General features: G+C 39.8%; 15 protein-coding genes and 2 pseudogenes across 20 annotated transcripts; 14 read left to right on the top strand and 3 right to left on the bottom strand.

Moving 5' to 3' along the window:
• Window positions 1-413: 413 nt before the first annotated feature.
• On the top strand, window positions 414-4,858 carry LOC115745220 (protein IQ-DOMAIN 13-like). Of its 2 annotated transcripts, none has more exons than XM_048281588.1 (6): window positions 414-708; window positions 1,728-1,894; window positions 2,481-2,900; window positions 3,167-3,400; window positions 3,530-3,661; window positions 3,900-4,858. In XM_048281588.1, exons 2-6 carry the CDS (start codon window positions 1,820-1,822, stop codon window positions 4,635-4,637), a joined length of 1,599 nt encoding a protein of 532 aa, XP_048137545.1. In that variant the 5' UTR covers window positions 414-708; window positions 1,728-1,819; the 3' UTR covers window positions 4,638-4,858. The 2 variants fall into 2 exon arrangements, with proteins under 2 accessions (XP_048137545.1, XP_030536526.1); XM_030680666.2 differs by having other exon boundaries at window positions 1,721-1,894.
• An 8,036-nt stretch (window positions 4,859-12,894) lies between these two features.
• On the top strand, window positions 12,895-17,764 carry LOC115745223 (stearoyl-[acyl-carrier-protein] 9-desaturase, chloroplastic). The gene is made up of 3 exons (XM_030680671.2): window positions 12,895-13,147; window positions 15,932-16,436; window positions 16,834-17,764. The coding sequence occupies exons 1-3, from the start codon at window positions 13,005-13,007 to the stop codon at window positions 17,392-17,394; spliced, it is 1,209 nt and encodes a 402-aa protein (XP_030536531.1). The 5' UTR covers window positions 12,895-13,004; the 3' UTR covers window positions 17,395-17,764.
• Window positions 17,765-22,806: 5,042 nt separating this feature from the next.
• Window positions 22,807-24,607, top strand: LOC115745227 (annotated as a pseudogene).
• Window positions 24,608-25,139: 532 nt separating this feature from the next.
• LOC115745222 (shewanella-like protein phosphatase 2) lies at window positions 25,140-26,715 on the bottom strand. The gene has a single exon (XM_030680670.2). The coding sequence runs from the start codon at window positions 26,638-26,640 to the stop codon at window positions 25,408-25,410; it is 1,233 nt and encodes a 410-aa protein (XP_030536530.1). The 5' UTR covers window positions 26,641-26,715; the 3' UTR covers window positions 25,140-25,407.
• Window positions 26,716-28,310: 1,595 nt separating this feature from the next.
• LOC115745226 (probable phytol kinase 3, chloroplastic) lies at window positions 28,311-32,614 on the top strand. 2 transcript variants are annotated; one of them, XM_048283608.1, is made up of 7 exons: window positions 28,311-28,691; window positions 29,942-30,009; window positions 30,092-30,223; window positions 30,499-30,614; window positions 31,158-31,272; window positions 31,369-31,593; window positions 32,499-32,614. In XM_048283608.1, exons 1-6 carry the CDS (start codon window positions 28,404-28,406, stop codon window positions 31,544-31,546), a joined length of 897 nt encoding a protein of 298 aa, XP_048139565.1. In that variant the 5' UTR covers window positions 28,311-28,403; the 3' UTR covers window positions 31,547-31,593; window positions 32,499-32,614. The 2 variants fall into 2 exon arrangements, with proteins under 2 accessions (XP_048139565.1, XP_030536533.1); XM_030680673.2 differs by lacking the exon at window positions 32,499-32,614 and having other exon boundaries at window positions 31,369-31,769.
• A 131-nt stretch (window positions 32,615-32,745) lies between these two features.
• Window positions 32,746-34,790, bottom strand: LOC125313576 (annotated as a pseudogene).
• Window positions 34,791-35,658: 868 nt separating this feature from the next.
• On the top strand, window positions 35,659-37,714 carry LOC115745228 (protein FAM136A-like). The gene is made up of 3 exons (XM_030680675.2): window positions 35,659-35,862; window positions 36,056-36,193; window positions 37,342-37,714. The coding sequence occupies exons 1-3, from the start codon at window positions 35,734-35,736 to the stop codon at window positions 37,522-37,524; spliced, it is 450 nt and encodes a 149-aa protein (XP_030536535.1). The 5' UTR covers window positions 35,659-35,733; the 3' UTR covers window positions 37,525-37,714.
• A 1,638-nt stretch (window positions 37,715-39,352) lies between these two features.
• Window positions 39,353-43,064, bottom strand: LOC115745224 ((+)-neomenthol dehydrogenase). Its single transcript, XM_030680672.2, has 3 exons — window positions 42,666-43,064; window positions 40,018-40,200; window positions 39,353-39,841 (listed from the first exon to the last, which is right to left on the bottom strand). Exons 1-3 carry the CDS (start codon window positions 43,020-43,022, stop codon window positions 39,449-39,451), a joined length of 933 nt encoding a protein of 310 aa, XP_030536532.1. The 5' UTR covers window positions 43,023-43,064; the 3' UTR covers window positions 39,353-39,448.
• Window positions 43,065-54,008: 10,944 nt separating this feature from the next.
• On the top strand, window positions 54,009-62,955 carry LOC115745310 (ion channel CASTOR-like). The gene is made up of 12 exons (XM_030680793.2): window positions 54,009-54,579; window positions 54,664-54,735; window positions 56,467-57,075; window positions 57,827-58,009; window positions 58,984-59,043; window positions 59,133-59,336; window positions 59,543-59,791; window positions 60,231-60,329; window positions 60,891-61,085; window positions 61,359-61,451; window positions 62,035-62,292; window positions 62,606-62,955. The coding sequence occupies exons 1-12, from the start codon at window positions 54,109-54,111 to the stop codon at window positions 62,822-62,824; spliced, it is 2,712 nt and encodes a 903-aa protein (XP_030536653.1). The 5' UTR covers window positions 54,009-54,108; the 3' UTR covers window positions 62,825-62,955.
• Window positions 62,956-65,536: 2,581 nt separating this feature from the next.
• LOC115745308 (60S ribosomal protein L5-like) lies at window positions 65,537-69,121 on the top strand. The gene is made up of 9 exons (XM_030680788.2): window positions 65,537-65,685; window positions 66,202-66,271; window positions 66,364-66,455; window positions 66,918-67,044; window positions 67,164-67,243; window positions 67,334-67,450; window positions 68,169-68,303; window positions 68,385-68,554; window positions 68,857-69,121. Exons 1-9 carry the CDS (start codon window positions 65,683-65,685, stop codon window positions 68,963-68,965), a joined length of 903 nt encoding a protein of 300 aa, XP_030536648.1. The 5' UTR covers window positions 65,537-65,682; the 3' UTR covers window positions 68,966-69,121.
• Window positions 69,122-69,513: 392 nt separating this feature from the next.
• Window positions 69,514-70,464, top strand: LOC115745288. Its single transcript, XM_030680754.2, has 3 exons — window positions 69,514-69,594; window positions 69,635-69,807; window positions 70,117-70,464. The coding sequence occupies exons 2-3, from the start codon at window positions 69,653-69,655 to the stop codon at window positions 70,346-70,348; spliced, it is 387 nt and encodes a 128-aa protein (XP_030536614.1). The 5' UTR covers window positions 69,514-69,594; window positions 69,635-69,652; the 3' UTR covers window positions 70,349-70,464.
• A 12,793-nt stretch (window positions 70,465-83,257) lies between these two features.
• LOC115745182 (formin-like protein 2) lies at window positions 83,258-88,764 on the top strand. Of its 2 annotated transcripts, none has more exons than XM_030680586.2 (4): window positions 83,258-85,370; window positions 85,535-85,734; window positions 86,324-86,568; window positions 87,585-88,764. In XM_030680586.2, exons 1-4 carry the CDS (start codon window positions 83,743-83,745, stop codon window positions 88,407-88,409), a joined length of 2,898 nt encoding a protein of 965 aa, XP_030536446.2. In that variant the 5' UTR covers window positions 83,258-83,742; the 3' UTR covers window positions 88,410-88,764. The 2 variants fall into 2 exon arrangements, with proteins under 2 accessions (XP_030536446.2, XP_030536445.2); XM_030680585.2 differs by having other exon boundaries at window positions 86,306-86,568.
• A 2,310-nt stretch (window positions 88,765-91,074) lies between these two features.
• LOC115745183 (UDP-glycosyltransferase 74F2-like) lies at window positions 91,075-93,015 on the top strand. Its single transcript, XM_030680588.2, has 2 exons — window positions 91,075-91,797; window positions 92,157-93,015. The coding sequence occupies exons 1-2, from the start codon at window positions 91,150-91,152 to the stop codon at window positions 92,916-92,918; spliced, it is 1,410 nt and encodes a 469-aa protein (XP_030536448.1). The 5' UTR covers window positions 91,075-91,149; the 3' UTR covers window positions 92,919-93,015.
• Window positions 93,016-102,897: 9,882 nt separating this feature from the next.
• On the top strand, window positions 102,898-116,688 carry LOC115745184 (UDP-glycosyltransferase 74E1-like). Of its 3 annotated transcripts, XM_048284876.1 has the most exons (3): window positions 102,898-103,153; window positions 114,780-115,387; window positions 115,840-116,688. In XM_048284876.1, exons 1-3 carry the CDS (start codon window positions 103,102-103,104, stop codon window positions 116,578-116,580), a joined length of 1,401 nt encoding a protein of 466 aa, XP_048140833.1. In that variant the 5' UTR covers window positions 102,898-103,101; the 3' UTR covers window positions 116,581-116,688. The 3 variants fall into 3 exon arrangements, with proteins under 3 accessions (XP_048140833.1, XP_030536450.1, XP_030536449.1); XM_030680590.2 differs by lacking the exon at window positions 114,780-115,387 and having other exon boundaries at window positions 102,920-103,761; window positions 115,840-116,682; XM_030680589.2 differs by lacking the exons at window positions 114,780-115,387; window positions 115,840-116,688 and adding an exon at window positions 104,098-104,950 and having other exon boundaries at window positions 102,945-103,761.
• Window positions 116,689-120,804: 4,116 nt separating this feature from the next.
• LOC125312491 (UDP-glycosyltransferase 74E2-like) lies at window positions 120,805-122,547 on the top strand. The gene is made up of 2 exons (XM_048284880.1): window positions 120,805-121,491; window positions 121,727-122,547. Exons 1-2 carry the CDS (start codon window positions 120,832-120,834, stop codon window positions 122,465-122,467), a joined length of 1,401 nt encoding a protein of 466 aa, XP_048140837.1. The 5' UTR covers window positions 120,805-120,831; the 3' UTR covers window positions 122,468-122,547.
• A 5,262-nt stretch (window positions 122,548-127,809) lies between these two features.
• Window positions 127,810-129,626, top strand: LOC115745323 (mogroside IE synthase-like). The gene is made up of 2 exons (XM_048280835.1): window positions 127,810-128,512; window positions 128,840-129,626. The coding sequence occupies exons 1-2, from the start codon at window positions 127,853-127,855 to the stop codon at window positions 129,572-129,574; spliced, it is 1,395 nt and encodes a 464-aa protein (XP_048136792.1). The 5' UTR covers window positions 127,810-127,852; the 3' UTR covers window positions 129,575-129,626.
• A 2,076-nt stretch (window positions 129,627-131,702) lies between these two features.
• On the top strand, window positions 131,703-134,958 carry LOC115745312 (UDP-glycosyltransferase 74E2-like). Its single transcript, XM_030680797.2, has 2 exons — window positions 131,703-132,467; window positions 134,061-134,958. Exons 1-2 carry the CDS (start codon window positions 131,793-131,795, stop codon window positions 134,802-134,804), a joined length of 1,419 nt encoding a protein of 472 aa, XP_030536657.1. The 5' UTR covers window positions 131,703-131,792; the 3' UTR covers window positions 134,805-134,958.
• The last annotated feature ends 4,162 nt before the right edge of the window (window positions 134,959-139,120 follow it).

Raw genomic sequence — 139,120 nt, 5'->3', positions numbered from 1 at the left:
CATGGATGGCACATGATTTCATGAGGCACAAGATGATATTTGTACGAATCAAGGTCATGATTGGCACATTTGTGAAAAGTAAAAAAAAAAAAAGATGTTGATTTATCAATGAGCATATACACAAGACAGGTGAGCGTAGGGAATCTTCATATTGCAATATAAATGTTCTTTAACAGTTTTCACAAGATTGGTATCCTGAATCATGATTAGAGGACCAACCTAACAACAACCGTTTTATAAGTGGAAGTGTTGCTTGTCTATAGTCTTCCCATTGAAGTAAAGTTAGTTGAAACTGGCCATATTGAGTGCGAAAGTGGCCAACTCTGTGCCTCTCTCTCTCTCTCTCTCTCTCTCTCTCTCTCTCTCATCATGATGATGAAGCCAAAAGAAACATAAAATTTATAAATCCCGGGAAAAAGGGTGAAAGGTAAGAGGAAGAGAAAAAGGTTTAATTCGTGCCAGCAAGCACCAAGATTCGAAGTTATACAGAGAGAGAGAAAGAGAGAGAGATGGTGAGTCATGGTTAAAAGAATGAAGTTGTACCAAATATCTGTAAAGGGGGAGCATCATGTGTTATAGTGGGCAAAAGGAAGGTTCAGGCCAGAGACAGGAAGAGAGAATAATCTCTCTTCTTCTTGATCTTCCATTCCTTTTGGTTTGTGACAGCTTTTCTTGAAGGGTTTCTTGAGGTGACCCAGTTCTCGTAAGGTACGGACCCATCTCAATATTCTGATGATTGAGTTCATGTGGAGCATGAATTTGAGTACTTGTTGATAATATGAACTCTTTCATTTGTGTGCTGTGCTGAATTTGGCTTGGTTTTTGTGAAATCCCTCCTCTTTGTTCAAAGATCGGGATCTTTTCTTCTGGTATTCATATTACTCAGCAACTGATTCATTTTCAATGTGAAGATCAGTACCCACTACTGGAATTTATGCAGTTACACCAGAGCAAGTGTCAATGTCTCTCGCTCTGTGTCTAATGTGGTTTTTTAGTATAGACTGGACAACTGAAATCCTACGTTGTTGTTGATCCCGACATCTTCTCTCGAGTCGTGCTTTGGCAGCAAGTGTTTGTGCATTTGTGATCCTTGTTAGTGCTTCAATTTTTTACATCTCTGTCTTGGATAAAGATGAAATTGCAAGCTGTCTGATCTGTTTGTCTTCCTTCCTGTCCTTTTCCTTTCCCCTCTCTCTCTGTCTCTCTGTTTTTTATGGGTATTTCGGCCATGTATTTGACTGGTCGTTGCTCTTTGTCATACGGAACGAAATTTTTAAAAAGTTTCAAAATCCTTAGAAGCTTGCCGACGGCCTCGTGATTTTGTGAAGGTTATAAGCTCATGATATTGCCGGTGTCGATCGGACAACTAGTTGCCACCTCAGTAGTCAGTTGCAACTCGCAATAGATATAAATGCTAATCCTCTGTGCTGCTTTTTTGGTTAAATTTGACATTATTTGGTGAATTATGTATGTGCATCCTGGTTTTCCTGTTCATAATGACTGGAAAAAGGTCATAGCCTCCTGAGAAGGTCTGCCAGAACCCCAGAAAAGGTTAATCTGCTCTGCTTTTTGTTTTAAAGAGCGAAAGAGTGGAGAAAGAGTACAAAGGAGCTGGAAGTCTTATTTCCAAATTGTTGGCTTTTTCTTGATTGTTTTGTCCTTCAAAAAGCTTCTGCCCCATCATTTTTTGAACTTTTGCTCTTTTAATCTCTTGGGAAAGGCGAAAGTCTGTCGACTAAGAAATTCAGTTGATTAATACTTGGAAGAGTCGGGGTAACGAAACCGAACTTCTGCATGGAGAGCTAGTAATGTTGGGAAGATGGGAAAGAAAGGTAGCTGGTTTTCTGCAATCAAGAGGGTCTTCACACCCCACTCAAAGGAGAAACTAGCCAATGTAAGTTATTTTCCTGATGCGCCCTTTTAGTATACGATTGATTGTGCTTTCGGTTTAACATATGAAGGCCAATCATGTAGTTGAAATGTGGTTCATTTTTTCTCGGTTTGAGGATCAGGATGAGAAGAGCTATCTAAAAACTTCGAATCACTTTGAGATCAGGCAAAGATATGAGATAGATGAAATCAGTACTATCTGATCAATCGCAAAGCTGTCCAGCATATGCCCTTAATGGGGTCAAGATTTAGTTGAGTTTGTGAAGTTTTGAGTTGCTTCTGTAAGGAAGGAGAAAAGACCCAGACTGTTCCATGAAGAATTTCATTATCTAGACACATCATAATGTTGCAATCTTGCATCTCAACTTGAGTGCTATCAATCCATTAAATGTAGCATCGATCCATCAAAAGTGTTTGTTATATAATCGCAACTAAGATGTTGCTGAAGACACTTCAAGAGATGAAAATAGAGTCGCAAACTTCAGATTTCTTCCAAACATTCATAAGATGGAAATACTGTAGAAAAAGTAAAAGCTTGAGTCCGGATTGCTCAGGATAGCTAAAACTATATGAATTACTTCCACATGCAGGAATCAGAGAAGAAATCTTCAAAGAAGGACAAGAAAAAGGGGCAAGCAAAGCAGAGAGCTGGAGAGCCAACTACATTTATTCCATTCTTCAGAGAGCCGAGCAGTATCGAAAAGATCCTGGGAGATGCTGAGAGAGAGCACAAGATCATTTATAGACCTCCCACGCCCACTCTTCCCGAGCAACCACGGACATCTTCAGCTTATGTGGCTCCTCGATTGGCTTCTCCTCGGGCTCCTTCTCCAAAGGTTGCTTCACCTAAAGCTGCATCTCCAAGGCCCACTTCTCCTAGAGTTGCTACTCCAAAACCGGCTTCTCCCAGGATTCATCAGAGAGAAATTATTAGGCACCGGCCAGAACCGACTTTGCGGAATCAACATGCTTCAGCTACCAAGATTCAAGCAGCATTTAGAGGCTACATGGTAGGTGCAAAATTCTTTTACCACTAACTGAAACTATTTGATGCTTATTGACATTTTTGAGATTTTAATACATACATGTTGCATTTCTCTAGTGCTCAGCGCTCCTCAATGTTTTAGTTCATAAGAGTTTAAGAGTTATTGAGCTCACTCAAAGTGCAATTGTTAATAGAAGAAGGACAGTGAATGGAAAAAAAAAGTGCAGCATCATCTGCTTTGAAAAAAATTTGACATGACGATAGCAATTTGAGTCAATTTCGGTGTGTCAGGCAAGGAGGAGCTTCAGAGCACTTAGAGGTTTAGTGAGGCTTCAAGGAGTCGTAAGAGGGCAAAACGTAAAGCGCCAGACGGCGAATGCCTTGAAGTACATGCAGCTTCTTGTGCGAGTTCAGTCGCAGATTCAATCACGGAGAATTCAGATGTTAGAGAACCAAGTACGTCATCAGGCTCAGTATAGGAATGACAAGGAAGTGGAGAGCCAATTCGGCAAATGGAGCCAAGCTGTAAGTTTTCTTAACATTACTAGTGATAGTTACACAGGTTTACATACTTAACTCCGGTATAGTCTCGATCTCCATATGATGTTTGGATATATGGTCTGGAAACCAATTTTAATGCGATGCATGGTATAGTCTGAAGCAGGTAATCACGATGACTGGGACGATAGTTTGCTTACCAAAGAGGAAATTGAGGTGAGGTTGCACAGAAAGGTGGAGGCGCTCATCAAAAGAGAGAGAGCAATGGCTTATGCATATTCTCGTCAGGTACTTTTCATTTCTTTGTTCTCGCATCTCCAATTTGATCTGGTCAGAGCTATCCTATGTACCTTGGATGCGCAGCCTAGGACATGCTGAGAGTTACTCGGATGTTTTACTACGTCCAAGTAATTCTGGGTGAATTGGGGACTGAATTGCATCAATCTGTTATAACTGGCTCTTCTGTCCATTCATTGTGACGTGTTTTTTTCTTTCTATATATTCGGTTTCTGCCCATGGCAAACAGCTATATAAGAGCACTCCTAAATCAGCCCATATGGCCTCCATGTCCATCCCGACGGGGCGATTCCCTTGGTGGTGGAGTTGGTTGGACCGTCAGTTGCCATCTTCAAATCCTACAGAAAGCCAACCTCTGAAAAACTTTCAACTCACACCCCCCAGGCCAAACACTGATTTGAAGCCGAGCCCCTGGACCCCACCAAGCAGCAACAAAATGCAGCTTTTCTCGCTTGACAGCATCGAAACGCCAAAATCATCAAGGTCCGTGGTTGTCATGCCGTCAAAACTAGTCCGGACCCCACCTTCAAGTAGAATACCTGTGGCAAGCAGTTCAACCGCATCAAAGTACCCAAGAGCGAGGGTCAATGGAGCCGAATCTCCATTTGATCTGCCATTGAAGGATGATGACAGCCTCACTAGCTGCCCTCCATTTTCGGTTCCCAGTTATATGGCGCCCACGTTTTCGGCCAGAGCCAAAGTCAGAGGTGGGAGTAATCCTAGAGAGAGGTTCCCCGTGACTCCAACCGGTGATTCAAAGAGGCGTATCTCGTTCCCCCTCACGCAAGGCATTGGATCTTTCAAGTGGAACAAAGGCTCTTTGTTCTCTGGAAAGGACTCTGGCTCTCAAAGGGTATTGGACAAGCACCAGCCATTGCATTCGATCGGGAATGTGAGCGTGGACTCGACTGTCTCTTTGCCCGCAGGAGTTGGTACCGGAAGGAAGCCATTTAACAGATTTGTGTGATCTTTCTTTCTTTGTTTTCTTTCTTTTTAAGTTTGGTGTTTATCCTGATTGTGCATGGTTTTATGAATTACAGAATGGGATACTGAAGTAGAACAATAAGCAGAAATTAAAAATGAAGGGTTTGAGATTCTTAGTGTGGTTGTAAGGGTAATTCCATTGACATTGTGATGGCTACATTCAATTGCTTCTTCTTTTTTAACATATAAAACTAATGCTTTTGTATTGGAAAGTTGATTTTAAGTAACTCAAAGAGGTTCATGAAGAGGTTCTCCAAATTAAATAAACATGGGATTGGCCATTCCACAGGAAAGCTGAAGGTTGCCTCTCCACTGCTTCCATAATCTGGTTGGGAAAATGAAAACTTGGCACCAATAGTACACCAAGCTGAAAATCACAGGTCTTAGAAGTTGCAGCCTTGCAGCATAGCTCGGGTTCTTAGAGAGTCCAACCTAACTGTAATTTGTCTCTATGAAAGGCTTGCTTTCCTTGTTGGATAGCCTACCAGAGGTTCAAAAGAAGGCCAAGGCATCTTACGGGCAAGGATCCATTGTTGAATGAAACTATTCAGTTAAAGCAAGGAATAGCTCAGTCTTCTCTAGGTCAAGCTTCAAGACGCAGTCAACGATTGGAACAGTACAAAGACAGCAAGGATTGATGACGGGGAGCTCCTATGACCTTGGAAACCTATCATTAAACCATCAAGAAAAGTTGGGTGAGTAAGATTGACTTTAGGACAAAGTGGTACGAGGTGTTATAAGAGCCGAAAGCCCCGTTTCTGCTTTGGGAAGCAGTTATTCAAAGATTCCAAGAGATTGATTTGTGGGTTGAGTAGAATCTCTCTTATAAATAAGAGCAGGTTCATGCAGTGAGTAGTTTGCTCGAAAACCTCCCATGATTTAGACACTCGTTAACGAGCTAACGAGCTAGAGACTTGGCTGATCTCGACAATCTTGAGGCTCCTTAGATCCAGGCGAGCTCACCGACCACACCTGCGGTTGGTCCCTGAAGACCGGCCGAAGAAAAAGGGAAAAGAAAAAATTAATTCGAATTCTTTTATAAAAAGAAAATAAAGAATAAACAAAAAATAAAAGATAAAAAGATATTAAAAGAAATGCACGGAGGAAAATCAATTCATACCAAATAATGGAAATTATTTTTCGGGTTTTTTAATTTTCAGATTTCTGCCAAACATATGAAAATATTGTTAGTAGAAAATGACTTTCTGAAAAATATTTTCCAAAAATATTACATTTTTCGTGGAACAAACAGAGCTTAATTGAATTCAAATCTTCACTAACGGTGCGTTTGTTTGAGTGAAAAAGTTTTCAGGGACTTGGTTTTTTGGAATTTCATCCATTTGATTTGTTGAAAATGACTTAGTCAACAAAAAAACACTTTTCAATCAATGAAAAATTCATGCATAAAATTAAAGAAGTGCATCCCTATATCTAAAGAGGTGAAAATATTTTTCAGAATTGTTCAGCTCAAATTTTTTTTATCATTTTACTTATATTTTATATGTTTTATTTTTCTTCTTCATTTGTTGACCGCGGATGGAGGAAGAAGAAAAAGGAAAAACATAAAATTTTAAAAATAATATAGTATAAGAAATATAAAAATAAATTAAAAGTTTGATTTTTTTTACCTTAGATAAAGTCACAAGATTGAAATTATTTTTCAAATGAGATCGAACCACCAAAAAGCATTTTTAATCACATATCACCAAATAAAGAAAAATAAACCAATTTCCCCTATTGATGAAGTTTTCCCCCAAAAAAAAAAGCACCCTAATTTGGATTGTTTCTTTCCAATCAATATATGATGAATTTCTGTCACTTTAGATTGTGCATTTTCAAAAACAACAAGGGACTAGTTGGCAACACTCCGCATTCTTTGATTTTTTTTTTTATTCCAAGAACAGAAAATGAACATAAATCTGTTTGGTAATTTTTCTATTCCTAGAAACAAACGAGGAACAAATTTGGAATAGAAACAATAAGAAAAATAAAGTTGCTTCTTTGTTCCCAGGAACAATTTCAAAAAACAAGCTCACTCAAAGAGAAACAAAATGTCATTTAAAAATATAACAAAATCAGTGTAACTTAATGCTCATCTTTACAATCATGAGTCCACTGCCGTCGATCACCGATCACCACCCCCACCATTGATTGCCGCCATTGAAGGTAGTCAATTGCCGCCACCGCCGGTCTCCACCAAAGCCGATCGCCACCGCCGGTCTCCACCATCGCCAATCGTCGCCACAGTTGCCATTGATCACCTATTGCCGGTTTCCACCATCGCCAATTGCAGCCAATCGCTAGTCTCCATTACCATTGCCGGTCCCTACCGCCTCCACTCACATTTTTATAATTAAATAAAAATTAGGAATATAAATTATTAGGGTCGTGCTAGAAGCATTTTTATTCTTTTTCTAATGCGATAATAAAAATTTTATATCGTTACCAAACGTGTTCTTTCACACATATATTGTTCTCGGGAATGGAATTGTTACCAAATAAGCCCGAAGGATGCGCAGGTTCTCCAATAGCTGGTAAATATGGACTATTACGTGCTATGAAAAGTAGTCTAGTGAGTTTCGCCAAGGACATTCTCGAAAATATTCATATTTACAAAATCCAGAATTAGAAGTTAATTAGGCCCGTAAAGAACATTTCTAAATTCTAAGATTCAATAAGCTGCAAAACCGTATTAGGGTAAATTGACCGGTAACATCGAGACGCGAGAAGTAGTGACAAGCTTTCTTTTTTTTTTTTTTTGTCGAAAAAGAAGCCCAACGAAAGGGCGTCAAAACAAAGAAAATTTCAAAAGAGTTGTGGAGGATTAGAGACCCAAGAAGTTGGGACACAATTTAAACGGCTCACCCATTATTTCATTTTTTTGTACATGGAGGTATGTCGAACGATCAATTATACCAGGTCACATATCATCCCCTCTTTCCATAGAGGAGAGCTAAAGAAAAAGAAAAGAGATAGTGATCATGCTGTAAGACCTTCTTCGTTTCTACTTGACATTGTTACTTCCTCCGTTTTTTTTTAACCATAAGATAACTTGCTTACTTAGCGCTTGCGCTGAGGATCTAATCAGGGTCAAACTTTTTTTTTCCTCAAAAAGTCTCAACATTCTCGTTGAGAGTCGCCTTGCGAGACATTCAGTAGTTTCTGACTTTGTCTTCGAATTGCAAGTTTCAGCCCGTTCCCAGCTTACCTCGCTCTCAGCTTGGCCCTTCTACTTGACTAAGTGGTATTCCACTCGTGCAATGGGTGTATGGGCTAGCTCCCTCATGTCGCAATGGTGTGGGGCGTTAGAGGCTGTTGCCCCGTGGCCAAATCGAAGGAGCTTAAGCTCGACGCAAGGCTTTTTTGTTGTTAAGTTATAGCAGTATTGAGTAACATCCAACAGCTCCGGTCCTTTTAGTTTGCACTAAATAAAGTGCATTAAGTAGCTCTCGAGTTCGTTTATTCTCTCTGTTTGAGCTATCAAAGAGATAGCGACCGTGGGCATCCGACCATCAGATACCGCCAATCGTCTTCTAACATTATCGACCTTTAAATATCGGGTTTTCATAAATTCATTTCACATAACATTAAAAAATTAAAATAAAAAACCTCTTTTCATCATCAGAAACAACAAGATTTCTGACCTCTTGCATTGCATCACCATAACGAAAAAAAAAAAAGAAAAAGAAAAGAGAGATTGCTCGAGTGATTCGGAATGAATCTTTCTCGGTGGCGAAAAGGAATAGCGATGAATTCCTATGGAGCATCCAGGAACAATAAAATTTAATCGAACGACGAATTCTTGCGTGATCCAAGGAAATAAAAGGTCGGCTTCCATTCCACGATTTCATCTATATTGAATCTGTGTTGTTTACTCCGAGCCGGTCGAGGTGGTTTTCGTTTACCAGCGCGTAGGTGATTTAAGTTCCAATGACCAAGTCTTTTTGGCTCCTGAGAACATCTTTTCTTAATGTATTGAAGAGGGCCCCTCTAATCGGTGAAAAGTGGTGGGTGTTCACTAATGGCCATTCCTAGATTGGCTCCGATAATGCAATTCCGGAAGGAGTCGGTAGTTGGGCACTGGATCCCTTCGGATCTGGAGAAGGTGTGACACTGGTTCGGGATTTGGTGAACCAGCTGGTCGCTACTCTAGTTGAAGTATCGGGCCCATTTTTCGTTGCCTAGGTTACACCTTTGGAATGCCCCAGACGGTGGCATTTGGCTAACCAATCAGCTGCAAGGTTTGCTCTTTGGTTACTCTTCACTACAGCCAAGTAGTGACCAGTTGATTTGGTTCCAGAAACGCAAAAATATTCCCGCATTATGCTGGCGACAACAAGAATATGCCCGAGTGCATCGATAATGAGATTGTCTCATGTGTTCAGGCGTACTTATGAGTTGGATCAAGGTTTACAACATTCAGGTGTCCAATTGAAGTGGCTTGTGAAACGGGTCGATAGGGACTCCATTGTCCATTTCTTGTCCAATTGACTGCTCGGGGCATCGCCCCAGGAAGAACCAATTCTAATCTTATCGAAAATTCATGATCAACTTCTATTCTGGTGTCCAAATAAAGGGACTCGTGAAATGGGTCGATATGGACTCCATTGCCCATTCCTTGTCCCATTAACCGCTCGGTTATTGGCTTGGGTAAGAATCAATTCTAACCTTATCAATGATTCGCTATCTACTTCCATTTGTAGTACCGTTCCGATGTCCAAATGAATGATTTGTGAAATGTGTCTATAGGAACTCCATTGTCCATTCCTCGACGCTAAGCTTGGTGTGAAGCATATTACATTCGTCAAAATTGTCGGAGGCTTTCGTGAATCACGATGTGGGAAGTGAGAAAGATGCACCGACCAAATTGATAATGACAAAACGCTACCTATCGACATATCCCATAGCACTACCAAAGTAGGCCCAAATAAAATTTTAGTCTTCGACCGAAACTCGAGTCTGCCGCCCCTTTTATTTCATATAAGTTCCAAAAAGTCTAATTTAACCCTCTAACTTTAAATTTATTTATTTTCAAATTTCATTTCTAACTTTTGGTTGTGCCGATTGACATTCTTTGAAAGACCAACTCAATTCAGCCATGCGAAGTTGTAATTTTGGCGCCTCCAGGTGTCCCCTCTGTCAATACACGGGCATTAAGGGTATTCATCTTGTAAAATTTTAATGGGAAAATGATAAAAATGGTATTTAAATTTTGGCTCAATATACAATAGGGTCTTTGAATTTTTAATTTGATTAAAATGATCCTCGAATTTTAACCCAATGTATAATGTGATCATTGAACTTTCAACTTGTTCAATGTAGTCCCAAACTTTTGGAACACGTTCAACTTAGTCCGTGAACTATAAGAAAATGTCATATATCATCCAACGATGGCAAGGCTCGACCTCATTGTATGGTTTTTGAATTTTCAACTTGTGCAATGTGGTCCCGAACTTTTGGACCATGTTCAACTTTGTCCGTGAACTATAAGAAAATGTCATATATCATCCCGAACTTGAATTAATGCAAGGATTAATATTTTCTTATATTTCGGGGAGTAAGTTGAACATGCTCTAAAAGTTCATGGATCATAATGGTCAAATTAAAAATTCATGGACTATACAGAGTTAAATTAAAAGTTCGAAATCACATTGCACATTGAGTCAAAGTTCATGAACCATTTGTGTCATTATCTCAATTTTAACTTATGCCATCTAACTTAATCATAAGGCTCTCTTTATAAGCTTAAACTCTGTTTTTATTATAGGTTTTGGCACCAAAAGGCATTATACATATTGCAATTGTACCAATTCAGCCCTAAATCATTTTTTTTTTTTTTGCGAGTTGAACAATAAACCTTTTGCATTTGGGCCAATTCGGTCAATCCAGCCGATTTTGGCGAGAAATTGCTAACGTTGATAATCTTCAATAATATTTTAATATTTTTAAATCTTTATTTATTTTGTAATTTATTTTTCTTTTATTTTTCTTTTTTCTTCCTTCTACCGCCAACCGGTCACCGGACTCGACGACCGGAACCTCGCTACCCTCCGCCAAAGCTCGTCCCCATTGGCCACTGGGAAGGGAGAGCCTCACCCTCCCCCGGTAAGGTTGGCTCGATCCAGCCATAGCAAGGCTTGACCTCATCGTCTTCCGTGTAATTTCATCTATTTGTTGTTTGTATGTGATGATCGATAAGAATTAATGTATATATTTTCTAGTTTCTACTAGCTATGATCACCTTTTGACAATTTGCCAATTTAGTCCTAAAACCTTTCAATTCTTCAATTCAATTAAAAATATTTTGACGATTTGTCAATTTAGTCCTCAATCTTTTAACAAATTATTAATATAGTCGGTTTGCCCAATTACTCAAATAATAGGTTTATGATTAAATTGATGAAATTTCAAATAGTTTATGACTGAATTGGTGCAATTGAAATGTTTAGGACTCCAAATTGGCAAATTGTCTAAATCGTTATGGCTAAATTGAAACAATTAAAAAGTTCATGATTGAATGGGCTGTAGTACAATGGGTTTACAACTTTTTGGACGAACATTCCAGGCAATATGTAAGGATGATTTTATCTTTTGTATTTTACCTTCCTATTTTTCAAATTGAAACCAGGCCTTATGTACGCAGAAATACTGCAAATGATACTGGCTGACGCATGACAAAGCTGTAAGCATGTCTGTCCTCAAAGGCCGAGAGTACCTTCTAAACATTTGTCCTTCTAAGTGTTTTCATATGTACTTTCACTTTGGGGTAACTCCAAAATGTGTACAAAGCGCTGCTCGCGAGAGGGAGGCAATTTGATCGAGGAGGGATCTGTTGAAGTCCAAAAGCATGTACCGTGCATGCGCAGCTTGCGATTGGGAATTAAAAACGCTACATCATCGGACTCCTTCATGTTCTTGTCGTGTTCGGGTTCTTGCTATCATCAACGAGGTACGTGGGAAATGAAACCCTGCTCGGTCAGTCTCGTGAGGTACCCGCGATTAAACTCAAGTGATCGAACGCATGATTCTAGCGCAGTCGATCCCGTATCATAGAGCCTTTCACTCGACCGGTCTTAGGAACATGCCCGTCACCCTATGCGAGGAGGGGGGGCGTTACTGAATGCAAGTGGACGGGACGGTAATGAACAAGGCCCCGAATAACTTATGCTTTATCTGATAAATTAAACTTGACCACCATTTGCCCTCTCTCTCTTGCCTTGTCTGAAAATGGAAATATTTTCACATTCTATCTTTTTCTTTCCTTTTTCTCCACCATCATTCATCGGAGCCCAATCGATCTGGTCGGTGGAGGTCTCCAGCTTACGTGGAGAAGGAAAACAAAACAAAAAAAAAAAAAAGGATTGGTCGAAGAACACATAATTAGAGACCCCTCCCTCTAAAATAACTATAGCTCTTATGTACGAATACCATTTCAATTTTGATTTTGAAGATTCAGATCCACGTGAATCTAGGTTATATTGTTACAAAATGGGTCCTGCGACAATTCTTGGTATCGAGAAAATTCACATAGCTCGAGTCCAACGTATAATTCACACCAATTGATTTTCCAAGCATAATTGGGAGCTTAGTTGGCAAATCACAAGTGAGAAAAATGGACACTTGCAAAAAAGGATCGATATATCAATATGCCTTTTCGAAATTTCCGCCAAAATGTGAATAGAGCATCACGAACGAATTATATAGGGTTAAAAGCCAAAGCGTGTCTGCCGCAATAATTAAATTAAGAAAAAAGTAAAACATAAAAGCCTGCGGAGTAAATTTGAAAATCTTTACTCTTTTCTTTTGAAATTAACCGTAGGTTGCTGTTGCCGTTGTCATCAATATATATCGGCACTTTTCTTAAAATTAGTATCTAATTTACTTTTTGCTACTTATTGCACGGAGGTGAAGTGATTTGATTAACAAATCATACGGAATTGCAATTTTTATCCTTGAGCTCACATGTTAGGACTCAGGCGCATATAAGCGAAAAAAAAATAGACGGCGGGTTGACGGAGGTAACAAAATGAAAGTACAGTTAAAAACAAAGATAAAAATAAAAAAGAGAGGTTAATTTGCGAGGTCAATATGGTAATATCGGCACCCAACAATGGCATTTCATTAGACGTCACGCTTGCACACGAGTGGCACATCACATCACATCACAACGCAACTCTCTCCCTCTCTCTCTCTCTCTCTCGCTCGCTCGCTGCTGCTATAAAACGCCCTCCGAAATTGTTTTCCTCGACATCTTCTTGTGGAGGAAAATCGTTCTCAAGCACAGTTGCACAGAGAGAGAGAGAGGGAGACGGAGAGAGAGCGAGCGAGGATTAAGAATCAATCTTGAAGAATGGCACTGAAGCTCAATCCCTTCCTTGCCTCCGAATCCATGATGAAGTCGCCGTCCTTCGCGCTGCCTCCAATGGCGAACCGCAGCCTCAGATCTCCCACCTTCTTCATGGCCTCCACCCTTCGCTCCGGCGCCTCCACCAAGTACGCCCCCCCTTCCTCCCATTGCGTTCCCAATCGCTTCCGCTTCTATCTCATTTTGCTTGTCCCTTTTCCCCCTCGATCGATGGATCTTCCGCTTAATCGTGCGTCTCGTCAAGTGATTGAGCGTGATCATTTTGCCTCTTGCATTTCGCATATGTCTGTCTGTCTTGCTTCTGTGCTTTTTTGTTCCTTCCCCGATTTAAAGCGGTTGACATTTCTGTGGTGTGCTGCGTCCCTTTTTTTTTTTTTTTCCCCCTCCTTTGCCTCTTGAATGAATGAATGGACGCGATGAATTTGTGGTTCCAAAACATGGACGATCGAAGCGTTGCATGATTGAATAAATTGAGTTTCTCCTTCTCGAGTTTGATTTTTCACCAACAGGCTTTCTTGTCTGCAAATTATGTAAGGACTCTGAGCTAATTTTCCCTCCAATTGAGTACGAAGCTGGTTATTTTCTGGGTTCTCTCTGTCTTGATTTCGTACTGATACGTAAGCTTTTCGTTGTCATCGATTCGGTAAGCTTCGTTGATTCGATGGTGTGATTTGCATGAACAAATGGAGGATTGATGAATTTATTGCGCAACATCTATCGATTTGGCGGTGGATTCTCGAATAAAAATCTCTTTTTGTAAGTACGGAGTTGCGGTTTTCTCATTGTTTCTGCATCGAATACTGAATTTTTGTTACTTCTTGTATTTCTCTTCCACCCCTCGACCACGTAAGATTTTTTCGTTTTAACTTTTGAAAAGGTCATTCCACCTGAAATTATTATATTAAAAAAAATATGAATGGAAAAATTTCACGATCGGAGTCGATCCTCATAGATGACCTGGTTTCAAAGTGCTGTTCTCTTCTATGTCAATGCGTGTTTTTGTCTTAGGCTGCTTGGCGGACAGGTGGATGGTTGGGTATTCATTGCGGGTGGGCACAGTTCCCCTGTTTTTAATTAGTTTGTGTTAGTCGGCTGTAATTTGGTGCTCTGCATTGCAATAAGTGCGTCGCCAAAACAGAGTCAAGTTTTGTATTTCTTTGAAGTTTGTACCATGATGGTTGAGTTATTAAATTCTTTAATGGTCCCATTTAGGTCTTGAGATTTTCTGAGTTTTTTTTATACCTACACACCGTCCTTTCTGCACAGTATCCAGGGAATTATGTTCTATTGTCGAGCATTGAATTTAATTACTGTATGGTCACATATTTTCCACAGGTGCGGTGGATGTTGGTGTTTGATACGATTTTCTTGAACTTTTAGTGTGCCAATTTCTTTGCCTAACCAATGGGATTTCAAATGATCTTTTTCTCATCTAGATGGTTTCTTATGTTCCTGTAGTTTTTTTTCCCTCCCTGTTGTCCAATTCTCGATTCTCCTGTAAACATCAATGAAGTAGTTGATTGAGTTTGGTATTTAAGGCAAGGAGTCTTGGGTTTCTTTCAGCTCCTTCCATATTGTGGGCCTTAGGTGGTGGTTCTTTGACTTGGAGTGACTTGTCGCTGTGGGTCATGCTTGTGTGCTTCTATGCTTTGTGACCATGAGTCTAATATCTTTTGCAGTAATGTTCCCATTTGCCTTTTTTCTTGGTTTGGTAGTTATCAGTAAGCTACTCTGATGTAGTCCTGTCCCACATTCCTTGTCAAAGTGGGCTAGCTTCCTGTCTTGTGATCTCCCGCTGTGGATGCTTCTCTTTAGGGATCTGATTAGTTTGTTTTTTTTCTCGTTTTTTTTTTTCCTATGTTGAGAAAAAAAAATCCTATCATAATTAATTTGTTCCAATTTCAAGCATTAGGAGAAAAATGAATGTCTACGGCTGATTGGATTCGTACGTTTGGCTTTTATTCTCAATAATGATACTGCCTTGGTACAGTCATGGACTACTTTGACTCTCTTAAAAATCAATGTTGATTCATTTCATCAATATTAAAGGTGTAACTTAGCTTGATCTGTGATCACTTGTCTAAAGTTAATTGTTCATGGGATTGCAACCAAGGTTGTCAGGGTCGGGATTCTAGGTAGGATCGTAGGGAGGTATCTGAGGATCTGATTGTAGGATCAGATTGGGGATCGCAAGATCCTAGAAAATCTTCAAATCAATGCATTAACTTTGGAAATTTCAACATTGTCTCACTTGAGTATTTCCACATATGCAATTTAGGAAGAGGCCAGAGGCTATATACTTAGCAACTTCTTACCCTTTTGCTGCATAAGTACATTGATGAAATGAATTAGATTGATCTTTTCACACCCAAGTAGACCGACATGTAATGGAAGACAGTTGAGATGGCTATGAAGGTGGATGTGAGACTTTCGAAGTTTTTTGAGGGAGTCAAAATGAAGAACCTCTCAATGAACACTGCTCTTTTTATCCTAAATCATACACTTTGCCTAAAAGTCACGACACTCCTGGAAAGTTGTTTAGTCCGGCATGGCTTTTGCTGTTTTCACGAAATGGTTGGTGATATGGAAATTGGTAATATAAAAAGCATATCATGGGATCAGTGAGTATACATTTGCAAATAATTTCACTGGGGAATTAATGTGAGCCAAAGTAGTTATTTTGAAGTACTTTGATCAGTCTCCTTGTTGACGTTACATTCCTGCATATAGTATTCACATTAGAACATATTTTACATGAGATGTCCATGTGAGCCCACAAACTTTTTTTGTTAAATCATTTGACTGAGTGGAAAGCATCCTAGATTCGACGTTGTTAACTAGATCTGACATCCATGTTTTCCTGCTTGTAATGAAATGTCGATGATCAGCTCCTCTTCTTATGCTTGATGCAGGGAGGTTGAGAGTGTCAAGAAGGCTTTTATGCCCCCTCGGGAGGTGCATGTCCAAGTAACCCACTCCATGCCACCCCAAAAGATTGAAATATTCAAATCCCTGGAGGATTGGGCTGAGGAGAACATATTAGTTCACTTGAGGCCTGTTGAAAAATGTTGGCAACCACAGGATTTTCTGCCAGATCCTGCATCTGATGGATTTGAAGACCAAGTTAGGGAACTGAGGGAGAGGGCTAAGGAAATTCCTGATGATTACTTTGTCGTTTTGGTTGGAGACATGATAACAGAAGAAGCTCTCCCTACTTATCAGACAATGCTTAACACCTTGGATGGAGTTCGAGATGAGACAGGTGCAAGCCCAACATCTTGGGCCATTTGGACAAGGGCATGGACTGCAGAGGAGAACAGGCATGGTGACCTCCTGAATAAGTACTTGTACTTATCTGGAAGAGTGGACATGAGGCAAATTGAGAAAACAATTCAGTATTTGATCGGGTCAGGGATGGTGAGTTCATAGAGCTATATCCCAATAGATATACATGCCCACAGCACAAAATCATACTCACATGCACGCCAAACCTTAGCAGTTAAAAAAAGACACTTAAAGTGCACTCCTTTATTGATGATAACATAGGATACAGGCAAAGATAGGTCCACGTGAGTTGAGAAGCATTCAACTGAATTTTCTGATTTTTCTGAACTATTTGCTCCTCCTCCCTCTGCTGCAATACTTAATGTCTGACATTCAATTTTAAGTTGTGTGTCTGTTGTTGGACTTTGATTTGATCTTGGAATTACTACATTACCGCTAGTTGTTGAAGGTGCCATTAGCTATGCTGATGCTACATACGATTGTTTTCATCTTATTCTACTAACTGGGGCTATATCCCGTCTGCTACTAGGATCCTCGAACAGAAAACAGCCCCTACCTTGGCTTCATTTACACTTCATTCCAAGAAAGAGCGACATTCATTTCTCATGGAAACACTGCCAGGCTTGCCAAGGAACATGGGGACTTGAAATTGGCTCAAATTTGTGGCACAATTGCATCAGATGAGAAGCGCCACGAAACAGCCTACACCAAGATCGTGGAGAAGCTCTATGAAATCGATCCGGATGGCACTGTCTTGGCATTTGCTGACATGATGAGGAAGAAAATCTCTATGCCGGCTCATTTGATGTACGACGGTAATGATGACAACCTTTTTGACCATTTCTCGGCCGTTGCTCAGCGACTAGGCATATACACAGCCAAGGACTATGCCGACATCTTGGAGTTTCTGGTGGGAAGGTGGAAGGTGGAGAATCTCACTGGACTTTCAGCTGAGGGAAGGAAAGCTCAGGATTATGTTTGCGGGCTGCCGCCAAGAATTAGAAGGCTGGAGGAGAGAGCTCAGGGAAGGGCCAAGGAAGGACCCACTGTTCCATTCAGCTGGATTTTCGATAGACAAGTGAAGCTTTAAGGTGGAAAGATTTCCTATATTTCGATCAGTACCGGGTCTATCTCTCGAGCTTCTACTGGATCAAAAAAGTATCAAATCACAATGAGTCCTTTCAAATTTCTGCAAAGTGATGTGAGGAGAGGAATTTGTGGTTTGCTTGTAGATACAGTTGTTTCTCTTTGGTGGTGTTAAGAGTCCTAAGATGACGGTGTCTGTTTCTTTTTTTTTTTTCTTTCTTTTTTTCTGCGAATTGGGTTGGCTCTTTCAATTGCCCGTAAGAGTGTAAGCAAAAATAGTCTCTTGCAATTTTGAAGATGATGACAATCTCTCTCACACCTATTTCATGCCATGTCTCTTCTTTATCACCATTTTATTACAGGGCATTTGGTCTTAGTCTGTCTATTGTTCAAGTGTCCTCTGGCCTCCCCCAGCCTGCATAAATCATGGCCCACTTGGTTCCCAATCGTACGTGAATTATCTAGTCCCTGCTCATAAATTCTCCTGCTCAAGCTGATTGTGCCGGTAATTCTAACTTCAGTTTATGCAGGTGGAGACCATACAATGTATTGCCCAAAATAAAATTAAAAAAAAAAAAACAAAAGAAACAGGAGTTAAAAAGGCATGAAAATCCCTCTCTCCACCGTCTAACTTAAAATAAAAACAAGAAACTTAATGAAGTATACCAAACTTTAGTGAGTGAAGTTTTCAATCGGTGCAGGCCTCTCTTTCAAAGTTGTCTTCTTCTCCACATTTGCAAATGCTTTTATGTATGTGTCTCATCACAATTCAATTTAAGTCTTGAAATGTCATTAGTCATTGTCCAAGCAAAGATTGTTTGCAGAAAATTCATTCATCAATGCTTCGTTTGCTTCGCGAAAAATGAATTATTTGGAAAACATTTTCCTGAAGGTGATTGTTTATATCGCTCGCGAAAATGGATGAACTTTTTAACGTCTTGAAAACATTGAAACATAAATTGTCGTCGGTAATGAGACCTTTTTTCATTGACTGGTTATTTCAACCGATATAAGTAGTTATTTGGAAACGGTGACACCTTCATAATCTTGTTCAAATTTTATGTTATTCCAGTAACATTTTCTATCAGTTTGTGGTAATTATGAGATTAGATGTATTGTCACTGTAAAACATAACTTATATCTTCACCATTAGAATGTTAACGTGTAGAAGAATTCGGTTACAAAGTTAACTCTAAGGCAAAAAATGAGAGAAGAAGAAATCATACATAGTAGTATACACACTTGTGGAAGCTGTTAAGAACTCAATCAGCTACCACTGGTCCTTACCGTCCCAAGCCACAGCCTGATAAAAATTAGGCTGATCGGCCATTGTACGATAGGTTTATTCTAGGCGGAATATCGGTCTTGGCAGACAAAATCCTTTTTCTTTTCGAAAAATTTGAGCTGTTAGGAAATGGATAATAATATGTTTATTAGCATATAACAATGCACTTGTACCAGTATAACTTAATATGCCTATTACGCAGCAAAGCGACTGAAATAATCTAGACATGGGTTTATTACTTAGCTTTGGCTTGAAATGTTAGACCGGTTTTTAGCCACTAAACCTGGATTGCACAGTTAAAAATAGTTTTACCGTGCACCATGTAATGACGGGCTTACCAACCTTAGACCTTCGGGTGCGGGTGGTGCGAAATAGTTACGACCCATCCCCATAACAAATCTGATGTGCGAAACCCATTCGATAACGTCCCCCTAGTAGACTTGCTACCCTTTATCGTGTCAAAAAAATATTTCTGCATTGTTGCATCTCATGCATTAACATCATAGCCGCCTTTTAAAGTCCTCCGAACTCCTTTGAGAATACACGACGCATCTCCTTTTTGGGCCAAACATGATAGCCTCGTAGAGTCCTCCAATTGCTTTGGAAAAAGCACAATTGATGCAACTTTCAGAGTCTCTCCTTTATTCCAACCCAAGCTTTGAAGGTTGGGTTGGCATGGACCGACCTCTATATAATACTTTTTGCACGATGTGGACGCATTTCTCGTACTCCCTTCTCATGCTCTGCACAAGATTATCCAAAAAGTCTTAAATCTATTACATATTTATCAATTTAATCCTAAAATTTTTCATATTTTGTCAATTCAATCCTAAACCTTTTCACATTTTGCTAATTGAGTCTATCCGATCAATTTTGACCGAAAATTACAAACATAAACGCCGGATGGTCGGGACTTGAACCCCCCCCACGGGGAGGCAAGGGCGTCTTGGCTCACGCCAACCACACAACGAAAAGAAGGAACAAAAAAGTAACTCAAAAAAATATGAAAATAGTATTTTAAAATTATCAACGTCGGTTAAGCCACGTAGGAGGCCAAGATCCACGTTAGCAATTTCCGCCGAAATTAGCTGGATGGACTCAATTGGTAAAGCATGAAAAGGTTTAAGACTCAATTAGCAAAATTACAATGTTTAGGATCACATTGATAAAAGTGCAATAGGTTCAGGACTTTTTGGACAAATTTAAGCAAAATTCCATCTTTTTTTTTTTTTTTGACAATATTTTCAACAGAATTCATGTAAACGAAAAACAAGGAAACGTGAGTAACTAAAGAGATATGCTTGAAATACTTAAGAGGACAAAAAAAGAGAATCAAATTGAGCCATCTTTCAATTAGAGAGTAATGAATTTACAGGAAAGATGAGTGAAATGAAACCTCTTTACTGACCCCAGCGAAGAACGCTAACTTGCTAGGGCCGGCGGTGGAACTCAGTTGATCAATACTTGTAAAATATCCGGTTGATCCTAGGTCGGGTCCAGACAACTTTTTGATGCTATCAAGACATCGTTAAGCACATAGATTTTCGACTTCTGAAACAATAGTTACACGTGTGCGATAACGATGGTTTGCCTAATTAACAAATAGATTATTAGATTAATGTCACAAATAATCCCAAATAGGTATTTGTGTATCAAATTTATCCGAAAATAGTTTTTGGATCACTTAAAACTGTAAACTATTATATTGGTGATAAATTTACCCGAAACTAGTTTTTGGGGTCACTAAAAACTTCAAACCAGTATATGCATAACACATTTACCATTCGTCAACTTCAGTCAAATTTTACCGTGAAATTGCAGAGTTGGATGACATATTAAAATAACTCAGTTGACGTACTCCCTCTTTTTGTTTCTTCAATTAGCTCTAATTTAAAAACAAACAGGGCTCTCTCTCTCTCTCTCTCTCAAAGTAAAAAAATTCAAAGGTCTTGCTCTCCATCAAGCACCCTCCTTCATTGTCACCCGCGTCTTCATGATTAGGCATTGGAATTCGTTTGAGTACACTTTTATCCATGGTAATCTTCTCTCCTTTTTTTTTTTTTTTTTTCGGATCTCATTTCTCTGCGAATCACTTTCAATTGAAGCCATTAACATCCTAATTTAGTGATTTGGATGAGTTTGCCAAACAAGCCCCAAAAAATTTGAAGATGAGAAAATTACTAGAGATAAAGATATGCTCCGATGGGTTGTATCTTAATCTGAATCAGAACAATTACACAGATAATAAAAAAATAGATGAAGCACAATTTACTCGGGTTCATCTCAAAATAGGGCTACGTCCCGTAAAGAGATTTCACTAAGATTTAGTTTTATAGTTGCATAACTCGTTGCAATGATCTCTCATACGAGTACAATATATATGACCTAAAAAATGGATCTAAAACCTAAGTCTATCCAAACCTCTTTAATCCCACAACAAATGGACCAACTTAAACACAAGCCCAAATCCATTGTTGTTTCAGGAGCGCTGCCTCGAACCGCCACCCTCTCACCGGCAATAAGGGTAACTGTCTACTCACCGGGGAGTAGAACCCTTGCCCTCTAACAGGGTAGCGGGACCTCCATTTCAGGGGCGTTGCTCTCAAACCCTCGCATTTCATGCGCAAGGGTCATATGTCGTCGATTCATACTTTAGTTTTCCTAAACTCACGTGGACGTGCCTTATATGAGAAATAAGGGTCCTTGAAGTATTCGTCAACTTCAACATGCTCGAACGAGTTTTGATGCCTAATCAAGTGAAGACGATGATGAAGGAGAAGATAATCTAGGATTTTTTGTGTTCCGAGGGGGAGAGGTGAACGAGCTCTATTTGTTTTCAAAAGAGAGGTCAGAAAGATGAGAGGTAATTGAAGAAACAAAAAGAGAGATTTATGGGTTTTCACATGTACTAGCCGCCTCAATTGAATAATTGCCATGTGTCATCCAAATTAGCAATTTCACAGCAAAATCTGACGAGAACCGACGCAGGGTAAATGCACCATGCGTGTATCGGTTTGAATTTTTAGTGATCCAAAATTTAATTTGGGCTAAATTTATTGTAGGTATACCAGTTAGAGTTTTCGTGGTATTAATTCTCTTTTTTATAAGTAGTTGTTTGTTTCATTTTCCTTTTGTTATTGCGAGTTATTAATTTGGGCGCCCACTTATTAATGGAAGCTCTAACTAGGACTCACGACCGCTCACGTGGTGGTTCCACTTTGAGACTTTGGAAGGACCATTGCGCGCATGCAACGTCTCGGAAATCAGGCAAATGACCATCATGATATATGATAGTAGCTAATGAATTGAAAGTACAATTGAGCATGCTTAACAATGTCTCCATAGCATTGAAAAGTTGCCAGCACCCAAAATTCGCGATTAATTAGATCTCTTACAAGCATTGATTATGTGAGTTCCACGACCCGATTTAGTCAATTGTTTCAGCCATCATATAAGATCCCGGAGCTTTTATTTTTGTTTTAGCCGTCAACCCTCCGTCTATTTTTTCCGTTTGCATGTGCCTAAAATGTGAATTTTCACGGATAAAACTATGATCTTTCATGATTTCCTCAGGAAATTTTCAAATGAAGGCATGAAGTGAATATTATTTCAAATAAAGACTTGAAGTGCCTTCATTTTCTCAAAAAATGACCTGAAGTGAATTTTATTTTAAATAAGGGTCTAAAGTGATTATATAATCTTAAAAAACTGTCTAATTTCAAGAGCATTTTGGTCATTTTACCTTCTTTTTATATTTGTTTCATTTTTCTTTGTTTTTCCCTTTTTCTTCTCTTTTTTTTTTTAAATGCACACACGAGCTGTAGAGCTCCTGCTGGTGGGGCGTCAGCGAAAGCTGGCGGGGTCGTCGGCGCCTCGACTAGGGCTTGCTGGCCCTCGCCGAAATCAGGAGAGGGTACGCTCGCCCTAGTAAGGGCAAGGGCTGGCGACCCCCACCCAATCATGAGCGAGGAACACAGGCCCTCACCTTTGGTTAGCCGTGGGGCGGCAGCCCTTGTCGAGATGGTGGGGACCCCGCACCAGTGGTGGGGCGGCGGTGTGTCTTTTTTTTCAAATTTGCTTCCTGCTTGTAACGAACCATACGATATCACTAACTATTCGTATGTGTAATGCAGGGAGAGCGTCAAGAATCCTTATGTTCCTCACTGGGTGGTGCATGTTCAGGTAACCCACTCCATGCCACCCGAAAAGATCGAAATATTCAAATCCCTGGAGGATTGGGCGGAGAAGAATGTATCGGTTCACTTGAAGCCAGTCGAGAATTGTCGGCAACCGCAAGACTTTCTGCCGGACCTGGGGTCGGATGGATTTGAAGAACAAGTGAATGAACTTAGGGAGAGGGCTAGGGAAATCCCTGATGAAGTGATGACTACTTTGTTGCTTTGGTTGGAAGCATGATAACAGAAGAAGCCCTTCCTACTTATCAGATACTGCTTAGTACTTTGGACGGAGTTAGAGATGAGACCGCTTCGAGCCTAACACCTTGGGCCGTCTGGACGAGGGCATGGACTGCGGTGGAGAACAGACACGGTGACCTCCTGATCAAGTACTTATACTTGTCTGGACGAGTGGACATGAAGCGAATTGAGAGAACGATTCAATATTTGATCGGGCCGGGGATGGTGAGATCCTACCTCTGCTATGACCAACTAATATGTAAGTCCCCCAGCACAAAATCATACTCATATGCACGCAAATCTTCAGCTTCTCAGAGACGCTGAATGCACTGGAATCATGTTGGTTAACATATATGACCATCGCAACTCTTAATGTTGATTGTCATCTTCAAATTTAAGTCACGCCTCTGCAATTGAACAGTGATTTATGCACATGACTTTACACTTCAAGATTCTCATTCCACAAGAATCAGTTGAGAGTCTTGAGACAGATGCCACCAAAATTTAAGGCAGCTCTGGACTTGCTGGGGCTAACTACCTCTCTATATTCTTGTCCCAGGATCCTCAAACGGAAAACAGTCCCTACCTCTTCACATCTATTTCTCACGGAAACACCGGCAGGCTTGCCAAGGCACATGGAGACATGAAATTGGCTCAAATTTGTGGTACAATTGCTTCAGATGAGAAGCGTCATCAAGCAGCCTAGACAGAATCATGGTGAAGCTCTTCGAGATCGATCCAGATGGCACTGTCTTGGCACTTGCCAACATGATGAGAAAGAGAATCACTATGCCAGCTCATTTGACGTCCGATGGTTGTGATGACAACATTTTCTCCCATTACTCGACCGTTGTACAGAAGCTCGGCGTTTACACAGCAAAGGACTATGCAGATGTTCCAGAGTTTCTAGTGGGAAGGTGGAAGGTGGAGGATCTGAATGGACTTTCAGCGGAGGGAAGGAGAGCCCAAGATTACGTCTGCAGTTTGATACCAAAAGTAAGAAGGCTGGAGACGAGAGCTTCGGAAAGGGACGAGGAAGCACTCACTATTCCCTACAGCTGGATTTCTGAGAGACAAGTGAAGCTTTAGGGCAGGAATTTCCCATATATCGGTTGGAATCAGTCTTTCTCAAGCCTGTAGTCACAAGATATTTAGATGATGATAAGAAAATCTCCAGTAATGTGGGAGTAGAGCAGTGACATGATCTATTCAGCCCACAGACTCTGTATCTCCGCATGTTTGAGAAAATATTAGCGGTGGACTGATCTGTGTAGTCAAACTGGTGCATATATCATTGCAGAGGCTTATGTAAAAGATCTCCACACATTAAGCCCGAATATTTATTGAGTTGTACTAGGATAGCCTGAGAAATATGTACTTAATGAACTTACGAGGTTTATGGATACTTGATCTTTGAAAAGAGAATAATGGACCGAGATCACAATTGAGAAAAGAAACAATCGTCATTTAGCTGTTGCTCTTGTTGTGGTGGCGTATCTGGTAGAGAAGCCATAATAAAATTGGAAAAAACAGTTTTAATAGCTAAATTTCTTGCAAACAAGCTTCCCTACAATTATTGACATCCTTTGGCTTGATCAAATATGTTATATGGCAACTCCAAAGCCTGTTGGACAATCTCCGGTCCTCGGTTAGAATATTCCAGCTAATTAAATCTACTACCACAATCCAACCCAACTCAGTTACCCATTTCATTCACATGAAACATTTGACAAATTCCGATTTCTAAAATCTTATGAGAACATTTGATGCTTCCTAACACACATAGCAGAAAGGGTGTATGTACTCTCCTAATAAAACTAAGACAGATGCTCTATTGACAAACAGTGCTGGAGGCTAAATTTTAGCAACAACGAAATAGTCAAATACCGATTGAGTCAAATCAACTTACAAATGCCAATGAACTTCTATGAAATTCAAGCATGTATAGTTGCATTTGGGCTGCAATTTTCTGTAGTTTTGCAGCAACATTTGACATGAAATAAAGAAAAGGGGGAAGAAGGGAAAGGGAAAAATCAACTTCGCAGTACAAAGTAAAACTATGACGTTCCGGGAATGCATTTATACTTTGATTATACCCTATTCATAATAAATGAATTACAGATTTCAAAGCCTTCATCTGAAAATAGTTGGTCTACTCTTTCCAGCTACAATCTGAACATCATATAGAAGGCTCTCATAAATAAGTTTATTCATTCTTAATGGTAAACAAGGTGAATGGCCATCTAAAGTCGAATACCGTACTATATAACCCGACATTGTCAAGCGATATCCTCTGGAACTAATTCTGTAAAACTATTTAATTCAGAGAGACTGGCCTTTGGGACATTTCGGCCTTCACATCCACTTGCCTCTGTCCCCCTTCTTGGAGTAACAAGCCGAGCCCACTCTTCCTATCATCACCTATGTGAGACTTGGGCTTACTCTGGTAAAGAGGGTTGGATGTCAAGATCTTCAACTCCGAATTACCGGTTATCTCTAAAACTTCAGGCAGACCATTGGCACATCCTTCCGACATACCCACATCAATCCTAATGGCCCTGTTGTTACAAGCCCCATTGATCCCAAACTCCTGGATGGTATGCCCCATGATCATCCTCTTCGCCCCGGGAATCGTGGCCAAAGCATGCTCAAGGGCAGAACAATCACAATTCTTTGCAACCCCATCCGAGAACTTCCTCAACCAAACTAAAGAATTCCTACCTCTCATGTAAACTGGCGAGAACCTCCCCTTCAGGCCATTAATCCAATCTCTCACCTCTTCATTGATCCTCTCCAATCCGTAACTTGCCTGCTCCGCCAAGATCCCTCCATGAACAAAAACAGATTCACCAACAACCACAACAGTCAAATTTTGCGACAAGAAACGACTCGATATAGGCCCGTTGGGCCGAAGTGCAGCAATTCTAGATCTAAAACCACCAAAAAAGTCCTCCTTGATGCCAGGAAAAGCCGCTGGGATCCCATCAAAAGGGTCCTTCTCCTTCTTCAAACCCTTGCACAGCCCCTTCATAGCATTCCCAGTCCTAAACCAATCGGCCCAAACCCTAAATTCCTCTAATCCGCGCTGGGTCACGTACCTAAAGTCACCTTCCACATTCATAATCTCATGATTGCCGTTCATAGTGATAACCTTACCTCCAGACCTGGCAGCTTCCCGCTTCAATTTCTCGAGGAAGTACAGGATCTTGAGCTCGTCGCCGCCACGATCGAGGACGTCGCCGACCTGGACGACGGTGGAGGAGCCGCCGGTCCATCTACCCTCGCCGTCGATGAGGCCGGCGAGGGCGAGGGCCTGCTTGGACTTGGAGAGGTCGCCGTGGAGGTCGCCAATGGCGACGAGGCGGTCGGGTGCGGAGTGGAGCGTCTGCAGCGGCGGCGGCGGCGGCGGCGGAGAGGGTAGCAAGAAGAGGCCGCCGCTGACGGAGAAGTCGACGAAGGTGTCGACGAAGGAAGAGAGGAGTTCGGGGGTGTGATCGCAAATGTTTGCGGACTGTGAATGCGACTGCGATTCCTTCGGGTCCTTCGTCATCGTCTCCGTCGTCTCCGTCGTCTCCGACTTTGTGGTAAAGTTCGTACCTTTGAAGGCGAAGGAGAAGCAACGGCGGCGAATGGTTTGAATGATTTGTCTAATAATAATTTCTAGCCATCAACTAATTATACCATCTCTAATGCAATAATGTTTCAGGGAGCATTTCCTTTTGCATTTTCTAAAATCTTTTATGTACTTAACTTTACAATTTCTTTAACTTTTCCTGAATTGAAAAATATTTAAAATTACACTATTAAAAGCGGAGCAGTTAAGATACATGCTATAACTAAATAAAATGCGTACTAAAATTGGTAGACAGTTCTTTTCACTCTTACTCGTGCTTAGGTTATTTCTTGAATAATAATTCCTTAGTTTAAAAAAGAAGAAGAAGAAATATACAACTCATTAGCACAATAATTATTTAGCTATCTACCAAATAAACTTTTTTCCTTTTTGAAAAAAGACAAAACAAAATTTTGTTCCTAATGGAGAAAGAAAAGAAAAGAACCAAAAAAGAGAGAAGACAAGAAGTATGCCTCACGTTTAAGAGCGTGGATAGTTTGTCTCTAGTACAAATGAAACAAAAAGAAAAGGAAAAAAAAGGGATAAGGTAGTTAATTAATGTGTCAAGAAGCTCAATCAATAAAGAGTGGAAACATTTATTTTTTGTTAATACCACAAAAAAATGCAATTTGGTACGCATGTGATCAATTTTATCCAAAATCAATTTTTTTGAATATAAAATGTTGGATTTTTCAATAGTTTTGAAATATTATTTTACAATGATTTTGATAAAATTACAACGATAATGATTAGCCATCAATTTTTCCAACGGTCGATTTTCTAATTGTCGTATAACGGTTTTCTAACGGTTGGATTTTTAATCATTCATTAATGGTCTTATAAACGGCTCTTTTCTAATGACTATTTCCTAACGGTTCTTTTTGTTTGAATATAAATTCTCAAATCAAACAACTACAAAAGTGTGTGTTAAAAATTACAAGAAGATAATTTTCTCTTAGTTTATTTGCTGAGTTACACACATAACGTTGTTCCTGTTCCTTCTAATATGCAATGTGGAGTATAAAAGAAGGTCCGTTGTATCTTGGAATGATAGCTTTTGGAAGCCTTATGCACCGAGTTTCGTATTCCAAGGGGCGAAATTATTCTTAAGGACAGTGCCGCACGTCTTAGACAATTGTTGTTACTTTTCTTATCTTTTCTAACACATTTCCTACGATTGTTTTTTTTATATGTCATCTAGCATTTCTCCAACATAAAAAATCCTCGAATTGGTACACCCGTGATAAATTTACCATTCGTTTATTTTAGTGACATTTTACCGACAAATTACTTAATTAGATGACACGTGACAATTGACCGGCATATGGGTTTTTACCATTCGTTTGTTATAGGTGCACTAATTTGGGATTTTTCATGGTATTAACCAAATTTAAAGGAAACTATCGGCATATTGGTTTGGGATTTTCAAAAATAAATGTAGGATTTTTCGTAGTATTAGACTTTTTTTAGTCAGAATTAGTGTTTTTTTTTTCGGTCGGAAAATATCAGAATTAGTTAAGGTTTTCATAGTTAGCAATTAAGACACGTTCGATTCGCCAAGTTGATCGGGGCATCAAAAGCTCCGGGAAGCGACAAAAAGCAGCAACAGTGAAAGCCAAGTCAAAGTGGTCATGCCTAGGGCATGGCAACGAGTCAACTTCGACTTCCGCTTCATCCATTCCTGAGTTGGCAAGGAGGATATGACGGCTGCTTCACTTGAGTTTAGTCTGCGATCTCCCTCGTTTCTTCTCCCCATTTCCACCCCAATCTCTAACCTCTGCTTCGCCGCTCGCCGCCCCTTCAGATCCTCGACCGCCTCCGTGATATTGCCGCCCCTCCGCCGGAATCCGACCCCTCCGCCCGCCGCCGTCATGCTCCACGAGAATCCCGTCGTCTCCGATGCCCTCGCCACCGCCTTGTCCGGCGGCATCGCTCTCTCAAGTCTCCGCTTGTTCGAAGAAACAGTGAAGCGAGGCCTCTTTGACCAGGTTGGGACGGGATCTCTCTCTCTCTCTCTCTCTCTCTCTCTCTCTCTCGATTCTGTTACGTGCGCACGCCTACTTCGGATATTCCTCAATCGTTGCCTCACCTACCTTCCTCCGATAAACGAGGCGGTTTACGCTCTTGATCTTTGAAAAAAAAGTGCAATGTGGCTTCACCAAGAGCGCGTTTTGCAATTGAGATTCGTTTCCATATAAGTCAACGGGCAGCATTTGACACTAATATTCTTTCAAGCTTTATCAGGATGATGAATTACATCTGGTCCGCGGAATCAAATTTAATGCGCGATTAGAGAGAAACTGTTTGATGAAAAAAGAGGAAATTAGAGAGATTATAGCCCTTGTAAGACCTACAGAGCAGCCTCCTGTGAGAATGTTCAGATCGAGTTTGGCTGCTTTCCTTTTTTATATAGCTATAAGCGATTCCAACTTCAATAATTTGCCTTATCTGTTCCCGACTTCCATTGAATTTCTGTGAATAAAGTACCCCGCAGATTAAGTTGTGGATTCAACGTTGTAATACAGTATTGAAGCCAAATCTCATTTCTTCTTGCCCATTTAGAACTTCATTTTGTGTGCGTTTCTTATTCAAGAATCAACCTCTGTATTGCACAGTTGAAGCAACAAATATTTGGATTGGAATTGTGAAAGATTCTATTTTGTCTTATTATCCATCGCAGTTGCAAATAACTCTAAGGGATATATTTATGAAGATTGTTACGTTCCAATAAATGGTCTCTTAAAGTGAAAGGTAAGTTCCACTTCTTGAGGGCAAAAAATATTGGGACTTTCGTATAGTATACTGTTTCTGCAGAAAAGATCCCTTGAACTAGTAAGCAACAAACAGATTAACCCTTTCATTCAGAAGACGATGAATGAAGCTACAGTATGTCCTCATTAACTTTTATAATGAACTTTTCACATTGTAGGATTTCAAGCAAATTTGAAGACCTGGTTAATCATAAGAGTATATGTCTATGCATATATGTATGTACTTATTGAGGAAGGCAATTGACTTGGATATTGCCTCCTATGGTAATTTCCTTTTAAGAAAGAGTTTCCAGTGATTTTCCTGCTGATGATGCTGTGTCAGGATGCTTGGATGTTTCGTTTCACTAATGAGACCAGTTTTATTCATATCTGAAAGCAGTCCCTGTACATATAACAAGTTCCCTAGTGATTGCTGTTTTCATGCTGCTCACTACATCTAAATGTCTTTGCTTTTTTCCCTCATTTAGAAACTTAATAGGAAGCTTGTGCATGTAAGCATCGGAATAGTTTTCATGCTTTGCTGGCCATTATTCAGGTAATCTCTAGACTAAATGGCCTATTCCAGAATTATATTGGCTCATTTGTTTGGTGATGTGGCTATTGCAAATCCATTACAGTTCCGGGCATCAAGGTGCACTGTTAGCTGCTACAATTCCAGGGCTTAACATCGTACGCATGCTTCTTGTGGGATCGGGCTTTTGGAAAGATGAGGCAACAGTGAAGTCTATGAGCAGATTTGGGGACCACAGGTTCGTAACTCGAGTTATTTATTATCTGCCTTGCATTGACAAGAGAAGCAAACTTTATGTGATAGGATTAAATTGCCTATATTACCATACTGACAACAGTGATTTTTTAAATTAGATATGATAAGCGATCTTCTCTGTCAAGCAATTCAATCTAGTGGTGGCATCAATTTCTTGAGATTTTCATTCTTGGTCCTGTGTTGCTCTTCTCTTCTATTTTGTCTCCAAGATACCTTGTTTAACTTCTGAAACTGAAATCATCTTGATCTCTCTTTCAGGGAACTTCTTAAAGGGCCACTATTCTATGCTTCCACTATTACATTCGCTTGTGCATATTACTGGAGGACTTCACCAATTGCGATTGCAGCAATATGCAACCTCTGCGCAGGAGATGGTATAGTAATCTGAACTCCCATAATTTCTTGCTTGTTATATCGGCATATTCGATAAAGTAACTGCAAAAGTTGAGGGAGGGTGTACTGAGGACTTCTTCAATGTCATGGGATGTGCCCCCTGTGGCCCTGCCTAAATCTTGAGAAATACTTTTAGAGTGGGCAATGTAAAAAATGATTGTTGTGTGAAGATATCTCCACCATAGCCTTGGTCAAGACCTAGAATAATACAGAGATATCAAGTGTGTGGCACGGTGTTGGTTGGCCTCCTCCTTCCCGACTACATTTCCTAGATAGGAGATGTGGTAATCATATTGAAGATTTACATAATTCCCCCCAACATTCATAAATAAAAAGGGTAGGCTTAAGCTCCGATAGAGTAATTAAATATCAAACCACACCGTCATCTAATAGCTTAAGCTTTTAGAACAGTTGGAAGTGGTCCTACGAAATCTAACACGGTATCAGAGTAGGAGGTCCCGAGTTCAAATCTTTTCGGGCGCCGTTTGCCTCCCGAATTAAATATGTCTTTTGCTTATTTTCAGGTTTTGCAGACATTATTGGAAGGCGGTTTGGCCGTCATAAAATTCCTTACAACAATAATAAGTCGTTCGCTGGTAGCATTGCAATGGTCTCTGCTGGGTTTTTAGCATCTCTTGGGTAATCTTGAGTTGACTAAAATATGCTTCTGTATTGACCGCGAACTAAAAACTGCTTAAGTGGTGGCCTAACTGGTACAACTTACTTTGTTTACAGGTTTATGTCCTATTTTTCTTCATTTGGTTATATCCAAGCAAGTTGGGAGATGGTTTCTGGTTTCTGGATGGTCTCCCTTGCTTCTGCATTGGTGGAATCGCATCCTCTGAGCTCTGAGATTGATGACAATCTCACAGTTCCCTTAACTTCTATGTTGGTGGGGAGCCTTGTTTTTTAGGTTGGGGATTGGGAGCGTCTCGGCAAATGTGACTTTTATTGTAGTAGGTAACATTCATTGTATCCATTCCCATTTGACTGGTCTAGATGTTCATGTTGTATTCCATGTATCGTACTTCCAACTAATAGCTTGACAGATGTATCAGTAATTCGACTATATTACAGAAAGTGTTGTAAATTTTGCAGCAATCTACTTTGGTGTAATAAAAGCTATTTTATTCTCTTATTATGCCCTCAAACATATTGGTAAAGCATTGTGTTGTGGGAAGTTTCTTGTCCTTGTAGATAAAGGTTTTGCATCACATCCTTCCATTCCAAGAGATGGGAATCTGCTGGATATAAGGCTTAAGTTTTGGAGGAACCTTATTTCCTCACTTTGCTTGTGAAAGCTGCTGACCTGATAAATTAACATATGAGCTAAGTGGTTTCTATTTGACTTTTTTTTGTTTCCAAACCATGATTTAGGCTCCACAAGTCTGAACAACTCACCGTCCATCGTAGAACTCTTTGAACTCTTCCTTCCATTGCCGGGTATTTGCATTTTGGGCCTCACCGTGTTGTGTTTGGCCATGGTGAAATCAGCAGCAACAGCTCTGCATGCCTCGTTAGGGAATCTAGATTATGCTAGGAGGCAGTTTACAGTCTGTATCTCATTTTGGTGCTCTTTTTTAACTTATTCATCTCTTGTGAGCCTTTTGAGTTTCTTGCTCCGCTCCTATAGGTTATTTCTGCAGCATGTTAAAATACGACATCAGATTATGTTATACTACTATCCACAGGAAAATTGGTTTATTAACCCCCTAGACGGCAGCTGCATGTAAGCTAAAAAGTGTTCTCTTAGCTCCTCAACGAGTGGCCTGCTAGCTTCGAACTCTGTTCTGAACTCTTTTGTGATATATATGTATTTGCTTTCTGCTTCAGTCCAACGGTTTATCTCTTAAATTCCTCTTCAGCTATTTCTTCATTGGACTCTGGGACTGCGCTTAATGATGGGCCAAACTGGGTCCACATGGATAATCCAATAGCAGAGTTGGACTGCTTTTCGTACCAATGAAGTGGAAGCATCCATGAAAAACTGAAGCTGGCTACTTAAATCTTCAATCTCTTCCAGCAGTGCTTCCTTCTCACCCATATCAAAGAAGTTTTGATATTGCTCCAGCTCATCTTGTGGTCTTTTAGCTCAATCTTCAACTGTAAAACTTCAGGATGATTTTCATATTTCTCCTTTAGAAGCTAAAACAAAGGAAAACTGTTGGGAAAGCTGTAACACTATGATATCACATTGACACCATAAATGTACGTGTAATTACTATAGAGGAACACAGCAACTTTTACTCATGATTGAGAGTGGCAATTCTTCCCCCATAAACTCTTCAGTTGGCATAAAGACCATCCATGAGGCTCTCGTATTGCATTGCATTCTCTTTCATGTTCGAATTGTTGCACCTATAAAAGATTTTCCAAAGTGGTCAAACTTTAAGCTCTTACTAATTTAAGTCTTTGAAAGGCAGATTTAGCAAGTACTGAATGGTTAAACTGCATTATTGCTGTTGCTTGTTTCGCGCAAAATTCTTCTAGTGCCATTTACCTCCTTAAAGATCCTGCCAAAACTTTTTCCACGGACTGTATGACATTGAGAGATTGATATCACCGTGACTTCTCTAGTATAGATTAGTCAGGTATGGGGAAAATAGTTCAAATATGCAGCCTTTGGGCTTACCTTTGGAACTTGCTTCTTTGATTTCTCACTGGAGTCTGAACCAACGACTGCAACATCTGCAGGTTGCCCTCGTAGACATCTTTTAATATCTCTGTGTTCTGGTTCTGCAGTTACTGCACAAGTAATCCATTGGAGCTTTGACAACTACTCGCTAATCTCCCAATGAAACCTGTCCTCGTGTCAAACTTTAATAACAGGAATAAGTGACTTAGATCCTCGTCAGGATTATGTGACAATATGAATGACAAACTTCTCGGAACTGAACTTTTGCGTTCAATTATTTCAAGCCCACGGTGGAGGCTTGCTGTCAAGTGTTCAGCAGGTACAATGTTGCTACTGTTCTTCTGTGTAGGCAGGTGATGTGATGAGCTCTTCTTTGATTATTGTGGAGAAGAAGTGCATAAGACCACCTTGCTATATGGAACTCTCATCTTCCAAAATTTTCTGTGATGCAGTCAACACCAGGGGGGGCATGCAGATCCCAAAAACAAATAGTTTCTCCTCCAAAAGTGATTTCTCCAGTTGGGGAATGTGGACAAATTCCTGGGAGTTTTTCGGCTTATTCTAGGGGAAACAGCTGGGGTTGGAGAGTTAAGAGGTTGTCTCACTAACAGTGACGCTCAGGTCAGACAGGGAGAGAAAATTAATTCAACTGCTCAGCGGTGCTTCTCCATCATCCATTTTGACATCCAAGAAGTTAAAACTGTTTCTTCATTGAGTAAGAAGTTTGGAGGAGGTGCTATCTGAGGTTTCTACAATAGGATCTCCGATGTTTTTCATATCAGGTCTCTGCAACCAGATAACTGCAAGCCCACTTGACGAGAGTGTCTCTCAACTGCCTCTCCATGTATTTCCATCTTCTCATCTCTATCATCATCAGCATGAGGTAATGTGATTGTGTCAGAAGATTCAAATTCTTCTAGCATCCTTTCCCACTAAGTAATGTTTGGAGCCACTTGGGTTACTTCCATTTGTTTTAACTCGATGTAGCTCATCCTACAGACTATCGATAGGTAAGATTCTTTAATAACATTTCCTGCTTGGTACACAAGCTGGAAGAAACATATACCTTGAAATTGCCACAGAAATTTCACATCCTCCTGCATTACTTCATTCAGGACTGCTTTATTGTTTAGGGACTTTGCGCGCTATATCTCCTGAGCAAAAGGTAATCAATTCGCCAGAAAGAATGTTGGCTTATATGTCTGTATGGACTATGCCTTTGCTTCCCCATTTGCGAAATTTTAGGGAGGATGTTCATCGAAGTCTGCATTTCCAAAAGTAGTATGATTGGCATAGTATTAAATAAGAGCCTTCAGACTGCCATGGTAATGTAATCTTGTCTGCAAAAGAATTTGTCTATAGCTGAGACGATGCAAAATGCAGGACATCTGTAGAAAGATGTATCTGACTGAGAAAACGCAATTTCCATGGAGTACCTTTGTTGGAGACTTGCATGACATGATGGAAGCTTTACAAAAGACTCCAATATGAGTGCAAGAACGCTAACAAATGGTACTGCCATTCAACTAGTTTGGCAAGGAGTAGAGACAGTTAAATGTGGCCAACAGCCTTGTCGAATGCTGTTCAACTCCACTTTCCTAAGCAAAAAGCAAAAACAAATTTGTATATGTACTCAAGCTCTGGCTTCTACAGCCATGCCTACATCTTTTTAAATTCAGTAATGTCATCCAGGTAAGTGATCAAATCTTAAGAAGCCCTGTCAATGAGAGAGAGAGAGAGAGAGAGAGAGAGAGAGAGAGTTTGCATAGCAAACTCCATACATTCAAAATTCGGGTTTCTGCATAGCAAAGGTCCAAAGTTCCTAGCAACGAGACTAAACCTGATGGACTCTAATTTAGCTTTAGTCTCAACGTAAGGGGGTAAGTTTAAATCAAGAAAGATGATGGAGGAGCCTTCTCCTCCTCCTAGGAAGCTGCCCAATCGCACAAAGTCATCAGCTGTGGAATGTGGACTTGCTATGGTCTACCACAATCTTGCAGTCACCTCCCAAGCTGAAGCAATCTGGCATGCCCAGACCGGGCTTTGAAACCGGAACTTTGGTGGCCCCACCCCCCATTCCTCATCTGAGATCCCTAGATAAGGAAACCACGTTAGCCCTTACGAACAGTTGGATGCACTATCTCCCCTTTAACCCTTTGAACTGATCCCATCGTCTATCAACCACTAGACCGGACGCCTCCTTGGCGCTTCAGCTGAAGTTGGTGATGGGGAATGTCGTGTATTTCATGGGCAAAGCTCAAAAGGCTGCAAAGGAAAACCAATATCTGTTATCTGGGACGGGTCCATGAATGTAACTGTCCGGCTAGAGATGGGCTCGAGCGAGCCCATATGGACTCTAGGGCTTGTATATATGTTGTGTCCTACCCCGGAACGTCTTCTTGCCGAAGCTGAGGTAAAGCATTAGCACACCAAACGCCCATAAACCCCTCGAAAACCCCTGAAACATGGATCATATTGCAGCAGCGGAGGAGCGGATTGTTTCAGACCGACTCAGGCGTAAGCTCAGCGAGGTCAACGCTGCCGCTGAAGCTCACCTCTCTGGTATTCAGGATCATGTCAATTTCACTCTTCAGGTATGTCCGTCCCCTGTTTTCACGCTTCTTTGACTTCATTTTCTGGTCATCGATCGTCTTGATTCGTGGGTCGGTATTCAGATGGGTTTCCAGAGTGTTTTGCTTGCACATTTCGTATAACGGAAGAATTTCATGTATCTGGGCCGTAATTCTTGTCATCGCTTGATGGATTTGGATCACAAAATGCGTGCAGCAAGCGTATTTCAAATGCGCTCATGAGTGCTTCGACAGGAGGAGGAAACAGGAAGAGATTAGCAACTGTGTGGAAAATTGTAGCGTTCCAGTTGTTAGTGCACAGCAACGAGTCGAGAATGAGATGGGCAAGTTTCAAGTCAGTTGCTTTTTCCCTTTCCCCCTCTCTCTTTTTGCCCGCTCATATGATGTTATTTCATTTTGGTGTTTTTCCTCGTATGAGTTTAAGAGAATAGGTTAATGTTATGGCTGAGATGATTTATTTTAGAGCTCGAGGTAATATTACTGAAGCGTTGCGATTGCTATATTCTGAAAGAGGTCGGTTTGGTGCGACTCGAATTAATTTTCGCGTGCCTCTAATATGAGTACAAAAGAAAAGAAAAAGATCTTTATGATTTTCTGCGCGATCGAAGGAAGAAACGTTGATTCTCGGGTTAATTGCATAAAGAGCTTCATGCCTTTGGATTGCTGGGCAAGGCGGCTTGAAAATTATGTACATTGCTTTGTCTCAGCAGTTTCTAATCATCAGTTTCGGATGATGTCCGGATCAAGTGATAACGTAAGCACCAGGAATCATTTTCTGCATTCATCAAAGTTTATTAACTTTGGGGGGTGTTGCTTCTTATTGCATTTTCACATATCCAAGTGAGACAGATTTACCTGATGAAAGGACAGAGAGAGCTGTTTTGCACTCATAAAACTGAACTGCTTGTCGAGTTTTGTGGTTTCTGTCGTGTCGATCTGGCGTACAGTGGAATATCTGGTTAGAGAGGATCAATAGGACATTTGGAGGTCGAGAATCATCGACAATATGCTAAAGATTTAGTCTCAATCGCAAAAAGTTTGAGGGGGAATGAACTGGACTTGTATGCATGCTCTCCATTAAGGTGGGAACGGGGGAAGTTATGGGCCTTGACTAAGATATAGAGGCTGAGTTTGCTAACTATCGGTTTTCTCCCTGTTGATATGAATCCTCATCTTGTGGATAACTTATGTCGCCAAATGTCTAGTGCTACTTTGCTCCTTGTCCCAAGAGTTTTGAATCCTCAACTTCACGGAGGCATTGGACCTTGCTATTATCACGAGACAATCTGCTTAGTTCCATAGAGATTGCATTGTAATTACACTGGTTTACCTTTTCCAAAGAGATTGCATTATAATTTGTACCTTGCATGTCCTGGGAAAAGAGAAGGCTATCTCACATACTGTGAGGTCTCTTCCACGTGCATTTGGACTAGTTTTTTCCTTTATGTATTTGAAAGTATGGCGGCTTTATGTGTGATGCAGGAAAGGTTGAATAGGTCCTTAATGGTGTGCCAAGATAAGTTTGAGGCAGCCAAGCTCCAACAAATTAGGACTGACGCCACGAAAGATTTGGAGGCTTGTGTCGGGCGATCGATTGACGAAAGCATCAACACACTGCCACATTTGGTGACGAGACTGAAGTCTTCGCTTGCCATCACTGACTGAATTGAAGCAATCTTTTAAAATGGTGTATGTTCTGCTTCATACCATACCGCTGTTTCATTAGTTCACAACCTGATGTTCTTTGAGGTCTGAAGAGAGATAACAATCAGACCTGCAAAATTTTCCCCCATTTTACGTAAACTTGAGATGTTTGGCTTTTCGTTGTTTAAAAGAGGGAGAAACAAGTCCAAGAGCTGCGGTTATTGCGATGCAACAAGCAGCATGGTGGAGGCAATGGTTAGTCTGCGAATGGCCATCACGTTGCCTGTCATATCTTTTGAGTAACGTTGCGATGTTGTCCATTTAGGCCTAATGTCCTGAAAACAGAACACAAAAAAGAAGAAAAAAAATCTTAATTTTAGCTCCAGTCTCAAATTTGCCCAATTTTTTTTTTTTTTAATTCTTCTCATTGGGCCCCTTTACCATCCTGTATAAATGCCTTGAAACCAAAGCAATAATATGATAGCTATCTTGGGTGATTTATGGAATACGTGACAAAGATGGAGTGTTGGACGATTTCTATTGATTAGTCATGTCATATAGGCGCAAGTCTTACATCCAATTGCTTCGATTTGAATTATCTGGAAGACGACTTATATGTATATATTTGAATATTATCAAATTGAAAAAATGGACAATCAAACCCATTTCTTGATTTAATAGAAGCTAAAAGAGTTGAATAGGGTCCTAAATAAGGAGAGATATGTAAAAAGCGGGTCCAATTTTGCCTATTTATAATCCTTAAAGGAATGAAATGACATAGGCCTCCATACACATAGAATGAACTTATAATAATGGAATTGACTCAATCATCAGATTATACATTATAAGTTTATAACCCTAGTTCATTCCCATTTTGGGTGGAACAGATCTATTAATTCTTTGATTCCACTTAGTAAGAGGCATCTTGAGCTAAAAAATAAATTCTCGAAGCTAAAAAAGAGCATCTCGAACAATTGCAATAATCGAGTTCATTGATATCCGAGGTATATATAGTAGATGATAACAACTTTATAAATTTTAAATCCAATCCCAATTGTACCCTAAACTCTTTTTTTTTTTTTTGTCTCATAAAAAAATCACAAACTTTTACTTAAGTCTTATTTGTGCTCTCATCAACCTTCTATCCAAAATTACCCTTAGTGATTCTATGTGGCATTTCGACGTCATTAATATAGTTTTTCCTCAAATTTCAGATTCACGAAGACTTCTTTTGGAGATTAATTTTCACGTAAGCCCAAATGACTTCTTTTTGGATATGAAATTTAGGTAAAAACTAGAGCAATTAAGGTTGGCTTTTTTCAATCGCTCTTACTCTTAAGAGAGTCTTCCATCTCACTTAGGGATCTTTAATTTTGCGCTCAATCTTCAATCTATCATGCTTGGGATTTTTACATCTCTCACGGTCGGAGAGCTCATGTTTGGAGAGCTCACACCAAGGACACTAGGCTTGGGATGATTGAATAGTGCGCACTCGAGAATTTTCCGTCTCTTGGATATCAACGAGAAATTTTGGAAGGACGATAAAGTGGGGTAAATTTGGGAGTCAAATATAAATTGAGACTAAACTTAAAGTTTGCGGTTTTTTATGTGTTTAAGGTAAAATTGATACCAAAACTAAAATTGAGGGTGGTATTAGGCCGTCAATTTGTGTTGGCTCATTCATCCATAAATTTCACCTAGGAAAAGGATATTATGTCAACCTGCTCCCTAACCTCATCGCTTTCCACTCTTTCTTTGCACCGACGGATGCCATTGTCTCTCGTTGCTTTGTCTAGCGTGGAGCTAGTTTTGGCTCTGTCAAAGACAAGGGAGCCACATCTACTTGTTCGACGAGCTAAGAATTCGAGCTTCTCTCTAGGTCGATGACTTCTGGTTGATTAAAATTGACGATCTAATCTTGAATCGACATGAGGGCTCTTTCATTCTATAACTTCGAATTTATGACGGGGTTACATCCCATGAAAAACTTCCCAGTTGGCAGGTTTTCGGGCGGTAGCAACGCTATCATGGCCCCAACCTCTGCAGCCTCATCCGCGGTTCGAGTTCCCTTCCCACTGGTCATCGACGTCTGCGTGAAGCCAGGACAAAAGCAGTTCACGCTCAAACCACATCCGTCGTAGCGGGTCGCCAAGACTTTTGTGTACGCATTCAGCGCCAGCTTCGACACCGCGTAATCCGTCCACACTTCAGGCCAGCCTCGGCTCTCCCATGTCCCTCTCCTCACATCTTCTAGGAAGGACCCAACCATGGCCTCTATGTGCTTCTCTGTTAGGTTCTCCCCTTGTAAAATCCTTCTGATGTCAGGGTTTCTCACTTTCTGCATGCATGGAAACGTTGACTGGATTACTAACTACTAGTCTTTCTCCATATGTATACGTACAAGACATAGCATGAGAATAATAAGAGCACCTCCATCGGGTCTAACTAATTTAAACAATTGCCAATAGAACTTAAGTTGATGTTACGTCATTTATGCCTCATCGGGTTGCTTACATTCACTGAACCGAGTCGAGAGCTAACATTTAGTATCCGACCGATAGATGGCGAATGGCGAAACATGGGCAAGAGAGCTTCGGTTAGCGACTTCGAGCCGTAAAAATTGGTCTTGACCACAATTTCGGCATTATCCACCGAGTTTTCATGTATGCTGTTGAAGGATACAGCAGCATTATTAACCTGAATGAACGAGATAAGTCAAGAAATCAATTGTTAGGACATTAATATGAGGAATTATAAAAAGGTATCAACTACGTATCTTTCCAAGTTGAAATCTCGTATGCTGCGCGACTTTGAAAATAGATCTATTACAGTTTAGTTGGAGAGTATAATTTCGAAAACTTATGTAAGTCGTACGAAAATTTTTATTTTATGACGTCTATGTACACTGACTAATATATACTTATAAATCAAAAACGTGGCGCCCGTGGTGGAAAAAAACTCAGAAATCCCTCGTCAGACGCAGACGGAGATAGAATAAGAAATGAAAAAACCTCCGCAACCGGGGAATGTGGCCAGAAGGATAGCCACCAAGGAGAAAGACAAGGCCAATCTGGTCGGCGGCAGGAATCGGTCAGTGTTTCGTCCTATCTTCACTTATTTTATCTGGTGAGGTTGGGGTGGGGCAACGGCGGGGGAGATAACTCAGAGAAGAGGATACTGACCAAGATAAAAAGAAGAAGACCCCTCCAACTGAGGGTGGGAATGGGGACGGCTAGATGGTTGAACGGCAGCGGCGACCAAGACTCTAGCCCTACCAAAGAGAGAAACAAGGCCAATCCCATCGGAGGCAGTGGCGGCCGAGATTCTAGCCCTTGGGATGGTGGCCGTATTGAAAGTGGCGGAGAATCAGCAGACACGAGCCAAGATAGAACAAGACTCTAGCCCTCTGGATGCTAGCCTTACTGAGAGTTGGGGGCAAACGACTAGCCCTGGGAATGGTGGCCAGAATGTCCCCGAGGCAAGCTCCTAAGTCTACTAGGGCAACCACCAAAGAGAAAGACCAAAGTACCACGACTTGATAATAATAATAAGAACATTCTTATTAAAACCAGAGTGAAGATCAAATTGTGAATTTATGATACTTCTCCTCTTCAAGAGCGTTTTGGAATTATCAGTAACCATTTTTTCCCATTCAAGAGTGCATGTGCTATGCACCCTCTTAAAAAATCCTTCAATGTATCTCAAGTTTGTTTGTGGACTCCATTCAATAAATAATTACTCTTAGGCCCTAACTTTGGAGAGGAAAGTTACTGGTATAAATATATTCCTAAACTTTGGCCCTGTTCCAAAAAAAAAACTTTGGCCCTGCCAAAATTTTCAAATTTTGCACATCTCAAAAGTTTAAAGAAGTACTTTTGAAATTGCGATGGGAAGAATAAACTTTCCTACACCTACTATTTGTCTAATATTTAATTTGTTAGCACTAAATATCAATCAAAAGTGTGCCCACTATTGACTTATCCGAGGATATTCCTAAGGAAAGGAGTCTACTCTTTTTAGTTTCTTAAAAGGCGAAGAGCTATTGGTATAGAAAAATTTCATCAGCTGATTGTCATGTTTAACAAAGTCATTAAAAGCTATTTGGTGTAATTATAGCTGACCCGTAATTGTCATTTGTTGTAACCGAGCTGTGAAGTGGTGTAAGTTACATATTTGGTAATACATGTCTTAAGATTGCAGCACTTCAAAATTTAATAAGCTGTTGTCGGTTTGCCAATAAGAAAACCTTCAAGCTTGTTATTCCGAAACTCTTTCAGAAATATTGTAATGAAAAGAACATAAGAGGTGTTGTATTTGTTAAGGTGTTTGTCAAAACACTTTTCCAAGCTCCAGCACCCCTGTTTATGCCTGAAACTATCACGGCAAAACTGTACCAAACAGTCTCTGAGTTAGTCGAGCCAACAAGATTTTGCTTCGCCAAAATGCAAATTAACCGTTTTGCAAATTTCACTCTAAGCATTCCCAGCATTATCATAACGTAACACACGTTCCCGGGAAGTTTTGTTTCCCCAACAAAGATCAACTTTGGTCAGTGCAAATGATCTTGATCATAGAAGATCTCTATGATTTAATCTGAAAATTTAAGAGAAGCACCAGCAGGACATGCTATTTTCCTTAACGAAACCTTCTTTTGACTTGAATAAATATGCGCGATGTACGCATATTATTCTACTTTTAGCACAACAATACAGTGACAAATCACTGTTTTATTTACCTTCTTTATTTGGATTTGCCATCGTCCCAATTAAAAAAAAAAAAGGTCCTTGCTAGCATAACAGTCTATGTTGCGAGGCACAAATTTTTTTAAAAAATGAACCCCACAATAATTCGTGTTTTTGTGGTCAAAAACAGATATTGTTAGTCTTATAGTCATCCAAAGACTATTACATAATCAATTTTTAAGCAACAAAGGACTTATAGTTTAACATAATTTATCTTTGAGATGAAGAGAGAGAGATGGGGAGACCACTACACCCTCTTATACAGCGAACGCAGTGCTGGACACATTATCTAACTCGTGCGATATTATTTATATCGGATGTATATGCATGTTATTATAATGTATAGTTGTTACATGACCATAAATGCACCGCAAATTTTTGCAAGAAAAGAGAAGGAAAAAGACAAAAAAGCAAACTCACGAGAACGTCTAGGGCCGTGAAGTGATGCCTGAACCAGGAGACGAAGGCGTCGATGGAGAGAGGGTCGGAGACATCGAGGACACGGAAGTGGACGTGGACGAGGCCCTGAGCCCGGAGGGAGTCGGCCGCCTGGCGTCCTCTCTCGGCGTCTCTGGCCGTGAGGACGACGGTGAGGCCCAGCTGAGCCAGCTTCTTGGCCAGCGCGAACCCGATCCCTTTGTTTGCTCCGGTCACCACTGTCACCGTCTCTTCGGACCACCACCGGCTCGATTGCACCATCCTTTCTTGAGCCGGAGAGAGAGAGGGGTCTTGTCCCCTCGGTTCCATTTGGGTATGAGAAGCAGTGAACATGTCCATGCACGCCACATCGTGGTCGCCCACCACCGGCTTATATATAGCGAGAGAAAGAAGAGAAGGGGGGCAAGATGTGAATAAGCCCCCAAGGAAAAACAATGGCAAGTGTCATGAGGTTGCCTTGCCTTTGCTTTCTTAAGTAAAAAAATGTCCCCAATGGAACGTGCCTTTAGGACTTTTGAGGGACTACTTAGCGGACGGTGCAATAGAAACGTTCCATTTAATTAAGTTAGGCTCTGGGTATATTAGAGGGAAGAAAGTGCCTAACATGATAACTTGTTTAATAAGTCTTGACTGCGTGAGCCACATCGATGACGTTCGGTCCGTTTCGTGATGTCATCTATACTTATATTTAGTGAGAAATCAGCTGAACCGTTGTTACCAGGAACCGATCTACACCGATTCATAACGGGGTTTGCGGATGTTGGACGACCAGAATGAGAAGTGTGCGCTCGATCCACTTCTGAAATGACCTCTTGTGTAGTTTTACAAAAGTGCTCATTAGAATTAAATGGCTGACAATCCAACACAAACCATTTTCCACAGATGTTGTCCGAGATAATTTTTCTAAATTTATCGTACGGCTATTAGTTCCGTCATGAATTTTTTTTAATTATGCTAATTTAGTTCAAAATCATTTGACGCTTTGTCAATTTAGTCTTAAACTTTTTAATGATTTGCCAATATAGTATTTTCAGTTATATTAATCGGAAATCGTTGAATGGCTATATTGACAAATCGTTAAAAAGCTTAGAACAAAATTAAAAATAAAATAAAATAATTCATCGATATATTTTGAATTAAATTGATATAATTAAAAATTTAAGATTAAATTAGCTATCGTATAATTGAGATATTTTAGATAATTTTTTCGACGGTGTTCCCGTGGAACGAGGTTAAATAGGATAGTTTGAGTCAAGGGGGGCCATGGTGACGAGCGACTGCAGAGAGGCACGACGGGAGGCGAGGCATGATGAGCAGGTTGTCCATGCCAACGTGCAAAGACTGTCCTGGCTCTGCCAGAGACAGAGAGACTGTTGAGGTTAGTGGATGCCACGGTCAATTTGGAATAAGTGCACCATGCGGACTAGCTACAGCTTACCCTATATTGCGAAGGACCATCATAGTCTTTGGCAAAAAACCGTACCTAGTTATCGATTTCAAGTACTACGTTGACACTACACCATGTGTCAATTTCCGGAGAACCATCCCAAAAAAGTAAAAAGTTATGTACAACACCCACTTTAATGCTAAAAATTTTGAAATATTGCTTAAGTGTCACTTAAAAAAAAAAACGATTTCTTAGGGTGCAAATGGTAACACTTCTAGAAATGAATTTCTACTTTAAAAGTTTTTTTTAAGCATAAATCGGTTTGGAAATATAACTTCAGAAGCATAAATTCGTTTGGTTACACGACATTACATTTATACTTCTAAAGTTATTTTTGAGCCAATTTCAGAAGTTAAAAAAAATTACTTCTCTTTTAAAAATAGAAATATCTCAATATCAATATATGTCTCATTTCGACCTCTTTTCATTTTCGGTGCTCCTCTCTCCCAACCACGCCTCCGTCGTCACGGCCCACCACCAACTTTTGCTGGCTACCGCCAGCCGCTGACCATCGCGGCATTGTCACCGCGACCGCCTTCGCCCACCGCCACCCCTTGCCTCCAATCGGCCACCACCGACCTCCGTCGGCTCTCCCCTCCTACCGTCGCCACCGCTTGCCGACCACCACCGCGTTGTTGCCACGACCACCATCGGCCGCCATTACCCAACGTCGTCCCCCTCTCCCCGGCCCCATCCATCATCACCATGAAGTCGCCATCTCTAGCCGCCGGAGTAAAAAATAAATAATAAATTTTAATTTTAAAAAAATTATTAATTATTTTTTAAAGAAATTTTTAAAAAAATGAAGTAGAAATTTTTCGACCGCCGAGAATAATTTTTGGTAGAAGATTTTATATTAATAATGTTCCTGAAGTAGAAGTTTTCATTCATTACCAAATGAATTTCTCCGATCGAAAATCAACTTTTGAAGCAGTAGTAAAAAAATTAACTTTTGGCCAGAAGTTGATTTCTAAACCAGAAGTGTTGTCATGCATGCCCTTAAGTGCCGTTGTAGCATTTTTTTTTTATTAATATCTAAAACCGATGTGGCTCACCGAATGTCCTATTAGCAAAAAAAAAAAAGACAAAAGTTCGGAAAATATTTACAAAATGAAAATAAAAAAAAATTAAATTTAAAAATTTAAAAAAAAAAGCTAAAATTAAGCTAAAAAAAAAAAAAAAAAAAGAGGGGTGCACATGCGGCAAGGGCTATGTAAGTCTTCCCTGCCGCTGCCCCACCCATTGCTGACAATATGGGGGATAGGCGGTAGGGGTCACCCAACGCAGGCGAGTGCCACCATGCCTGTGCAACCCTCTCTCCTTTTTTTTTTAAAATATTTTTTTACCTTATTTTCAAATTTAATTTAATTTTTTAAAATTTTTTAGCTTGTTTTTAATTTTAAAAATTAAACAAATTTCACGTTAAATTAAATATTTAATTATAAATTTTTCACATAATTGGTTTGCCCAGAATTTTTAAAAAAATTGCTACATCAAATTAAATATTTAATTATAAATGCCACGTAATTAGTTTGGTTGGAATTTCTCGCCGGAGCCACTTAAATGATTTTTTTTTTAATTTGGTACTTAAATGATCCGGCGGAAACTTTTGTCACTAAATACACCGTACACAACTTTTGACACTTCTATTATAGTTTTTCGTATCAATTTCCTAATAACCAGGTCCATGGTTGCCAGGTTGTCTTCAGTGGCCTCGTATTTGCTTGCTATGATATCAATGATGGAGAGAGACATTACTGAGAGAGAAGATGGATGTTAGGATGTACGTGTGAGTTGTGTTAGAGAAGTCTCACATTGAAGAATTGATGTGGTGTTGAGCGGTTAATATATCTTAATTGATCCATAACTCATTGGATTAAGCTTTTAAGTGAAAGTGGATTCAACTGGATATGTTGACGGACACATACTTTGGCTCTCTCTTGACAATTGGGCTTCAGTTACGCGCTCCTAACAAATGGTATTAGATTCAATGGTTAATTGGTGTGTCTCCAATCTGTTCTAATGTTTTGTGAATATTTCAAGAAATAAATCTCTTGATCGATGCTTATTTTGGATGGAAATTGTTATCACGGTTGGTCCGGCGAGAAGTGACCATGGATAGTTGATCGGGTAATGCGAGGCTCGTAAGAAAGAGACCATGAACAACTGGTCCGGTGCAGCGAGATAAAGACCATGGGTGATGTAATCTTAATGATGGTTGATTACGGTCACATAAAGGGGAGATTGTTAGGATGCACGTGTGAGTTATGTTAGAGAAGTCTCATATCGGAGAATTGGTATAGTGTTGAGCAGTTAATAAATCCTAGTTGGTCCATAACTCATTGGTTAAGCTTTTGAGTAAAGATGGGTCAAACTTAGATATGTTAACCGGCTCGGGCCAAGACTCAAGCTCTCTCTTGGAGATCGGGCTTCTACTGCACACTCCCAACAAATGACATAAGAGCCGATAGTTGATTGGTAAGCCTCCAATATGTTTCGATGTTTGGTAAATATCTCAAGAAAGAAATCTCATGATCGACGCTTGTTTTGAGTGGAAATTGCTATCATGGTTGGTATAATGAGAAGTGACCGTGGGGCAATTGGTTGGGTAGCGCGAATCTAGTGAGAAAGAGACCATGGACAATTGATGTTGGTTGATTGCAGTGCATAGTTACGAGTGCATAGCAATGACTTGGAGATTCAACTTGAAATAAGTTGATGTAGAATGATACTTGAATTAAGGGGAAGTAAACCTTATACTAGAGCTCACACGAGAAGGGGAGATTGTTAGGATGCACACATAAGTTGTGTTGAAGAAGTCTCACATCGAAGAATTGGTGTGGTGTTGAGCAGTTAACCCCAATTGGTCAATAATTTATTGGCTTAAATTTTTGAGTGAAAATAGGTCTAAATGGATATGCTGGCAAGCTCAAATTTGAACTTTCTCTTGGCGATCGGGTTTTTGTTGTGCTCCCCCAACAATAGAGATGATGCCAGCAGGTTTAGCAACTGAATGGTGAGATGGCGGTGGCAAGCCGCCGGTGGTGGTGGTGCTATGGACATAAACAAAATTGCCACGTGTCGGCTTTTCAACAAAGGGTCTGTGGGTCTATCCAACCTTTTGCCTTCTATATTTTTATGATAAATCCTCCACAATATAGTAATCTTATGAGATGCTGAACCGGTCATGTCATGACAGAATCTTGAACGCATGTATAGGTTGACACAGAAACTGCGCCCCATGTGCTTAAGGAGTTCTTTTTCATTTGTTAAGGCCAAATTGTCATTAGGTTGGATTATTTGTGGAACGAATGAGTGATCTTTCAGACTGGTCGGTTCTCTTTTGTATCTAACGTTTACTGTTCCATTAGATATTATCATATTAGTGGTCCATTGTGAACAAAGCCTCTATTTCTAATTTATACTCGCTAGCTCTAGGCATAGACCTTAGATCTCTCAAATAATTTGATGTTGTTTACTAAAGTTCATAAAGCAAAAGGTAGGCGCACCATGACCAAAAGCAGAGTTCAATGAAAGACTTCAAAGACTCCCACTAAATTCTATTTTTCTTTCCCATTACTTGCATATCAATTCCAGTACCAATACACATAAATGTATATATTAGAGTCAAGCGTACGTTTTGCCTAGACCCAGGCCTCCAACTTAAAGTATGGGTAATACTAGGTTTTAGAGTTAAAAGCCAGAAACAAATGGGTTTTAATGAGTCCATTATTAACCCACTTTCAACCCATTTACTAATTATGCCAAGCTCATCCCACTTTTGATCCTTCTTCGCCGCCTCTTCGTTCTCCCTCTTTGATTTCGTGACTCGTAATTTGTTCCCTTTACTTCCGTCATCGTTAGGTTTTCTTCAACCTCTGATTCGCATCTTCACACTACTGTGACAAATTGCATTTCTAAGGAAGCCTAAACTTTCACTACTCGTCCATTACTTGACCACCGTGCTCCTTCACTGCGTTGAAGAGTCGGTGCATGGGGCATCCTATTCTTCAAAGAAAATAGTTTAAGGAGAAAAGTTGCTAAAAATGGAATTTGGGTCGGGTCAATACATGTTGAGTTAGGTATAAGTCATTAAATTTGCATTGAATATAAATGGGTAGGTTAAATGGGTCAATTACGGTCGAACTATTTTCGTCCCAATCCACCCATCCGACAGGTCTACTTATAAGATCTAATTAGTTAATGATAGACTTAATAGGCCTCGCACGATTTTAATGAGTAACATGCGATTCAAAAATCCTAATTTATCGTGCGAAGTATTATGATACCCCTATCACAATATGTAAATTTGATTGTGCCATGTTAATTTTTCCTAGGGAAATGAGTTTGATACTCGCAAATTGGATTAGTATCTTCACAAATTTTAAAAAGTACTATAGGTCTTATTAGGAGTGAGCAATTTCAGGTTTTGCACGAGTTCCTCCAAGAATCTACCCGTTGAAACAGATTTCTCATTTTTTAGAACTTCGAACCTGCTCTGCATATTTTAGAACCTAAATCCTACCCCATCATAGGTTTAGGGGTCGATTTCGGGGTCTACGGGTTTCACATGTAAGATTGCAATGAATCATCATCACCTTTAATGACCATCATTTGCTGCTATAATCAACCGATTACAATTCATATTTGGACAAACGAATAAATATGAAGCGTTAACAAAGTAAACGTTTCAGTCATAAATATAGCAAAAATGAAAGCTCAAATTAGGTGTTCCAAATTACGCACTCATCATTGGATGCCATGAAATACCACGGGATGACGCAAAGAGATATACTAAGGAAACCACAAAAACTTGTTACAATTTACATTACAGATTTTATGTTTTACCTACTTGGAACCTATAATTTACTCATCGGAACATGTATCCTCATTTTTAAAACCTAGAACCTATCCTACATACATTGGAACCTGAAACTGGACTGGTTCCCCACCGGTTCGATTCCAGATTTCTGTCCGGTTCGATTTCAGATTCTAGGTTCTGCCCTGGAATTGTGCTCAAACCTAGGTCTCATGCCTATATGACATAGTTCAAACTTTGTCGACTATCTGGTAACATTGAGAATTGATTTACAGTGTTAGGCTAGTGGAACTCACACATATCAGAATACAGATGCAGACGCAGCCAATAATGAAAAGTCACACATTGTCAAGTCTTCATGATGCTTGTGGAAATTCTTTACTCAACCCCATGGCAAACTACACCTAATAAGTACCCACAAGCAGATGATCTTTTCACCTTTTTATTTAATTAATGCTTTCTACTGCTTCTTCTTCTCCTTCTTTTCCTTAAGTTAATATTTCCTTGATGGAAATTTGAGGGTAGATTAGGTCAGTCAAAGCCAGAAACTGAAAGTAACGTTTTCGATATTGCTTTCATGTTGAGAAAAATGAACTTTTTATGAAAGACTAAACAGGGATTATGCTTTGCATGGTTGGAGTCCACACACCAGTGAATGATGGAATTGTTTGCATCATCTTCTTGGCACAGAAGCTGACAAGAGCTAAACAACTCCTCCATTATAAAATGATCATTTTCCACCTCTTTTTCCGGTCGTCTTCCTCATGCTCGCTCCTTTTCAACCGCACATAGTGTCTGCATTACGACAAACTTGCTTTAGGTTGGTCTGCATATTTTTATTTTTACGTTTTGGCACCGTGGAAGTTCCCGCGCAATGTCAGGATAGGATGAATGTAAACTAAAGGTGCGTTTCTTTAGCCGATAATAAATAGTTTGAAAAACATTTTTCTCAAAACGGTTGCTTATATATCTTATAAAAATAAGTTATCGAAAAATATATTCATCGAATACAAAATTTTTTTAATACAAATTGTGGTTGATAATGAAAACGTTTTCCATCACTAAATATTGTAATTGATGTAACCGATTATTTTAAATATTTTTAAATTATTCATTTTTCTCGATACCAACGGATCCTAAGATGACTCTACTATTCCGTTCCCTGAGAAAAGGAATTTTCTTTCATGTTGGTAGACTTCTGAAATTGCTGGTAAGTGCCAAAATGTTGCCGGTAAATTATATTGTCAGTGACCTGTTTTTCCGATAAATTATTGGTAACTTATCGACACTTTTATGAAATTACCGACTCTTATTGACAGTTTGTACATTACCAATTCTTACTTTATTTTTTACTAATTTATTTGCCTTTCTTTTACTAATGCCTTATATATACCAACTTTATATAAATTTATCAATTTGTAAATTTGAGCAATTTACCAATTTTTTCCTATTAAATTCTCGACTAGTTTTGGAACACTGATTCTTATTTGAGCTACTTATGTTCATTATTTTAAATTACCAACTTTTATAATGATGTTACATACCCCTTAAATATATTACTTCTTATATGAACTTAGTAACATTGACTTACTGGCTTTTTCGATTCTTAGTTAGGTTAGTTACCAATTCTTATCACCAATTTCTTTTATCTTTAACCCAAAAAAAAATCTCTTCTCTAGTAAAAAACTTTACATCTTTCTTATCAACTTCTTCAATTTATCAAACATCATATGAAATTTTTTCTTTGATTAAATTACCATCTAATTTGGGATTCCAATTCTTGCTTGAGTTACTTCTTAACATTTACTCGGCCATTTTTTCATTTACCAAAATCTCTTATTGTTTACAATTTTTATTTTCGTTACTTACAAACATCACAGATTTACCAACTCTTTTTAGATCTTACTAACCTCAATTAGATTGCCAATCAAATTTTTTTCTGATTAAGTTACCAATTACTTTTGCGTTTGCAGCTTTTATTTGGGTAAGTTACCAATGTTCATAATTTTTCGACCAAAAAAAAAAAAAACCTATGTTCATAGTTTTTTAATTTTTGAATTATTAACTTCTCTTATTTCTTAGAACGAAACACTTCTCTTATCTTTTACTAACTTTTATTCACCTTCATAACAATGCCTTGAAGTATCAAACTATTGTATGAGATTACCAAACTTTTTCTGAGTGGTTCACTAACTGTTCTCCAATTAAGTTGTTAACTAGTATTTGGTTATGTCACTTGAATTATTTACAAAATTTTTGTGGGGTTTTAAGTTACCTACTTTTCTTATGATTTACGAACTTTTATTTGTCTTACTTACCAACATTTTTAATTATAAACTCTCTGCAAAATCTACAATCCTCAATTAAATTAATCTGTCAACTTTTTGTTCTGATTGAATTATCATTCAATTCTTTGTTTAATCTTATTTGAATTAGTTATGGATGAGTATTTCATGTTTTTCATATTTCGAACTCCTCTTTATCTCTTACACAAAACAACTTTTTCATCAATAATTATTTAACTTTCTTACCAACACCTTATGTTTACCAATTACCAGCCTTTTGTGTGACTCACCAACCTTTCAATGATTGAGCTATCAGTTAATTTTGGGTTATTAACTCTCATTAAGTTGCTTGACAACATTTATTTGGTTTTTGAATTTTCCAACTCTACTCTTGAGTTACTACTTTTATATACTTTTCTTACCAAGCCTTTTCTACGATTGAGTTATCAGCTAATTTTTGCTTTAAATTCTTATTTGAATTAGGTACCTAAGTTTATTTGGTGTTCTTAGATTACCAACTTTTTTTTTTCAAACAAAAAGGATTACTATTTACTTCTCCTACAAACGCCTTAAATTTACCAACTATTAATGTGAAATTATCCACCTTTATTGAAGTAATCTATCAACCTTTTTCTCGATTAAGTAATCCCAACTAAAAAGTTGACAAACTAAATAAATAAATAAAAAATTAACATTGATAGTTAACTTAAATGAGAATTGGTAATCCGTAGCTAGTTAATGAACTTGAGCACAGAAAGTTGATAATTCACTTAAGCTAAATTTAGTAAATTCATATAGAAATTGGTAAATTCAAGTTGTAGTTAAGAAAGGTAAATTGAAGTTGACAAATGATTAGAAAAATTGGTAAATTAAAAAAATAAACTTGTTAAAAAATTTAAATGAGAGTTGATAACCTATAATAAGTTGGTAACTTTGGGGAAAAAAAAATAGTAAATCACTCTAATTAAAGTTGGAAATTTCATAAAAGCGTAAAAAACATAGGTGGGCAAATAAAAGTTTGTAAACAATAAGAAAATTCGAGAAAATTGACAAAAGTATTTGTCTAAGAAATATTGCCAGTGTAACATTTTCCTCAGGAGAATGGGCTTAAGATCAAGGCGGTCACATTCATGTTCGCTAACAATTCACAAGAACACATGGCCTGTTCTCAAGCTTCGCTCGTGTAACGAAAATTTTGGAGCATTTGTGTATGTAACAAAGCCAATTCAAAAAATTACTAAGTAACTCAAATGCATATTAGGTGACACTTTAATGGAAGAAAAGCTGATGAGTTAAGCCGCCGATCATTCTTTTTTGCCATTAGTTTTATCACACATCAACTCTTTTTTGAAATTAAACAACATGGAAAAAGAAAAAGAGATACGTAGTTTCAAAAGAAACGAAACGATAGATTAGTCACTAGTGCTCGAACTTCAGTGGTTGAAGTTGTTCACTTGTTATTTCATGATAACAAGGTAAAGGCACAACAGAGGCGATACCATTAGTTGGTTAATAACATAGATCACAGAGATAAAAGGGCTAAAAGTAAATTTTTAAGCAACCCAATCTTAAGTAGACTTTTATTTAGATTATGTGGAAAAAAATGGCACGTGGAAATTGACTAATGGGAAATGAGGCCCACATACGCGGGCAACACCGGCTCTAATGCCATGTTAGAAAGTCAAATCTAAAAATTTAAACATATAGGTGGAGGGAAACCACACGAATATAAAAAAAAAATGCAAGACTAGTTGTAAGGGCGACGTGAGACAACAACAACTTCAACAATCCGAAAATACATATGAAGAGGAGCCACTTTTTCCCTCACAAATAGGAAAGTGAATCTCGATATACTTGATGCCATGACGAAACACCACCATGGATATAAGAAAGACAAGAAAGCATGAGAGAACCCCACGTTCCAAAAATCCGAAATTTCGAACCAAATGAGTCAAATATGATTAGCTTGTTATAAATATATGGATGTCGTGCACGGAAAACAAGTGCTTTGGGTTCTTTGTGGGCCTTTGCCGCTCAAGGGCTACAACGACAACATGGCCTTACTACGGTAGTGATAGACTAGAGGTGGTTGGTTCCACGGAACCGGCGGTTCCGGTTCCTAAAAAAAGTGGAACCACCGGTTCCAAGGCTCAATTGCTCTTTTCACCTGGCCTCCTTCCTTTTTTTTTTTTTTAAAAAAAGGGGATCGGAACCGGCGGTTCCGGGCCGGTTCCGGTTCCAGGTTGGAAATGTGGGCCCGGTCAATGGGCCGGTTTCGGGCCGGTCAACGGGCCGGTTCAGGGCCCACGGGTCCATTTGACCACCTCTATGATAGACTATTACTTAGCTCTTGTCCATGAGTTGAAGCCTAGCTATCTCAAGTTGTTATGTGCTACTCCGTATGTCCATTCAATATTGGCAATATTACCCATTCATTGACGAGGAAAACCAACGTTTCTAACTCATTGTCCTTGCTTAGCAAGGCATTTTCGAGTAGATCATACGCGTTCACATAAATAATCTTAGATCCCTTTTCGAGTAAGGGCGACCAGTTCATTTCATAGTCGAATTGTCAAATTTATTGTTCAAAATGGGTTCAGAACACGTGCATTCTTTATTTCATCAATCTCGACAGACGGGTGGTGCGTATATCATTTATCAATCCTTTGGAAGGCCAAGGTCAACGTGAATGAACGAAATAAAGGTCTCCATCAGAACCTGATTAATTTAATTGCTTATGCTAATCATATCTCTCCTACTCCGCTTAATTAAATTCCCCATCTCCAACTCAAACTTTGCCTTTTGCCTCCTCTCGATTCTATTTCATTTCCTTCCTAAAAAGCCCTGCACCGTTCCCTCCCCGAAATCCCCAAAATGTCCCGCGTCGACTCCGACTCGTCGTCTCCTGCCCTCAGCCGAGACTGGTTCTTCCCTTCCCCTTCCCCTTACTGCGCCCACCCCTCCTCCCCCGCGAAAACCCCGAAGTACCCCCGCCGGTTCTCCACCAACCCAAGGCCAAGGGCCTACTCCTCCTCCACTTCCCTAGACTCGAAGCCTCCCAAGCCGCCGTCCTTCCGCTCCGCTCCTCCGGTCAACTCTTCTCCATACCGCGAGGCCAGCTATGCCGGAGCCCGCCGGAGGCTCGGTCCCTCCCTCCGATCGGACAGGTTGTCGGTGGCCCGCGAGAAGAAGGCCGCCTCAAGCAGGGACGGCGCCGCTTCGAGCGCCGGTTCCGATCGGAAACCGGAGGCGGCCCCAGCGGAGAAAGTTCCGTCGCGAGGCCAAGTGAACTTGGATTTGCGGGGGAGGCTCCGGCTTCGGTGGCGCATGGCGCTTGTAGTGGCGGTGCGTCTTCTGCGTGCGCGCGTGCTGAAGTTGTTAGCTTTTCTTGTTCTCTACTTTTAATTGAAGGACGATATGGTGTTGCAGATTGTGTTGACGGCTTTCAGTTCGGTGGTGCACAAGAATTTCAGTTTACGTAGCCAGGTCGGGGATTTGCAGGTAAAGCTCTAAAACAACCGAACGCCGCATTTCATGTATAGTTCATGGTTAGTACTGAACTTCGAAGATGGATCTCACGGTTCTTAATCCTAGAGGATTAGTCGAATTGCTGTCCCTGTTTTTGCCGGCTTGTTCAGCTCAATGATGAGAAAGATTTATTTATTATTATTATTATTATTTTTGCCTGCCGGCCTTTCTTCTGACTAAACAGTTGATTAGGAACGTATTCAGCTTTGAGTGATGGATACTGTTCAAAGAATCTGCAACTCCATATAATCTGCTGTAATTCATGGCATGAGATGGCTGAGTCATTCCGGTTAAATTAATGGAGTTGAACAATCTTCTTCTCAAGAAATTGGAGAACTCTATCGGTTTGACTAGCAATCTGTGGTCTAGTTACCTCACTCTTGCAGTTCCAGGGAAAATAAAAATCCTGCACAGTAGGCTTACTCTCTTGGGTAAATGAACTTTTTTGACTCTAGGACTCGAGCTGTTTCAACTTAAACTGGTGAAGAACGAAACTTCATAGTGACGTGAGTTTTGGTTTGCAGAATTGGATAACTAATTCCATGATGAGGAATAGAGCAGGAGTAGGAATGCAATAGCTATTTTCTAGTTTGTTTGCAGGATTCAATAGTTATTCCAAGTCCTTATTTTGTAGACTATTTTTGTATGAGGTATAAGTTAAGAATGAAAACTCATACCTGATAACCTTTGATGAGATATGAATATTAGTAAGAGAATTATTATACAATAATAAACTATGTACATACTTTGTAAACTAGATGATCATTAGATTTTTTTAAATGAACTGGTTCTTAGTTATAATTCTAACTGTATTGAGAATATATAATTATGTCAAATAAATAATTGGCTAGACTGTACTTAGAATATATGATTATGTCAAATAAATAATTGGCTATAGACAATAACATATATCAATAAGTTGGAATAAATAGTTATTGCAATGAAATGTTGTTTTTAGTTAAATATGTAATTGGTAATATAAGATAACTTATTATTTTCTTCTCAATAAATAATAAACACAAACCATTGCTCTAATTTAATTATAAAGTGGTATTATCAGATACCCTTTACTTGGATGATATGTAAATTAAACTAGTAACTATGAATTAAGCTTTAGTTACGAGTAAAGCTAAGCTGTAAATGGAATAGATGATAAATTAGTTTCCGAATTGTTGACTGGGTTCATATTTTCTACAGTTTATCAATTCGTTTAGAATAAATACTATATCATGATCTATAATTTAAATAAGATAATATATTGAAAGTTGCAAGGTCATTTAGGAATGTAAAGAATTGAGCTATTTTTGTCTGCATGAAAGGCATTCCTTATCCCCACCCCTCCTCTCTCTCTTTCGAGGAGTAACTAATCCTGATTTTGAGGTAATGAATAGCTATTATCGATTTATTTTTCGAACCAAACAAAGGAATAACTGTTTTCATGAGGATTAGATTGAAAATGAAATAGGTAGTATACTGCAAACCGACCGTGAGATTCTTTGTTGCATGAGGCTGGAGCATAAGATGGCTACTTGTGTATGAACATCTTCAGCTTGGCATCTAATGTAAGCAAGCAAATTTTAGCTAACTTCTCGTCCACAAAATTTTTCGTCTTTGTCAAGGATAATGATTCTATATGTACTAGTTCTTATATCTGTATTACTTAACATTGAATTGCCTCTTTAATGGAGTTTGTTTAAATTTCAGGGGCAAATTTCTCAACTTAGGATTACACTGCAAGCCTGCAGTTTATCGGATTTAGCAGATGTTGAAGGTTCTATAGATGAGCAGAATCAAGATGGATCTAATAAAAGATTTAAAAACATTGCTCTGATAAGCTCGGTCTCCGTATTATGTATTCCTATTCTGTTGTTCAAGTGCATTGACAAAGTCCCAAGGTCAAGATCATCAGACAGTATTTTGGAAGAAGTATCTTTGAGTAAGCAGCTAGCATATCGATTGGATGTATTTTTCTCGGTTCATCCATATGCTAAGCCATTGGCATTGTTGGTTGCGACATTACTTCTCATCTGTCTGGGAGGACTTGCACTTTTTGGTGTCACAAATGATGGCATAGCAGATTCTCTTTGGTTATCGTGGACATATGTCGCTGATTCAGGCAATCATGCTAATTCAGAAGGTATTGGTCCAAGGTTTGTTTCAGTTTCGATTAGTTTTGGAGGAATGCTTATATTCGCGATGATGCTTGGACTTGTTTCTGATGCAATCTCCGAGAAGTTTGACTCCTTGAGGAAAGGCAGAAGTGAAGTTGTTGAGCAGAACCACACCTTAATTCTTGGGTGGAGTGATAAATTGGTACTATCCTGATTCTCCCGATTCTTATATCTAACTCTTGTGGACGCACCACTTTCTCCCAAAAAAAAAAAAAAAAAAGAAGAAGAAGAAAAAGAAAAAAACAACAGAAAAAGAAAGAAGAAAAAAAGGAGAAAGCATTAATTGCAAGATAATCATGTTATGGTTTGCGCGGATTTACTTGATAAACTTCTGATGTTGACGATTTGCCTTCCTTTTTGTAATAAGGAACTGTATTAAAGAGCACCAAGGGCTGCCTTCCATTCACATCCTAGAAGATAGAAAATATCTAAGAAATTCAAAGAAGACTCATTGTTTTTCTCTTTAACAAAACAAACTCGGAATTTACATCAGAAACGTCTGATTATTCAGTTTCTCCTCTTTACTTTACCTCTTTGTGTTTCTTGCGCTTCTAATACAGTCATACATTAGTTAGCTCGTGACATGGTTGTCCTGATGTGAATAACATCACCATACTGAAATCAGTTATTGAAACTTCAATGGTTTGGTTTAGTTCCCCATAGAGACTAAGCAAAATTGATGGTTGTTGGTTCCTAAGCTGGTACAATCCAACTTACCCTATCAAGGCAATGTCAACTCTATTTAATATCATTTGCACTGATTTTTTTTTTTTAAGCCTTGAGCACTGGGTCATATTCACTGACATACTTTTATTGTAAAAGATTCATAAAATTATCTGGCTGTTATTTGCTGTATCTGTCCTAGTGCTAACACAAATTCATGCCAAATGCAGGGATCGTTGTTGAATCAGCTGGCCCTAGCAAATGAGAGTTTGGGTGGAGGCACCATTGTGGTGATGGCTGAAAGAGATAAAGAGGAAATGGAACTTGACATTGCTAAGATGGAGTTTGATTTCAGGGGAACATCTGTTATATGCAGAAGTGGCAGCCCTCTTATTTTGGCTGACTTGAAAAAGGTAATTGTTGGTCGACAGTAAAAGTAATGATATTTTGAAATATTAATGATTGATTTAACCAGAAGTGGGTGTCCAGATTTTGATGCAAATGTGTCTGAAAGTAGTTAATTATTTAGCCAACTTTATTCTCTGTTTGTTGTTTTGACATACATTGCAGATCTCAACTGTACTAGTGATTAGGAAATGTGTGAAGGGGTTAGGGAAAGATAACCTGATCTATTCTGTAAGGTTTTTTATTCTGTGTTGAGAATGAAGCCATTTGAGGCGAAATCCTTAATTATATATCTTCTTGATCCATTTATATGGTGATGCTCACTTGGGTTTTTATTTCCAGTGATCGGTTTGTCTTTTGTTGTTACCTCACTTGATGAAAATTGATAGACCATTAGATATGCACAACTGCATATTTCCCAGAGAACAACTCATTTTCTTCAAATTCTGATCTTCTTCGATAAGACGTCAGATATTCTCTCTCTCATATGTATTTTTTTTTTTTGTGTGTGCAAACCGGGTGACAAACGCATTTTAAACTTGATAATGCTAGTTCATGCGTCACCTAGTTCCCTTCGCTTGTGGATATATGTTTTTCGTTCTCTCTCTCCCTTGTGTGTTAACAGACCTAATCCTGACAATGCTTCTTTCGTAAGTGAGGTCCATACTGTAGATCTTCATCTGATGCACATATATCAGCACATGCTTGCTTTTTGGAAATTCCTCTCCTACTTGTGGTGATTCAATCTTTTAAAATTCTCTAAACTCCTATAAACTCCACCATGAGCCCAAAACCCTCTCTATGTTTAACTTTTTCCGTCTTATTTTTTTACTTAAATTCTTTTGTCATCTTGTCTTGTTTCTTGCAACTTTCTTACTCCAGAACCTCTACTGAGTACTTGATCTTTAGCAAAAAGTTCATTACCTTTTGCAGTCCCTATTGTAAATGCAGGACCCAATAACCTTTTATTTTTATTATGCAGGTCTCTGTCTCCAAAGCCAGAGCAATAGTCGTCCTTGCTGTAGACGGTAATGCGGACCAGGTTTGATTAATCAACACAAATAAGTTATATGCCTTTTTGGTAGTTGCTAGGAGCTGATTCATTTGTATTACTCTGCCAATTGGATGTAGAGTGATGCTCGTGCATTAAGGACAGTCCTAAGTTTAACTGGAGTTAAAGAAGGGCTAAGAGGGCACATCGTGGTTGAATTAAGTGATATTGACAATGAAGTTCTCGTTAAACTTGTTGGCGGAGACCTTGTTGAAACTGTTGTGGCACATGATGTGATTGGTCGCTTGATGATTCAATGTGCCCGGCAGCCTGGATTGGCACAGGTCAGTTTCATGCAATGTGTTGAATTTTTGTAACTAAACTGGTCATTATTCTTAAAGGTGTTCATGTCCAGTATTTTGTTAATTATTCTTCCCCTAGCTCGCAGATGCACTATCCTAGTTGTCAAGCATAATAGGAAGCAAATAGTACATATAGTTGATTTTTCACCCTCTTCTAAACACCTGATGGCTTTGTTATGTCATGGCAGATTTGGGAAGATATCCTTGGGTTTGAAAACTGTGAGTTTTACATCAAAAGATGGACCCAGTTAGATGGCATTCAATTCGAGGATGTGCTTATAAGTTTTCCTGATGCAATACCTTGTGGAATCAAGGTTGCATCTTGTGGTGGTAAGATTATCCTGAATCCTGACGACTCCTATGTTCTACAAGAGGGTGATGAAGTTCTTGTCATAGCAGAAGATGATGATACATACGCTCCAGCAGCATTACCAATGGTGCTTTTTTCTCTTCTAGAAATGGTCTTGATGTGCTTTTCTTTGTTATTTGCAGCATCATGACTTCATAATGTATGCATAGGATTAGAAAAAATTACGGATACCTGTATCAAGCACGCATATTGAAAGGAAGAATAATAAAGGGTGTTATGGTAGGCAAGCACCAAAGAGCAACTGTCATTGTTTGTGCTCTATAGCCTTGCAATTGGAAAGACCATGATGTCACAATAGCACCTTGTTAATGTGGTTATTTATTTTGGAAAGGTTACCTACGGATGACAATATGACAGGTGTGATAAACTGAAAAGATAGACTGCATTGCCCCTTGCCATGAAATTTAGCTGGTTTCTTATTCATTCAGAATGATGCTTAATCTGATAACTGAGTGGCATACCAGCATTAAAAATTTAATAAAAATATAATTAATTTAATCATTCAGGTCAAAGAAGCATCATTCACATACATTCCCCTTCCAGCGAGCAAGTCACAGAAGATTCTACTTTGTGGATGGAGGAGAGACATTGATGATATGATTGTGGTAAGTTCTTTCTATGAAGCCCCTAATTGTTTCTTTTTCACCTAATGCTGCAGGTATGGAGGGGACATCTACCCAAAGACTTTAGTATTGACCAGTCCTCAGAAAAGATACTTTTTTGTGGTTGGCGGTGAGATATGGAAGATATGATTATGGTAATTATAAGCAAACCTAGAATTAGCAGGTGATATATCAGAATTTTTCTGCATGTTTTCATACAGAGAAGGTAACGGTGAAACTCCTTTAGTTTGGTTAAATTACAAGAGAAATTCCATGCGATCCCCTGCCAGAGTCTGCCGCTACTTCATCTTTGCATCTTGAGTGCCCAACCATTTGAGGAAAGCAAATAGAGGGTGTAGGGTCAAGTGTCTAGGCTCATTAAACAGATGGGCTCTCTCTCTGGAGCTCTGCAAATGGACCGTAGTTTACTCGGTTGATTAGGCTAATCTAATTGGGCTTGTAAATATGATCTCACATGCCAGGCTACCTCTTTATTGGTTAAAGTGCCATGAAAAAGGACTCAATTCATATCTGTTGATTATGGTTTGCCCATCTATCCTTTAGGTATTGGATGCATCTCTAGCACCTGAATCAGAGCTCTGGATGTTCAATGAGGTTCCAGAAAAGGAGAGGGAAAAGAAGCTTATTGATGGTGGTCTTGACATTAGCAGGCTTGCAAACATAAAACTAGAAAATCGAGAAGGAAATGCAGTTATACGGCGTCACCTGGAGAGTCTCCCTCTGGAATCTTTCAATTCAGTAAGTGAATGACTCTCTCTCTATTAAATCTTTTGCTTTCATTAGGCACTGGCACTGGTTATTTTGTTGCAACAATTAGCCAAGAAGTTCACTTTTTGGAAAATGAATGCACATTTTGCGGAACTCTTCTTTAATCTGTCTAATGCGCAGAAGATCTGATAATTACTGTCACCATTATGATAATAGAGAAGACAGTTACAACTTTGACCTGTCAATTTCTTAGGTTAATACCATCCCCTTGTGAAATGCTCTGATTGGATGCTGATTTTACAGATACTAATTCTTGCTGATGAATCAGTGGAAGATTCAGCCATTCAAGCCGATTCAAGATCTCTTGCCACATTGTTGTTAATTCGTGATATACAGGTACTCCAAAGTCCGAGCTTCATTTAATTTATTGGGGGATGTCTTGTTTTCTTTACTCTTTATTAGTTGGTTCTTTTGACACCCCACTCAACAGGAGCATTGACCATCACTTAATTGGAATAAATACTACTGCTCTTCCATTCCACCAGAGTTTTTTCTTGGGAGTGGGGTTGGGGTTTAATAATGTGTAACTGCAATGGTCATGCTTGTGAGGTTCTTGTTGGGTGGTTGTTGGGTCCATGGGCAAAGGTTGCCAATAGCCTTTATTGATTGAGGATATTCAACTTTCGTTACATGATTATGTAGATAATTAAATTCAAGTGTTGACTCAGCTTCACCATATTACAGGGGGAGAAAAGCTCTCCCATTGACCTTAATTTCCCTTAGATAGACCACATTGTTGTCACTAAAAGGATTTTGTTGAGGATGTTGTAGTAGAAAGAGCCAATGGCATAGTTGGTTTTACCTAGCAGTCTTGGGCAGTGGAAAAGTCTTGGTTGCTGTTACCATTCTTGATGCTTGTCTTGGTCAAAACTATTTCCCATACTTGTTGACATCCATTTTCCTCTCTTTTGTTTGTCAGGCAAAGCGTCTCCCTTACAGTGTGGCCCCTTCTCGCAGAGGAAATTTCTCACAAGGCTCTTGGATGGGAGAAATGCAGCAGGCTTCTGATAAATCAGTAATCATATCTGAAATACTGGATCCAAGGACTAAAAATTTACTATCTATGTCCAAAATCAGTGATTACGTTTTGTCAAATGAGCTTGTCAGCATGGCTTTGGCAATGGTTGCCGAGGATCGCCAGATAAATGATGTTTTGGAAGAGCTCTTCGCAGAGGAGGTACAATTTAAATCTAACGAAAATGATTTTTTATAGTCAGTACGCACTTTGTAAAGGTTTTACAAAATGTGAATTTTTATAGACAAATGTCACTTGAACTCATTTACTATCGTCTTTACTCCTTTTGAAGTCTGCACTGTTCGGAGTCATATGGTTTCGTTCTTCTTTGTTTCTCATGTTTCATGACTTTGCTAATCTTCAGCTGAGAACCTAGTGTTCATTTAGTACATTATTTTCTAATTTGTCATAGTTCTGGGTGTATAGTTCTGGAGATTCTCATTAGCTAAATGGTGGGTTTTATGGCCACTACCAGGGAAATGAGATGCACATTAGACCGGCAAATCTTTACCTTGGTGAAGGTGAAGAATTGACTTTCTATGAACTACTCTTACGCGCTCGACTGAGGAGGGAAATTATGATAGGCTATCGGTTAGCCAATGCAGAGAAAGCTGTCATAAATCCCCCAGCAAAAGATGAGCGCCGAACGTGGTCGGTGAAAGATGTTTTTCTTGTTATTGCTGAAAAAGAATGATAGGTTCATATTGCAAGGCCAGAACATATACTCATCAGAAGCGAAACTCTCAACTGGGCAAGTACTTGTGTTATTCTCTATATACTTTGCGACAGCGATGCTTATGCCATTAAAACTGATCATACCCCTCTTATTCATGTGTGATAACAGATGTCAAATGACTCCACCTGAATCTCCCAAAACAGCATGTCAGTACCCACGAAATGATCACAAGGGGCAGAGAGACGCTTGGTTAAAAACAGCTATCGTTGCATATCTGAGGAATTTGGCCTCAGGGATGGACGTGATGGACAGGAAATGAAAATTTTACTGTTCTGATTTGCAGTTGGTTGATGGGCGAGAAAGATTGTGTAGATGTCCAGAATAACTGGTGGGAATCTGATTGTTGTGATTGAAGAACGGTGGATGGTATCAGAACCCAGATGGTGCACGAGGTAGGATTCCGTGATAGATTGCGCTGTCATAGATTTTCCAGAAACTGGTGAACTTGCAAGATGAGTTGTAATTAGAAGTTTCAGTTTTCTTTGGAGCGACTTATTCGTTGACGGGATGTTCAAAATACTTGAGCAAATGCAAGGATAATTTCCTCGTCGCTGTTTGTAAATAATTTATCTTCAGAAGGACTAACCCATCGTTCTTGCATCGGATTTGATGGAAGGCTCTCATAGCTTTTCGAGGTAGTCGATCACCAGGGCAAAAATTGTGACGACCCGATTTTCCGCTAGATGAAATTTATAAGCGAAATATCATTTATCTGGCTTGGATTAACAGTGAAAGTGTCGTTCAGGGATTTAAATTATTCAGTGTGCTGGATTATAGGGGTCAATTATTGTGCAAAATCGGTACAATTAGTGAAATTTGTACATAATGAGTCCAGACAAGTGACGCCACATGGAGGGGGACAAGTGGCGCACCCACATCTCCTATAAATACCCAAGTTCTCTCTCTCCATTATTTGGTGAACTCCCAAGAAGCCCTCTTATCCTTCTTCCTCCTCTTGCTCGCGCCCGCGCACTCTCTCGTCCTCTGCCTGTCCGTGCTCTCTTTCCAACGGCTACTCTCCCTCTCGTTGGCTCTTGATCGTGCTTGTGCGGAAGGAGGAGGAGCTCGAACTCGGCACGGCAGTTTCGTGGTCATTTGGTGTGAGAAATTGAGCGAGTGACTTGTCTAACTCATCAATCGTTGGTTTGTTGATTCTATTTGCATGTCTTAAATTTGAGTACGATAGACCCCCTCGAGGTTTGGGTGAACTGATGCAATGGACGGATCGTCGAATAGGCGGTGAGCCGTGGGTGAGGTGTGTGGTTAGTCGTGGGTGAGGTGTGCGGCATAGGCGGTGTTGGTGAGCGCTGGACCTTGAAAATGGTTTGCATGTCTCAAAAGAGATTGGCTATGAATCGTGTGTGGGTCGCAATATAGGGGCGGCGATAGCTATGTACGGGCGTGTAATTAAGTCTTGATGATTTGCATGTTGATACTATGCTTAGATGATCATATCTTAGTCCTGAATTGAATGGTTTGTGGTTTGCTCGTGTACCAGCCGAATATGTTATGGCATGACTAATAAGTGATTGATGATTCCAATAGTTGACGTGTTAGACTTGTCCTTGCTAAGCTTATAGCTCACTTTTCGTGGTTTAACCTTTTTCAGATTAGCTAACCAGGCGTGGTGGCAATGGTGGTTCTCATGGACGATAATGGTAATGGTTTGGGAGGAGTTACTATTTGTATAACCCTAGTTCTCATGCACTCGTTTGTACAAATACGGATTAATATAACCTATATGGCCATATCCCATTCCAGGCGCACATGTCATTTGTTGGTTTTGTAAATAGTATAGCCTAATTAATTTTCTATATCGTTTTCGCATGCGCCTATATTATAATTTAATATCAGATTAAAGAAGAGCACGCAAGTATGTGGTGCCTGGGATGCTACAAAAAATGAGCTTCATGAAGCCGTACGATGGTTTCGACCAAAAAAAAAAGAGAAAGGCATACGATGGTCCCTCATCTCCTAACACTGCTTTGAGCGAAAGGGGTAGCTTCCCTTCCCTACACATCATGTGTCCGATCGTTGGACACCTTAAACTAAACAGCCTTCAATTGCCATCACCTACACAGGTAGGTGATGGCAAATTTATCTTCTTTCGAAAACTCAAATTTCAAGTTGAGAGTTGGGAGGAAAGATTAATTTTGGATATTGGAGTTGCTCGATTCTAGCTACGGCTTTGATATAATCATAATTAGTTTGATTTTGAGCTTGAAAAATCAAGGCCAGGCCAAGCATCAAGCCTTGCACGATTGAGTTGAATCGAGCTCAAATTTAACTGTTGGTTGACTCTATTAGGCAATCAAATTTTCGAATTCGGATGATCCAGGACACACTAAATTTGAAGAACTGTCGCATCATAACGTACTGGAGATGCTCTCGATGTGTACTAACTACAAAATTGTATTTTGGGGGATTTTCCATTGCTCAAAAGGATATCACACCAACATAATGACTTGAACGATTTTCCTTGACAAGTGAAAGCGGATCTCTAGACAAAACCAAGTAACGAGGTATGCGACATGGCATGGGCTTCTAAATGGGCTTGACTTCATTCACTTTTTCATGGGCTTATAAATGGGCTTGACTTCAGTCACTTTTGTTTTGGGCCCATCGCACATGTGGAATTGCTCACTATGCTCAGTAGACCCACCCACCGGTCGAAATTACAGATACGCCCCCATTGCATTTTAATTGTCAGCTTCATCTCGAGACGCGCGACGAGCTAGGGTTTTTCTCACTGCTGCTCGAGAGGAAACCCGCTTCTTCATTCTCTCCCAGCCGTCTCACCCCACATCGTCTCCGACATGGTTAGAAACTCTCGCTGCTGTCACTTCCTTCGCATGATCTCTCTGCTTTAGCTTCTGACCTTAGAGTGATTCGTTCGGAGATGGTTGTTTCTCATCGTCTCTGGAGTTCCGGAAGTCGATGTTTATGAGTTTGGCTCCATTTGCTTTCGAGATTTACTGTCTCCCATGTTTGATTCCCTTGTTTCGTGCGCATCGTCTGGTAAATGCGGTGCCTTGGTCTGTTGTTTGTGTATTAGTCCAGTGCGTCTAGGCGACATCGGAGATGCATCTAGCTATGGAGTGGTTTCTGCTCTTACCCTGCAACTTCAGATTTGTTGCATATAAGTTCCTCTGTGGATTTCAGTTTCATTGGTTTAGAATATGGCTTCCCGCTTTTCCGGGCTTTGCTCGTATCGAACTTTGGAGCTTGCCTGTTCATACATTTCCATGTTTCCCGTTCCTGCTATTTTGTAATTTTCGTGCTGGGTTGGTTTATCTGTTTGTTTGAGATGTTTTCTTGCGTCCGATTTGAAACAGGCATTCGTAAAGGCTCATAAGTCGAGGGCCTATTTTAAGCGTTTCCAGGTCAAGTATAAGCGAAGGAGAGGTATATGATGCTTCACACTGTTAGGAAATATGCTGATGTTGAATTGTAATTTAGTTTCTCATCACCTCTATTCTCTGAGAAATCTTTAACAGAGGGGAAGACTGACTACCGAGCAAGGATTCGCCTGATTAATCAGGATAAGAACAAGTACAACACTCCTAAATACCGCTTTGTGGTCCGCTTTGTATCCTGAATGTTATCTATTGCAATTGGTGATGGCACACGACATTTGCTAATTTCTCATCTTTTTCTTCCATCTTTCTGTTACTATAATTTTTTGTGAGAAGAAAATTATTCATGAATACTCTTAACTGTTACTAGAGAGGTGAAAGAGAGTTAAAAGAGAATGAGGGGTCACCATCAGTTTAAATTCTCTTGTATAACCAAGAGAAATTCATTGTGGAGCAGTGAGGGCTGAATTCTTGGTGGTCTCATGATAGTTTCATTTGGTATGCTGCATTTTGTCAAAGGATTATTGAAATAGCTTAAGGACCTATTGGAGCAGACTTCTTTTATGATTTTTCTTCAATGTACCTCTCCAAAGATGGGCTTATTGGGGCTTTAGTTTGGGCTTGTGAATTGATAAGACGTTAAGTTTTATTCATCTTAAAGTAGTTAGTGTTTGTACCTTGACCCTTGTTTTTAGACCAATAAAGATATCACTGCCCAAATCATATCAGCCACCATTGCTGGTGATATGGTGCTTGCTTCAGCATATTCTCATGAGCTGCCTTCCTATGGGCTGGAAGCTGGTCTGACTAATTATGCAGCTGGTTTGTTTCTTATTCTTTTCCTCCCTTCTGGCACTTATGGCTGAACATGCATGGCATGTGGTCAAATAATATCTAGTTTACAGTCCTGATAATGCTTTTTTCTTGGTGCTCGTGCTCAGCATATTGCACTGGCCTGCTGTTGGCCCGCAGAGTATTGAAAATGCTTGAAATGGATAGTGAATACGAGGGAAATGTGGAGGTATACTTTCCCAGTGCCCAATCATCTTGTGGAATCCTCTTCTATGCGTACACTTGTAAAATAAAATTCAATTTTTTTTTTTTGTGCTAGGCTACTGGGGAGGATTTCACAGTCGAACCTGCTGAGAGCAGGAGGCCCTTCCGCGCTCTCCTCGATGTCGGCCTTTTGAGAACAACAACCGGCAACCGTGTGTTCGGTGCTTTGAAGGTATTTTCTGTACAGTTTGGTACCTCTTCTCATTGATTTTCAGTTATTAACACTGGATTGGCCTTTGAGATATACATGAGTAAATATATCGAGAAAAAACCAAGATCCTACAATATTTGCACAAAATTCCTTTATCCCAAAAACTATAATCCATGAAATTTACCAGTAACTTGAGTTGATTGATCGAGCAATTCTTGATGTGGTTCCTCATAAGTTGACAGAAAAATGCGATGCAGGGATTTATAGCCAAAATGATGGGAAATACTTTGACCGACCTGGGCATGCTGTATTTCCTCAGACAAGTTTCTGTGGCAATTCATTAAATGTTTTCTGTGATTCTCATCGGTTTTATTGAATTGTGTTGTGAGCTATTTGGTCAAGCTGCATGATTTGATTTCTTGTTGACTTCTAGAGTAGGATTTTATCCGTCCATTTTACCCTAAACAAATTCTGTGTTATTGGCAATTGCGGGTATAACATGCTTGATATACTGTTATAAGAAATAAGGATAAAGTGTCAGTAAGAATTGTGTTGTGAGTTATTTAAATTTGACACAAGCTACATGGCTTGATTTCTTGTTGACCTCTAGAGTGGGATTTTATCCGTCCATTTTTCCCGAAACAAAATCTGTCTTATTGGTAATTGCAGGTATAACATGCTCGATAAAGTGTTTAAATGAAATAAGGATACGTATAGTTTGTGTTAAATTATTCGGCAGGGAGCATTGGATGGAGGTCTTGATATTCCTCACAGCGACAAGCGATTCGCTGGTTTCTCAAAGGATAGCAAGCAGCTTGATACTGAAGTCCACCGCAAATATATCTATGGTGGCCATGTTTCCGCATATATGTCGGTAAGCTTTGTTTACCATTTCTTTCACTTTTCCTCCTCACTTATAAAGCGGAATTAGTAGTTTGCCTCTTCCTTTTTTCAGTCTCTGATGGAAGATGAGCCAGAAAAGTATCAGTCTCACTTCAGTGAATATATTAAGAAAGGAATAGAGCCAGATGATTTTGAAGCTTTGTACAAGAAAGTCCATGCTGCGATACGGGCGGATCCCACAGTAAAGAAGCCTGAGAAGCCGGCACCCAAGGAACACAAGAGGTTAGACACTGCATTTATTACTTATGACAGCCATATTTTCAGTTGTTCTGTATTATTTACTTGTCTGATGTTGGATTTGATATGTTGTCATTTATTATAGTCGTCTTGCCTTAAAGTAGAAATGCCATTTTACAAATGAAATAACCTGGATGTTTTTCACCTTTTGTGTGCCATGTCCTAGGAATGCTTTCTATCACTAGTTTCCTTACCTTATTTGCATGTCCACCAATTGGATATCTTAATGGATCATTTGTTTGCATTTCTGACTGGCCGTGTGACACTTACCTTTCATCTTTGAATAGGTTTAACTTGAAGAAGCTAACCTATGAGGAAAGGAAACAGAAATTGATAGAACGCCTGAATGCCCTCAACTCAGCTGCTGGAGAGGAGGAGGATGATGATGATGAGTGAAATTATGTATTTGCAACTTTGATTTCAGAACTTAGTACTTTTAGCACTTTGTAACCTTTTTGGTTTTCTCTATTTGTTTTTTTGTTTGATGTCGACCTCATATCGGAATTTTGGAATGAGTGGAAGTTTTAATTCTGGGTTTGGGTTTATCAATAATTGCAGATCAAACTGCTGACATCCTGGTTTTGCATACCACTTGCTCATGGGTTCTGTGTTCAGGCTCAGATGGCATAAAATGATGTTTGTGCTTAGTCCATATACTTATGATAGTGTTGAACTAGTGTATCCACCCATGAATTGCCCAAAAAAGCTCAAGTGCAGCATAACTTGAAACCACTGCAAGGTGGAATCGCAATCGCGTCTTTTATTTCGTAAAGTAACGGGGTCAAGAAATTGGTGGATCTCAATGCGAGAGAGAATCAAAAGAACATATTCCAAGTGAAAGCCCCAAGAGGCTGAACGAACCTAGCCACTCATAAGGGCCCACGCGTGAGAAAGCTATCTAGTTTCCACCAATGAATTTCCTCCTTTTGTTGATGTCCAAGCTCAAAACACTATCCACTTCGGACTCTCATCAGTTCCTCTCCACATTACCGTTTTTAACTCCACAAGACTCGGCCACCCTCTTTTGGACCAAAAGAATCGCAAGAGGGGAAAAAAAAAAAAAAATTGAGTAGCCTCCAAACCATGAGTCATTCACTAAACCCAGCATCTCCGCCTCTGGCCGCGGCCACCGCCCTCTCAAGCAAATCGAATCAGAAGACATTGCCTCCATCGATTGCAGGAGTTCTTAGAGCGTGCCAGCAAGGCCCTGATGACAAACTAATCCGAATCCACCGCAGGTTTGTTTCCGTGTTCACATTTTCATGGTCGACTCAAATCTGGAGAGACATCTGCGTATAACTATTGCTTCTAATTTGACAAAAGAAGTCGTTCAAATATCATTCTAGTTTAATGTGTGACTCGGCAAAAGAGCCTTTCAAATTTCATTTTCTTACACTATCAGGGATGATAACTCTTTGCCCCCCTGTGGTTAGGACTCAACAATGCCATTTTATTGCCAGAATTAGGAATGCCACTTCGAAATCATCCCAATGCACATTTTCATTTCATTATTGCTTCGTCTTCAACAAAAAATATGTTAAGCACAGGAGCGTTGCGCTTGGATTCGTGGTTGGTTCATTGAGCTTGGGCATCGGGGAGCAGAGGGTGACAGCAGCCGCGAGAAGGCCGCCGCCATCTCCACCGGAGGAGAAAAGGGACCCAAATGTGAGCGGTGTTCAGGCGAAGATACTAGCCAGCAAAAAGAGGAAAGAAGCCATGAAAGAATCCATCGCCAAGCTAAGGGAGAAAGGGAAGCCAGTAAATCCGTCAAGTGAATAGTCATCCTAAAGAATCTTCAGTGTCTATTCTTGCGGAGAAAGTTCAATCGTCGAGCACACATTTTCTCGCAATCTCTTCAATTACGACAGCTGATAACTTGTACCGACTAGACTCATATGAGCTCGTGCATCCGAATTCTTGGTCGATATCGCGACCTTTCTAGCGCTTGAGTTGAGCTACTTAGTACTTACTAGTGCTTGCAAATGTTTGGTAAGGCAAATGAGTAGTACTCGAAGCATCATTCGCAACTTTGAGGGCCGAGCACATGTAGGGAGTGCCTAAGGAAAAAGGAAAACAATTTGAGACCACTGTTTGTGCATCAAACATAACCTATTGACGGGATAAGATACGACATAATACGATAAGTTGGTCATGGACCGGAATCTAGTATCCAAACCCTTGAAGCCCATAAAAAGAACTTTGTCTGGCCCCCAAAAAGAGAGGTCCATTCTATTGCGCGATTCGATCACAATGATTGAATTGGCCCCAAAAAATTTCCAATAATTGAAACAAAAGTGGTTGCAATGAAAAGAGGGAAAGAGACCTCTTAAAACTTTGACGTCGCATCGACTGCAATTCTTTTTTTTTTTTTTAATGTCTCTATCTCATTTCTTTTTCCTTTTCTTTACCCCCTTTTGATGAAATTTGCAAATACACATGAACCGATGCATGATGGTCCAACCATCGTCAGAAAGAAAGTCTCCTTCCTCGTTTGCGATCCTTACCAGTAGTTGTAGTAGTAGATTCACATCAATTCCCTCCTTTTTCTCTCTGTTGAGTCATAAGCAGCATTTGTTCGCCCGAATAAGATATCTCGCCGGATTGTAACCCGGATATTTTCATCCCATCTGAGGTGTTGGATAATTTTCATATAATATAAGTTCGTAAATGCATAATTTAGTCATTTTTCTTACTTATGCATAGTAGATGCTTGTGTCTCTCAGATTTGCTGACAAATGACCTTTGCTTGAGGATTTGTTCTAGGCTTGCTTCACAAAGCAAAGTTTTATGCAAGGATAGCTTAGAATTAGAGATGACGTCTTAAGTTATCTCTGTCCGATTAGGAGGTCATAGAGAGTTTTTTTTTTTATTTGATGAACTTGGAAGCATCCCATGTTAGGAATGACTCACCTTGTTCCTTAACCTTCTCTAATACACTCGATATCGACCCGTGTCCTCCGGACATGGGACAACCCATCGTCCTCCTTACATGGGGCATTCCATTCACCGCCAATTGGTTTGCCACGTGCCATTATTTTGTCCTCTAACCATTTTATACCTCTCACTATGAATCTCTGTTTATTCAATTATTGAAGCGGCTTCTCACCGTTGGCTATTCTCTACCTGTGGACTCCTCAAAGTTCAGTATTTCATTGAGTCTCCATAAATGACAGACATGTGTGCACGTCCTTCAACTTCCAGCAACTTCGAATAACTCCGACATTCCTCACCGACCTCCTGGCATTGGAGTATCAATTGAAATTGTTCCATGTTCCTCTCAAGCACTTTATGGCTTCATCCGGCTTCCGATGTTACTAGTGTGAAATACTAATCCTTTCAAAAGTAAAGTGAGGAATGTCAAAGAACAAGGTAGAATAGAGATGTCGACAAGCTGGATAGCGGCATCGGGGCCAATTATAATTGTAAACGTGACGTGAAATACTAATACTTGACTCCTTTTATTCAAAGGCAAATCTCCGCCTACACAAGCAAATTATTGATAAAACTCCAAAATGGCATTTTCTTTTGACCCCATTTTTTTTTTTCTCTTTGTCGTTTAGGAAAGACAAGAAAATTTTAGGATAGCAAATATTCTCTAGAATTTTTCTTAGGTTCGAATCCATAGCTGATGATAGAATTAGAATAGATATTTTCTATTTCCTACTCACACGAGCCCATGTCCTTGCTTTTCAATCAATCTCTAATTCTAATCTTCCTCCCCAATCTGATATTTTGGTCCCGGTATAGACCGAAATTCCGTTATGGTCCAATTCTGACCGGTAATATATACCGGGACTTTGCAATATTTGATTGATCACAATTCTGTATATTCCATTTACTATTGAAGTTCCCAAGGAATTCATTAAAGGAATGTTTCCAATAAAAAGAGTTTGTTCTTGCATATCCCTACTGTTTTTCCAAATTAATCCTGCAGATACATATAATTTAGAAGAATATGTGAGTGATTCACATACAACATCTCTTTCTTTTATCAAAGGTTCTACCAATTGATATGTTTCCACAAATAATTGAAATTCAATTTTTTTTATTTGTATCTTCAATTTTTGTAAACTTATAAAGTTCTTATGTTAAACCATGATCAAGAAATCTACAAAATCCTTCAAATTGTATATGATTAAAACCAGGTATTGTAGATATTCCCTCATTTCCATCCCCGAGCATTTTGAATTTCCTTTTCTAAAAAAATTCCATTATGGACCCATTCTTCATCAAATCATATAGATTTATTTAGCAATGATGGAATTTCTATTTTGTTTACCGAATCGCGTGAAATTTGACCCACCCCCATATATGGAATGTATTAAATGCATATGAACGACAGAACAAAGAAAATTTGATATTCAAATTGGACTTTGTGACAGATAGAAAATCGAACGGAATTAATAAATGCCACTTAGACCTATGGAGTTTTGGATAGAATATATATATAAAAAAAAGTGATTCCATTTCTACCATTATTATGATATTACATATTCTAATCCAATTGGATACCGGAAAAATAAACAGATTTAGGATTTAATCCGTTCGATGATATAAAGACGTTATAATCATAAAAACATATAGAGTTGATATTTTTTTAGCACTTAACTTTTTTCATGGATTCTATTTTTTAAAAAATGATTTGCATAAAAGAGAGAGACTTTTATTTTACATTTTTTTAGTAGAATACGATCGAAGGGCGTAACATAGTAATAAAGTTTTTATTTATTAACCACGTGTAGATAGCTATCTATGTTTCAAAGTTCTATTCGGGACAGCGTGTGCTATGCTATATCAAAATTTCCATTTTCTATTCCATTTATTGAACGAAAAATTGAAGCACTGCAATTTACTGATAATTCTCTATAGGCATCATATATAGATATGATATCCAATTAGATATTTGGATAACGATTTATGTTCTGTGTTTACATATACTTCTATTTGCTATGTTATAATATAATGGAAATTGGGAAGGATTTTTTTCTTTTCGGGTAAGGGTTCAATTTAAGAAAACGGGATTCAAGATGCAAGTCTAATAAAAAAAGAAGTTTAGGAATCCCCCCTTGATGCAAACAAAGGGAGACTTTTTCAGCTATTTTGTAGGATATCATACATTTTTTTTGGCGGTATGGCCGAGCGGTAAGGCGGGGGAGTGCAAATCCTTTTTCCCCAGTTCAAATCCGGGTGTCGCTTGATCAAGAAAAAACTCCAAATCTCTTATTTCGTTTTGCTGATATAACTCGCTGAATTTTTCTCCAGCACAAGCAAACAAAGTAAAAGGACTCTTGAGACTTGCTTTCTGGGTCCTAAACATCTAAAAGTTTGGCTCTTAAAAGCTAAAGTGCTCTAAATCCTTGCCTCTAGGATTCGAGGACAGATTATAGTGGTGAAAGGGTTCTCATATAAATATTTATTGATTCCCTTCCACTACTAATGTGGTGTTTAATTACCGGATCGTGAATTAGATTGGATAGCCCGACGGAAAATCGAATTAGTGGTTGTGGAAAGTGGTTGAAGATACTTTCTATACAGACTCAGAAGAGTCTCTAAGTCCTCAGTATCCAATAACAATTCGATGGAAAATTGGCTTCTTTCTAAAATTGAAATGAAAAAAAGAAATTCTTTCTTTTCAATAAAATAAACCCTAGTCAAGAATGGAATAGGTGGTTCTCCGATTATTTCATAGGGACAATCCTTAGACAATAAGAATTAGATCAAATGAGAAATAAAAGAGTGTGATAAATAACGATCTATCTTGACATTCTATTTTTTAGATTTTTATACCTTTTCTAAAGATAAACACAAGAAAAGATGGAATAGGTCTTATTATTCCTACATCTTAGGAAGATTCCACTGATACTTCTAAACAGGTCACTGCATATTTTGCTTATGCTTAACGTTTTCCGATTCTACTAGAAAAAAAAAATTCCTATAAGAATTTTAAGAATTTGTTAAAAACAAATTTACTAGAGCCTTTGATCAATGGTGTTGGGTCATAATCCCTTTTTGACTCTATGCCAGTGGTTCCACTATTATTAGTGAACAATAATGGAATAATTCATTCATAAAGATAGGGGGCAAAATTTACATGGATTTAGTAAGTCTTGCTTGGGCTGCTTTAACGGTAGTCTTTACATTTTCTTTTTCACTCGTAGTATGGGGAAGAAGTGGACTCTAGAGGTACTACTAAGTTGAGGCGATGAATCAAACTGTATTGGTTGTTTTATAGATCAAATCGTCTACAATTGTGATTGGCTGTGGTGTTGGAGGATTTCCATCAAAACTAGAGGTCAGGTCAGCCGTTTGAATCTCACTTATTTATGTACCCCGATTACTCTCAATCAAGGGCACGTGCGCAGGCTAAATGGCATGTGCTTAACTAATTCATGAAACTCTCCATGGTTTTCGAGTTGGGGCTTGTCTTCACGTGTGTATTCCCGAGTCATCAAAACACAATATTAATAAAAACACGCGCGCACGAACACCCCCCCACACATACTCGGACGTGGTCATTTTAGACTCAAACGTAGATTGAAGGAAAGCGACCATTAGGTAGCAGTTGCAGTTGTAGGCCATGAGCCACACAGTATAGAGATGCAGATGATATATGTCTATGTCCTTGTTATATCCCATCAATTTTTCAAAAGAAGCATAGGATACAAGTAGTCTAAGATTTTGTACGCGAATCAAAACTTAAAACCCGTTTTCACATTCATTAATACACCATGATGTACCGTCTTTAGTAAGTACGGGAATGTCGTAACATTTCGTAAAAACTTCCTAATCACGCACAAAATTATTGCAAAATCAATTGTTGTACAATATAATAGTAAATCTTTAGAAATTCCGGTTCTGTTTGTACTCACTTGAGAGAGAGAGAGAGAGAGAGAGAGAGAGAGAGAGAGAGAGGGCATTAGGTAAGTTGTGAATTGCAAGGAAGAGGAAAATCATATAGAAAAAGGACAGACAAGATGCAAAGACGCAACCATTGGCATTCAATCATATGCAGCAACTTCTGATAGTGATGCTATGTTGTCTTTTCTTTTCCTCATGGATGGAGACCCATGGCTTGTGTATTAATGGCCTAATCAACAATCAATCCAGCTAAATTATTGCCTAGTAATTGAACATTAGGGTAAACCATTATATATATTCTAATACTCACTTTCTCTTCGACATTTTCCCCCTATCCCACGGCTTAAAATTGCACTTACGGGTTGCCACGTGCGTAGGCCATGGCAAATGTTGGATCCTCAGAGAATAAATATACCTCAGGTAACTCCTGAATTAATTAATCATGGTCATCATTAATTGTGCAACGAGAGGGTCATAGACCTATACAAAGAATGAGATAGTGGTCATAATCAATCTTGAAGCACCTACAATCATTTAATCCTATGCAGGCCGTGCCACGGGTAGGGCAAGAAAGCGCCCTCGTTTAGGAACAATTTTGGCAAGTACCATCCAACTGCACCATGTGATCATGTTTTCAAATAGGTTTGACCTTGGGTCAAAGTTGGTTAGATTTGAAAGTTCAAATGCCACAGCCGAGGTGTCTACCATGAGGAACTTTTGAGTAATTTTCTTTGTGATGGTCTGTTTCCTCGATAAAACAGACCGCAATGAAAATTGGACACAAACTGATGATACAAGATAGCATCTTCAAATGGTTGGCCATCTCAAGCATTCAACTCGGCATTTCCTTCGAGAGAAATCAAAGAGATCTTACTGTCCATCAATGGAGCACGAGAAATTAGATCGAGAAGCATATTCGTTTTGAGTAAGACAGTATTTATGGAGAGTCGGAGGACACATCAGAAGCATCACTTAACTAGCTCGGATCTTTCATCTCAAAACGATGACTCAACTATCGCTAAAAATTCAAAACATCAAAAGTGTCATGACCAGTTATGATCTTATCATCAACACACACCCAGGAGTATCACTTAATTAACACAAATCTTTCATCTCAAAATGATGACTCAACTATTATTGAAAATTTAAAATATCAAAAGTGTTGTGATCAGTTATGGTCATGCCATCAACATGTTGAGTAGTAGGAAGATGTCGCATCGATCATATTTCCAAATATTGTTAAGCAATAGTATTGAATTTTGAGAGAACCATACACGTGGTGGTTGCTTCAAGCTGTACAAGGCTCAGTGAAGACAAGAAACCTTGACAGGAGGACAGTCATGTCGGGAAGGGGAGGGGGGCGGGGTTTTTCATCTAAAGTTGTTCTTGAAGATTACCATTTAAGAAGGCATTTTTGGACATCCTCGTGTGATAAGTTACGACCACGAGCTGTAACAACAGCCAGTGGAGAAAGAGCAGATGTAAAGTTAAGCAATTGCAACATATGGTAACTTTTTCGGACAAGAAAGACCAACGGAGTCCTATTGTTTGAGTGTCTTCCAAAGCCTCCAATCCCTCGGACGTATTTTTAATGCTAATTAGCGTCCGAACGAACGAGCCTCTCGATAAGACTGATGTTCGTGATAGTGATACGGAAGATCACTGAGATCGCCCAGGATGGTTTTTTATCCTATCAGAGTGACATACGAGAAGATCAACAAGTGAGGTAATCGGATTCTCATACAAAGCATCATATGCAGTGTGAAGAGTCGGATTTTTTTTTTGGTCGAAGTGAAGAGTCGGATTAGTTGGAAAAGTATTTGTAGAGAGATATTATGATGATGAAAGGATGACAGAGAACCGAATATGGTGTCCTCCCAAGAGACCCCACGACAAGAGATACGAAAGATCATATGATCTAAAACTTACTTTCGTTGCGAAAAAGTCGATGCAGGCCAGGGATTTGTTAGCAAATCGCGAATGGGTTACATGAGAAAAAAAATTATATCGAAGATGTTTTCGGAACACTTGTTATGGATGCTGAATCATAAAATTACTAAGTCTTTGAGAGACACTGGCGGGGTTAGTGTTATGAAATCAAAATGCGATTCTTGCCTAGTGCTTCTTAACCGGAGGTACGTAGTCAACAAGCTAGTTAACAAGCACTGTACGAAGCACAACCCGATTCTGCGAGAACTGAAACTCTAATAACTCATCCCAAATGCGAGAGGCTATCATATCTGTTTATTCCATGGTAGCCAACCGGATTGATGTGGAATTTGCCTTCCCATGGTTACCCCTGTTGACACCTAAATTTTAATTTTAATTTATCATTTCATAAAAATGAGAATTAGTAATGGTTCTCACAAAAATAATTTTATCATGCATAACATATTTGTTTTACTGTCACCAAAAGCATGTTATGGCATTTAAGGTCGGATGCCGGGTCAATTGAGCTTAATTTGATAGGCGGCTGGACCAGACTAGTTTGAAAATTTCGAATGAGGCTTAGAAGGGATGCCGAATTTTTCATCATAATTTTGGACTTAAAACAACCCGTTTGAGCTCTTAAAATTGCAAAAAGGCATAAATTAATTATCCATTTGATTAGTTAATGTCCAATTGGGTCCGGAATGACAAAATGAGCCCACAAAAGCCTAGGATTTTGGTCCAACTTGTGGGAGTCCTCATTTGGACGAAAATTCTAGCTATTTTTAATAAATAGGACTCTTCAAAAGTCAGAATTTTCAATCCGACGATCGATATCTAATAAGAGTTTTTGAATCGAATAGTCGTCGGTAAACCCTATGCTTGCATGCAACCATTTGTTCTATAAATACACAGTTATGCCTAGGGTTTAGGAGGGGAAGACAATTCACACGTTCAGAAAATTTAGAGTATTCACGTGAGAGTTGAGGGGAAAAAGAAAGAGGTTCTCGGCAAAAAGCTCCTTCGGCGGAAGAATCACAATTTCTGAGGGTTCGAGTTGCTGTCCAGGAAACGATTTTGCTGATCTTAGGGGGCTGTTCTACTGCTGTTTGGAGTGAAAAACATCACCATTTAGAGACAATTTTTAGGCGAATTCGTTACTCTTGAAGTACAGATTTACGGGCTCGATTCAAGGTAATCTCCCTATACTTTTGCAGATCTACTTGATGATTTTTTGAGTTGAAAAACAAGTTGTTTTGCCATCATTTTAATGCTGTTTCGTGCTGTTTTGCATGCTGTTTCGCGCTATTTTGCATGCTGTTTTGTCTTAATCAAGTCCGCTTTTGGTGTGTTTTATGATTTCTAACCATGCAGATTTTTGGGGGGAGCATAAAGGTAAGTTTCTTGACTATTTCTACGCAGATTTTGCATGAATTCCATATTGAATTGCTGTTGTCTTTGGACTAAAACGCAGTTTTTTCGGAAATTCAAGAAGCAATTATTTCGTATGACCTAAAAATCAAAACCCTAATTTTATCACAAGTTTCAAAAGTTGGGTTTTAATTGGATTCATTCGACATGTTTTCAGAATAAAAAATTCTAAATTAGGAAATTTTATTTCCTAATAGGTAACATCCTTATCTCGATATATTCGGGAGAATGTTTGCATTCCTTGGATGTGAACAAATTGTTGATGAATATGGAAATTGATTTTTTCGGATAAGTTATGTTGCTCAATTTTAATTTATGAACTTGAAATATATCTTGGGGATATTGAGCATATATATTTCTAGATCACTATGAGCATATCCTTGAACAATTTTGTCGCCAAATCTTGTATGTTCGAAATTTCTGAGTGACTCTTGAGATATGATGCTTATCTTCTTGGATCTTTTACATATCTTCTAGTGATGGAATCTGAATTTTAATCACATCTTGTAAGATATCGACATATTTTCGAAATATTAGAACAATTTCTCATGACCTAATCAAAATTTTCGGAAATGTTGAAGAAATCTTTAAGATTAGGAAGTTACATCAATTATCCTGAAAATTCTAAGAGATAACTTTCTTAAAATTAAAAGATATGCGAATCCTTTGTGGACAGGATCTTATCTCCTTGAAAATTCTGGAATCCCCTAAGATTTTCAGAAATTCAATAAATATTTGCATATCTTTAAACAAAGCTGCCTATAATGTATGCTCCCCTGGTACCTAGTCCCGTCGGAATATTAAATTGCAAGCCTTAAGCATAATCTTAATGGGGTGGGACGGCAATTTAATATAAGATTTCGTATTCTGTCCTTTGGCGAGAAGGGATGTTGATATCTTATACCACTATCCACATACTAGCTCGAATCCCCGAGAATATAGCGAATAAAATTTCGCTCTAGCCCGGATCTTCGGGAATGAGAAAATTTATCGAAAAATCGGATTTTAAGGTGTATTATGGGCATTTTTGTTTAACTTTGTCCAAATTCAAGCTTAAAAGAAATTCAAAAAAAAAAAAAAATAATAAAAGGGAAAATGAAAAAAAAAAAAACATTCATTTCGCATCATCAATCAAGAAAAAACATTTTCATGAAATCCGGTACCGAAAGAGTGTTAATTAAAAATTAACATAATCAAGTTCCCGAACCCTAAATCTACGGTTAGCAGAAAATAAAGTATTCTCCCGTACTTTATTTAGGTATCTAATCTACCTACCAAAAAAGATTAGTGGTGGTTTCTACAAAAAAAAAAAAAAATCAAACCTAAGTTGCGAATTGGTAGGGCTTGGGAGAGTCCGTATTAGGTTAGTTAATTCATCTAATTAACCTAATAAAACTAACCTAATAATCCATTAACCTAAATTAATTTTTAGGTCGCGACAACCCCAAATTGAGAGAAAACATATTTTTTTCCTTCATCCTAGAGAATAATCTGAAAGTTTTACATTTCAAAATTCAGATTAAACCTTTTAAGGTTATGTTTAGGACCAAAGTTGGTCAACATTTTACACGATTAAATTTATGCTCGTGCTAAAATTTTATGCTGGTGAAGTCCTTTAAAATTGGACCCAAAAAAAAAAAAGTCCTTTAAATTATTTTCAGCCAAAAGAAAAGGTCCTTTAAATTATTGACATCGACTGTTCCGAGGATTATGCAGGAATAGAGAAAGAGCCTCCTATTGTCACGTGCTTTGGAAGCCAAATCCAAACACAATTATTTACAAATTTACCCCTCCAATGATTCACGGGTTCACCATTTTTCTCACGACATTGTCCGGTCTTGGGCCTTGTGATGCGACGTGACGTGGGGCCACTCTCCTTTTTTTTTTTTCTATTATTTTTTTGGTCTCGCCGACTGCGTACGACGCCGTCTCGGCTCCCGCCAATCCTTGAGAGTAATCCCTCGTGAATTATGGAGAGACATGGTAAAAAATTTGAGATAAATGCGTCGAAAAATTTAAAATTCATTATGAAAATTGAGTTTCAAAATTTTCAAAATATGTAATTAAATTTTAAAATTTATCATAAAATTGAAATCGAGTTTTAAAATTTTCAAAAGGTATGGTCAGTGAAATGACTTGACTTCACCAATTAAATAAGTTTTATGATTTTATTTACATTTTTTGAAATTTTTATGAGTTAATTGCACTTTCGTGATAAATTTTAAAACTTGATTATACTTTTTGATAATTTTGAGACTCAATTATATTTTCATGATAAGTTTTAGGAATTTCAACGTATTTGTCCCGATTTTTTTTCGTGAACTAGAGTCCTAAATACTAAATTAAAAAGAAAACATTGTTATTCTCAATTTACTGTTTTTTCTACTGTTATGCCTAACCGGTACATCGAAACTCAACGTACTTTCGTGAGTTTAGTTTTCTGATGACTAAACACGGGTCATGAGTGCACTTACAGCAACATTTCTGATGACTTTAGTTTTCATTGAATTTTTCACTTCGTTAGACGATGAAATTCGAGATTAAATGTCGGAATATGAGCTTTGTTTGTTGGATATTTTGGGATTTACAGATTCTGACGAGGTGGAGTTCGTAATTTACTCAGCAAGTTCAAAAGTCAGCAAAGCGACGGAATTTAATGTTCACTGCATGCAAGACTTTCCAGGCAGGCAGGCAGGCAACGTGTGATTTCGAGAAATAAAAGGGAAAATGAGTGGGGCTCGGTTGTAATGAAGACAGCTAGGTCGTCCTTGAGTTCCGACTTCGAGTACGGCTAAAGCTTGAAAAGAGTTTGACTCGGAACAATTCACACGTGCCTAAATCTAATGGGTATCTTCTCGTATGATTAACTGATTTTGGAGATGAATAGACAGCGCCTTCAATTTCAGTTTTGCTTTCGGATTCCGAGCTCGAGCTTAAACAAAATTTACTAGCTAATGCAGCCCAAGTTGAGCTCACTAAAAAACTCAATTGAGCCGAGCTCGCCTTCGCTGATTACGACTTGATCTAATGGGGGCAAATGATTAATTGGAACCGGGTCGTATGGCCCCAGTCGATTGCAATAGGTTTTTTTGGACGGTGCTCTAGACAAACCATTTTTCTCTTTCGTAGCTCGAATGTCAAATTTATCTATTGGATTTGATTCGTTCCACTAGTTATGTAGAACGTTTTGCACGGACCTAATGCCACCTAAAAGATGTGAGCTTTAAGTAAGATTCGTAGCATCATTCATTACAATTTATCCGGTTCACTAAAATGCACGCCAACCACCTCTTTTGATCGAGTAGGGAAATATCTACTTTGAACCGGGTCCAAGGGCCAAAGTTTACCATCTACTACTCAGGTCAAGTCGTCAACAGCTCGTATATCATCGTCTTATAACAAACGGTAACATGAACTAATTAGGGAAGTGCACTTTCAATTTCAGTCTGTTTAAAATGCTCTTCAAATTTTAAATAGAAAGAATTCGAGGCACTGATTACGCATAACACGGGACTAGCCTCACGTACTGATAATACTGCTAGTTATTTTTTACCACACGATCACATAATCAATAAATATTTTATATAAAACACGCGATGATAATATGTAAATTTATGGTTAAGATTGTATCGTTACTGCCAGTAAAGCATTTTGCTTAAATCTGTAAAGTTTTTGAATCGGTTGCTTTAACAAGTATCCTAAACTATTGTTAACAAGATCCAAATGAAATCAAAAGTCAACATCTTGGGTGTCAACTTGGGGGACCACTCCCATAAGGGGAGCGTCAGGAAAAGAGGGAGACGGTGAAAAGAGGAAAACAGAGTGTGTGCGCGTGAGGCGTGCAGATGGAGGAAAATACTCACCTCCTTTTTGGCCAGAACCAAACAAAAGAAACCCAGAAAAAAGGTTTGTTCGGATTCGCATTTCCTGCATATAATATATTCGCACTTTCGCAGTCTATCATTAACCCTCCCGGAGAATAAGGACAATCCCCAAAGATTTTCTTCTTTTTATGCCCTCAAATGTTCAACTTCACCTTCACCTACGTGTGTGCGTTGGGCAAAAGATTCAAGAAAGCTTTCCCTCCTCTCTTTTTTGATTTTTTTTTTTGTGCTTTTGCCTTTTGGTGAATGAAGGTGTGGGGTAAGACAGAGAGAGAGAGAGGGGGGAAGAAAGGAGGGGCTTTTCTCAAAGTGGCTTTCACTTTCACTCCTCTGTAGTCTGCAGCGTGGTGTCAAACAGAGGTAGAACAGCTCATCGTCTTCTCAAAAACAAGACACTAGTGTCTCTCTCTCTCTCTCTCTGAGTGATCACTGTTGGAATCTTTTGGTTTGAAAATGGAGAAAAGAAAATTTGCAAATCCCCATAATGAGCTTTGTCTTTCTCTGTCAGTCTCAGGTTTTTTGACCTCTTGTATGCGCCCTTTTCTCTCCCTCCCTCTCTGTCTCTCTCTCTCTCTCTCTCCTTTCTGGGTTCAATGTTTGGGTCCTCTTCTTCACCTTCCCAACAGCAACGGTAATGATCTGCTGGCTGTGGCCATCACCATCAATATCGATATCACCTCATCCTCCTGCACTCTCTCACTCGCTTCTTCTCTTTTGTGAACTCTGGAAAAGGTCAGCGTTTACTTCTTACTGAAGCAGAGTTCAATGGTGGGTGGGTTCTGCTCTTTTTTCTTTTTAGTTTCCTTGGCTCTCCGATGGGGTGGGTTCTGAAACTGAACTACCATTCCCTTCCCGTTTTACTGTTCCCTCCTCCCTCCTAAACATTCTCTTCTCTGCCCACCTAACATGCTCTCTCTCTCTCTCTCTCTCTCTCTTACAGACATTCCTTCTTGATCTTTGCAAATGCACCTTCTCTTCCTTAGCCTCACCATCAACAACAGGCATGAACTCCTGAGCTAGCTGAATTCTTAATGCACAGTTTAAAAGCTGAGCTTTTTTAACCCATAAACCATGCCCAATCCCACCACTTTCTTCCTCACTCTGTTGCTCGGTATTTCCATATCCACCGCCAGAACCACCGACAGCCACTGTCACCACCGGCGGATCCTCCACCAACCCTTTTTCCCACAAGAATCCTTTCCTCCAACTCAGCCTCCATCCTCCTCCCCTCAACAGCAGCCAAAGCTTCCCTTTTCATCAACACCAACAACGCCCTCCTCATCGTCTTCCGCTTCCTCAACCCCACAGAAGCCGTTCTTCCCCACCATCCCGTCGCCGCCACCGTCTCCCTCCTCCTACCTCGCCACATTCCCCGCCAACATCTCCTCCCTCCTCTTCCCTCACTCCCCTTCCTCTCCTTCCTCTTCCCCCCACCACCTCATTGCCGTCGCCATCTCCGTCTCTCTCCTCTTCGCCGCCCTCATCCTCACCCTCGTCACCTTCCTCTACTTGTACCGCAAGCACCGCCACCACTTCCCTCCCTCCTCCTCTGCCGCTGCAGGTGCTGCCACCGACGAGAAGGAATCAAGAGTCGACAACCTCCGCCTTTTCCCGCCCAACGCCTCTTCTACCTCTTCTTCCTCCCCTGGCGTCGCCGCTTCGGGCCGGAAAACCCCCAAATCTTCTTCCAACAACGCCAGCAGGGAGTTTCTCTATCTGGGTACTCTGTCAAATCCACAAGGACTGAGCGGAGAAATTGCCACTCCCAAATCCAGCAATGCAAGTGCAAAGATCAGCATCATCCCGGGCTTGTCTTCAGCTTCTGCGTACCAGAAGCTGGGCTCGCCGGAGCTGAAGCCGCTGCCGCCACTTCCTCGTCACAATTTCAGGCAAAGGAGTAAGAACTCTGTGGTGGAAGACGACCGTGACGAAAACGGAAATGGAGATGAAGAAGAAGAAGAGGAGTTCTTTTCGCCAAGAGGCTCTTCGGGCCAGAGAGAGAGCTCCACTGTCGACGAGCCCGTCCTGTCAAGCTCAAGGCGAGAGTTCTACCACATCGCGGTAGTGGACCGCTATGGTAGTAGGAGCTTCAATTCAAGAACTGCATCTTACCCGTACTCGAATTCAGGGTCTTCGAGGCCTTCTCTGTCTCACAGTCCTTCTCCACCTCTGAATTCCAGTCCCAGGAGCTTAAAGTCGAGCTCCCCAGATTCCTTTCTCAAAACTCCGGCTCTGTTCCGAGCACAGCCGATGATTCTGCCGCCAAAAACCCCCTCTCTGAAGTCGTGGTCTTCCTCCTCTTCGCGAACATCGGAAGTAGAGAGAGGTTCATACGATACCAAGAATGCAGTAGGTTCAGATGTTTCAGGTGTGAATAGAGAGCCTGTGGTGGGGATTCAGAGTGTCCCGAAGCTTCCTCCGCCACCTCCTCCTGTGCCACCACCAAGATTTTGGGAGAAGCCAGGGCCGATTGGTGATCCGATCACAGGACGACCTCCGGTTCTCGTTGCACCTTTCAGACCTGCTGTGTTCCAAAACTTGGCAAACGACGAAATGCAGAGTGGTAGTGGCAATGTGGAGGCTACGAGGCCCAGTGATGAGACTCCCAAGCCGAAATTGAAGCCTTTGCATTGGGATAAAGTTCGAGCCAGCTCGGATCGGGCTATGGTGTGGGATCAGCTCAGATCTAGCTCTTTTCAGTAAGTAAAATTTTTCTTGGGTGAATAGATATTAGCTACTCCTTGATTGGTCCTCTTGATATTAAATGTAGAAAGTTGCTCTAACGTGTCCTCTTTTGGAACAACGTATGGATTCAGTCTTTGCAGAGATTTATAAGTTTGTTGAATCTGGGTTTGGTTTGCAGACTCAATGAGGAGATGATTGAGACCCTATTTATGGTAAATAGCTCAAAATTAGGTGCCAAAGATAGCATTCCCCGTTCGGTTCCGACTTCGTTGAACCCGGAGAACCGGGTTCTTGATCCTAAAAAGTCGCAGAACATTGCGATTTTGTTGAGAGCACTTAATGTCACCATTGAGGAAGTATGTGAAGCTCTCTTAGAGGGTAAGTGCTCATCTTCACTGGGGCTGTACATTCCTGCATGTTTCTTTCTTGGGTAAAGACCGATGTTGATTCTGCTCAACTGATGTGTGCTTCTTTATATCATGTAACTGGTAAGATCCCAAGCTGATTACCTCCCAAAATCTATTTAACTTGGGTTAGGATTTATATGCTATAGTCCCACAATCTTTTTCAGCCATCAAACTTTGGTCATGGTTCACAAGCTGGACGACTATTTCAAGGTCGGAGGTTTTCTTTGGTAGGAAACTTTCTCTAACGATATGATTTTTTTTAGCATGTTTGTCTACGTAGTTTAATCACATATTTCTGGCATTTTCTGTATGGCTTAAAGTACGTCAAACTAAAGGTTGCTAAATGAGTTTTAGGTTTTTTGAAGTAGTGTTTTGATATTCTTTTTGAAAACAAGGGAAGTGAGCATTGCAGAAATGGCGACTTATCTTCACTCTGGCTCAATGAAATAATGCGAGGCGGGTAAAAGAAACCGGTGTTCTACATAATTGCGCAGCAACTGCCTTTTAGTGAAGTGCCATCTTTCACTCTCAGTTTGAAGCAGTTTGCTTCTTTCAAACAGGTAACGCCGATTCTCTGGGGAGTGAATTACTTGAAAGTTTGCTGAAAATGGCCCCGACCAAGGAAGAGGAACATAGGTTGAAAGAGTTCAAAGATGAATCACCATTTAAACTAGGTCCAGCTGAAAAGTTTCTCAAGGCTTTGCTTGACATACCTTTTGCATTCAAAAGGGTCGATGCAATGCTTTACATCGCCAATTTTGATGCAGAAATTGAGTACCTGAGACGGTCTTTCGAAACTTTGAAGGTATGTTCTCGTTAAATTGTGGCAAAATGCATGTAGCTATCACTTCTATGTCCATATATGTTGCTCCTTGCAGCCCGCTCATGTGAATAGTAACTGCATCCTACAACTGTGATCAAAGTGGCGTGAGCGTGTTCTAAAGACGTTTCTTAGTTAAATAATTAGAATTCACTGGTCTTACATGATATCTAAGCTTTGACCATCCTTCTTAAGTTTTTATCATCTATTGGACAGTTTGACCACTCCTTGTGTCCTCAAATAATCACCAATGTCTTCTGTTTTATATATTCTGCTTTTGCCGGCAAGCGCACTATCACAAGATATTTACTTTCATCGACTTTCGAATCGAAGTATTATACATTACGTTACATCATTCTCTTGCACTTCAATTTGACCTTTCAAGAAAACAGTTAACGAGAGAATGGTGTAGAAGGCCCACTGGTAGGACTATTCTCTCTGGGTACGTGACCATGCTTACTAGTGGCTAATGTCCTGCGTGGTGTATCCATAATATATGTATGACTACTATCAGAAAGGGTGGAATTTGCTGTTGGAACAATGTTTGGTCATCTGGACAAGAGCTCTGGAAATGCTTTTTACTGAGATATTGCTCCGTTGTCTTCTCCTATGTGAGAAAAATAACGACATCAGTCAGAAATCAACAGAAAACAGCCGCTTGTCAATGGCACAAGATCTGAATCCCGCCTTTCTTCATCCTCTAACGAATCAGCTTATCCTTAGTTTTGCAGTCCCATTCTTTGATGTTCCTTGCACATGGTCGAACCGTGATTTATGTTTTCTTTCACGATCCCAGTGCCATCGAGTAAGATGGGTGCTTAGCCTCGAGTCCTACAGCCTAGCGACGTTTCTCTTTCGTTCTAAATTCTCGAGGAGCCGTTCCACTTCGTGTTCACATATTGCATTGTTACGGTGATGTGCCGGTTGATCGCTGCTCTTCCGATGAAATGGTTTTGTCGTCCAAGAGGAGCTGCCTGCTCACATGTTTTGAATGTTCACAGGCAGCCTGTCAAGAACTCAGGAACAGCAAGATGTTCTTGAAGCTATTGGAAGCTGTCCTTAAAACCGGAAATCGCATGAATGTAGGTACCAACCGAGGTGATGCGCACGCATTCAAGCTGGACACGCTTCTCAAACTTGTAGATGTGAAGGGCACAGATGGGAAAACTACTCTCTTGCATTTTGTCGTACAAGAAATAGTCAGAGCTGAAGGTTCCCGCGTATCAGGGAGTGCTCGGAATGCCGCGCCTGACATAAATCAGCAGTCCTCTCTTCGCGATGATCTTGAATTTAGGAAGCTTGGGCTGCAAGTCGTGTCCAGTCTTAGTGGAGAGCTCACCAGTGTAAAGAAAGCAGCTTCCATGGATTCATGTGTTCTTAGTAATGAAGTTGCGAAACTGGCCCAGGGGGTTGTGAAAGTGAAGGATGTACTACAGCTAAGTAGCGATGTTGTAGTCAAGGAGAGAGGGTCGAAATTCGCGGAATCCATGAAGGGGTTCCTCTCAAAAGCAGAGGAAGACATTGTGCGGATCCAGGCCCAAGAAAGTGATGCCCTTTTGCTGGTGAGGGAAATAACAGAGTATTTCCACGGCAATTCGGCTAAAGAAGAGGCCCATCCATTCCGGATCTTCATGGTGGTGAGGGACTTCTTGTCTATTCTCGATCAGGTGTGCAAGGAAGTGGGAAAGATCAACGAGAGGACGATATACGGCTCTTCTCGTCCGTTTTCTCTGCCAGTGAATCCTGCCACTCCGCCACCTTTTCCCATTTTCGTGGAGAGGAAGCAATTTGGTGACTCGGATGATGAAGGACCCTCTTCATCATGAGGCATGCAAACTCTTCTCATTCTGCATAAGATGTTCTCGACATCTATATTGCTGGGCAGTGAAACTGGAACCTGATCATGACCTGCTTGATAGGCTTCTGGGGAATTGCTTGCGGAACCGGGTCAAGAGTTTCACCATGTCTTTTTGCTACTTATGTGTTTCTTCTGGCAATGCTTTGAGGTCAAACATCTTATGTTAGTGAGACTATGAAAGAATTCGTTTGGGAACACCGTAATGGCGACTGTAATTAGTGAGATATGTCTTGTAAATGTATGGATTATAAGAGATGTATTGTATTGTATGTGCATACGACCAATGTCACTGCATATAATCCAAAAGGGTTCTTATTCTAAAATTTATCTGACATTTCCAAGCTTCACCTACAGGCTTGTCTCGATCAGGGCATTCGAAGGAGAGAGTCAACCTGGATTCCTCATTCTGGTTAACATGGAATGCAAGATCCATCAGCGTCCAACCAGTCCTCCATTCTGTCAAAACTAAGCAACCTGTTAAGCCAGAATCATAGGATGAACCTTGGCGGATACTTATAATCTTGCAATAGGCCACCAATCATCGTATCATAGTGAAATAGTTTCTCCACTACCGACAATATGCTTTATGTGTGGCTTCAGCTATCCGGATAGATCTTTGACTGTAGAGGTAGATGCCAAAGCCATTTCAAGTGGGGTTAATATCAACAAAAACCCTAAACTGATATATTTGTGATAAATTTACCCTAAATTCTTTTTTGACCGTAAAAACCCCCAAATTGGTACACCTTGACAAATTTGCCTCAAACTATTTTTTGATCACAAAAAAATCCCAAACCGATACATGTGACAAATTTACCTCAATTTATTTTTTTGACCATAAAAAATTCCAAATTGGTACACGTGTGGCAAGTTTACCCTCCATTAGTTTCCATTAAATTGAGTTAATACTACGAAAAACCTCAAACCGAAACATCCGTGACAAACAGAGGTTAGAAACCCCGAACTAGTACACCGGTCAATCGTCACGTGCCATCCAACTCAACAATTTGATGGTAAAATGTAATGAAAAATTAATGGAGGGTAAATTTGTCACAAATGTCCCAATTTGAGGTAAACTTGTCACATGTGTACCGGTTTGAGTTTTTGGTGGTCAGAAAAATAGTTTGGGGTAAATTAGCCACATGTGTATCGGTTTGGGTTAAATTAGTCACAAGTATACTAGTTTGGATTTTTTTTGTAGTATTTCCCATTTTAACTACGCGACCGTTGTTTCAGAAAATGAGACATCTGACCGAGTCCAAAGGCCTCGTTCACATTTAGTGTTGACTATGGCTTGAATTTAGAAGCACCTATGTTTGAAACCAAACTTGATTTAATTCGAGGACAAATAGAGGGATGGAGATATTATCGCAGGCACTTTCATGTGGCGGACATCCGGCGTGAAGCATCAAAGTTTAGGACTCAATTGTCCTAAATGTGAAAACGTTTAGGATTGAATTAACAAAAGTACAATAGATTTATGACTTTCTAGGCAATTTTCTCATAAGAAACTGGAACTTAAGAAAAGAGTCAAACATTACGGAGAAAAGTTGACGATTTTCACTAATTACATTCTAATACGATGGATACGGTGAATAACACAATCTCCTATTTATTATGGAAGAAGGGAAGTCAATTTCGACAAGGAAGATCAGACCATGATTGAAAAGGATATTAGGAATTTGTCAAGACCCTCGTTTAAATGATTAATTTCCAGTACACCAAATTCAGACGTTCGAAGTAAGGTAATTAGACTAGCATATTCTCCTGCCACAACTCCATGGAGTCCCTTGCTTGTTCTCCAATCAGCCTTACACGCTAGTTAGAGTAAAATAAAGAAGTTACTCTCTGTTTTTGGCATGTGGCGAGATAACGTAGTTCAATTTGCATTGTCTTTGATCCTGCCTCAGTCAAAGATTTGCCTTATCTCACGAGTCTCCGAGGATCTTTGCGGAGTCAATTCTATTTTTTCTTCTTTCATCTTTTGATTTGATTCACACACTTACCGATCGAGTGTTGGATGCTCGTTGTCAAGCGATGGAAACGATTTTGGATGCCCAAATGTCCAACATTGTTAATAACAGAGAAGATAATGAGAGATGTTTTATCCTAAGATCAATACAACTCCAGCAAAAACATCGACATACCTAATTGTTGAAGATATGCATTCTAGAATAGTTACGTGTAGTTAGTATTGCCATCATCCCAATTTAAAAAAAAACACTACATATGAGGCTTATATACTCTTTATATATACATGATTTTCCTAAACCTATTAACTTAAGTTTTTGGACCGAAAAAGATTACAAAGATACGTGCTCCGAAATTTTGAAACTCATATGAAATGTGAATCCTAAAACTTGTCATGAAAGAATTTTAAAACTTATCACAAAAATACAATTGAATTCAAAAACTCTTCGCATTTATCCCTAGATTAAAAAAGCAAGTCTGTATTCTTTCTCATCACGCATACGTGAATGTCTACAGCATCAAAAGTCCTCATCCGCCGGTCATACATCAGTTTGACTAATGGGAACGTCATGACGCTCTGCCACTAGGGTCCACGCCATGCTGCTTTGTTGCCTACTTAAACTCCAGACCAAGCCAATCAAGCTAAGAGCAACATCTTGAGGCCATCAAATCTCGATTCATTCTCCATACCTGCGTCACAGAGAGAGAGAGAGAGAGAGAGAGAGAGAGAGAGAGAGATGGAAGATGATAAGGGTTATCGTGGGCATGTGGTGGTCGTGCCATACCCAAGCCAAGGCCACATCAACCCTATGCTCCAATTCTCAAAGCGCCTGGCCTCCAAAGGCCTCAAGGCCACCCTCGCCACCACCGTCTTCATCTTCAACTCCATGAAGCCCGACACGTCCCCCTGGGTCGGCCTCGACACCATCTCGGACGGCCACGACCGCGGCGGCTTCGCAGAGGCCGAGAGCATCCCCACCTACCTCGCCCGGCTAGAGGCCGCCGGGTCCAAGACTCTATCCGATCTCATCGTCAAGTACCAAAGCACCGGCCACCCCGTCGATTGCATCGTCTACGACTCGTTCCTCCCTTGGGTTCTCGACGTGGCCAAGGAGTTTGGGCTCGTCGGAGCCCCCTTCTTCACTCAGGCGTGCGCGGTGAACTACATCTACTATTTGGTCCACAATGGGCATTTGAAGGTACCCGTCGAGTCGTTGCCCGTTTGTGTGCCGGGGTTGTCACCGCTCGAGCTTCGCGACATGCCTTCGTTCGTTTATGTGGCGGGCTCGTACCCGGCTTACTTCGAGATGGTGCTGCATCAGTTCCTCAACACGGACAAGGCTGATTGGGTTCTTGTCAACACCTTCTACGAGCTTGAGGCTGAGGTGAGGCTGAGAGGTCTTTGTTGGTTACCAGTGAGTAGTTGTACAAGATGGCACGTATAGTTTTCTAGCGAAATGAGGTCCTCTGTCCTTTGTTGTGGACTCGGTGGAGGTACGTTCTACTTTTTTAACCTGTTGAAATGTTGGGTTAACTTATTTTCTAATCCATCGTAAAAATCAAGTGAATCTCAACCACTTTGATGATGCGATCTACGTTGGACCAAATCCATACAACAGATTACAGAAGTGCAGGACCAAATGCTTCTTGAATGTTCTAACACTTGTAGCTCTTGAAGTTAACACGTGTTTCATTTACATCACCCGAATTAAATGTATCCAAGAATTTTTCCTCATCGTCGCAGGTGGTGGGTACGATGTCAAAACTTTGCCCGGTGTTGACTATCGGGCCGACCATCCCGTCAATGTACTTGGACAAGCGAGTGGAGAACGACGTAGAATACGGCCTCAGCCTCTTCACCCTGGACAAGTCCACCCTCATCGCCGACTGGCTCCGATCGAAGCCACCGAACTCGGTTGTCTACATGTCCTTCGGCAGCATGTCGTCTCTGGGCCCCCACCAGATGGAGGAGCTTGCGTGGGGCTTGAAGCAAAGCGGATCTCACTTCCTGTGGGTCGTGAGGGCATCTGAAGAGGACAAAGTCCCCAGGCACATCTTGAAACTAGAAGCTGATGATGGAGCTGCTGATGACGAGAAGAGCAAGAAGGGGTTGATGGTGAATTGGTGTCCACAGCTCGAAGTGCTATCGAACGAGGCCATCGGTTGCTTCTTCACGCACTGCGGTTGGAACTTGACAGTCGAGGCGCTGAGCCTGGGGGTTCCGATGGTGGCCATGCCTCAGTGGACGGACCAGACGATGAACGCCAAGCTGATTCAGGACGTTTGGGAGGTCGGAGTTAGGGTTGAGGTCGACGATGATGGGTTGGTGAGGAGGGGTGAGATCGAGGGTTGCATAAGGGCAGTGATGGATAGCGAGAGAGGGAAAGAGATGAGAAGCAATGCGAGGAAGTGGAAAGGTCTAGGCAGGGAGGCCATGAGCGAGGGCGGGTCTTCAGACAAGAACATTGATGCATTTGTTTCCAAAATAGAGAATCGTACTGCATAGGGGAAGTGGATTATTTTCTCTTTCAAGAGGGGTTTTCTGGGAAAAAAAAGTAGTGCATGAATCATGAATCAAATAGATGAAAGTCCTGAGGCATTAAACACATAAATTTCCATGTTAGATCCATGTATCCTTCTGCCCCTCAATTTTGACATTGTCTAAGGTTATATCAAGCCTTGTTGGTTCAACATTTGAAGGGGTTTTTCGGCCCTAAAATCCTTTGACAAAATACAACTGGTGTTTGGTTTATTTCTTGTTCATTTTGAGGAAATGCAATTTCATTTCTAAGAGGCCTTTAGTCCAAAATAATTCTAGAGGTACCTTTTGAAAAGTCGTATTGTCAAAATGCAACCACAATATATTTTCTTTCCCTCGTTCAACTTTTATAATTATGTAAATATCCGCAAAAATCCTAATTTTGTAGACAAAGGCCTCGACCACTGGCGAAGGCTCTGCGAACTTTTGTCGAGCCGTTGCTAGCCTTGCCTAAGTTCGCCCAACCTTAGGTGAGGCTTGAGTCACGCGACCCCAAGCGAGGCAACCTGAGGTTGTGCCAAACCCCAAGCGACGCTGCCTGATGTCACTCGAGGTAGCGCTGCCTAGGGTCTCGCGATCAAGGTGAGGCCGGCCAACCGCCGATGGCTAGATTTGGCTGTCGGCATCTCTAGAGCTCTCTTTTGCGCTCGCTCACTTTACGCTTTCACTTCGGTTTGGATATGAGTTTTTCTAAATTAAATTAAATGTAGAGGCGTTTTAGCAATATGAATTAAGTCAAATATGGGTTGGGCCGTGTTAGGTACGAGTCACTAGATTTGCATTACATAAAAATAGGCCAAAACGAATTAAATGGATCGATATGGGACCATTTTGGATTCGACTCACTTGTTTAACCGATCTAGTTCCCAACTAAACAGACGGCCTCTCTCGCACCACCTCCACCACGTAGTGCTTATACGTCCGCGTGGAGTATATAGCGATTGTTTTATACGTACGGGGTATTGGCTGCATGAGCTGCAGCATTTCATGCCATTTTATGGACTAATCAAAGTGGATCCAGATGGGGTTGCAGGGCCCAGTCCCCTAGGGTTTTCTTTCCTCTCCCAAAGCCGCCGCACAACCTTCCCCGTTCAGGGGCGATTTTTCTGAGGGAGAGGTCCCTCTCCTTCTCTCCCTCCCCTCTCCCTCTTCCTCTTTGTTTTCTTACCTCTATATCTGTATTTTCAAGATTTCTTCTTTGATTACGCGGGACGCTGTCGACTTTCTCCACGTGAAGAGCTTTGTAAACGTTCGAAGCACGAGCACCCTGCTCCCTTGCTCCGGTTTTGATACTTACTCCATAAAGTCGAGTGCTCCGTGAGTCTACGAGGCTCCTGCCTTCAACTGTTGGCTTATTTGAAAGTAATTTTTTGATCAACTGATATTTCTATTGTAAGTCTTCTATTAAGATCTACAACTAGATTTAGATTTGAGTGCTTTTCTATTCTGATCAAGAAATAGATATGAGATTCACCGAACCTAGGCCCGCACCGTCTTTTGGCAAAGCCATAGCTACTGGAGAAGGAAATCTCTACGGGTGCTCGTCAATTCGATGATCAACCGCCTATTGTGCTTTGATGCTATGATAGACCTATCTTTATGGAAATGAACGAGTCTCTGTAATCTGTACCAAGTTGATTTATCCATAACATTTACTTATTTTGTTTGATTTGCATTTTATCTTGAAATTATGTATTCTTCTTTGAAGTTAAATGAAAATTTTCCTTCTGACTAGGAAAAAAAAAAAAGCAGATAGAGCCCATTGCCTTCTCTCCTTTCACTATTTGTAGAGAGAGAGATTGTTGCCGATATTGAGGGTTGTGGCAATTTTTTTTTTGTCAAAATAAATAAGATTTTAATTTACGTTCACGAAATGCAATAAAGAAATTGTAAATCAAGACAAATCCCAAACAAATTCAAAACAAAACGAGCTCCATGTAACAAGAGAAATAATCAAAATAATATTATGGGTCACACGCTCAAAGAATACACCTATAACTTTTTTGCGCCAAATCAGCCGTTGATCACCGAATTCATCTTCGATAATGAGCATACAAAGAGATCTCCATATGTTATTACGATTTTTCCTTCTAGCAATGCTTGCCTAGGTTTGGCATCTCTAACACTATTTTCGAGCAGAGTAAAAAGATTGAACGATCATATATTTGACATTTGTGAGGGCGAGATTTTCACGAAACTTCTCCGATCTTCTTCATAACTGGACTTGTTCACCAACGAAACCCAAGGAAAGCGAAATCCCGAAAGCATACAGGAAAAAGACCCCTCAAATCTAGACTAGATCGGGATAGAAATACCCTTGAAACGAGAAAGAGAAACTTCCATATCTAGATTAAATCGGAAGAGAAAAGTTCCAAAATAGAATGAAAGCAAAAAAAGGGAATTGGAAACCAAAATAACCTAACAAAAAGGGGAGAAGAGGGAGAGATCTAGCTCAAACCTTCCCTTCCATGTTGTAGCAAGATTTAGAGAGTACATCATTTCGCTGGATTCGGAAAATTATTCAAAAAATCCTAAATATGTTGCAATTTTGGCTGAAAATTGTGGATGTGGACATAGACCGTCTACGTGGCACAATCGACATTAATGTAGACAATTTTAATAGTATTTTAAATATTTTTTTTATTTTTTAATTAAATTTTTCGTTTTTCTTTTCTTCTCTTTCCTTCTTTACTTTTTCTTTTTTCTTCTTCTCTTTTCCTCCCTTTTACCCTCGCTGGCCATCACCGAGGCTTGTCGATGGCTGATGGAGGTCAAGTGAGGGTCGCCTTCGCATGACTAGGCGCGCGGGGCAAGGGTTGCCCTCGTTGGATTCACTTGAGGTTGACTAACTCCGCCTACGAAAGGAAAAAGGGAAAAAATAATAAAAAGAAAAGAAAAGAAAGGAAAAAAAAGAGAGACAGAGTAAAGAAGGGAATGAAAGCAAAGAAAAAAAACAAAAATAAGTGACGAATAATAAAAAAATTTAAGGATGTTAAAGGACTATTAAAAATTATCCACGTAAATCTCGGACATGCCACGTAAGAAGATTAGAGTCACGTTAGTGATTTTCGGTCGGTATTAGCCAAATGGACTCAATTGACAAAACGTGAAAATGTTTAGGATTTAATTTGGACAATTAAAATGTTTAGAACTGAATTGACAAAAGTACAATAGATGTGTGACTTTTTGGACAATCCCCCCCTCCCCCCCACAGATCACTTGGTATTTTCAAATGTTTAAACTACAATAATGATGATGTTAAGTGTTTTCAACACTTTCCCTCGCTCATACACTGAGATTTGCCTAGAATGAAATGTGAACATGATACATTTTGGAAGACAAAAATGAGAAATGGAGTAATTTGAGTTCATGACCTCTTGTTTGGGAAATTTTTTCCAATAAGTCCAAAATCTTTTGTACGGCATCCATTTTGGCCTTGAATTTCTCAATTTGGAAAATGTAATCTAAACCTTTTGATAATTTTTAAACGTAGTTAATTCGGTCAATTTATGTCAAAAATTGCTAAGATATCGATCGGCACTAATCATTTTACTTAGCCCGATGGCGACCAACGGAGGAAGAAGATGAATTAGTAGAATATGAAAAAAGGAAACAAAAAAGAAAGAAAAAAAGGAATATAACAAAAATATACAGAATAGTAATAGATTTCAAAATGACATCGTTTCATTTAAGATCATCCATGTTAGTTGCCAGCCATGTCATGTACGGCTACTAATTTGGAAAATTGAGGACTGAATTTGCGGTCATACCAATAATTTTATAGGACCATCATCAACTATTTTAAAAATTATGAGTTAATAGACACCAAGAATGGTGGACATACTAAGACTTGTTTACAAAATAGAGAAGCTAAGTTATGTAATAGGCTACTAGTGAGTAATGAACATGGATGTTTCGCTCGAAAATCGCTGCGTTTGAATTATTGACTCGACAAAAAGAATTATGACGTTTCAATTAATCAACGATCCTAGTCAAACATTGCAATCATTGTACTTTGAATTGACAGACAAATGTGCACCAAGAAAGGAATAAGAACCAGATGATTGGGTTTTAAAATTGATAAAAGATAATCCACCAATGACAAAAAAATATTTTTGGAAGAACAAAAGCAAGTGCTTGATTGGCACAAGAAAATAAATAACTGAAGTGGCAGGAAATAAATTGCAAGGAGTTAAAGTACTTTGACAGGAGTCAATCTTGTTCTTCGGATGTTTGCGGGTGTGTTTTCCTCCTCAAATGTGCTCTTTTATGTATTCCACCTCTCCTAATAATCGTTCCCGCTCATTGAAATTTTATTTCAGCTCAATATCTAACGGTAGAGTTATTCCAGCCACAAGAGCTCGATCTCAATAACTGATTAACTCGGATGCAAAACATGCTTGACTGTAAATCACAATTATGTGACATCTGTTAGGATGCACGTGTGAGTTGTGTTAAAGAAATCCTATATCGAAGAAGTAATGTGGTGCAGAGCAGTTAATATATTTTAGTTGACTCATAACTCATTGATTTAAACTTTTGAGAGAAGGTTAGTCCTACTGGATATATTGATGGGCTTGGACTTTGGCTCTCTCTTGATGATCTCCCTTGGTGAGGTATCGGACTTGTACTGCGTGCTCCCAAAAAATGGTATAAGAGCCGATGGTTGATTGGTGGTCCACTCTCAATATGTATTAGTGACCCACTCTTAATATGTATCGGTGTTTGGTGAATATCTCAAGCAAGGCCAACATGGTTTCAGTGTTTGGTGAATATCTCAAGGAAGGAATCCGGTGACCAACACGGTTTGTGCCTCACATCGGAGAAGTGATGTTGTGTAGAGCAGTTAATACATTTTAGTTAGCTCACAACTCATTAACTTAAACCTTTAAGTGAAGGTAGATCCAACAGGAAATATTGATAGGCTTGGACTTTGGTCACTCACAACTCATTGACTTAAACCTTTAAGTGAAGGTAGATCCAACGGGAAATATTGATAGGCTTGGACTTTGGTTCCCTTTTGATGATCTCTCCGGACGAAGGTATTGGACTTCTGTTGCGTACTTCCTACAACATCAATATCGATACGTAACACGATACACCGATATATAATTTCTAAAAAAAATAGAGAATTTCGACACATTGGGACACATTGTGTATTAAATTAATATTTTTATATAATGATTATTTCAGTCAAATTAATTGGCGCATCCATAAATCAATAAATAATAAAAAAAAGAGCCTAGAATGAATTTATACTAAAAATCCACCATTTATTAATATCATTCATTGTTTCGAATTGACAAATTCAACTACATTATATTGCAATAATCATTAAACTTAGAGGGAAAAAAAAAGCAATCCATATTCCACCATTAAATTTGACATTTAGCAATAAGTCGAAAAAAAAAATTCACATAATACCATAACATATAACAAGTCATTCATCTACATTATGTGACGGTAGATTTTAGGGGTAAAACTGTAAATTTATCAAAAACCTACTATTCTTAAAAAACTCCACCTCATAGGGCCAGCCACTTTGCACAAAACCCTAATCTTGGCCCCTCACCCTCTGGGCTCTCTCTCACACAGCGCCGCTCTCACTCTCTCGTCTCTCCCTCGCATGGCGTTGCTCACTCTCTTGGCTCTCTCTCGCGCGGCTCGGGCTCTCACCCTCTCGGCTCTCTTTTGATTGGTGTCCGAAGCCAAACTCGCACGTCGGCGGTGTGTTTGACGTGTTGGCCACATGTCGGAAGTCCGACATGCATTGACCACGTGTCGGAGCAAGTCGGCGACATGAAGGCCTTAGTAGAGTGTCCGTGCTTCCTAAACTGTCAAGCAACACCTTTGGCAATTGTTCCTGCCTAAGACTTTGACTCCCATAACTGTTCCTGCTATTTTTATCCTTGCAACCGATTTGATTTCAGCCAAACTTCGTGAATCCATGTCAATGTTTTTTGACTTGACTAACATCGACTTGACTATCGATTGGTGGAGAAAACCTGTTCTCGCCTCATCAACTTAGTCCTATTGACTTCTCATAGTCAATGTTGGTGTTTGTTCGTTGACTGTATTCACAGTTAATATCAGATCACATATGTTGTTTAGTGGATGATTATGCTTTATCACTTCAGCTCGACTTGAGAGATTCCTCTTTGTATCAATGGTTTTAGCACTTTCTCATTAGCATTGATCCGAGTTTATATCATATTCAAAGCCATGGTCAATGTACGGTTAATGGCATCAATTCTTGTTATCTTTAACTCTTTGACATCAAAGTTGACTTTTTTAGGGTGCTAACAATGATCTACTTGGAACCATTGGGCCATGGTGACCAAGTTTATAAGATCGTGTGTACAAAGATTGTTTGTTGCACACTTGTACGATTTTATGATCAAGCTTTAAGGGAAAATGACACAGATAGTCCGCGAGTTTTGGTCCAGTGTGTAATATCATCCATTAACTTTTAATCTCTTCAATATAGTCCATGAACTTTGACCTAATATGCAATATTTTTCTTAGACTTTTAATTTGTTCAATTGTATTCCTAAACTATTGATAAATGTTCAATATAATCCTTTCGTTTGCGTTATTTTTTAAGGGAACAGATCCCAATAACATATGTAGTGGAAATACTCAGAAATAACATGCTCTAGAATAATCTTGAATCACTAATCGGATAAGTATATAATGTAGAATGAACATATCTCGACGGTCACAGATTAAGGGTGAGTTTGGTTCGACATTTAGAAGTAGCATTTGGCCCCGAATGCTCCTTTGAAAAATGTTGAACCGTTTGGCAAGCATTTCGAAGGAGCATTTGGCCAAATATTCCTCTTGGGAAGGCTGAAAGCCCAATGCTAGAAGCCCCAGCATTAGGCTTTCAGCATTTGCATTCCCCCAAAGCTCTTTCCAAATGTCGAACCAAACCCACCCTAAGAGCCCCAATCACGGGTGAGAGAGAATTCGAATCTGAGATGAGAGAGACTTCAAATCTGAGATCGCTCCTTTTTCGAGAGAAAATCACAGAGAGTTTTTGGAGAGATTTTTTTTTTTAAACGATGGAATTGAATGTTGTACATTCCCAAGAGAGAATATACAATATACTCCTCTTTGAAATTGGCAATTAAATCACCCATTATTGTGATCAATCAAGACTTGCCTTTTTGGTCTCCCTCTATATGGTAACTGATACCATATATTAAAAGTAATTTCGGATTTGATCTTTATGGGCGCAATTAATTTCAACAATTTTCATTTAGTTTAGGGGGTTTTGTGCACAGAGTGAGGAACCCCGGTGCGAACTCCATCGTTTTTCGATCTTCTGAAGTTCAGATCCTCCCAGGGCGTGCTGATTTTCGTCTACATGTATTTTGGCACTCTTACAGATCGATTTTCCCCGACAATATGATTGGTGAGGTAGTAGGAATACAAAAGTTTTTAACAAAGGATGAACATGGTTAACACATGGCCATCACATCTTCTAGAAACCCTTCACTGTCGCTTCCATTTCAAATCACGCATGAAGACATGAAGTAGGTTGTCTACATGCAATGTTCAGTCCTAGTCACTTTCACAATCATGCTTTTGTTCATATACCTTAACGTGCACTTTGATAATATCCACGAAAAGCCAATGTCTTTTACGTTGTAGCCCTTGTTTTGTCCATATGACTTGTGCAACTTACTTGTTTTCGTAAGCCGTGACGATGACGAGAACATTATTATGCTCTTGCCCGTCTTCATCTTAACGAATTGTTGATCTAATCTCACTTATGGCAATACTACTAACAAAGCAAAAATGTCAAGACCTGCTTTGACTTGTAACATCATAATTGTCCCCACGAGAAATTATGGTTGGCAAATTTAAACAAAGAAATCGATTCCAAGCTTGACCGGTTGGTGAGGCCTCTCTTGATCCTAGAAAGATGTGCGCTGGATGAAGTCAATACACAATTGTATTCCTCATCGAATGCGGTAAGTTTATTTATTTTGTACAAAGATTGTGCACACGACATTGACTATGGACCAGACAATCATGGACATAGTGCTTTTACTTTAGTTCTTTAATTTTAGGAACTTAGAAAGTGTCGTACTTCAAATCACAATGAACTAGTATCAAGTCTATCATTCTAATCTAACGAGGGTTGGAACAAATGAAGGTGGTCATGGCGATTTGGCCCGAAGCTTGGGATTGTAAATATGGATGATATGACAACAAAGTCCAGCAAAGATAACTCGGTGGTCATCCTAGATTTCATGAATGTGATGATTGGCGTGGAGGAGATTGTCCTAAAGATTGGGATGAAGATCCTGATTATTACTACTTTGAAATCCAAAGGAATTCTGTCTCAAGATTCCTATAGTTATACGTGCGATGTAAATTTCAATAATTCTATGTTCTAAGTAGTATTGTTGGAGTCATCATCTTGTATATAGCGATTCGGGAGCATAGAAAAATAAAAACTAGTAGTTTCATGCGCTTTTATTTTCCTCCACCCTAGTTGGAGAGGGGGAAACCCGACCTTTCATCAGTGGATTACAAATTATGAACATCATTCACAATAAACTTAATTAAAATTGAGGTAATTGTCCAAGAAGTCCCAAAGCTATTGTAGAACGACCAATTCAGTTTTAAAATTTTCATTTTTTTTTTCCATTTTAGTCTTAAACCTTTTGACAAATTGTCAATTTAGTCCTAAATCTTTTAATTATACCAATTAGTGCTAAATCTTTTGATGATTTACCAATTTAGCTCTAAACCTTATAACGATTTGTAAATTTAGTCATTTCGACTAATTTTGAGTGAAAATCACTGATTTGGTGGTCTAGTCAGTCTTGACAATGCATAATATTATTTTTACAAATTTTTAAAAAATTTACATTTTTTTTAGAAATTTTCCTTTTTTTTCTTTTCTTTTTCCTCTACCCAGTCACCAAGCCTTAGGGATGGATGGAGACCGCCCAAAGGTGAGGGCCAAGGAGGTCGACCTCACTAGATTTGGTGAGCGTTGAGCCTCTCTAGTGTCCGGGTGAAGTCGACCTCACCCAAGAATGGGGTCATTGGGGAGGCTCGACCTCGTCGTCATTGGGTGAGGTCAAACTTGCCTTGCCCTTGGCAAGGTTCAACTTTGCCAGATCCTACAAGGGTGAGCCTGCCCTCGCCTTTGGCCGATCGCCAGCCATGATCGAGGCTCGGCGACCGGCTTAATGAAGAATGAAAGAGAAAAAGAAAGAAAATAAAGAAAAGAAAAAATTCAAAAAATTAAAAGAAAATTAAAAAATGCAAAAAATCAACGAAGTCGGTGATATTTGATCAGAATTGGTCGGAAGAACTAAATTGGCAAACAAAAGGTTCAAGCGAATCATTAAAATGTTTATGATTAAACCGACAAAATTGAAATGTTTGGAATTAAATAGACAAGTTGTTACAAGGTTTAAGACAAGATTGACAAAACTGAAAAGTTCAGGACCGAATTGCTCTCCGTATAATATGTTTAGGACTTTTCGGAGAATTTTCCCAACTAAAATCAGACGTGTGATGTCCATATCTATATAACCACAAATCAGAGGCATTGTTGTAGGATGAAATTTCCTTCAAATAGAGATACGGAGGTGTTGGCACCGTAAAATAGCCAGCCTTTACGTCAAAGAGTCACAACTTAATCAGAATTGATTCCATCGACCATATCATCGACTAGGACTTTTGAGTATGATATCAGCTAAAGGGCCAATGTTGATGAGACTCTGCTCAAACCATGGAGATAAAGACGAAGAAATGGGGGCAGTGATGAAGCAGAGATATTGACTCGACAGATGTAAGGACCTGCTGATCAGACATGGAAGAAATGGGGGCCGCAGGGCTTATGTGATGGATCACTTCAATTACAAGAGGCCTTCCCCCTCTTTCTCGGTAAAGAATATATTTAGCCCAAATTCAACAAACGGTTCAAATATCACGTGCGTGAATGATCCCACGCCATCATCAACAGTGCCACCGCAAGCAACTACCATTCCATGGGTTATCTCAGTAAAAATTCTTTCTATATAACAAGGGATCGCCTCAGGCTCAAACCGTACGTGGCTTTCATACACATTCGATATTATCGAGCCGAGAGAGAATCTGTCCGAGCAGCAAACAGATTAACATGTATCCGGCAAATGGCATCCACGTTCTGGTCCTAGCGCACCCAGTGCAAGGCCACATCAACCCAATGCTCCAATTCTCCAAACGCTTGGCCTCAAAGGGTCTCGAAGTCACCTTCCTAATCCCCATCTCCACCAAGAAGTCTCTCAATCTGGTAAACGCGAGCTCCATCCGGGTCGAGTACATCTCCGACGGGTTCGACGACGTCGAAGCCGACAAGCTGAGCATCGACGAGTATCTCAACCATTTACGACTTTCGGTTTCTCGGAGCCTCAGCGATTTCATTCAGAAACACCAATGTTGTGAGGAGTCTCCGGCTAAAGTTCTTATTTACGATTCCTTTGACAGTTGGGTTCTAGATGTGGCGACAGAGCATGGCATGCAGGGAGCTTCGTTCTTCACTCAGTCTTGCGTCGTTAGTTGGATCTACTACTTAGTTCACCAAGGAACAGTGAAGCTCCCACTAAAAGTTGTGGATGGACAAGGTTGTGTGCTGTCTGATCCTCCGGTGATGTCGGCTTTAGGGCTGAACGATTTTCCTTCATTTGTTGCTGATGTCGATAAATATCCCGCCATACTCAAGACCGTTCTCGGACAGTTCTCCAATTTCGGGAACGCTAAGTGGCTTTTGTTCAATACTTTCACTGAGCTCGAGGAAGAGGTTAGTAGCTTCAAATCACCTGTGACAATTAGATGGCTAGAGTGGCTTTTGAGAAGGCTTGAAATCAAGCTAGTTTCTTGAATAGTACATATGTTTCCTTTTAAATTCAACACGCGAGTTTCTTGAGTAGTACCCATATCCATCCATGATAACGTGCGGCTTTCGTCGTTACTTTCAAGTAACGTCTATATATTATTAAGCACCAACGACAGTAAACATTAAAAACAAAACCTATTTTATTGCGTGGACGACGGTTCTTTTGGTTCAACGGATGTAAGTACTAGAGAATTAAAACGGAGTACGTAACTGTATATTAATTTGTTTATTGAATCGCAGCTGGTGAATTGGACGGGGAAACAATGGTCAATGATGACCGTGGGACCCACAGTACCTTCAGTGTACATGGACAAGAGACTCGAAGACGACACAGACTACGGGCTTAGCCTCTTCAAGCCCGAAGCAGAAACTTGCCTTCGGTGGCTGGACTCGAAGCCACCCAGGTCCACCGTCTACGTATCGTTCGGAAGCTTGGCGTCTCTCGGAGAGGACCAGATGGAAGAGCTCGCGAGTGGGCTCAGGTCGATGAAGAGCCACTTCCTGTGGGTGGTGAGAGAGTCTGAAGAGAAGAAGCTCCCGTGCAACTTCATGCAGGAGCTAGGTTTAGATGATGACAACAAGGGTTTGGTGGTGAGGTGGTGCAATCAGCTCCAAGTGCTGAGCCATGGCTCGGTTGGTTGCTTCATGACCCACTGCGGGTGGAACTCTACCCTCGAGGGGATCAGCTTGGGGGTTCCCATGGTGGCGATGCCTCAGTGGACGGACCAGCCAACCAACGCCACCTTCATTTTGGAGGTGTGGAAGGTCGGCCTCAGGGTTAGAGCGAACGAGCGAGGGGTCGCGACTGGGGAAGAGATCGAGAGTTGCGTGCATGAGATCATGGAGGGAGAGAGAGGGAAAGAGATAAGAGAAAACTCCTTGCGGTGGAAAGAAATGGCCAAACTGGCCGTTGATGAAGGAGGTAGTTCGGAAAAGAACATCCAAGAATTCGTCTCGAACGTTGTTAATTTGTGCGCATGATGCATTTGCACGTGCAATAATGGTGAAAGTAATCCCTATGATTTAATATAGATGGTTGTGTATTCATCTATATTTGTAAGATTTATTTCCAGAATAGCATTATGAATTTAGGTAGTCTCTGAATATTAAATTCCATGTTAAGCATAATTAAATAAAAGTAGAAAATCTTTTATGTCTTTTGATTTTCCATATCTCTCAAGATTATATATACATATCCATTAATTTTGCATATTCCTAATTGATTAAAATTGATATTGTAATATCTTGATACCTTATACGGTCATCTTGTAAAACATATAAAAACCTCATGTACTATTCCATACATAATATGCAAAAATTACTTAAATTCTCTCTTCTACATATTCTTATCTGGATCCGCCACCGCACTCACCCTTTACGCGCCACTACGTGTTGCTACCTCTATAATCCACGAGCTTTCACGCTCTTCTCACATGCCAGAAGTTTTAGCTTGGGTGCCACCGATGTTATCAACAAATCAGCATCGGCCTGAGCGGTCTAGTCGTTACACGAGATAAGTACGGTATAAGTGCCATAACTTTTGTATGGCGATCACTTGAGTGCCACAACTTTTTTTTTGATCACCCGAGTGTCAAATTGGAGCAAAAGGGATCACTTGAGTGTCATCTCCGGCAAAACATCATACATGGACTTTTTACTTAATGTTTTATTGTGACGTGGAAGTTAAAAAAAAAATTACAAGTCCACCGTGGAAATTCTTTTCCAGCGTATCCTTCTTAAAGAGAAAATGACGTCACACTGTTGTGTCTTAAACATGCCTTCGAGATTGAGAGAGAGAACGATCAAAATTGGCTCGAGCAAAATTAGGGCTCCAAACCTTCCCTTTCGCAAATCGATTTACGTCCGACAGATTCGACGCTCGCCAAATCAAATTAGGGCTGCGATCTTCATCAATCTTTAGTGTCTCAAGAGAATAGATCAAATGCCATACTCTATTCTTGTGATTCATGTTGGAGCCTCTAAAGGCAAAGGAGTGTTTGTCGCGTGACGAACCGCGATCGACACAAGTAAAGGTAAGTGATTTGTTGTTCATGTAAAGTGATTAATAAACAACATGCATGTATATTCATTTTGGCGTTACTAACAGTGAGTGAAAGCGAAAGAAAAGGTGAGAAAGACGATCCGTTGGAGGGAAAAATTAGGGTCTCACTAGTATAGTATAAATGTGAGCTTCATTTTCTGAGTTGTACCTTATGTTGTTTTGTGTCCACTGGCCAACAATGAGATTGTTGTTTACTGAATTTGATAGGGTAGTAGGGATCGAGTGCTGAAGTTGTTATGTCTTTGCTTTATTGTGGTCCTTGTCTATCATGGAAAAAAATTATTCTTTCTTTGTTGCAGTGTCGAGGGTTGTGGTCCCTATTACAAAAGAATGATTGTTTTTTCTATAACTGCATTATTAAAGATTTCTGTTGTTGAGGTCCTTGTGATGGGGAAAAAACTGATTGTAATTGGTTGTAAATGCTAGCAAAATTGTTAGCAGATGATAGAGAATGCTAGAAAAATGATTTCTTTTACACTGCACTATTAACATGGTTTGTGTTGTGGTCCTTGTTATATAAAAAAATTATTTTATCTTTCATGCAGTGTTAACATAACTTGCATTGTGGTCCCCGTTATAGAAATAATTATTTTCTGAATCAACAGTGTTATTATAGGCGATACGACTACGTCGGTCAAAGTTTTCTACTGTATGAAGTTTGTAATTGTAGATAATGAGACTAAATATATTGGTGGATATGTGGCTTTTGTCCTCATCGGTGTGAGTAGACTGTCTTATAAAGAGTTTAAGAAGGATATATTGCAACTGTTGCGATGCAAAATTGCCAAGCTATCTTATGTAATAACCGGTCAAAGTCCGAAGGATGGAATGAAATATATGCATGATGATAGTGGTGTTAGGAATGTTGTTTATTATTTTCTTCATGATCAAGAGGTGTCTGTGTATGTTGATGGCAATGGAGGTGACGAAGCAATTTTGGAAGCTCGTGTGGAAACCCAAGGTGGTGAAGTATCTGTTTTAGAACAAAATGTGCAAGCAGAGAACAATCGGGTTTCCCATACAGCAGAGGACAATCAGGCTTCCCATACGGCTCGTGTGTTAGAGCTATGTGAGCAACTTGAAAGAATTGGTAGCATATCCGATGGTGAAGATACAGTAGCTGAAAAATCGACTCGAATAAATGTGAGCTCTTGGGAAGTTGCATTGTTTAGTGATGAAGATGAGGAAATACTACTGCATATACAATGCCCAAGTGATGGTAGACATTGCACAAGCAAGAGAAGAAGTAAGAGCATTTCAGCAAAGGAAAGAAGGACAAATTGGGATAGTTAATGAGGGCACTTCTGTAGGCGGGGAAGATGGAGCTGCTAAAGCTGCTCTCAATGATGCTGATGATGCAGAAAATGAGGAAAGCGATAAGGATGATTGTGGCAGCTTAGATGACAATGAAGATTGTGCACTTCAAAGTGGGAAAAGGTCAAGTAAGTACCCTTCTTACGATTCAAATTCTGCAAGCTCTTTGTTTTGCTTATCAATGAGATTTGATAATGCAAAATAATTGAGAGAGACTATCATAAAGTATTCAATCACTCAGCATAGGAATCCGAAGTTCACTAGAAATACGAAGAATTATATTAGAGTAAAGTGTGCACAAGATAATTGTCCATGGATGATATATGCTTCATTGGATAGAAGAACTGGCTCATTTTAGATCCAGTCACTCCAGGTGGAGCATAACTATGGTATCAATTTTCGTAATAATAGAGTGACAAGTGTGTGATTGGCCAAGCACTTTTTCAACACCATTAAGGCCATGCTAGAGCTAAACAGTACTCGATTGAAGCAACTAGTCAGAGAGGAAGTAGATGTGAAGGTGTCTAGAAATCGGTGCAAAAGAGCTAAGCACAAGGTGATGAGTGAATTGATGGGCATGTACGAGCAAGAGTATGAATAGATTTGGGACTATGCTAGGGAGTGTAGGTTTCAAAATCTACATAGTAGAATTCATGTCGAGGTTGAGGAGCCGTCACTGGATGAGCATGAGACACGGTTTCACAAGATGTAAATATGTTTTGAGGCATACGGAAGGGGGTTTTTAGGCGGCTTCGGAAGCGTGATAGGGTTAGATGGTTATTCTCTACCGAGTGGATTGCTCATTACTCTTTATGTTTCTTAATTTCTTCAATGTCTGTTGGTCTCCTTTTATAATCATCGATTTCCAATCTGTCCATTGGACAATCATCAAGAGGACCAATCTCCAAACTATTCGCTGGATAATAGTTGAGAACATTAATTTAGCCATTGAAATCAATTAGATCGAGTTTCTGGAGATTTGATTACCCATACAATCAAATCTTCCAATTTTCATGAAAAAGTAGCTCTAACTATGAAAATAAATTAGCTTTTCCAATGAATTTCAATCAATCAATAGATCACGCATAATTAGAATCTTTTGCTTAGATTTATCACGAGATTGATAATCAACCAACTTCTTCATTAATGAATCCAAGCTAGATAACTAGCTGCAGTAAATGCTAAGATAAAAATTGTCATGAGGTACTTTTATCCATATTTTTTGTAAGAGCTAGATAAAATGTTATGCATAAGTAATATAAGTGCTCCACTAGTATCACCATTTCCCAATGATATCTAGTTTGCCGGTGATATTGTGCTGTTCTTCATTAGGCAACTTCAGTACTATAGTAGCATAGATCATGTGGTCCTGTTCGGTAACTCCAAGTCTCTTCATATTTCTTTGGACTTGTTTACCCCTATAGGTCCTTCTAATTCTCATGAGTTATTATACTTTGTACATCGAAGTTTCTTAAATGCGGATTCGAGTAAAACTTGAAATGTTGACAATATTTGCGCACATATAAAGCTCATAAGGTGTTCATGACTAGTTTTTTTAACTTCAAAATGTTATAGGAGGTTTTCTTGACACCATATGTGTTGGTTGTTGGTAGTATGATATATGTTATGGTGTGTACTAGATTACTCATACAATGAGAGTTGCGAGCATATCTATGGTTAATCCAGAAATAGAGCATTGGAAAATTAAGATACTTGAGAGGCACTTAAGGTATAGCACTTTATTTTTACGAAAATGATGCAGATCTTAGTGATTATTTGGACTATAGGAAGAGCATATCAAGTTATGTTTTCATAGTAGGTCGCACTTTTATTCAATTGGATGTCTCTAGACTTTAGGAGTGTGTGTTTCTCTCAACCACTTGAAGCGAGTCTTGTGCTATATATGAAACTAGCAAGGAGAAGATTTGGTTGAAGAATTTCCTAAAAGAGATAGGCAAGGAGCAAAGTACAAGTGTTCTTTTCAGTGACAGCTAGAGTGCTATTTGTCTTTTAAAGAACTCGATATTTCACTTAAGGACATAGTATAACAACTCAAGAGGTACTTAAGGTATGACAATTTATTTTATGAAAAATACCGTGCCTTTAAAAGGTTTTGTTGATCCGGATCTTGGTGGTGATTTGGACAATAGGAAGAACACACGGCGTTATGCTTTTACGGTAGGTGGCACTTATGTCGGTTGGATGTCTAGACTTTAGGAGCGTGAGTGTCTCTCTACTACCGAAGAAGAGTATATTCTTATTTTTGAAGTTGGTAAGGGGATGGTTTGGTTGAAGAATTCTGAATGAGATAGACAATGAGCAGAATTGCAATGTTCTTTTGGGTAATAGTCATAGTGCTATTAATCTTGCAAAGAACTCGATATTTCACTTAAGAACAAGGCACAATAACTTCAAGTTTTATCTTATTCGTCTATTGATAGATAAAGAGACATTGTCATTGAAGAACATCCTTGGTGCAAAAAATTCAACATATATTTTAACCAGGATTATCACCAATAAGAAACTTAGGTTATGCATTGCCTCAATTTGCTTCCATGGTTAGTGATGAGGAAGCTGCCGGCACCAAGGCAATTTGGATTATAAAGGCGAGTGGAGACTATGAACGACTATTGTTGTTTTAAAGATTAGTCTCCAAGTAGGAGATTCATGGAGTTGTGGAATTTGCTAGAGAAAACTAATATTAAAATAGAGAATCTTTTTATTGCTAATAGCATACATGTAATTTTCATGTTAAATAAGGGAAGACAAGATCGGTACTAATGTTATACATGTAATTTTCATCATAACTCCGCATGCCATGGACTCTTACAATATATTGGGGGTAATCTCTTTTCTAGGTGTAATTTCTAACTATGAAAATTGATAATGATGCTATAGTAAAGAGATTAGATTATCTAGTGCAATACCGTGATTTTTCCCTTTCTGATTTTGGAAGGTTTTCCACGTAAAAAATCATGCCTTCTTCTCTATTTTTTTTTCTTCAACGCGTTGCTCCTGACAAAATTCACTCTTCAAAAGCGATTCCTTTCAGCTAGATTCGATTTCTGATGTCACTGGTCTACTCTAGCAATCGCTAGTTCGATGTTAGCACCGCCGCACAACCGAGCTCTATTTGGCTCTGTTTTCTGGTCAAAAGCTCGAAGAACTCGAACTTCATTCTAGGATCCTTGATCTTTGGTATAAACATCGATTCACGGTCAATGGTCAATGACTGCATCTCCAAGGTAATAACCTCGTTGCTTTGTTTTGGCGAGTTTGAGTCCGAGCAATGTCGTTGACGTTCGGGCGGAATTTGTCTCTAATTATAGCTATTTTAATGGTCTGAACATAGTCTGATTTTGTTGTGAGAGCTTGGATGCAAACCGATGCTTCATTGTTGCATTTATACCTCTCGGTTGAATTGATGTTTGATAAAATGCTTGAACCGAATCAATGTTCAAATTTTAGAAATACTCTTACATCGGGAAAATTATCAAAAAATTTATAAACCTTTCACACTTTTGCTAATTCAGTCCTAAACCTTTTAAATTTGCCAATTCAGTCCTAAACCTTCTCACTTTGTGCCGATTCAGTCATATTCACTGGAAATCACCGACGTTGATGCTAAATGTTCTATGTAGCACCATTGGCATTGACATGGCTAATATTTAATGATTTTTATTTGAAAAATCTATTTTTTTTTCTATTTTTACCTTGTTAGCTTCAAGGCCTACGACCCCCATTTGATTAGGGTCGGCAGGGGTCGCCGGCCCCTAGGCAAGGAGCGGTGGGAGTTGCCGGCCCCTAGGCTAGAGCCGGCGGGGGTCCCCGGGGGAGGGCCGTGAAGGCAAGGGGTGGCGACCTTGCCCGGCAAGGGCATCACGGCCCTCGCCCACCCTCTCCATGGCTAGATCCGGCCATGGTGACCCTTGGCGGCCCGGATCCGGCCTCGGTGAGGGCGCGCGAGGGCCGCAACCCCTTGCCTTCGACCGTGAGGGGTTCGTGGCCCTCGCGCAGGGACCCGAGGGGGGTCGGCCGCCCTCGCCGGCTCTCGCCTAGGTGTCGGCGACACCCTGCGGTCCTTGCCTAGGGGCTAGCAACCGTTGCTGGCCCTAATCCGGTGGGGTCGCCCACCTTAAAGTCAGCAAACCCAAAACCCCAAAAAAAAATTGAGTTTTTTAAATACAAATTTTAAAGAATTATTAAAATTTATCGTCGACGTCCACGTCGGCGATTTCCAGCGAATAGAACCGAATCGGCACAAAGTGAAAAGATTTATGATTGAATCAGCAAACTTAAAAAGTTTAGGACTGAATTGGCAACAAAGTGAAAGGTTTAGGACTTTTTTGACAATTTTCCCCTCTTACATCTTAATCTTAATGGTTGTTCGACTACTGCACGTTTAGAATGAGGATGTACTGTATTATTTAATGATTCTTTTTTGACTCGTAGCCGATGCTTTCATCTACATGTAACCTTCTTGATTCTTGCATATTTCACATGTTAGGGTGCATTTATTTGAGTGAAAGTGTATTTTGTGAATCGATTTTCCGGAATTTCACAGGCTTGTTTTTCCGAAAATGACTTAGTCAACGGAAAATTTATATATAAAATTTGTGTTGCGTGGAACAAGCAATCGACCAATAAAATAGACGGAATAAGAAAATAAATCGGATATCAGATGTACATGATTTGGTCGTAAAGACCTACGTTCACGGGGAGAGCAGCAACAAATTTCACTATGGATCATGGGATACACAAAGATTACAAATCATACTCGAGCAGAGAATATATGTGTTCATGACGGAAGGTGAAAAATGATATTGAGAAAGAATAGAGCGACGGGAGGACGGAACGAAAGAGACAACAGAAATTCAGAGAAGTGGCTTTGTGCGTCTTAGGTGAAGGACCGAAACAGGGAGGAGGGAAAAGAAATAATGAACAATAAATAAATAAATACTGAAAATAAAATCGAGATGAAACAATCAAAATGATAGGAGAGTGCAAGTCTTCGCTATGTGATTTCATCTTGGAAAAAGTTTTAATCGGATTTCATTTGATTTGGATCCAATTAGCTTAGGAAGTCATTTATCTGTAATTTGAAATAAATTGAATTTTTAGGATGTGTTTCCTTTAGAAATGGATAAAAAGATAAAACAAAATAATAAAAACAAAACGATAGAAAATCTCATTTGCTATTATAGTCTGGTTTAGAATTAGACATAGGCTCGATTTTTGACTTAGCTTGTGAGGGCTCATGTCTCGGAGTTTAATAACGAGGCGGTGTATATTCTTTGCCCGACTTGTATTCGATCACTTGACCGAATTTATTGTTCTTTTATCGCGTATGAGTGGTGCGAGGTTTTAGTTTGAACTCATAGGATTCATGTCCTGGCACTTAATAACGAGGCCATATACATTCTTTGCTCAACTTGTATCAGATTTATTTCCTCACATTTTACTTTCGTCGTGTTTGATTAGTGTTTTATATTATACAATGTATGACTTTCATTATATTGAATCCATATGAGTCTTTGTCCTGTATAATAGATTGGGGAATGTTTTTGTAGATAACCACGCACGAACACTTAGTGGGGAAAACCTTAGAATTCATAACTTGAAAAGACAGCATGAATCACTTAGGAAAATAAAATGAATTTAGGAACTGAAAGGGTGCTAATTAGATGATTAGCTTAATTAACCATCCGTTCTTATAGTCTCTGGCTAGTAATAAGTAGGACTGTCCTCTTGCGTCCCACTTGGCTCCTAGGCCTCCCAAGAAGGCTAGTGGTGACTCCCGAATATGATAGGATCACATAACTTAAAATAAAAATTGAATTTCTCAATATCACACGAGATAAGGATTTCGGAGAACTCGCGCTGGACGAGTGTGAACACGTCAAGTATGAGGATCATTCGGTCTTGCTCAACATTATCTCTAAACCGAATCACCCCCTAACTCGGACGCTTAAGGTGGGTCGTGACAACTATAGACATCTTCCAGAAGTTCTTCATTGTCTTTTACAAATCAAATAATGATGAGAAATGCAGAAAGTTGCTTGCCTGCATCAGACTATCTTAGTCGATATTGGTGTTTTGCTTCTGTTGTAAATGTAAAAAGATAATATGGACTTAAGCCGATGTCTTTTACGTCCTAATGTGCATACAATAAGCAATTCACCTGCTTCCAAAAGCCATGATGTCATTTATATTATGCTGTTGCCGGTCTCCAAATCTTTATTGCCGATCGAATATCACTCTATGGCAAAGGCAAAGTGTCCACTTTATTTGTCGAATTACATGTCAGGTGTTGTCTTTACTCCCCGAAATCCACGTTTATCGGACGGCAAGAACATAAACACTACACTGAGTAATGCCCATAAGAAATAATCGTTTGCAACTTTAAGCAATGCAATCGATATGAAGCTTGACCAGCAGCTAATGCTACTCTCTCTGCTTAACTGCACTAATAGGTTGTTTGAACAAGACATATTTAAATGTGAGTGGGGGAAGGGTTCCCTGATTAGAAATGGAAAATTCAGTTCCTTTTACAATTAATACGTAACAAAGGACATAATGGGGCGATCCAACAGAGGGGCGATCCAATGATGGAGGATGTAAAAGTTTTTGTAACGTGGTCTACATTAATCGAAGTAGTAATTTACCGTCTTACGAGATTGTTCTAATAAGTTAAGATATAAATATTCTTAATCAGTCTAATATGGGTTAGCTTGTGTGAGCGGAGTAAAGTCTGGCCTATGATGAGAGAGTCCGTGGCTTAAACTCTATAAATAATGCTCAAGTCTCTCCTCTAACCTTGATGCACAAATAACTTCACATAAGGAGCAATAACAGAACTAATTCGTGAGGGACAATCTCATTGAGCTAATTATATAGAGAGAAGCACTTGAGTATTTAATCGTCACTAGTTTGCATCAACAACGACGGACTCAAAATCGGGTGAGCAAATCCCTTTCCTCAATTATTGTGTTCTAGATTATTGCTATGGAGATCTTGGGGTGCCATTTTCACAGCTGACAGCGTGTTCACTCGAATTACAAGAGGCCCTGTCCACTTTTTCGAAACAGAATATATGTAGCCCAAGTTCAACAAACGGTTCAAATATCACGTGCGAATGAGCCCCCATCATCAATAATGCCCCCGAATGCAACTACCATTCCAAGGATTATCTCGGCCGATGATGTTTCTATATAACATGGATTGCCTCAGGCTTAAACCATACGTGACTTTTATGCTCATTCGATATTTCGAGTCGAGAGTGAATCTGTCCGAGCAACAAACAACTTAACATGTATCGGGCAAATGACGTTCACGTCCTAGTCCTAGCGCACCCCCTGTAAGGCCACATAAACCCAGTGCTCCAATTCTCCAAACGCTTGGCCTCAAAGGGTCTCAAAGTCACCTTCCTAATCCCCATCTCCACCAGGAAGTCCCTCAATCTGGTAAACGCGGGCTCCATCCGTGTCGAGTACATCTCTGACGGGAAATGACGTTCACGTCCTAGTCCTAGCGCACCCCCTGCAAGGCCACATAAACCCAGTGCTCCAATTCTCCAAACGCTTGGCCTCAAAGGGTCTCAAAGTCACCTTCCTAATCCCCATCTCCACCAGGAAGTCCCTCAATCTGGTAAACGCGGGCTCCATCCGTGTCGAGTACATCTCTGACGGGTTCGACAACGTCGAAGCGGACAAACTGATCACTGATGAGTATCTCGACCACTTCCGACTTTCAGTTTCTCGGAGCCTGAGCAATTTCATTCAGAAACACCAATGTTGTAAGGAGTCTCCGGCTAAAGTTCTTATTTTCGATTCCATTGACAGTTGGGTTCTAGATGTGGCAATGGAGCACGGCATGCATGGAGCTTCATTCTTCACTCAGTCTTGCGTCGTTAGTTGGATCTATTACTTGGTTCACCACGGAACGGTGAAGCTCCCACTAAAAGTTGTAGAGGGGCAAGGTTGTGTTCTATCTGATCCTCCGCTGATGTCGGTTTTACGACTGAACGATTTTCCTTCATTTGTTGCTGATGTACACAAATATCCCGCCATACTCAAGATCGTTCTCGGACAGTTCTCCAATATCCAGAAAGCCAAGTGGCTTTTGTTCAATACTTTCACTGAGCTCGAGTACGAGGTAAGTTGGTTCAAATCACCTGAGTGAACATATGAGTAGAGTGATTTTTGAGAAGGTTTTGTGGATGACACTCATTTAAGTAACAAAACAGAAAAACTTATTTTATTTAACATAACATTTTTGTTGTATTTTGTATGATTAATATTTTGGAAAATGGAACAACTTATAAAAACAACCCCTTTACCAAAACAAGAACTTACAGTCCACGCTATAAAATGTGCACGTCTTCTTGAAATGTAACAAGAAAAAAGAAAAAAAAAAAAAGCTACGCGTTATCATGAAGAGGATTGCCTGTCATGTCATCAATTTTTGTGGCCAATCTCGTGTCAAGATTTTGAAGCACTCATAGAAGCTATATCTCTCAAAGTAACGTAGTACAAAAAAAAGATGAATAGAACATTTACACGTGCCGCTAGTACGAAACTAAATTAACTTGTTCAATTGAATCCCAGCTGGTGAATTGGATGGGGAACCAATGGTCAATGATGACCGTGGGACCCACGATACCTTCAGTATACATGGACAAGAGACTCGAGGACGACATAGACTACGGACTTAGCCTCTTCAAGCCCGAAGCAGAAGCTTGCCTCAGGTGGCTGGACTCGAAGCCACCCAGGTCCACCGTCTACGTGTCGTTCGGAAGCTTGGCGTCTCTCGGAGAGGACCAGATGGCAGAGCTCGCGAGTGGGCTCAGGTCGATGAAGAGCCACTTCTTGTGGGTGGTGAGAGAGTCTGAAGAGAAGAAGCTGCCGTCCAACTTCATGCAGGAGCTAGGGTTAGATGATGGCAAAAAGGGCTTGATGGTGAGGTGGTGCGATCAGCTCCAAGTGCTGAGCCACGGCTCGGTCGGTTGCTTCATGACCCACTGCGGGTGGAACTCTACCCTCGAGGCGCTGAGCTTGGGTGTCCCCATGGTGGTGATGCCCCAGTGGTCTGACCAACCGACCAACGCCACATTCATCGTGGAGGTGTGGAAGGTCGGACTTAGGGTTAGGGCCAACGAGCAAGGGGTCGTGATAGGGGAGGAGATTGAGAGCTGCGTAAATGAGATCATGGATGGAGAGAAAGGGAAAGAGATCAGAGAAAACTCTTCGAGGTGGAAAGAAATTGCCAAACGGGCCGTAGGTGAAGGAGGTTGTTCGGATAAGAACATTCAAGAATTTTTCTCGAACATTGTTGATTTGTGCACGTGATGCTCGTGCACGTGTGATAATGGTGAAAAATAAACTCGCCAATGTGATATAGATGATTGTGTCTTATCTGAATTGTAAGATTGTTCTCAATATATATTTTGAATTTAGACTCTGCTACTTTGAGAGAAAATGATTCCCACCCCTTGACAACCAACCATTTACCTCCACAGACACCACCTGAAACAACCACCCTCGCAATCCATACCCATACCTATCCACGATTACAAAACAGAGAAAGGCAGCGAGAATTTTCACCAATCAAGGTTGGTCGATCATCTAGAATTGTAGAGAAGTGCGGCTTCCTATGATTTCTAACTTTGATTGAGTTCGTTACTAGCATTTAAGGGATGTTTCTCACTTTGAATAACGAAGGAGGGGAATTAGTAGATGAAAACATAAGAGATAAGTTCATTATAAATCCCAAAACTTGTCAAGAAAGTGCAATTGAGTCATAAAATTTTCAAAAAGGGCAATTAAGCCCTAAAACTTGTCAAATAAGTGTAGTCAAGTTCTTCCGTTAACTCCATCCAACTTGGTTAATGTTGACTTGGTTTTTTTTATTATTTTCTTTACTATGTCGGTGCCATGTTACGAGTGCTGGAGATGTCATAATCTGAATGCATGACGGTATGGTGACAATAGTGATTAGTGTAATGCATACCCCAAAACTGAAAAATAAGTTGATTTTCTTGAGTTCCCTGGATTTAGCTTGGTGTTAGTATGCTTTAGACAGTAGAGATTTGAAAGTCGAGATGCCCTAGTGAGTATGCTTTAGATAGTGGAGTTTTGAAAGTCGAGATGCCACGGTGATGATAAAAGGAATCAAGCACAGTGACCTATGAGCTTCCATTAACTTTATACTTCATAGTGGAGAGTTAGATTCATCGAATTTCTGAATTGCGGCATATTTGTTTAGTATACATTGGTGAGTAAAATGATTTTGTTGTGTGGTTATGTGTTTGAGGAATTTAATATAGTTATTGTAACTCAAGCAAAGAGCAAAAAGTGTCATTTAGTATGATTGTTAGAGAAATCACGAAGATTGCGGAATTAATTCATTTAGATGTTCGCAAACTATTGTTGGTTCCTTCGAGTAATAGTGCCGGATTTGTGGTAATAGTTGAGGCTAACTATTCGAGAAAGACCTAGGTATTTGTATCGGGGCAAAATTTTGACGATTTTGTTAAGATAAGACAGTTTAGATCTTTGGTTGAAATGGAGACTAGTATGATGATCAAACATGTAAAGACTAATAATAGCATAGAGTTTTGCTTGAAACTGTTAAATGAACTTTGATTGAAGGAGGCATAATGAAACATCGCACTAGTGCCAATGAACCATAATAGGTTGCTTAGTTAATGAGCAGATGTTTTTGGAAATGACCTTTAAGATGCTCTCTACTGCTGGTATTCTAAAGGATGCAATTAGTATGACGAGCTCACTTGTGAATAGATCCTCATTGACTCCTCTCGGTGATGGGACTCGAAGAAGTGTGGTCAAGGAATGTTGCTGATCATTTTGTTCTTCTAATTTGGTTGCTTATTATGTTGGAACGAGTCTTGGCAAGATTGATGGGAGATCAAAAAAGTGCATATTCTCAAGCTATGCACAAGGTGAGTAGGGCTACAAGTTTTGGTGCATGTTATTAAATATACCTGTTGCCAACATAGAGTTAAAATTGATGACTCGCTAATAGTTATGCATATGATTAATGGTGGTAGTGTTTGCACGGATCTACTGGTCAATGTTAAGCTCGGGGTGTATAAGGCAACGAGCGTTAGTGTGGTAATTTACATTATTTTCCTCCATTCGAGGTAGAGCTTGTAGAGATAACGGTTGTTGTGGCTGCTAATATTGATAAGGTGCAAGTTTGACCTTGTCGTAGATTTGCATGCAATGACGATTTTCAATTCTCTGTGATAAAGGATATTGTGTTTGAGAAATTTTATGGAGTAGTTAAAAGAGCATATGCAGTTAGCAATCGGTTAAGATGTATTGTTATGACGAAGTTCAAATGCAGCTTGAACATGGAAGATGGTTGTGGCGGTTGAGCTCCCGAGGAACTGTGAAAAAGTAGAGGTGGAGTTCAAGTTCCAATTAAGTGATTGTACCTTGATTCAAAGATGAAGCCAAATTTGGAAATTTGTTACGATATATTTGAAATTTGAACTCGCGAATGAAACCCAACCCTAATGGAGATAGACCGCGTGAACACTCCAAGTTCAAAAGTAAGTCGAATGTCAGAACTTCATACAAATTTCCTTTTTTCTTTTGGCCGTTATATATTTCTTTCTTGGGTTTTGATATGAGTGGCTTGGAGTAAAAAGAGTGTGGCAGTGAATAAAGTGTCCAAGCTAGCTTGCGCCGCACGTCTTCACTTGGTCGGCGTCGTTGAGTGTTTTGTAGTGGAAGAAGAAAAGAGAAAAATCTTGTAAGAAGGTTTACATTTTTCTATGAGATTGAAAAATTATTTTATAAGAAATTGTGATTCTATGAGATTACTGGATAAATTTGAGCCTAAAAATGCTGAGAGTGTTGGAGTAACTTGAGTTTGGTTGTAATTTTTATTGTATCGCTTGATTTATAATAGAATTATGTGCTAATCTTCCAAGAAAATACGGTATACAAAATGAACCGTAAAAATTTAGTGTTCAATACTTGACTATAAAAGTTGTTTCAAACAGTTGTTATTATGTCATTGGTAGAGAATTCCTAGGTATTAATTAGTTGATTAAAATTGTTGCGAAAAGATCAAGTAGTTCAACAAACTAAATTTTAGCTGCGAATTTCTACATATTGTAGCTGGATTCTAAATACTGGATAGAATCAATTTTAGATAGTCTTGCTTTTCAAATAGCAAGACATTTTGAAGAACTTTGCCCATGGAAACCCATATTCAAATTGTATGGGTGATTGAATCAAAGGGAGATTCTATTCTCAACTCAACTGCTACATAATCTTCTGTTGGAAATTTTATCTAATGAGTTGATTGAAAAATTGATCCTATGGAGACTATCCAACGGGTAGGTTGGAAGTGCAGGAGTATAAAAGAAAACCAAAGTGCTGAAGAGAAGAGCATCGAGAATCCAAAATTCCAAAGTCCGAAGAGAGTTTCGTTTCTACACTTGTCTTTATTGAGCTTCAAACTATAATCTTTGAGAGGTTCTTATTGGAATGACTATGTGAGAAAGTGTGATTTCTTAATAAGAATGTATCACTCATTGTAACCTCTGAATGATGGAATAGTGTAATTTAGCCAGTAAACTGTCAGCATGGAGAGTGGACGTAGGTTTCATCTAAAAGCCAAATTACCATAAACATCATGTGCAAATTTCTATCCTTGAACTTTACATACTACATCTGAAGAAACTTGTTTACATGTGAATCTGAAAATTACTATTCTTATGATCGCTCGAACTTTTTAGTTTAAGTCCCGCAACAATTTATCAAGTTCCTCTGTTATTCATCTATTTCAGCCCCTCTAAGTGATTCTACTAGCAACATCAACCACAAATCATGAGCAACCAGTGAAATTAATATGACTCCAAACCCATGACTATCAAACTTACCATTACAAATAAGTAAGTAGCATGCAGACTAAGACGTCTCTTCTTTGACCCTAATCATGAGTAAGAGACTAGAGTAACCCTGGTCATCTTCTACACGTCCTTCATTGTCTTTTCCAAATTGAATCAACGGTGAGACATGCAGGAAGTTGCTTGCGTGCATCAAACTATCCTAGTCAGTATTGGTGTTTTGCTTCTGTTCCATATTGAAATGCACATAATATCAAATGGACTAAAACCAATGTTATTTACTTCCTATTTTATAGAAAAAGCAATTTTACTTGCTTCGAAAAGCCATGATGTCATTTATATTATGTTGTTGCCAGTCTTCAACTAGTCATTGCCGATCGAATATACCACTTTATGGGCACTGGCAAAGGGTCCACTTTGTTTGTCGTATTACATGTTAGGTTTTGTCTTTTCTCCACGAAATCAACCTTTATCGGACGGCAAGAAAGTAAACACTAACAAGTCTCATAGGCGCCGCCACTCTTGTCTAGATGAAGAATATGTGGCCCAAGTTCAACAACCAGTTCAGATATCACGTGTTAATGATCACCGATCATCAACAATGCAATTATAGGGATTATTTTTGCAAATAATCCTTTGTATATAAGAAGGATCGCCACATCATCTAGTATCATCATTTCGAGAGAGAGGCCATCTGAGGATTAAACAGCTTGATATGTTTCCAGCAAAAGACATTCATGTTCTAGTCTTGGCACACCCAGTACAAGGCCACATAAACCCAGTGCTCCAATTCTCCAAACGCTTGGCCTCAAAGGGTCTCAAAGTCACCTTCCTAATCCCCATCTCCACCAAGAAGTCCTTCAATCAGGTGAACACGAGCTCCATCCAGGTCGAGTACATTTCTGATGGATACGACCATGTCGAAGCAGACAAGCTGAGCATCGCCGAGTCTCTCGAACACTTTCGAGTTTCAGTTTCTGAGAGCCTGAGCGACTTCATCCAGAAACACCAATCTTGTCAGGAGAATCCGGCTAAAGTTCTTGTTTACGATGCCTTTGACCGTTGGGCTCTAGATGTGGCAGTGGAACATGGTATGCATGGAGCTGCGTTCTTCACTCAGTCCTGCGTCGTTACTTGGATCTATTACTTGGCTCACCAAGGAAGACTGAAGTTCCCGTTAGAAGTAGCAGATGGACAAGGTTGTGTTCCATCTGATCCTCAGGTGATGTCGGTTTTAGGGATGAACGACTTTCCTTCATTTGTTGTTGAAGTCGATAAATATCCCGGCCTACTTAAGATTGTTCTGGAGCTGTTCTCCAATTTCCGGAAAGCCAAGTGGCTCTTGTTCAACACTTTCACTGAGTTAGAGGAGGAGGTAAGTAGCTTCCAATCACCTCGGAAATAATATATGGCCTGAATTACTCATTCATCTTCGGCATATACAACAAGTTCTTTCAAGTAGACGTGAATATGTATTATGCATACATGAAAATAAACATCGGAAACAAAACCTTTTTATTGCATGGATGAAAGTTCTTTTTTTTTGGTACAAAGGATACGTACTAAAGAATTAATCCGTGCCCTTAATTAATTTGTTTATTGAGTCCCAGATGGTGAATTGGATGGGGAACCAATGGTCAATGATGACCGTGGGACCCACAATTCCTTCAGTGTACATGGACAAGAGGCTCGAAGACGACAGAGACTACGGGCTTAGCCTCTTCCAGCCCGAAGCGGAAGCTTGCCTCAGGTGGCTGGACTCGAAGCCACCCAGGTCCACCGTCTACATATCGTTCGGAAGCTTGGCATCTCTCACAGAGGACCAGATGGAAGAGATCGCGAGTGGGCTTAGGTCGATGAAGAGCCACTTCTTGTGGGTGGTGAGAGAGTCTGAAGAGAACAAGCTCCCATGTAACTTCATGCGGGAGCTAGGGTTAGATGATGCCAAGAAGGGTTTGGTGGTGAGGTGGTGCAATCAGCTCCAAGTGCTGAGCCACGGCTCGGTCGGTTGCTTCATGACCCACTGTGGGTGGAACTCTACCCTCGAGGGGCTCAGCTTGGGGGTCCCAATGGTGGCGATGCCTCAGTGGACGGACCAGCCGACCAACGCCACCTTCATTGTGGAGGTGTGGAAGGTTGGCCTCAGGGTTAGAGCGAACGAGCGAGGGGTCGTGACTGGGGAAGAGATCGAGAGTTGCGTGAATGAGATCATGGAGGGAGAGAGAGGGAAAGAGATCAGAGGAAACTCCTTGAGATGGAAAGAAATGGCCATCCTGGCCGTAGATGAAGGAGGTAGTTCGGATAAGAACATCCAAGAATTCGTCTCGAACGTTGTTGATTTGTTCTTGTGAAAAATAAGGTCTCCGATGTGATATAGATCCGTTTGCCTTATTCGGATCATAATATTATTTGCAGAATAACAATTTGAATTTAACAACATAATTAGTGTCCGAAGATTCAACTCAACTTATCTAGTAATGATCCACTAATAAAGCGACTAACGTAGCTTCTAAAACTTGAGCGTTGTGATTTAACATTTAGTATGCGTCTCATTCAGATAGAGTGAATGTTTTAATCCCGACGGCAATTTTTCAGTCTAAGAGTAAACGACTTTGTTTTTACACAACCAATAATTAGAGGCTATTGCGTGACTTTCAGCCGTATCTACTTGCAAGTTACAAGGCCTACTCATTCTCATCTCAATAAGCTAACATTATTGATTGCAAATGCTGTCATATCGAGGAGTCGTGAAGATTGAGAATTCTAAATTCACATACAATAACAACTTCGAGATATATAGCTTTGACATTATTCAAGTATAGGAAGTAATTTAGGTATTCACCTGAGTGATTATATTTTGCTAGTAATTCTAAAGCAAAAAACTAATGTTTGTACGTCGCGCGAGTCCTCAACTAATTGAGTAATAGCGATAGAAAATATTGGTGAACTCATATAAGCATATATATATAGAGAACATACATAAAGACGTTGATAGTCCGAGACCATTAACATATTACCTTCTTCATCATTTGTTTTGTTGTAATTTAGGAAACACATTTGGTAGATCGATCGATATATAAAATGAATTACCTCAATAGCGGATATCTAAAAATCTCAAGTAATTCTAGATAAGACACATAAGCCGATAAAACGATGAACCACGTTCTCATCTTTTCAAGATTTAACAAAAAAGATGCAATAATTAAGAGTTCATTTAACTCCGTAAGCTATCCATCAGCATAATAAAAGAGAAGATATTTCGTCATAGTTATCACAAAGTTACAAAAAAATACATAAGTCTATGCTAGTTCTTGTTTTTAAATTTTATGTATAGAATCTAAATCAATTTGAGAATCTTGCATCTTGCATCTCATGGGCTTTCATGATGCGGAATGTATTGGTAGTGCGTTTCTGGATTGATTGAACATGCATAAATCCAATCAGAAGGCGAAACGGTGATGTGTTAAGAACCGGCGGATCGGGTCGACAACATCGGATCGTGCTCAAATTCGGTCGGCTGAAGCGAAACGGCATCCTGATTAATATTCATTGCCTTTGGCTGTGACTAATGATGGATTTCGGCGATTCGGGAATATCTAGATGGGTTTTCCTATTTTTTTTAGTATTTTCGGAATTTATTTTACTATTAATGGCAGTTTTGTAATTTTGGATTTTAATGTTTAGAATCCTACTAGGATTAGGTTTAGGGTTAACACCCCATAAAAGGTGTTGTTATCACATTTTTGAGGATTATTATTAATTATTAGACTTTGAGATTTCTCCCTAAGCAAGATTTGCTTGTTATACTCACTGAACGCCGCGTCATTTCATCAACGAGATTATAGTATGAGAGTCTCGATCCACCATTCGAAATAATGCTTTTGAAAAGAGAGTGCAACATGTATGTGAATAGGACTTTCAACCTACACATTATTCGCCTTAGTGCAATTATATCCGTCACAAAAAAAAAATGACATGATAAGATTTATCTCAAGTTTGAGCATATGAATAAAACCTCACCCGAATCGAAATGGACCATGTGAACACTCAAAGCTAAGTACCATAAGTACGAAAAAGATTGTATGAATTCTTTTGACTTTTTTTAACCCAGTAATTATTAGTAATTCCTCTGAATCAAGAAACTTGACATTCAATGAAGTTTGCGATATGAAGACAAGCACATACATTTGTAGGAGATTGGCATTCTGTCAAAGTCTATGGTTATGCGAAGTTTAAGTGCGGCTTGAACTTGAAAGATGCTCGTGACAATTGAGCTTTCGTGAGAGAGCTACATAGAAGTTTGGGTCAAACATTGAATGAGGGCGGACATTCGTTAAGGTATGTCTCGAATTCGAACTCAGGAATGAAGCACCATCCAAATCGAAATGGACGTTGTAAGTACGCGACGTTCAAAAGCAAGTCCAGTGTCCGAAGTTAGCTTGGCAGGAGTCCAAACTTTTACAAGTAAAACACGAATTTCCTTTTTCCTCTGGCCATATACGTTTCTTTCTTGTGTTTTGATGTGAGTGCCTTGGTGCGTGCAGAGTGAGGCGGTGAAGATTCGCTGAGTGCTTTTGTAGCCAAAGAAGGAAAAAAACGTAGTGATAAAAGTGGTGTTCCTTTGTCATATAGAAAGATCGTTTCACAATAAATTGTAAAAGCTAAATACCGTGCGAGATTATTAGGTGTAATTTGGAGTTGAAAAAATACAAAAACTGTTTGAGTGACTCGAATTTGGCTGTAATAAATATCCATTGTTGCATTTGATCTATACTGGAATTTTGTGTTGCTATCCTCGCAAAATAGATCACACCAATAGGAACATTTGATCTCTCTCCCTCCCCTCTCTCTCTCCTTCCATCTCTCCCTTCCCCACCGTTTCTCTCATTCTGGACTGATCTAGGGTTCAAGACTGTTTTTGTCTGCTTGGATTGTCTTTCCAAACCTTTTCTCTCCCACTATGTTATGGAAGTTTGCAAGTGTGAATAGTTTTCTGCAGCTGATCTTGATTGAATGTGGCGACCGGTTCGGTCATTCGTCCGATCAATAGATACAGATGATGATGTTCATGACGTGGCTCTATAAACTCTTCGATATTATGCCGCTTTCCTCTCTCGGTTTAGATTTAGGTCTAGATATAGAGATTTTAATCTCTCGAACTAGATTTAGATATAGATCCGAGAGTTTCTTACAGGTATTTGATATGTGCACTTTCAACATACTGATGTTGGTGTTACTGCTTGGCGATGGTGATGAAGACATCGAATGCGGATGCGCACCGCAAGCCATTGCAATTGTTGTGGGAGTTCTCGGGGTGTGTGCTCATCACTGAATCTAGTGACTAGCCGTTGACATTTGATGGTTACATATCTATTCTTTGAAGATGAGAGTGTGCTTCTAGTTGCAGAATATGCTTTGCTATTTGCTTTATGTTATTTTCGTTCTAGCAGTTATTTGAGAGCTTGAAAGTATTTTATGTACTTCTCGAATAATATCTTGATTAACGAATGAAATCTTTCGAAGAAAAGAAAAGAAAAGAAAAGGAACAAATAGATTCGGTGTCCAATATATATGAAGCTAGGATGGACTGACTCAATGTCTTTTACTTGCTATTGTATATGCATAATAGGCAAATTCACCGGCTTCCGAAAGCCATGATGTCATTTACATTAACGTTTTGTTGTTGCCAGTCTCCGAATATCTATTGCCGATCGAATATCACTTTATGGCACTGGCTAAGCGTCCACTTCGTTTACGACAAAAAAAAAAGCGTCCACTTCGTTTGTCGTATTACATTTTAGGTTTCTTCTTTTCTCCCCGAAAGCGACCTTTAACGTACGGCAAGCAACACATGCTATCCTTAGTCATGCCCACAGGAAATCATGTTTTACGACTTTGAGCAATGCAATCGATTTGGAGCTTGACCAGCAGGTAGTGCGCCTCTCTGCTTAATTATCGACACTAGCCTGCAGCAGTTCCATTTTGGGATAATTGTATTGAAAACTTGAAAGTCCTAAAACTTGTTGAGAAAATCCAACTGAGTCTTAAAAGTGCAATTAAGTCCTAAAAGTTGTCATGAATTGTAATTAAGTCCTAGAATTTTCAAAAAGTGTAATCAAGTTCTAAAATTTGTCGAATTGGTTCAATCAAGTCTTTCTATTAATTGCTTTTTTTTGAAATTTTGACGACTCAATTGTAGTTTTATGACAACTTTAAGGAATTCATTGAGCTTTTTGAAAATTTTAAGACTCGATTGTTCTTTTATAACAAGTTTTAGGACTTGATTGTACTTTTTGAAAGTTTTAGGACTTAATTGTATTTCATGACAAGTTTTATGACTTTCAGTGCACTTATCCCTTTCATTTTCATGGCTTATGAAACGGTTGTCTAAGACGTCGGAAGCAAGTTGACATAAATGACTTGTATCAGAAGATCTGAGTGAAAAACGTAAGATGTTATTTCTATGGATACATAGGCGATCAAGATAGTCTCCCAATGTTGAGATAGGACTTGTATTTGTCCCATGTGCTAACCGTTTAGATGGGAGTTTGAAATCCAGTACTGTTATTTGAGCCTTTATGTGGCATATACTTTTGTATTGGGAGAATTACCAAAAAAAAGTCTTAAATATATTGAAATTACATCAATTCAGTTCTAATTTTTCTTTGTTAATTCAGCCCTAAACCTTTTGTAGTTGTGCCAATTTAGTTCATTGGCCAATTTTTGCTAGCTTAGCACTGTCGGTGTTGACATAAACTTTTTTAATATTATTTCAACCAGTTTTTGAATTTTTTATATTTTTATTCTTTCTTATTTTCTTTTATTTTTTTTTAAAATTTTTTTTCCCTCGACTTAGGGTCGGGTAGACGTGGCCGGTTCCACGGAACTGGCGGTTCCGGGCCGATTCCGGTTCCGATTCGGAACCGCCGATTCCTAGGCCCAATGGCTCTTTTCCCCCAAGCCTCCTCCTTTTTTTTTCATTTTTAAAGCCAGGTTGGAATTAGCCTGGAACCGGCGGTTCCGGGCGGGTTTCAAAAATTTAGAAATCGGAACCGGCCCTTGATGGCCGGTTCCGATTCCGGGTTGGAACTGTGGACCCGATCAACGGGCCGGTTCCGGGCTTACGGTCCCATATGGCCATGTCTAGGGCCGGGGACACCCTCACCTGGTTGGGCAAAGGGCCGCGCACCCTCTCCTATCTAGCGAGGGCATCTTGGCCCTCAGCCCATGACCCTCGCTTGCCCAAAGTGGAGACGAAAAATAAAATAATATAAAAAAATTCAAAATATTATTAAAAAATTATTTTTGAAAAAATCCACGTCGGTGCTAGTAGTGCCACGTCGGCGCTGATCGGTCAAAATTAGTTGGATGGACTGAATTGATGCAAATTCAAAAAGTTTAAGACTGAATTGATAAAGAAAAATGTTTAGGATTAAATGGATACAATTGTAATAAGTTTTTTTATTTTTTATTTTTTTTTGTAATTTTCCCCTTTTGTATGGGCCAGAATCCAACAAACAGTTGAAACATCACGTGTTAATGTGTACCCATCACCAATGCACGAGAGTACGAGCAACTACCATTCCATGGATTATGGAAATATGCAGCTCTTTCATGTTGCTTATTAATGTGTATAAATATGAGCCATGTAGACTCGTAGAGTGATCATAATCGCCCATGAGCATTTCATTCAAAAGAGAGACAGGGTTGGAGAGATACACAGAAAAGAAAAAAAAATGTGCAGGCCGCATGGCATTCACGTGCTAGTCTTATCGTATGCAGTACAAAGCCACATTAACCCGATGCTCCAATTTTCCAGGCGCTTAGCTTCAAAGGGTCTCAAAGTCACATTCATAATCCCCATCTCCGCCAAGAAGTCACTCAATTTGGTGAATTCAAGCTCCATCGATGTGGTGTACATTCCTGATGGATCCGATGACGTCGAAAGGGAGAAACTAAGCTTCGACGACTCTGTCGCACACTTTCGAGTCTCGGTCGTGCAGAGCTTGACTGATTTTATCCAGAAACATCAGTCTCGCGAAGAGAAGCCCGCGAAAGTACTTGTCTACGATTCCTTCGTGTTTTGGGCTTTGGACATAGCAATACAACACGGCATGCATGGAGCTCCGTTCTTCACGCAGTCGTGCGTCGTTGGTTGTATTTATTACCTGATTCACCAAGGAACGGTCAAGCTCCCATTGGAAGCTGCCCACGGACAAGACCATGTTCTCTCTGATCCTCCAGTGATGTCGGTTTTAGGGCCGGACGATTTTCCTTCGCTTGTTGTTGATCTCAATTCGTATTCCGCCGTGCTCATGATCGCTCTCAGCCAATTCTCCAATTTTCGGAGAGCCAAGTGGCTCTTGTTCAATTCTTTTGCTGAGCTCGAGGAGGAGGTAAGTATTACAGAATCGACGAATCATATACGGCCCAAACTCACTTAAAGAACAGAGTAGTGCTAGGGATATCTCGTCTGATTCACTAAATTGTGTGTTCGATTACGAGTGATTATCTAGATAAGTGGATCGTATCAACACCTGCTACAAGTATCATCGTATCACTTTGTGAGAGGATTTTTATCTTTTCAAGAATTACTTTTAAACCAAGTGGGGAAAAGAGAAATCTAGAACACATGAGATGCAAGTTCAATGAAAATGAAACAATTTACAGAAGAGCAATATCTAGAGTGATAAATTGCATACGCCTTTGTTTACTGAAAGCAGATCGTGAAATGGATGCGGAATCAATGGTCGATTATGATCATAGGACCAACGATCCCGTCTGTTTACTTGGACAAGAGACTCGAAGATGACAAAGATTACGGACTCAGCCTCTTCGAACCCGAAGCAGAAGCTTGCCTCAAATGGTTGGACTCGAAGCCGCCAAAATCCGTTCTTTACGTATCATTCGGAAGCTTGGCCTCTCTCGGAGAAGATCAAATGGGAGAATTAGCCAACGGACTCAAGAGAATGAAGAGCAACTTTCTATGGGTGGTGAGAGAATCGGAGGAGAAGAAGCTCCCTTGCGATTTCCTGCAAGAAGTGGGGATCGATGATAAGGGCTTGGTGGTGAAGTGGTGCAATCAACTCCAAGTGCTGAGCCACGGCTCAGTCGGTTGCTTCATGACCCACTGCGGCTGGAACTCGACGCTCGAAGCGCTGAGCTTGGGTGTTCCCATGGTGGCGATGCCTCAGTGGACAGACCAGCCGACCAATGCCACGTTCATCGTTGAGGTGTGGAAGGTCGGCCTTAGGGTTAGGGCTAACGAGCACAGGGTCGTGGCCGGAGAAGATATCGCAAGTTGCGTGAACGATATCATGGAAGGAGAGAGGGGGGAAGAGATCAGGAAGAACTCGCTGAGGTGGAAAGAGATGGCTAGAGAAGCAGTAGATGAAGGAGGTAGTTCCGATATGGGCATCCAAGAATTTGTGATAAACATGGCTAATTTGTGCACATGATGCATATTCACTTAATCATATGCAAAAGAAATAAGATACGCATCAATTACGGAGACATGCAACTTGTGAAAAACAAATTCCTTAGTCAACGTACACGGTCATGTCCCTTAGACTAATCATTAGGTGAGCTCGAATTCACTTGGCGTGCGACTGACATAGTTTATTAGTTGCTAACTATTTCTAGATGCATCGCAGATTGGAATATTTCTATTTCTCACCGGCACTAAGAACAAAATCACCTTTTTTTACCCTATTCCTGCCGTCTCCATCCTTAACCTTAGACTACCGAGTTGCAAACAAAATCCAACTTGACTACTTTGAGATTGACTTGTTTGTTTGTTTGCTTGTTCTTTTTTATTACTATTACTATTCTTGTGGGCTTCTAAGATTGACAAAGAAAACACGGCCAAGGTACGTAGTTATCAGCTATCACCGCACGTTTGGACCATCCTATACAGCTATGGTGCTGCGCTTTTGTTCCGGAGTGAAATCAAGCGTGACACTTACAGACAAAAACCAAAGATATAAATTGTGACAACAGTGCATGACGTGGGAAGATTCGCAGCTTCTCTCTTTTGATTTCCAGGAAACTTCCCCTTTTGCTTCGATAAGCAGTGACGTCAATTTTGCAGCTGGCGTTGCCAGCTCGTGTTTCTTTTGTTGTGCCCCATCTCCTTCTCGAATTTATGGTCTCTATTCGTTAGGTCCTACTTGGAGGAACATCCTGCATGTTTAGTCAACTTGCTAGATCTAAATCTTTTGATTTGTCCATATGATATTGACCCGGAACACTTTGTGTGCAGTTGGCGGAATTTGGACCGACGCCCTCTAATTATTAAGCGCGAAACCCTCAATCTGATTTGAATTATTGTCTAGTATAGTATAGATCCTTCCGTTTTCATTGGAGTGTTGAATAATGTTACTATTTGGTGAAACTACGACTATACAAGCAGGCGTCTAGTTTTTATTTTCTTTTTTTTCCCTAAGTTACCCGGAATGCAGTTTCCGGATTTAAGCAACAGACAATCTGTAAATTGGCAAGTACCTCGGATGACGCCTCTTTAGACGACTTCATAGCCGCACATTGTTCGGCCAAAATTATGGAAAACCCTACCTGATAAAGGATGAAAGAGCTGTATGCTTAACTTATATGGCGGTGGATAAGGCATGTGAATTGCAAGAATGATTACGTTTCACGTTTCTTCGTCATTGGAAAAAAAAAATGAAGTATTATCCTTTCGCTGTTTATCTTTTATTTGTTTGGTCGAGACCTTTCGCTATTTCACTTGCTTTATTTGAATGATTCGTTCGACACTAAAAGCTTGTCTGGGGCATTTTGTCCAAACTGATGGCTTGACCACATGTGGCAAGACTCGCGCGTGAGGTTGCATGAACGAATTGAGAATCCGATGTCCCGATAATTTCGTGGTTTGCTAGAATATTAAGTATATCAAATTGGCTCAGGGCTAACTTGTCTTGCCCTTTCAATGAAATTAGGTCTAAATAGGTACACTTTATAAAGGTGATGAATTCCCGCGATCGTAACCATATAAGGAAAATTACCAAAATAGTTATGAACCTATTGCAATTTGTCTATTCAATCCCAATTTTTTTTTTTGTCAATTGAGTCCTAAACATTTTGCGCTTTTGCCAATTCGGTCAATTTGACGGGACGGTGCTAACGTGGACAATTTCTTAATATTTTTTTTCTTTTTATTTTTTTTCTCTTTCTTTTTATTTTTTTCTTTCATTGACCGGTGAGGGTCATCGGAGCATGCTAGCCAGTGTCGAGGTTGGCCTCACCTAGATTTGGGCTAACGCGGCCTCCTTGTGGTCGCGCCTTAACTCGAAGCTAGTTCGCGAGGCCTGAACTCGTCATTGTACTGGGTGAGGATGGTTGGCTGAGGGCAAAGGTGGCCACGGTCTCTCTAGCTGTGGATGAGGCTATGGCGAGGCTACCTCATCCTGATCTATGCGAAGCCGGCAAGGTCCGGGGGGACAGTAATATGACGAGTGATTCAAATTAAATGGAAGCACTAGGTGGGTTTGAGTAATGAATACTCATCCAATCCGTATAACTACCATTCAAACGATTCAGCAGGTTAATGTTTGTGCGCAATGTGTGGTTCTATATATTCCATGAACGCTTCACGATACGAGCATCAACCTCTCACTCGCGTTCCATCTGCTTCCGAAAGAGTTGAAGCCCGACAGAGAAATGGAGCAACAGAAAAATGAGAGGATCCATGTTCTTGTTCTCACTTTCCCAGCACAAGGTCACATTAACCCAATGCTCGAGTTCTCGAAACGCTTAGCCTCGAAGGGTCTCAACGTTGCCTTCATAATCCCCATCTCCGAACCTACCAAGTCCCTCCATTCGACGAACGACGAGACGAGCTCAATCAAGATCGAGCACATATCCGACGGGTTCGAGGGTGTGGACACCAACGAGCTGAGCCTGGATGTCTACTTCGAACTTTTCAGAGTATCGGTCACAAAGAGCCTGACCAATTTCATAGAGCAACATCAATCTTCTCAAGATAATCCAGCAAAAGTTCTTGTGTACGACTCAATCGTGCCTTGGGTTCTTGACTTGGCGATACAACACGGCATGCACGGAGCTTCGTTCTTCACTCAGTCTTGCACGGTTAGCGCCGTTTACCACCATGTTCATCGTCAAGGAACGGTAAAGCTTCCTCTAGCATATTCACAAGGACAAGGGCATGTTTCTGTTCCTCCGGTCCTGTCAAATTTGAGGTTGAACGATCTTCCTTCGTTCGTGGCCGACGTTGATGCATATCCTGCGCTACTGAAACTCGTGTTGGGCCAGTTCTCCAACGTGACGAGAGCTAAGTGGCTCTTGTTTAATAGCTTCACCGAGCTCGAGCTCGAGGTTAGTTCCACCCCCATTAAAATTCCCGCATGTGAAAGAACAGTAGGCGACGTTCATTCCGTAGATTATTTGATAGATAAATCCAATTACAGTCCAAAAAAGTTTATGAGAGCTGGTCTCGGTGTGGATCCCATTATTTCTTGATACATGGTTAAACTTCACCAAGACTACACAATTATCTTCTCCAAGAGAAAGAAAAAGCATTTTACAAAGTAGTGCGGTAGACACTTGATGTAGACTTGTAGGAGGATTGAGACAGGAGAGATGAAGAATTCCTCTAAGAATGGTAGATAGAATGATGGGACAAACTGATTCTTGCACTTGTGGGTTGGAGTTATCGCATCATATATATGTTCAATAAATGTGTGGATAGTTTCGACCAAAAAAAAAAAAAGTGTGTACATAGTGAAGTGGTTGGACGGGAAAATGGAAAACACACAGATTTAACTAAAAGAAAACGCGAAACGAAAAAGCTTGATAATTTGGATCAATATAAAAAATTAGGAACAACATTTAAATTAATATATAGGTACAAGTATCTATAGATAAATTAATTTTTTTTTAACTATTCTGATGGAGACATTTAAGACTTAAAATAGTAGGATTATCAACCTGATACAACTCTATTGTGGTTATACTTTTGCTATATGGAACTATTGCAGTATTCATAATGACCAAAAAGGTATAAAAAGCTAATAAAAAGTTAGAATTTATTTATTTATTTATTTAAGAGATTGATGGAAATGAAAAGATATTGTAAGATCTGGACAATATTGTAATCATAAAAACTTATGGATAGTATGAAAGAACTTGTTTGACTTTGTTGTGGAAAGTTGAGGGACTAGGTTGAGCGGTTGAATTTTTACGAAATAGATTGCACAACTGGCAATAGTTCAAGGACTTGTTTTGACTGAGACACATTAAAGGAAAAATTACCAAAAAAGTCTCAAACCTATTGCAATTATGCTAATGTAGTCCCAAATATTAATTTTAATTTAGTCTCAAACTTTTTGCATTTATGTCAATTTAGCCCATTTGGTCGGCTGGCACCGACATAAACTTTTTTAAATAATTATTTGATTTTTTATGATTTTTTTTCCCACACTTAGGGCTAGCAAGAGTTGGTAGGGTTGTTGATCCTTGTCAAGTCTGGGCGAGTGTTGCCGGCGACACTCGCCAGTCCTAAGTGCTGGGGAAAGGAAAAACTAATAGAAAAAAGGAGAGTGAAAAGAATCATAAAAAATTCAAAATATTATTAAATATTATTGAAAAAAGTCCACATCAACGCCGGCTGGCTAAATGTAAAATGTTTAGGATTGAATTGGCAAAAAAAAATATTTAGACAAGAATTGATACAATTGCAATAATTATACCCAACATTAAATAGAAATTCAAATTGTGGGGATTCGAACTGTGATTTTCCCTTTTACAAAGTAGGTTTATAGACACTCGTCAGAGGTTTGGAACTACGATCGTGACAGGAGTGATAAATTCTTGTAAGAAGGGTGGATTGAACGATAGGAATTTAATTCATTCTTGCAAGTGCAGGCGATGGATTTATTGCATTGCATCTAAGTCTCCTGAAATGTGCAGGTGGTACAGTGGATGGGGAGCCAATGCCCAGCGCTCACGATAGGACCAACGATCCCATCAATGTACTTGGACCAGAGAATCGAACACGACAAAGATTTTGGACTCAGCCTCTTCAAACCCGACGATGCCGACACATGCATCGAGTGGCTCGACTCGAAGGACGCCGACTCAGTCGTCTACGTAGCATTCGGAAGCTTGGCTTCCCTTGGAGAAGAGCAAATGGAGGAAATAGCAATCGGACTCAAGAGAATGAAGAGCAACTTCCTGTGGGTGGTGAGAGAGTCTGAAGAGAAGAAGCTCCCATGCAATTTCATGCAAGAACTGGAGTTACTAGGTGATAAGGGTTTGGTGGTGAAGTGGTGCAATCAGCTCCAAGTGCTGAGCCACGGCTCGGTCGGTTGCTTCATGACTCACTGTGGATGGAACTCGACTATGGAAGGGTTGAGCTTGGGCGTCCCGATGGTGGTGATGCCTCAGTGGACCGACCAACCAACAAACGCGGCGTTCATCGCGGAGGTGTGGAAGGTCGGTGTCAGGGTTAGTGCGAACGAGAAAGGGATTGTGACCGGAGAAGAAATCGAAAGCTGCGTAAACCAGGTCATGGGAGGAGAGAGGGGGAAAGAGATCAAAGAAAATTCGTTGAAGTGGAGAGAGAGGGCGAGAATCGCCATGGAAGAAGGCGGGAGCTCTGATAACAACATCAGAGATTTCGCGAACAGCATAGTTGACATGTACAAGCAGTAGTGCTTCAAATGGAAACTAGAATCACTGATGAGACAACCCAGAAAAGTTCACAGTCTTGCATCTTCCGACTGACTTCCCTTTCTTACAACGTCTTGCAGCAGATGTTTTCCCATCTGCCCAAATGGCACCAGCAAATTTTATTTGCTTTCAAGGATTTGGCGACTCTTGGACCATCCACGATAGGCACAAACCACAGAGATCACATTATTCACAGGCAAAGCACACACCAGAAATAAGAAATGGCATCTTCGGCAATACACTAGCACACTAAAATTATACCTACCAACATTTGACCCTCTTAAAGTTACTTTAATCTAGCTGCAACAAACTCTTCAAATCGCATAAATACAGCGATATGGTCTCGGTTTCAGTTACTAACTTTTGTCTTTAGAACGAATTGCTGACAAGTTCTCGTATGCCCTCCTTCCCCAGTTTTTCTTTCAGGTATACAGCAGCAGCCGCTCACTCTCTCATTCGAATCACTTTATAGCTAATTGCATAAGAAACAAAAAAAGGAAATGCCCTTACTGATAAACTTCTGAGATTGCCACTTCATGCAGATTTGCTTCGATTCGTTGGACTACTACATGGAGGAAGCCACATCTTTTTCAGCTCCACCATTGGTGCAATCACATTCCTATTTTGCAGAATTCTTTGCCTTCATGGCCTCTTTCTCGCCATCTGCTCCCTCTTTCATGGTCTGTTCTACAGTTTACTCTCGAAGCATCCAAAGTCCAAACATGACATTGTAAGAACGGAAGCATTTACCAGAGAACATAATATTATCCAGCCATGGAAAGTGTGCTAATCTCTGTGGAAATGCTATTCGAGATGAGCGTCATGCGATGTATGAGCATGCTGTGTGCTAAAATCAACTTACAATGCTACCAAATCAATCAGTTGAATCCACTAGTCATTTTGATGCAGGGTGAGATCGCACCTCCTCATCTATAAGCTGCAAAAGCTCTTCACGCACTCTTGACACTGACTGCAGGGATCAGAAACATTAAAATGAAGCTTAAAAGCTTGAAATAATCAAATAAAAACTTTGCTTCATGAATTGCTGTACCTTGTGAAAGACATCAGAGTTAGGTATTCATTTATTTCTATCCAACTGTGAGTAGAGTGGCAGCAGCCACAACCTATCTTTTCATCAAGAAAAATTAGTAATGAAAAAGTGGATGATGGTCCTTTAAATCTTTGCCGATGCTGAATCCAGAACAGCCGATGCACAGCTTAGCTCACAGAATTGCTTATGCTTAGCCTGTGTTCTTGCTCTCGCTCTTCCCTGCCCTTCCCTTGTGTTGTATCAAGCAATAGCACCAAAAGGGGGGGGTGGTTGAATGGGTGCTTCTGAACCAAAATGAAACTTAACGCGGAATTAAACAGTTTCAAGTCCAATCAAAATGAGAACAGTGAAACAACGTGCATGTGATCTAACAAAATATCAAGAGTTCAGAGAAAGAGAGATTGCACGCTGAGTTTATAATGGTTCGGCTTGTTAGGCCTACGTCCACTCTCCCACGATGATAGCCGATTGGTTGGATTCCACTAGAATAAATCAATGGAGGTTACAAGAGATGATACTCTCGCTCGCTCTTACAATGCCTCACACAAAACTCAAGAATTTTTTGAGTAAGTAGATGAATCTGAACAACTCAAGCACTTTTGAATTACATGTTCATTGACTCCCCCTACTAGTCACCATGGCTCTTCTTTTATACTCATTTGCTTCCAAACTAGACGTTGGACAGATTTTCAAAGAATCGCTCTTCAATCATTGATTGGACATCATCAATCGTGATTAAACGAGACTGTATCTTAAGAAGATATGGTAGCCGTTGAAGTAGAGTTTGAACTCTTCAGATTCAGTCGCCCATACAATTAAATCGTTAGTTTCCAAAAGTAGAGTTAATTCAAATAATCCACAAAACTTAATACCGGAAGGTAATATCTAATCATAAATACTCTTTTGATTCAATTGAAGAAATATCTTGTCAATCAAATATTGCAAACTTCAATAAAAATACCATCATCATCGGAAATCTGCTAAAAGTGGGTCTTGAGAATCTGTCTTTAAGAAGTTGTAGAGTTAGAACGTTATTCATAAGTAGTATTCAAAAGTAGAGACTATCTGAATCTAAACAAACTTTAGAACAGTGACATTGAGCCTTAATAAAGTCATCCTGATAAGTCATGTAAAGCTTTAGACGGAAGTGACCTTTAGAGGCAATTACATACACCATCCGAACTACTTCTCAAAGCAAATATATGACTACTTCTACTTGAGCCAAAATGTCAGAGTTAGATCAATATAAGCTTCTGGTCACTTGTTCATTCTGCAACAAAACATTATACGGATTCTATCCGAACATGGATAGTTTTGTCAGAATCAAAATATTCAGAGGGAATGTTTTCTTAATAATCTCTCCTTTTTTTATGATGACAAAATTTATCAACAAAAGTGGATATTGGAATAAATTTGATAAAGAAGTGTAAGCTCAAAAAGGATTTCATAAGAGATAACAAAAGTATGTATTTATCATGAAGATGTCATGGGGATGTGCATCTAAAAAAAAATATCACCAGATAGGAACACGTATTCTCCTTGGGGGCACTCAGCTACCCGGACTGCGTTTCCTGCTTGACCGATGTGACGAGCTTAATACTCAGTGTGAATACAGCATTGGAGCTCAAGTTCAGCTGAAAGACTGCAGGATTAGGTACCAGAATTGTTAATTTTCTGAAAGTTGAACTGCTGTTAGTTGAGTTGAGAAACGTGGGAGCCTATTCACAAAGGTGGCGCAAGACATCGAAGCCTTATCACCAGATAAGCCGAAGATGTTCTCGTTTCGGAGCAGGTGATTATCTATCTTCCACCATCGCAAATGTAAGAAGCTTATGCTTTATATCGTCCGGTCACTTAGTTTACTTACTGCAATACGGCTCTAATTTTAGTAAACTGTGAATACAAAGCTTATGTACTATCGTCCGCGATGATGTCTGAAGCAGAGGTTCAAACTTCAAAGGTGTTCTTATTTAGACATGGAATGAAAAACAAAATTATTTGAAATTCATTAGGTAAGCGGCAATAGAATGGTATCGTTTTGCATATGCCAATGCCGAACTTATCCAACTGCAATTAGTGAGAGGAAAAGAAGACGTAAAAGCTTCCCCAGAGGCCGCTACTAAGAGTTTCATAAGAGCCAGAAAATCTTGGCTGACAGTTTTTTAACCCTCGCCTGAACTTGTTGAAATCGGGAAAAAAATTCGTATTTTTTGGCTCGGAACAATTGGATATTAGGAGCACAGATGATTAAACATCATATTATCATGTTCGAACTACTTATACTTCTAGTTGGAAAAAGAATGTTGTGAAACAATGCGAAAGCGAAGGGATCTTACAATCCAAAAATAATGCGAAAGAAGAAATTATCAGAGAAATCCATGAGTAAAGGTAAGGACACCAGAGATTTATGTGGTTCATATCAAGTATCTGTACTTGCCCCGTAGAGAGAGAGCTAGCCACTAAGAATCCACTATGAATATGGTGAGTACAGAGTTTACGATTGCTCTAGCATTTAATCATCTAATATAATTCTGTTTTCATATGCTGTAATGTGACTTGTTGATTCAAACTAGGAATCCAACTCTAACATGGAAAGTATTTCAAATAATTTCTTCAAAATTGGGTTTTCCAACTTTGATCCGGAAGAGGGAGGTGGGGGGTTTGAATCCCCTACGGGGGGAAGTGAGGTGAGATGTGTAAAGAGGGAACAAGGATTCGCAACTTACACATGGTACATAGCACACACAGTGTGGCTTGTATAGTAGAATATGATAGAATAGAACCAAGCCCAAAAAAAAAAAACTTGGATCGAGTTTGTTTCAAACTAGAAAGAAAATTTAACGACATTGCTTCCTTTCTAATTCAAATTCAAACTTGGGTAACTTGATCTTGTCTTCTTAAATCATTCATCTTGACTTTCATACTTCAAATCTTCTTCACAAAATAATGGGAAAAGGCACCAAAAGAGTCCTAAACTTACTGCATTTGTATTAATTCAGTCTTAAATCTTTGGGCCAATTTAGTCATAAACCTTTTTGTATTTATAACAATTCAGTCCATCCAGCCAATTTTAGATTGAAAACGGCCGACGTGGATGTTGACCGTCCTACGTGGCTCAACTAGTACTAACGTAGATATTTTTTTTTAATGATTTTATAAAATATGTAGATTTTTACTTTATAATTAGAATGTCGCTGGCTACCCTCACGGGCCATTAGGTGAGGGCCAACCAGCCCTTGCTGGCAAC

The sequence above is a fragment of the Rhodamnia argentea genome, chromosome 1 (genome assembly GCF_020921035.1).
Source record: "Rhodamnia argentea isolate NSW1041297 chromosome 1, ASM2092103v1, whole genome shotgun sequence".
NCBI classification, from domain to species: Eukaryota; Viridiplantae; Streptophyta; class Magnoliopsida; order Myrtales; family Myrtaceae; genus Rhodamnia; species Rhodamnia argentea.
Note: the sequence above shows the minus strand (reverse complement) of the source record. Positions and strands in the feature narration are given on the sequence as shown.

What these genes read in the sequence shown, in the direction of transcription:
- LOC115745288 (XM_030680754.2), top strand. Translation starts at nt 69,653, where the DNA reads ATGAGTCATTCACTAAACCCAGCATCTCCGCCTCTGGCCGCGGCCACC. An exon ending in CTAATCCGAATCCACCGCAG is followed by an intron (nt 69,808 to 70,116) that starts GTTTGTTTCCGT and finishes TGTTAAGCACAG; the next exon opens with GAGCGTTGCGCTTGGATTCG.
- LOC115745308 (XM_030680788.2), top strand. An exon ending in TCTGACTAATTATGCAGCTG is followed by an intron (nt 67,045 to 67,163) that starts GTTTGTTTCTTA and finishes GCTCGTGCTCAG; the next exon opens with CATATTGCACTGGCCTGCTG. An exon ending in GCACCCAAGGAACACAAGAG is followed by an intron (nt 68,555 to 68,856) that starts GTTAGACACTGC and finishes ATCTTTGAATAG; the next exon opens with GTTTAACTTGAAGAAGCTAA.
- LOC115745312 (XM_030680797.2), top strand. Translation starts at nt 131,793, where the DNA reads ATGGAGCAACAGAAAAATGAGAGGATCCATGTTCTTGTTCTCACTTTC. An exon ending in TCACCGAGCTCGAGCTCGAG is followed by an intron (nt 132,468 to 134,060) that starts GTTAGTTCCACC and finishes TGAAATGTGCAG; the next exon opens with GTGGTACAGTGGATGGGGAG.
- LOC115745184 (XM_048284876.1), top strand. Translation starts at nt 103,102, where the DNA reads ATGTATCCGGCAAATGGCATCCACGTTCTGGTCCTAGCGCACCCAGTG. An exon ending in CCTAGCGCACCCAGTGCAAG is followed by an intron (nt 103,154 to 114,779) that starts GCCACATCAACC and finishes ACCCCCTGCAAG; the next exon opens with GCCACATAAACCCAGTGCTC. An exon ending in TCACTGAGCTCGAGTACGAG is followed by an intron (nt 115,388 to 115,839) that starts GTAAGTTGGTTC and finishes ATTGAATCCCAG; the next exon opens with CTGGTGAATTGGATGGGGAA.
- LOC115745222 (XM_030680670.2), bottom strand. Translation starts at nt 26,640, where the DNA reads ATGACGAAGGACCCGAAGGAATCGCAGTCGCATTCACAGTCCGCAAAC.
- LOC115745323 (XM_048280835.1), top strand. Translation starts at nt 127,853, where the DNA reads ATGTGCAGGCCGCATGGCATTCACGTGCTAGTCTTATCGTATGCAGTA. An exon ending in TTGCTGAGCTCGAGGAGGAG is followed by an intron (nt 128,513 to 128,839) that starts GTAAGTATTACA and finishes TACTGAAAGCAG; the next exon opens with ATCGTGAAATGGATGCGGAA.
- LOC115745226 (XM_048283608.1), top strand. Translation starts at nt 28,404, where the DNA reads ATGACGGCTGCTTCACTTGAGTTTAGTCTGCGATCTCCCTCGTTTCTT. An exon ending in AGCAGATTTGGGGACCACAG is followed by an intron (nt 30,224 to 30,498) that starts GTTCGTAACTCG and finishes TCTCTCTTTCAG; the next exon opens with GGAACTTCTTAAAGGGCCAC. An exon ending in CAACCTCTGCGCAGGAGATG is followed by an intron (nt 30,615 to 31,157) that starts GTATAGTAATCT and finishes GCTTATTTTCAG; the next exon opens with GTTTTGCAGACATTATTGGA.
- LOC125312491 (XM_048284880.1), top strand. Translation starts at nt 120,832, where the DNA reads ATGTTTCCAGCAAAAGACATTCATGTTCTAGTCTTGGCACACCCAGTA. An exon ending in TCACTGAGTTAGAGGAGGAG is followed by an intron (nt 121,492 to 121,726) that starts GTAAGTAGCTTC and finishes ATTGAGTCCCAG; the next exon opens with ATGGTGAATTGGATGGGGAA.
- LOC115745228 (XM_030680675.2), top strand. Translation starts at nt 35,734, where the DNA reads ATGGATCATATTGCAGCAGCGGAGGAGCGGATTGTTTCAGACCGACTC. An exon ending in ATGTCAATTTCACTCTTCAG is followed by an intron (nt 35,863 to 36,055) that starts GTATGTCCGTCC and finishes AAATGCGTGCAG; the next exon opens with CAAGCGTATTTCAAATGCGC. An exon ending in ATGAGATGGGCAAGTTTCAA is followed by an intron (nt 36,194 to 37,341) that starts GTCAGTTGCTTT and finishes TGTGTGATGCAG; the next exon opens with GAAAGGTTGAATAGGTCCTT.
- LOC115745182 (XM_030680585.2), top strand. Translation starts at nt 83,743, where the DNA reads ATGCCCAATCCCACCACTTTCTTCCTCACTCTGTTGCTCGGTATTTCC. An exon ending in ATGTGAAGCTCTCTTAGAGG is followed by an intron (nt 85,735 to 86,305) that starts GTAAGTGCTCAT and finishes AGTTTGAAGCAG; the next exon opens with TTTGCTTCTTTCAAACAGGT. An exon ending in GGTCTTTCGAAACTTTGAAG is followed by an intron (nt 86,569 to 87,584) that starts GTATGTTCTCGT and finishes GAATGTTCACAG; the next exon opens with GCAGCCTGTCAAGAACTCAG.
- LOC115745310 (XM_030680793.2), top strand. Translation starts at nt 54,109, where the DNA reads ATGTCCCGCGTCGACTCCGACTCGTCGTCTCCTGCCCTCAGCCGAGAC. An exon ending in TTGGGTGGAGTGATAAATTG is followed by an intron (nt 57,076 to 57,826) that starts GTACTATCCTGA and finishes TGCCAAATGCAG; the next exon opens with GGATCGTTGTTGAATCAGCT. An exon ending in CTCTGGAATCTTTCAATTCA is followed by an intron (nt 61,086 to 61,358) that starts GTAAGTGAATGA and finishes CTGATTTTACAG; the next exon opens with ATACTAATTCTTGCTGATGA.
- LOC115745223 (XM_030680671.2), top strand. Translation starts at nt 13,005, where the DNA reads ATGGCACTGAAGCTCAATCCCTTCCTTGCCTCCGAATCCATGATGAAG. An exon ending in CGCTCCGGCGCCTCCACCAA is followed by an intron (nt 13,148 to 15,931) that starts GTACGCCCCCCC and finishes TGCTTGATGCAG; the next exon opens with GGAGGTTGAGAGTGTCAAGA. An exon ending in ATTTGATCGGGTCAGGGATG is followed by an intron (nt 16,437 to 16,833) that starts GTGAGTTCATAG and finishes GTCTGCTACTAG; the next exon opens with GATCCTCGAACAGAAAACAG.
- LOC115745183 (XM_030680588.2), top strand. Translation starts at nt 91,150, where the DNA reads ATGGAAGATGATAAGGGTTATCGTGGGCATGTGGTGGTCGTGCCATAC. An exon ending in TCTACGAGCTTGAGGCTGAG is followed by an intron (nt 91,798 to 92,156) that starts GTGAGGCTGAGA and finishes TCATCGTCGCAG; the next exon opens with GTGGTGGGTACGATGTCAAA.
- LOC115745224 (XM_030680672.2), bottom strand. Translation starts at nt 43,022, where the DNA reads ATGGACATGTTCACTGCTTCTCATACCCAAATGGAACCGAGGGGACAA. An exon ending in TCACGGCCCTAGACGTTCTC is followed by an intron (nt 40,201 to 42,665) that starts GTGAGTTTGCTT and finishes TCGTTCATTCAG; the next exon opens with GTTAATAATGCTGCTGTATC. An exon ending in CTCGACTCGGTTCAGTGAAT is followed by an intron (nt 39,842 to 40,017) that starts GTAAGCAACCCG and finishes CCATGCATGCAG; the next exon opens with AAAGTGAGAAACCCTGACAT.
- LOC115745220 (XM_048281588.1), top strand. Translation starts at nt 1,820, where the DNA reads ATGGGAAAGAAAGGTAGCTGGTTTTCTGCAATCAAGAGGGTCTTCACA. An exon ending in CAAAGGAGAAACTAGCCAAT is followed by an intron (nt 1,895 to 2,480) that starts GTAAGTTATTTT and finishes TTCCACATGCAG; the next exon opens with GAATCAGAGAAGAAATCTTC. An exon ending in CAGCATTTAGAGGCTACATG is followed by an intron (nt 2,901 to 3,166) that starts GTAGGTGCAAAA and finishes TCGGTGTGTCAG; the next exon opens with GCAAGGAGGAGCTTCAGAGC.